The sequence below is a fragment of the Paralichthys olivaceus genome, chromosome 24 (genome assembly GCF_024713975.1).
Source record: "Paralichthys olivaceus isolate ysfri-2021 chromosome 24, ASM2471397v2, whole genome shotgun sequence".
Lineage (NCBI taxonomy): Eukaryota > Metazoa > Chordata > Actinopteri > Pleuronectiformes > Paralichthyidae > Paralichthys > Paralichthys olivaceus.
The window spans coordinates 3,841,601-3,985,779 of record NC_091116.1 but is presented as its reverse complement, the minus strand read 5'-3'; the positions used below and the strand labels follow the sequence as shown (position 1 = coordinate 3,985,779).

The 144,179-nt window shown below is 40.6% G+C and overlaps 1 protein-coding gene and 1 pseudogene across 2 annotated transcripts; both read left to right on the top strand.

The window, feature by feature from the left end:
- The first annotated feature begins 27,247 nt into the window (after positions 1-27,247).
- Positions 27,248-110,583, top strand: nlgn4xa (neuroligin 4 X-linked a). Of its 2 annotated transcripts, XM_069521357.1 has the most exons (7): positions 27,248-27,618; positions 42,385-43,109; positions 55,061-55,117; positions 63,711-63,863; positions 98,690-98,875; positions 101,874-102,663; positions 108,158-110,583. In XM_069521357.1, exons 2-7 carry the CDS (start codon positions 42,659-42,661, stop codon positions 109,050-109,052), a joined length of 2,532 nt encoding a protein of 843 aa, XP_069377458.1. In that variant the 5' UTR covers positions 27,248-27,618; positions 42,385-42,658; the 3' UTR covers positions 109,053-110,583. The 2 variants fall into 2 exon arrangements, with proteins under 2 accessions (XP_069377458.1, XP_019959393.2); XM_020103834.2 differs by lacking the exon at positions 55,061-55,117.
- An 8,916-nt stretch (positions 110,584-119,499) lies between these two features.
- LOC138407130 (uncharacterized) lies at positions 119,500-127,406 on the top strand (annotated as a pseudogene).
- Positions 127,407-144,179: the final 16,773 nt, after the last annotated feature.

Genomic DNA, 144,179 nt, shown 5'->3' with positions numbered 1-144,179 from the left:
GCTTTATAATAAGACAAAATATATGAAAATGTGGAGTAGCAACACTTTTCCACTCTGCTCTTTATCATTTGGAATGTCTTTTGTCACTGTCAGTATCTTGAAGATTGATGACTCATGTTTTCCAGTGATCTGGGCCATTGACAGGTTTTGAATTTAAGCATAAGTTGCCCTGATACGGCCCAGTAAGAAACGATCCGGCTTTGTAGCACAGACAATCCTGAGTTAAACGCAAAGTTACCTCGATAACCGCAAATACCGATCAAAGTACATTTTACTGCCAATCACCCATTAATGCACACATTCATACAGGGCATCTATGTGCATCACAATTAGGAAAATAAAAGCCATTTGTATCTCTTTGATTTCATTAAGGCAACATATGGGCAAATGCTATTTTTGAAATTTGTAATTAACAAGGATTTCATCCTGTATTTACTCTTTGCTCCACCAATTAAAATTAAATCGAGTTATTACTGGACTGAATTTGAAACAGCACCACTGCAGAGTACGAGATGAAAACAAAACCCTAGAAACATAAAGATGATAAAGATTCCTGACTGCAGTAACATGCAAAAGTGTGTTTAATATATATCTGACGCTGTGGAGGCCCTCAATGATGGAAATTGCTTTTTTACCCTTTTGTCTTTTATAGATTTTCTGATTTAATGATGTTATCTTCAATTGCATTTAAGTAAGGAAATGATTTTTGCCATTTTGCTCAGGGCCCATCAGAACCTTTTTTATTACCCCTGGATGTCCCTGGACCTCATTTTGAACACCTCTCTGCCGTATCCATCACTCTCTCCATGTGTCCGGCCTTGCTTCTCCCCTGCTTGCCCTTTCTGCTTTCGTAAGAGGCTTTCTGTGTCAGTGAATTTTCTGCACCCATGCTTCCCGTCCACACACTAACCCCAGGGGCGCAGCCTTATTTTATGCATGTCCTCTTCCCGTCGCAAGGCCCTTAAATGGTCTCTCTGTGGGGAGAAGTGGGCCAGCGCTGCTGCATGTCACTCACATGGGAAGTGCAGGGCAACTGAAAGCCACTGATGGTCTGCCCTGAGCCCTGTTTACTGTCTGATTAACCTCCTCCCCATCCTCATACCCATGCGTCCGCTCCCTTAATATACTCTCACACAGTGCACTCTCTGACTCCAGGAAACTGGCTGTAAAACTCTGATTGCCTGGGTCTTGCACTCGGTCATGCACTCGGCCACCGCTTCATTTTTACGACAGAAAATACGACGAATGAATGCATGGGTGGGGTAAAACAGTTATGATAGGGGCCTGCAATCCTTGGAAATTTAAAATACGCTTTGGCTTGACATTCACACTGATGTTTTCTTATTGTACAACATCAATTTTTGAACATCGTCATGATCATAACTGAATATTTCAATCAGACTGAGCTCATCACACATTAACTGCAGTCTGTTTTCCACTGGTCAGAAACGCTAACATCCTATAATGTGGCTTTTGTAGAAAAATATGTGAGTCTGAAGGAGACCTGAGAAGGGTATTGCGGGTATTGCTCTAACCTGAACATGGGCGGCGAAATAAAAAGCAAGACAGGTTCAGGAACTCTTCGTAGTGCTCTCTCCACCACCCCACAATGTTGCTACGGGGTCAGCAGCTACCCTCTCCCCGCCCTGGATCTCCACATGACTTCCAGAACTCATTCAAAGCGAACAGAAAGTCCTCCCCCGTGGTCCGCGCTTGTTGGCCTCTCCAGAATGATTCTCTACTCACTGGTGTCCAACAGGTAAAGTACGTATTGCAGCCCATTCAATATTTTTTAAGTATGGATGAAACTTTAACTTTAAAGGTACTCAAAAAAAAAACCATAGAGCACGTCTTCACGTGCACAATGACATGCGTATGGCACTGACAGACTTTAAGCCCCGGCTTGACAAACTTTGTAGGAGCCACCAAGCCAGACACACACACTTGAGAGAGGTTTGATTTCTTTTGCTCTGTTCTTCTTCTTCTGTGTTATTCAGTGTTGAAAACATGTTCGGTAATAATATTCGTATGCTAAACAAATGTAATAATTATTGAATAGTGAATAAAAGCAGGAAAAAACATCCTAAAAGTTGATGTTTCTTTACATATTTTGTAGTCTTGTGTGTGGGTTTGCAAAGGGGGTCCCCAAACCCACTTTATATTTTTAATAAGCATAACAACATCAATAATAATAATATAATGTTTACGTCAATAACTTAAGTTAAAAAGAAAATACAAATTGCAGCCAGATGAAATAAATAAAAATCGATAACAAAATGAAAGTAACCCCGTAAATAACCTTACCATCACTCTACTCACAGACATGCACACACCAAAATGAGGCTGCCTCTGTAAACATTAACTATATTACAAAGTTGTTTCGGGATTTCAGTTTGTGTATCCATAAAAATGATGGAGTCAGATTTTGTGAGAAAGAACAGAAACACTGTTTGGTGGCAGGACAAATAGGCGAGGCTCTGCCAAACCGCCAGAAAACAGAGTTGGTCAGGAAGCTGAACAGAACCTGCCGTGGGGCTGAAATACCCTGCTGAAGAATGGGACCTGCAACACCTGCTGAACCTGAGAAAACCAAAAAAAAATGAAATAAATAATCCGATGTAACAATAAACAAGGGATCAATTATTATTCGAGGCAATTTGATTGCAGTAGCTCGCCACAAGTGGAGTCATATAGCAGTTAATCACATACTCCTAAAACTGATTTACAGCTACTTTATTTAGAGTTACACTCCATGAGTCAGCAAACGTGTTTTGTAAACTGATTATGGTATATAGCTATGTATATTGTATCAAATTAAAGCTCTATATAAATCACAATCAGCTTTATTGGCCTAGTATGCAATACACAAACAAGGAATTTGACTCCAGGTCTTTACATTACTCTAAATATACGTGAAAAAGACCTAAGTATTCAGAAAATTAGGTGTAAATATCATTATATATATAAAAGCAACACCATAAATAAAATAAAAAGTCTATAAACAAGTCAAGTGTTATAACAATATAATTGGAAATGCTGTTTGAGTAACGCCGTCTTATTATTGTCAATAACGTTCACATCATTGACGGTAGATTTTGTCTGCAACCAGAACAGGCTCAAAAGCTTTCATATTATTAAAAAACCAGCAGTACAGATTCAGTCAAAGTCAGATTTATTGTCAATTTCTGCAATACATACACAGATTTAAGTAAAAAAAAACAGCAAACACTGAATAAAAAAGGAGTCTTAATATAAGAAAGGAGCAAAAACAGTCAACTTTAAGTATAAAATATGAAATCTAAAAAACATGAGATAGTGGAATGCAGTGAATGAGGTACTGGCGGTTGCAGAATGCTGTGCAAAACAGCAGTATGTATGTCTAAATGTAATGTATTAATGTCCGCTGTGATGGATTACACAAGCAGAGTCAGTCCCAGGACTCTGCTAGATGATTGTCATAATCAGAACAATCAATCAGCAGACATGGTCAGCCTATTCACCATGAGTCCTATATTCTAAAACATTTAAAATGAAACATCTGAATCCACTGGTTTAATCATTTAACACCAGTGTTAGTAAAGATAATAACCTGACAGCAGGAATAGGCAGTAAAAGAACTGTATCAACCTGTCATAGAGTCTGTAAATCATTTTTGATGGACTGTTACCGAGAACGGATCCAAAGCAATTCATTACTTTTATTGTTCCTCTTTGCCCATAAACCCGATTCAGACAGAGAAACATAATTTAAATGTTATTTTAATGGACGGATCCATGTGTTTGACTTTGTCGTCACCTTGAAGGAGAAACGTCTCTGATAAGCTGTAACGTTTCGACCCTCTTGGATCCGAGCAGCGGCATAATCAAGAAGCTGACCCCCTCCCGTGGTTGGACATCCCCGATTTAGAATCTAACAAACAATCGTTCTTACACAAGCGCAATCTCACTCCGCGCATGGCTGACACTGATTGGCAGGTGGGGGCCATTTTGCAATTAATCAGGGACTAAACAGAACTGTGATTACATAATAGTACTGTTAAATCTGCATCATACTAATCACCAGCTTCCATTGTTTCAAAGGGGAAAGTAGGATTCCTGTTTCCTAGACAATATAAAATGGGAAACCAGGAAAAGACATGAAGATGGTGGACTATATCATGAAATACTTGCATAGGGCATGATTACATTACAGTATATTTAATGATAACCTTTTAAACAAACACATGAACTGGTATGAATTACAGAAACAGTCGGCAACTGGCGGCCATTGGCCAGTATCTGTCATATGTCAGACATGTCGGACTGACACACATTCACAGATGTCACGGTTGCTGATCTCCATCATGGCAAACCCTTTTTATGGAAGTTGTCTTCAAAGTAAATGCACAACGTCACTTTTGTTGCTGCAATTGCTTTATAATGAGCTGTTTACGGAGCTTTTATTTTGAAAAGTGGTGAACTTAGGTGCGAAGATTGCGCCGATTGCTTACGACGTATGAAAAACACCACTTTAGTAAATGATTCAAATGTATATATAAACCACACGTGAACAGGAATAAAACATAACAAAATAAAACAAAAAACTATAAAATCTTGATTGCAGATTGACCAGGTAGGATGGATGCAAAGTTCACTCTGCACCATAGACTGTTTATGAAAAGCTCTGCACACGTTTGTATTTTAAGTTGCAGTACGTGGAGCCTGCTGGGCCACAGTACTATTAAATTGAAATGAGGATGTTTACAATAAAAGGGAGAACTGACAGCTTATTATCATGTATAGGTGAATATACTGTTTTGCAGTCACTGACTGGTCGCTTCCTGATATTCAGGATAATAAAAAATGGAACTGTTTGCGAGTTAATGCAGTAATGTAATGCTGGCAGTCTCTGGATGCTTCCTGAAAGTCTTCGACAGACAAATTAGCTGTAGATTGCTCTTTGCAAATAGAAATAAAAGAGCAGAAACCACAATGTCTCTCTGTGGAAGTTTGGGGCAGACTGTAATGTCTCTTTGTTTGTATGCATTAACATCACCGCTCTCTATCATGCTGTGAGTGTGCTCTGCATCCGAAGGAGGACCACCTCGCGTTTCCACTGATACCCCGGACTGAAAGTTCTCCTGCGGGTGAATATGCACGTCTACTGTCCCTAGCAGGGACATGTTACTGTGAAGCAGTGAGGTGGTTTTACTTGGAAATATCTGTGAAGCCTCCTCGAACACCCTGCAGGGATGACACATGCTCGCCCCACAGTGTTCGGCATGCTTTAGTTACGCTGCCGAACAGACTTTCACCAGCACTCAGTGTTTCCCATTAGCTAGACTGTGGAGGCCCACCACATTCTAATTTGTCCAGTTACAGTTTCATACAGGAGCACATTTTTTTAACATAAGAGGGAGTTTTTCTCATTGTGGAAACTGTTGGGTTTCTCTTTAGTCATGACCTTATGTTATAATTTGGCACTAATTGCGATACAAATGAAGTTTTTATTATACTTATTATTTTACCGTCCACGCAGACAGTGAGAACTCAGAGTTTTAGCTGCAGATGCGTCTCTCTCATGCAGTTCTTCACTCTTAAGTCCGTGTACCTGTCACTCAGAGTGTTGTGTGTCAGGGTGACATTTGTGACTGTACTCACCCGTTACCAGAATTGACTTAAAGGTAACAGTGTGTAGAATTTAGTGACATCTAGAGGTGAAGTCGCATGGTGCAGCTGAACCTCACCCTCCTCTTTGAAACATGAAAAATAACCTGTGGTAGCTTCAGATGTCATAAAAAGCTGCTTTGTGATACACAAATTGGTGGTTTGTAAGAACAAATTCAATTTTATTTTATTTGTGTAATGCCAAATCATACCATACATTATCTAGAGACAAGAAACAGGCCCCGCAACAAGAAAGCACTTTGGCGGTGGAGATAAGCTCTGTTAGAGTGGTTATAATGAAAATAATAACAGCGATATTTATAGATGTTATTTATGATTGCATTAAATACATTTTATATTTGTGCGGAAAACATTGTTGGAGTGATTTTAGCTTTGGCATTTTCGAAGGATGCCGTTTCAACAATAAACAAATAATCAGGAATGAGTTAGGCTTCATGGACAGAAATCGTTTTACTTTGCTTTCCTCCCCCTTCTTTCTTCTTTCTGCAGGTTTTGGATCTTGATCCTAATCAAATGACAACAATATTCCAATGTCGTAAACCGAATCACTCTCTGCCTTGTTCTCTTACGGTAACGTGGCATCAGTGAAAAAGATGCACAGCTGTGTGCTTAGTAGAACGTAGTTAGTATCCCAATTAGCCACAAGACAAATTATAATGGCCTTGCTCAAACATAACTGTCCCCCCTGTAGCAGAGGAAATTGTTTTTTTAGTTGATGAGTGAAAAATTACATTTGATCGTCTATCTGCAGTAAAATCATCAATCAGTGCTGCCAACAGTGTGTGAAAGGTCATTAGACTCAGCATCAGATCAAATAATGAAAAGAACCCATCCAGTCTCTCTATGCTTTACATGGTGGCAATCCACAACACTAAACACAGGTTTGTGTTATTCTAACCAATCTGTGCAAAGTATCCATTACCACAATTTCACATGAGGACTCTAGTCATTACTGAATGAGTACTTAAAGGTACAGTGTGTAGAATTGTGTGATATCTAGTGTTGAAGTTGCATGTTGCAGCTGAACACCCCTCACCTCACCCTCTCCTTCCAAACATGAAAAAGAACCTGTGGTAGCTTCAGTTGTCATAAAAACTCAAAAGGTGTTTAGTTTGTCCAGTCTGGACTAATGTAAAAAACATGGCGGCCTCCGTAGAGAGGGTCCCCTCGATGTAAATATAAAGTATTTAAATATAAAGGGTCTTTTCTGGGGTAAAGAAAACTACAATTCATACAATTTAGATGAAACTAACTACTGACCTTTAAATAGAATAGCCAAACTTCAATGGGGATACATTGTTTATGTCACATTTTAGTCATGGCTCCACATTCATACATGAATGTACATAAATTCCATTCCATCAATTTATCAAATTTTCCAAATGCTGATAAAAACAAAGTCTGATCCTACTCCATATTCCAGCTCCCAAAGCAGGGTTGGGAAAGAGAAATACAAAATGATGACATGTATAAGAGCCCTCTGCCAGGAGGAGTGCTTGCAGGTAGAAGGATTAGAGTCTCCTTGGATGAAACCCTTTTAAGTTGAGCCTTTGCTGCTTTATCTCTCCAATATTCTCAATAGGTTTATGACCACTCAAAGACCCTCCTGCTAAACTTAGGCCGACTAACAACCCTCCATGCAGCAGACCAGGCAGCTTCGGGAGTTTAAAGTCCTTCATAAATGTAAAAATATTTTTTTTATAATTTATGTAGGCCAAAACGACGCTGCTAAAAAATACATGGCAGAGGGAAAACATCTCTGTGGGCCTGAGTGAATACTAAACAGTCCGTCTCCGTGTTTCTTTAGAACAGAAAGTGACGGGGTCAGTGCAGACTGCTTTGAACCATTACATGGCCGAGCTTTAACGGTCAGGTAAATCCCGCTGAGGCTCAGATCAAAGTGTCAAATGACAGGCTGTGCAGCAGCGTAGACCAGCAGCCAAATGTTCCACTTGTTTTCCGAGCACACATCATTTGGATCTGCATGGGATATTTTGTGTACTGTAAACACATGGGATAAGCTCTCTTGCCTCTAATTTCTTTTGGGCCATTATCTAGAGATCACAGCTTAATTATCTCATTACGCAAACACAACAGATGGCGCTCAAATTGACTTTATTTTTTCTCCAGTACTCCATCATCCAGCGTAATGTTGTCTGCAGACATCAGGTATGGTTTTTCTCATGATCAAAACATCAATGTGCAAATATCAGGATATATTAATTAATGTGCTGTCCAGGTTTTTAAAGTTTGCATCTCTTATTTTCAGAATCTGTATGGATGAGTGTGTCTAAAACTCCTCTCAGTGGCCCTGAGAGTGCAGTGCCTGTCTAAAAATGGCAGTTTGGAACGGACTGTCACGATCTCTTAAACCCCGGACCAAAACGCACGACCAGGGACACAGGAACGTGGACGAAACAAAAGTTCAGTGATGCAAAATAGGTTCACACACAGTCGAAAACTCAAATAAACACGATGTACGAGGACATCAAAACACTATATCACACTAAACTGAACCTACTCTCTAAACTTATTTAACTTCTTACTATGACCAGTGATGCTGGAACTCTGGCACAAGGCGATCTGGCACAGGACAAAGGGAGACAAGGACTATTTATACATGAGGGAAGGGAACACAGGTGGAAGCAATCCGGTGCAGGGAGGACAATCACACAGGCGGGAAGACAGACAAAGGGATGTCACGTGACCTGATAGGGGAGGGGAAACGTCGACGAGACACGACACGGACTGCTTGTTTGGCTTGTGCTAATGCTCTGGTGCCTTCTTCAGAATTATTCCTTGACATGAGTGAGCCCTCCCCTTAAATTCTACAATAGCCCCCCCCAAAACAACACACTGACTTCCAAAGAGTCCTTGTTCCCTGTTTATTAATTTGTGACATATCGCATTTCCATATCGCAACAAACCTGGGACTGAGCTTCCTTGGGCAGTTTAAGACTGAAGTCAGTGAGATGAATTTTCTGCAGACAGATGTTTGTGGAATTAGTAAAGGTAGATTTACATCGTTCACTCTGTAGATTAATGGGTTTAGCTGCTAACACAATATAGGCTATATGAAAACAAACAATAAGATAACGGACCATGACCTTAGTCTAAACAAAATATAAAGAATGAACTCTGTTTGAGCACCAATTCGAAAATACAAAAAGCTAAATCGCAAATCACACTAATTCCGTATTCACAATGGCTTGCTGTTTAATTTATTCTACCAAAAGCCTGTAAAGCACAATCATTTCATTTCAGCTGGTTGACTTAATTAAAAAATATATACTGTAAATTAGGAAAAACAGGGTGAAGTCACCACGATGTGTTAAGGCAGAGAAAAGGGTTGCTTGGCTCTCCTGCAGCCACACACCTTTTTATGGGCTGATCATTTAGGTGTAGTGTTCCATAAAGTCGTGGCTGCTGCAGCAAGTGAAGTTTCACCCACACTAAAGGCAGAAAAGAGAATGATTCAACAGGACGAAAGGCAGGGAGAAAGAGAGCGATGGGACACAGAGCGTCCTCTCCATCTCTGTGTGCTCTGCGACATGCTGAGCGTGTGCGAGAGAGAAAACACGTTTGTGTTGTTCCTTCTGCAGTATCCAACGTTAAACTGCAACCAAAGCAGCCTTTTGTACATGTTTTGCAGTTAAGTCACGCTAAAGAGGAAAGGAGTGAGTTTTGGTTATTTAGAAATACTCCTTAAGTCTTATTGACTCTGAGCTGGCAGGCTTCCTTGACTGACCACTGAGCCACCATCTAAATAATCTGACGCAAGATTAATGCCAACGCTAATGTTAGCCTACAGGCAAAGGGTGGTTTGTTTTTCAGCCCACACTGATTAGGATCACTGCGATAAAGGTGGATGACCCGTCCTCCCACTGTAAACTATGTTGAAATGGAAAATAAAGTGTACAAAAAAGAAGCTTACAAATGAACCAATAACAGATCCTGCTTAGCGGAGGTTTTTTTCTTATATTGTTGTTAATCTGAAGTATATGACCTCGACTGCAGCATCAGGATGTTTGCTTTTGTTGGAATCATTAGCCAATTACTGTTCTATGCAGATGATAACTGCCAGATTTTCTCTCGGAATGATGATTGCGGCCAAAAAAATTCCGAATAATTGCATCCCATTAACATGACTCATATAGAAGATTAGGTGGCCCCATTGATAGAAAACAGCAGGGATCTGAGACACACGTAACATATCAGGTTCTTAGTCTGATTGATTTTTGTTTTTCAGAGGTTGTAAATAAAACTCAGCCAGGCAGAGAGAGAGAGAGAGAGAGACTTCAGCTTCAGCTCAACTGAACAGCTTACGGGAAAAAAAATGGGTATTAAAACTTTCTCGGCATGTTCAACTCTAGCTCTGTAGCTAGGCAACAGTAATAAGGGCGGGACAAGTTGGTGACACGGATCATGGAAATCCTCTGTAGACTAGTTATCTTCTCCGACTGATTTTTATTATTATTGTGCTCTATAATATATGGTTGTCCCTCTTCTCAGTCTGAGATCTCTGCCATGTATCAATGAAACTTGCCGATAGGGGTTGAGTTGGATTTCTAATTTAAACGTCTTTTTCAAAGACTCCATCATTTTGGTTTCTTAAAAGGCTTTCTGAAAAAAAACAATGCAATTCGACACTAATTACAGAAAAAGACTGCTGCAGAGAAGTAAATATTTATACATTTTTCATTCAATTTCATTAATGTTGAACTGACTTAAAGACTTGCTGGGTTACAGAAGCATTTCAAATGAAATCATTGAAAGTGCACTCATTAAATTCGGTCCCCATTCTCCCTTGCAACAAAATAATATAGTTCTTTCTAGGAACTTTCTCAAAAAAAAACATTAGGAAATTATTAAGAAATTACAGAGCCGTGAAATAAGCCAATACCTTCACAACTAATGCAAAAGGAAGAATAGTAAGTACACAGCTACTCAGCAGGTAACTGTTGTCTGGTGTGTATCCGTGTCATTTTGTATTTGTGTGTGTTGTGGCTCCATAGCCGAGGTCAACAGTGCAGAGCTGGAAACTGCATCATCCTCTTCAGGCAGACCCCTTCCTGCTTTTTAAAAAAACTGCCTGAAATGCTCTCTGAAGAGTTCCACAGGGGTGGAAAACAGCATTTGCATTGAGAGGCAGTGAAAAAAAACTGTAAAATCAGAAGGCGTTTCCATCACTCATGCTAATGAGACGGCACTCAGAGCGCAAACCTCCATAAGAGCTGAACTATTTGTGAACTGGAGTTCCAGCCAGCAGCATTTCTCTCTCTTAGATTTCACTTAATTGGCCTTCTTGACCCTAAAAACACACCCTGAGGATCTGACCTCACGGAGAGCTTCACAGTTAAGACTAAATAAAATTAGGTATTTTTGGTGGAGATGCAGATGTGTATTACAACAGTGATCCAAAGCTATTTCGTCTTTGGTCCGAGGTCTGTCTCCCTTATTCTGAGAGATGACAAAAATAAATAAAATGCCAATTATATGTTTTCACCTCATCAATTCTCAAGACTGTGACAAATCACATTAGTTGTTTCAGTGCCCGTTCAGGAGGAGGACACCAGGATTGGTTGAGATTTCCTGTATTGTATTTCCTCAAAAGAAAAGGAAGTATATATATATATATATATATATATTTATATATATATATATGTGTACTCAACCAAATGCCAGGACGGTATTAGGCTGTGCATCTTCCGTCAATAGAAACACAAGAGTTCTTTCACTCTGAAACAGGGAGGAAGTGTTGCAAATATTTCTTTATGACATGTTTGAAGGATAGACATTAATTTCTATTTCCATGTCTATTTTGCTGTCAAACTTATAGGCGAGACCCCGACTCATGTAGAAGAGCACCTGAAATATGCAGCACATTGCAGTGATTATTGTCACTTTGTTGTTTTTCTGGCATTTGCATTTGTTTCCTTAATGTGTATTAATTTGTCTTAATGGTGTCTTATAAGCCCATTTGGGTTGGGCGTGTTTAATTCATGACACATTAATAAAATAAAACCAACTGCTTAAACCAATCTCATGATATTGGGGCATGGGTACGCTCTCGTCAGGTCACCAGTCCATCACAAGCTGACGCATACACACACAAAAATCTACGCTCCCACACACCTTCAGGCAGGTTAGAGCCATTAATTAAACTAATATGTCTTTGGACTTTAGGAGGAAGCCAGAATTCCCAGAGAAAACCAATGCAGGCACCGGGAGATCACGCAAACTCCACACAGGAATGCCCCTGCTGACCTTGCTGTGAGGCAACAGTGCTAAACGCTGTTCCACCATGCCACAGAGAAAGGCTCTTTCCAAGGGTATAGAGTATTTTAGCACTGCCAGCTGTAGAACGCATGTCCTCATGGGTGTCGTCGGCGCAGTGCACATTCGAGTCTCCAACACACACTTTGTCTTTCCCGTTTAAGTGAACTGGGAAGTTAAGAGACAGCTCGGAGCAACAAAGGAATATTCGAACCTTTTTCACGGCAAACACAGGCGAGTTCCGGCCAATCAGCAGCCACACAGGATTACTTTAGTGCCAAACAAATAATCCATCTTAATCTAACATGGCAGCTGTGTGTCTGCAGCCTCCCACCCTGCCACTTAGTGTCCAACAGATAGTGCTGTAATGCAGCTATAATGAACATTTGACATACTGTATTTTGTTTCCTCACGCTGCTGACTCACACAGCTCGGAGACATGCGTGATTACACAAACTAATGCCCACAGATTATGATTTTATGTGATTAAACAAGATTCCTAAAACCAGGCAGTGAGAGCGGCGGCAACCACACCACCTGCCAGTAACTAATGGGCTCTCTGTGACTGCAGCCATCACTGCGAGACGGGGCATGTTTTCATAGGTCAAGGTCGTGGACTCATTTTAGTACCAGTTTTACATTCTGGGGTTTGTTCTCTCTGGTGAACGATCATCGGGTCTCTGTGGAGTCCCTGCTCCCCAGTTTAGGAGGTTGTGAAATACCCAGGGAGTCCCAGGGCTGGAATTTGAAAGTCGGATTGAATCCGGGTTTGGTCGGGGGTCATGTTGTGCAGAGTTATCATGTTCTACCCGTGTGTGCATGAGTTTCTCCTAGTACTCTGGCTTCCTCCCACAGTCTAAAGACATACAGATTGGGGTTAGTTTAATTGGCGTGAATGGTTGTATGTTGTTTAAACAATACGCTGTCAAGCGTAAGTGGTATAGATAATGGATGAATGGATGTTTGGTTGCTTTTAGAGACTTCACTTAATTCCTGTTGATCTTTTCAGTGAGTCACATAATGGAAATGTTAATATTTATAACTAAAAATACCTATGCACTGCTTTTAAAATGTTGGGAGGGTTAAAGTACATTAATAAATGTGTAACACATTATAATTTAAATGTAAGCTGTATTAAAAAATGTAGGCCTACATTAAATATATTTATTATCCTAACCTTTGTGTATTCATTTATTTCGAAACGTGTATTCACGTAATGAGAATTATGACAACTCAATCCACTGAGACATGGAATTGTATATCATCAAGTATAGTTGCAGGCATGTGGACAAATGATTGATTATTTATATATTTCTGAAATTGAAAGTGCTCTTCGTATATGCACTGTATGAATGTGTGTATGAATGTGTGTATGAATAAGTGAATGGCAAAACTGTGCTCTAAAGTAGTCTTCAAGACTATATTTACCAAGTGTCATTCTACTAAAGGATTCCTATTACCCTAGTCAACCTGAGTTGAACCATGAATGTGTTATCCAAGCTTCCAGCTGATGTATATGGTTAAAACAGTCAAAACAAATAAATGAAAGACGCCATTTGATTAAACCTTAATGAAATGGTTTCACATGCAAAACACGCATGTTTTGTTGGCCCATCTATAACCCAATCCGATCACTTGACTTCATTCTATGCTGCCGTCCTCAACGATAGATCGCATGCAACAAAATGTAGCTTCATTAAGTGACGTTAAGTTCATCTGATTCTTCTCAATGTTGACCTCATCCAAGTCAGTCTATTCTTGCAGATCAACCTGTTTAGCTGAATTGTTCCAGCGGTAATGCCAAGCGCAACTTTACTTTCACCAGTGTAAGCACATAACCTGCAAACTAGGCACGCTGCCCTGTCTTTATTGTACATCCATTTCACCTGAAAAGCACTGGCACCCTGATACACTGCATCTGGGACTAGGAAGGACATCGCCATTATCCCCAGGTGTATCTTTGTCAGGGGACAGAACCCAAAAAACACAGCATATGAAGTGGAGAGCTTTAAGCAAACATGGAAGGCACAACAGTGGCTACTAGTTTAGTATATAGACAATAAGGAACATCTCCTGAATTTCAAAAAATGTGCAAAATCTATTGTGAAAAATAATTGGTAGTTTGCATGTTCCATAGATATTCTTCCAAGTCATATTCATTTCAGAATGTTCCCTTGATGATGATGGTAATTTAAATTTGGATCATATAAAAACCACATGAGTTCAGAGCAGAATCTGCAAAGTTTGATTCAGGTTGAGCTAAATGTGTCGGGTGGTTTGCGTTGGATTTCCGCAAAGATCGGATGGATCACGACGCAATTCAGCGAAAAGACAGTTGCACTTCACGTTAGGGGTATGTGTATTTATTATAGACACACATTACAACAGAGGTGTGGTGTATCAGCACAATTTAAGACTTTGTCTCTTTTCTGTAAAAAGGAAGTAGAATTGGACAATACCCTGAGGGCAACTATAGTATATGACAAGCACTATGTATTGGATTTTTCTAGTTGGGTGGGATTGCGAGTAAATTGGATGGATCTGTGCTCCTGGACTGAGATATTTATCATAGTGGTAGTGACGGTATTCTTTCAAAATTGCTTCATGCAGTCATTACACTTGCTCACTCCCTCCATCAGATGCTTAGATTAGAGCCAACTGGGTGTTACTGGACTTGTCGAGAGATTGTTCCGGGGATTTGATGCGATGGCACAGAAAAGAAAGCAAAACAAAGAAATGAATGACAACTGGGTTTATATGAGGAGACAGGAAAGCCAGTGATAAAGGGATTGCTACAGGACAGCTTGTGAGAGGGTGAATCGTGAGTAATAATGTTGCAGTTGAACCGCATTCGCGCCCGTTCTATTCGAATACAATTATTCCCCTCATGGTCATTAAACATTTTGATTAAAATACACAACAAACACCAGCTGCAGCACTGAAATACGTGCTTCACCTTAGACTTTATGATATCCTTACATATTGTGATCCATGACACCCCATCTGTCTGTCTGCCCGTTCGCTATGGCAGCTGCCATTTACGATTTGGATCAAAGGCCCAGTTGGTCAGCGGATTGCCTGGAAATTTCTGCGGTCTAAGGTCGGGGACAAACTGTGGGCAACATCAATCCCAATTCATGAGAATCGCGGGTGACACGGTACAGCTGCAAGGTGCACTTCACTGTTTGAGATGCAGGGATCACTAACAGGTCAAGGAGAGGGAAGTGGGGAAGTATCAACGCAAATCAGAGATAGAGGAAAGAGTTTTGAGGGAAAACAAGAATTAAGGTAAGATAAAGAATATAAAGACGAGGTGAAAACAATTAAAAGGTGACTGGTTATCTTCACTTACAGGCAGCCATTATTTCAACATTTACTTGTGGAAGGAGTGAAGCAAGCATTTGAAAGAAAGAAAAAGGGACTAATACAAAGCCAAATCCCCTACTATTATGAAAAGTAAGAAATGAAACACACACCAGAGTAGAAAAACTGCTCTGAATTATCAGAGTCCTTTGGAAACACGCTGTAACTTCTAGCTCCAAGGGAAAATGGCAATCTGTTACAATCGTATCCAACTACGTGTAGAGCATTTTAGGGGGAAAGTAGCTTAATATGGAGAAATATAGCTTTATTTACAATTATCCGTGGTGAGCACTCTCAGTATTTGTCTAGTGATACAATCTAAGTCAGCACAATATATTATAACCCAATCAAGAGTTCACAAATTAACCGGAACTTAAGTAGGGCAAGCAACAAATATACGCAAAGTGACCTGGAGTAACTTACTGACAAGAAACTTTTTATATAAAACATTCATGTGTTGCAGTGCTGACACAGGAGGACACGGCATCTATAACAGCGCAACTCTCCAGTTTGAAGCTGCACATCTTCCAGTCCTACAATAAGAAAAAAAAAAAAACTTGATTTGAGTCAACAGAAACGCTAAAGTGTTGTCGCTCAAACAGGATGTGCTGAAAATGTTTTCGTTTGTGATACATTGAACAGATAGACATTGAAACCGAGGTGTAATGCGCCATTGTGCTGCGAATCACGCACGGTACACAGAGATACTAGAGTGACTCTGCAGAAGAGCAGCGCAGCTAATCTGATAACATCGCCTAGCAGAATGAAAAGCGAGACACTCACGCGTCCAGCGTGGCCTGGACGTAAAACTGATTTCCTTTGAATCTCGCCTTCGAAGAACACATCCCTCCACTGTTCTGTAAAAGGGTCCATGTAAATTGAAGGAAGGATCTGAGGTTAAACACCCAGTCGAACGGGGTAGCCGCTCCTTCTCTGCTGGAGAGGCTTGAGTAATTTAACTTGCACGCCAGAGCCATTAACGATCACTCGCTCGGTTCCCATCTCCTGCCTTCACCAACAGGCTTTTAATTGTTCTGCTCAGAGTGGGAAAATGGTCTCACAAGAAATTCACACGTGTGGGAAAGGAATACAGTAATACTGGAATATAGGAATACTGTTTGGTGTTGGGGGCCGTTCCAAAAAACCTACTTGAAATAATCTTTCCTGGAAATAACAATTCCTAGTTAAACTTCATGGGTTACACTAAGGATGTGTGTGCCATTAGAACAAACCACACTCCTCACAATTCGCAATTCAAATAGATTAATTTGCATTCCAACACAGCACGAATTTAATCAATACAACAATAGAGTTGTGTCATACCCAACCCTCTGCTGCTCTCATTCAGTGTTTTCAGCATTTTAATCATTATAAATCATGATTAATTATAGAAAGTAATTTAATATATTGTTTAAACAATCAATATTGAGTTTTTTTTTTTGCCCAGTGTAAACCTACCTTCGCTTACTCAATACTTCCTGCCCACTTTTCACATCAAGCCTTCCCGTGACACAAACAGCGTGCTAATATTTAGCTAGTTCAATTGACGACACAAGGAACTATTTGTTCATGCAGGCATTAATATTTAAGGTTACACCAGAATGCAAAGCAGTCTTATTATTCCACTATACTGTATTTACTGATAAAAAAAAAAGTCTGTAGCTTGCAAATTGGTTTGCGAACATTTTACCCATCTGTATATATTGTCTGGCAGTCTCCTAGTTGTGGGAGATCATTTAATCCATACACTTCTAGCTCAGTTTCATAACACTGGTTCTCGGTGTCTCACATGTCTGCATCTATGTCTGGAATTACATAACCTTGGGCAGCAGTGGCTCAGCAGGCAGAGCTTGTGGTATTCATTAATTGCTGCGTTGGCCGTTCAGTCCTCAGCTCTTGCTGTCCTCATTAAGAAGTCTGTTTGAGCAAGTCACCGAACCGCATGTTCTCCAGATGGGCAGTTGCATGATCGTTTACTGCCACCATGTATGTTAGTGTTTATCATAATTGGTTGAGAGACATTGTGAATACAAGACGTGATTTGAGTCTCTTAGCCATGGATTTAGTACAAACATGCATTTGGTGACAAGCCAGCTAACTTCTTGCGTCATCACTTCAATGTAGAGCTGCAGCGTCCCCCTGTGCTGTCGCTTACTCTCTTTCTTTCTGACCAGCTCTCACACAAACACACTGACTATCTGCTGCACTGGGACTAATTCTGCCAACCCACTAAAAACATCCAACATGTTTTTACCGACACATACAGACAGGATTCTGGACGCCCGTGCTGTTCTTTCTTAGGGTATGAACTGCAAATCTGGTTTTGGTGTGTAATGCATATTGTAAAACATGACGCAAATGTTGCATAGTGAATTATCAGGCAGTGTTCCAGTGTTGTGGCAATTCTCCCTTTAGAAAGTTTGTGTATCATCAAAATTATTTTGAGTTAGGTGGAAAATAAAACTTACATTATGTTTATCCGATATGACTGTGTCTTAGCATGATTATTTTAATGTCCCCTATTGCTTCACAGTTACACTCGTCTATAGTCATAGGCACATCGTCCACAGACACGTCCACAGACACATTTGTCAGCTGCTAGTTTGCTGAAGATTCCCACTGGCATCACAATGGGTATATTTGACACCACCCGCCTAATAATACATGGCTTTATTTCACTTTGCTTTATTGGTCATTTTACTACAGTAAAGGATTCGTCCTCCACCTGCAGAGCGGGTATTCAAGGACACGAAAAGCATGTGGAAATTGTAGGAGCAGGAGGTGCAAACAGGATTTAAAAATGATTTTAGATCAATGTCCAGATGTGTCCAAGTGAGTGGTACCCTTGACAAATTGGGCATGCTTGGTTAAACATTTAAATATGGAGTATATCAGAGTGGCAGCAAACATGCATGTTAAATTAAGATTGTATCAAAGTGAGGAACAACAAAAGCTAAAAGTATACAACTCCCTGAATCAAGCCAGGGTAGGGTTTTCAGGATATGTTAATAAAAACACGAAATAATGGACCTTATAGCCCAATATAATGCAGCCTCCAGTCCCTTAGGCTGATTGTATATGAAACTGGGTGGGGATTTTCTATTTAATTCAACACAGACACCTGTAAGCATAAAGAAATCAAGTGGTAGGGTGATAACAGTTGTGGGAACTGTTGGGTTTAAGGTCTTGACCTTATTATGTTACGATTTAGCTCTTAAATTGGACTGAACAGCATATCTTTTATTCTAATCGATTCTTCATTTCACCATAGACTTTTGTGTGAAGCCCTTTATAACCTTGTTCAGTCATTATTATTATAAATGCCCTGACTTAAAATGTTTTTAATTTGTTAGTGGTGATTACGTGAATGACCTCTATAGGTGATACATGATCACTTCATGACTGAAGTCAGCGCGCAATGTTTTTGGTGAGCATCACAAGTTGATCCAGCAGCAGTTTGAAATGTATTCCTCCACCAGTAACTCGCAGGCTAAGTTCAAGGTAACATCTTAAGGATGCCGACAGGGGAAAAAAAGAGTTTACACCGATGGTCTGTGGGCAGCTGTGGCTTAGGGGATAGAGCGGTTGTCCAGATGGTTGGCAGTTCGATCCCATTCTTCCTCATTATGCATGTCAAAGTGTCCTTGGGCAGGATATTGACGCCCAAAATTGCCCTTTCTTAGAGAACACATTATGAATTTGGGTGTGAATGGCCAAAAACGGTACTGTAAAGAGCTTGACCATTATTTATTTTATACATTTCTGTTTTATATAGAAAATAGAGTTTATATTTTGCACATCAATCGAAAAAGATTGCGATATTCCAGACTTTCTCTTCACTTTGGTTTTAAAACAGAGCTTCTGATATTCTAAGGGAGTGTTTGTCGTACTAATTAAATACATCGTAAGTATTCATTTTCAATTAACAAAGATTCTTAGATTCCTGTCTCAATTCTCAACAATATTAATGCTGTTACTCTTATTCTGTCAACATGATAAGAGGTAATAACTAAACTCTGTGATGTGTTGAAATATACACATGCTGTTCAATATTTACTACGATTATAAATAAAGAATTTAGTGCAATAGTGCAGTGCCCATTCTGTTTGCTTGACCTGTAGTAATGCTCTGGAGCCTACTTGATATTACTGCCAATTTTTATTGTCGAATAATTTTGTATTAACAGTCTATGGTGCAGAGTGAAGTAAAACCGTTTTTCATTCCACCTGCTTTTTCTGCAATTTAGATTTTATAGTAAATGGACCTGAATTCATGTTTTCACACAATTGCCAAAATGGAAGTGATTCTGATTGGCACTGCATGTCCCTGGACCATTAAACAAATACAGATGCTGAGTGTGAAGCCTATAAGATTCCACATATGAACAGAGAAATAGACAGATGCTTGTGCAATTAGTTGGTGGAAAAACACAAAAACAGATTGTGATGACACCTGCTGAAGTTCCATTTAGCTGCTGAAGAATGCAATGAATGAGTGAGTCTAATTAATAGAAGTTAAATGACTGTAATTACACAAAGCTTCAACAATGCAGTGTAGTTTTTCTGGTTATTTTCACCGAAAATATTAATATGGACAAAAAGACATGTATGTGATGTTGACACAATCCATAAACCTGGCACATTCCAAAGTGGACTAACCTTTACTTTAGCGTATGGTTCGCTTGGCCTGCTCTGGGGCAGGGTTAGCCTCAAGTTTGTGGGGTTATCCCCTAAAAGTTGAATCACACAAGGTTAAAAGATGACAGTATGAAGTGGAAGCTGCTTGCTGTTACTGTCCTGCCTCGAGGCATCACTCTACAATACAAACATTAGTTAAAATAGACATTTAACCCAAGGCTAGTGGAAGTGCAGTGTGAATCATGTAGCCGTGGGCTTCGGTTAACCCTGGGTTAACGCTGTGTATGTGAAAAGGGGCTGTGTTATCCTTGTGGTTCGTCTATGTAGAATGGCGAAGGACACGTTTTCTGCCATGTCATGAATTGATCTGCCGTCTTCTCTTAGTGCAGAGTTAAATCAGACTGAAGGTTGACAAGTGAAGTCACAAGGCTCCTTTATCCAGCTAGTTTGAGAGAGGGCATGGAACTGACTGCTCACTAGGAAACATGTTTTTGAAATGGCAGGGGGGATCTGTAGTTCAAAATTCAGTATGGAGACGTATTATGAGGAAATTTGAAATGTATTGCAGTAGCAGTCAACAAGTTGACGTATTTAGATTTTAAAAACTGGTTGTTGGTCAATTCGACAAATGGTTCGGGTTAAGATTGGGTTTTGTTTAAATGTCTAAAACTCTTGTCATGCTTAATAGAACTGAGAAGACGGGACATACCGTGTGGTGTCCAGTTTTAAAAACCCTGGATGTTTGTTATATCTGCACCTTCTGCATTTGCCCTGACTACAAACAGACACTTAAAGGTACAGTGTGTAGAATTTAGTGACATCTAGTGTTGAAGTTTCAAGGTGCAGCTGAACACCCCTCACCTCACCCTCTCCTGCATGAAAAAGAACCAGTTGTAGCCTTCAGTTGATAAAAACTCAAAAGGTGTTTAGTTTGTCCAGTCTGGACTAATGTAAAAAACATGGCGGCCTCCGTAGAGAGGGTCCCCTTCAATGTAAATATAAAGTATTTAAATATAAAGGGTCTTTTCTGGGGTAAAGAAAAACTACAATTCATACAATTTAGATGAAACAAACTAGTGAAAACATCATGAGAAATATTCTACATTAAATTTCTGCCAATAGATCCCTTTCACCTAACTCTTACACAGTGGACCTTTAATACAGGTCCATGTAAATGTAAACACACAAAAGCTAGACACACAACGAGCCAATCCACAGCCCAAACCACTACACCACCTACTTCACTGGCACTGCACATTCAAATTGAACCAATATCACATAGATTCTTTTACACCATGCTTCTTCCTGTGTGGGATATTACTTTAAAAGGAAGGATGGAGCACTTGCTTGGGAACATGGAGCAAAAACAAAGAGCAGCGCCCCCTATATGCTACTGAGCAACACTGGGGAGCAGAGGAGTGACTGGTGCTCAGCATTTTGGTTCTTCTGAAGGAAGAGAGTAAATATTAGTGATTGCTGATCCTTTAAAGATTACAGTTTTAAAGAAAAGATGGGAAAGGGAAGCTAACCGCTATGTCTCTCCTGCGTCAACACAGAGACTACTCCACGTCAAAAATCCAATGAATGCAGACAAACTGCACTTGATGCTAAGTATTTGCTGAAGAGACCATGTCCTCATCTTCACATGTCAACACCAGAGAGCTGGCTGCTCCTGTAGAATCCCATTGTCATGCCTCAGCGGCCTCTTTACCGCCTTTATGTATCTGTTTGCTACCCCGAGGCGACAGGAATCGTCTGTGCTTAAACACAGAGGAAGAGAGGAGTCCTCGTCGTCTCAGATCCCCCCCCCCTCCCGCCCGCCCGCCCCTCTCCCCTGTCTCTGTCTCTCTGCTTGCGGTTACTGCCACTGTTTGTCTAAATCATCAGAAGCGAGCTTGTCGTCTGTGAAGTATGAAACGCCACAGTTCTTCTCTTGTTTCTTTACGTCTCCAGGTCTGACAGTGTCTTTACTTGGCCACACACCCTATCGATTCACACACACAGTCTATCCACTGCTGGATTTACACCGGCCTTCAAGTCTATTTTGTCTCTACACTGCTGCACACACACAGCCATTTGACAGTATAATGATTGTATTAGTATTTTCCTGTGAAAACAGCATCTTCATAGTGTCCTCTGTGGCTCTGGCAGATGCTTCGTCAATACACATAAGCCTGTTGATGTCATAGTGATGTCATGTGGGTTGACTCAGTTTGAGCTTGGCAACATGTCCTTTTTAACACAAAGCCTATGTTCCAAGCAAAAAGACGTGGGTGTTTACCAGGGGGAGAGTCTAGTACAAATATTCAGCTGTGTTGCATAATGGGAAATGTAGAGTCAAGCCATTTTGGGAGCTTAAAGGTACAGTGTGCAGAATTTTGTGATATCTAGTGTGACCCCTCACCTCACCCTCTCCTTTCAAACATGAAAAAGAAACTGTGGTAGCTTCAGTTGTCATAAAAACTCAAAGGTGTTTAGTTTGTCCAGTCTGGACTAATGTAAAAAACATGGCAGCCTCCATAGAGAGGGTCCCCTCTATGTAAATATAAAGTATTTACATATAAAGGGTCTTTTCTGGGGTAAAGAAAACTACAATTCATACAATTTAGATGAAATGAACTAGTGAAAACATCATGAGGATTATTTTACATTAAATGTCTGCCAATAGTTCCCTTTCACCTATATCTTACCCACTGGACCTTTAAACTCACACTATTGACGAATACTCAGAACTTTATGGAACTTTAACACAACTTGGTGAAGTAGAAACACAATCAGTTATTTAAATATGAATGTGGGCTACATCCACATTACTACATTTTGTTTGAATGCTATTGATACCCCTGGTGTCCACACCAATCCAAAACTCTGTGGCAGTCGGGACAGAAACTGCATCACATGACCCTCTTCCAGAGGAAGGTTTCATTAGCATCGTCTACCACCGTAGCAACAACATACATTATATCAAGGCCCTTCAACTACTACATAAAGTAGAGACCTTAAAAAGTTATGAAAAACCCAACAGTTTCAATTGTGGAGAGAACAAAATGGTCGGTTAACGGGAAGGAAGCCATACCTGGTTATAATTCTGTTAGTATGTTTTGGAACAGAAAAGGTCTGGTATGTCCTTGTGGTTTATGCAAGGTCTTGGTACTAATACTGTAAAATGATCAGAGCTTTGGTTCAGCACAAATCTTTGGCTTGGCTACGTGCAAAGAACCTGTAACAGGGTCAATATAGGCAGTCCATTTCAACCAGAACCAGTCCAAATCAGAGGTTAGTGTACATTATTTACAGTGAAAGTAGGTTGAAGTGACAACCTGAATTTCTCCTGCTTTACTTTATTTGAATCACGAAGAGGAGACCCTGTGACTGCTTTTAAACAAATATATATATATATATAAATAAATACATATATAATCCTCCCATCATGTGGCTCTGTAATAAAAAGCAAAATTAAAAATCTTCTGAAGCCAAACGCTAGATAAGAACCATATGGTTTGGCTGTCAGCATTTCTAAACATCAAGGATTGAAGCATTAAATGAACATTTCAGTTTAAATGAAAATACCCCATACCCAAATAGATATGATAGATAAGTAATAACAGATACACATCATCACAAACCTTCCTCAGTTGAAATTCATGACTATCTAATTAAAAATGTATTTCTGGAGCGTAAATCTATCATTGTATAAAAGGCTCTTGTTACATTTTGATGACTTATTGTGTTTGGATCTGTAAATGTTGTCCTGGAGAAATTTAAAATATACCTCTGATAACATGTTTACACGAAGAACTCTACGAATACAAAGAGACAAAGCGAAGTACAATAAAAACATAAATGTGACAGTTCCATCATGCGTGCTTAAAAGAGAGGGAGAAAGGTCACACGTGTCACAGGTGGATTTGTAATCCTGCCAAACATTTGACTTGGCGTCACCCAGGCGGCAGCCGAAGCCCCCTCCTCAGTCTCATGAAAGTCACACATTCAATCTGGGCCGAGCCGCCGACTGAAGCCGATACTTCAGAGGCGTGGAGGATACCCCCGACCGCTGAGGGTTATGATGTGGGGAGAGGGAATAAATGATGGCGGCATCAAAGACAGGCCTGCCGTCTGTGCAGCTCTCCGCCTGCCTCCTCCAGGCTCTCACTCCACTGTTCAGTCATGCTATAAGCTTGTTTTCACTGACATCACGATCACTACAATCCATGATTTTACTCATGCTGATGTGAGATGAACCCGACATTGATATGACACGATTACTAAGGCAACGTTTACATGCTCAATATCTATTTCCATTCCATTTCTTTAAAATGTATCTTTGTAGGCTGTTTATATCATCTGTGTATAAAATAACAATTATACTAGAAATTGGGTTTGGGAAGATAAAGAAGACTTAAAGGATGTGTATAAAATGTTTCATTAATAATGTCCTGTGTCCAAGTGCATCATTGAGCATCCTAATGTCCTGGAACACCAAATTAATTTCGGCGGCTTTAAATGAAAAGCCCAGGAGAATAATAGTCAGTGATACACCCATATGTTAGAGAGGTGTTAAGTGGAGCATGTCTTAGTTATAGCAACACGAAAGCCTTAAATGAGGAGGACAGAGTGGATGGTTAGCACACAAAGAATTTAACTCTGATAGACTAAGTCATCTTAGCTCAACTTACCACAACTTGATCATGATGACTTATTTATTTTTAAAATACATATCTGTATTAATCGACCGGTACTAATTCCTACTCTGTGGCAGTCAGCGTGGGCGGACCAGTGTGCCTTGAGTTGAATTTCTTTTGCAGATACACTACACTAAACTGTTTCAAACACACAGCTGGATCATTTTGAGTATTTAATCATTTTTATTTCACTAAAAAAGCAATTTGTCTAGTCATTCATTTTTGCAATCCTTGATATCAAGCTGAACTACAGAGATGTTGAGAAGTTGTGAACTTTGGTCTGAAATATGCAAAAATAACAACAGTTAAGTAAAATATATATATCATTAATTGTTTTTGCACCCCACACATGTCACTTAGAGTGGTATGTCTTTCTCAAGCTCGGGTCCTCTATCAGATGCCTGGGAGGTTAGGGGTTCTGCGCAGTATCTTAGATGTTCCTAGGACAGAGCATTCAGATGTTGGACCTGGGATCTGCTGGAGCCACTCTCCCAGTTTTGGGGGGTTACAGCCCCTAATGCTCCTACTATCACAGGGGTTCACATTGCATTTCTGTTCTAGCTGTTCTTGCAGCTCTTGGTACTTCTCATTCTTCTTTTACCTGACGTTACTATCCGCTAGGATTGCCACATCTATCACTAATGCCATTTTGCGTTCACTGCTATGTCCAGTTGGTTTGTAAGTCTGGAATCTGAAGTCCCACAGGATCCTAGCCCTGTTGTTCTCAACCACCTTCAGTGGTATGTCCTATCAGGACCCTATCGTGGACCTCGAATCCATAATCAGCACGGATGTTCCTGTACACTATCCCAGCCACTTGGTTATGCCTCTCTGTGTATGCCGTCCCAGCCTGAATCTTACACCATGCTACTACGTGCTGGACTGTCTCAGGGGCATCTTTGCACAGCCTGCACCTTGGGTCTTGTCTGTTGTGCACGACCCTAGCCTCTATGGATCGTGTGCTTAGGGCCTGTTTTTGTGCTGCTATAATTAGCGCCTATGTGCTGTCTGTCAGACCAGCCTTTTCCAACCACTGGTAGGATCTCTTGATATCCACTTCCTCTATTTGTCAGCAGTACATGCCGTGCAGGGGCTTGTCCTTCCATGGTGGTTCCTCTTCCTCCTCATCATCAGGTATTCACTAGGCAGCTCATCACTTGGGGTCGTCTTCTTAAAGTAGTCCTGGATTTGCATTGCCTCATCCAGGATAGTGGCTTTGACGCTCTCTAGTCCTCTGCCTCCCTCCCTGTTAGACTTGGGGTGAAACCCTGCATGAATAGTGAGGAGCTTCCATGTCTCAATATCAGTGACCTCTATCACCTCCTTTGGCCAGGTCAATGGTAAACCAGCTGAGTATCTAATGACTGGCAGGGCATATGTATTGATGGCTCTGACCTTATTTTTTCCATTCAGCTCACTTTTCAGGATTTGCCTTACTCTGTGTTGGCTTTTGACTGTGGCTGATTTCCTTTCTGCCTTCTCATGGTTTGCATTTGCCGGTGGGATCCCAAAAGTATTTGTAGCTGTCCTCAACATCTGTTATGTTGCCTTCTGGTAGGTTAATCCCTTCACTTCTGATCACCTTGCCTCTCTATGATATCATCTCACCGCATTTGTCTAGTCCGAATGACATTCAGTCATTGCAGTAGATTCTGTTGGGGTGGATCAGTGAGTCGACGTCATCCTCTACATTGATGACATCAAGCTGTATTTATACATAAGAAAGCAAATTGAGTTCAATTTTATGAAAAAGCATTCGCTGTAAGATCTTCATTGCAGATAAACCATGTAGGATGAACGCGCAATTCTAACTTCAATCTGAACACATAGACGAATGTCCAGCATATTAACAATAACAATGAGCGACAGTGTATTCTAGAATTTTTGGAGGACAAACGGCATTATTGTGAGGTAGACTCAGCAGCATCACAGCAAGCGAAGCAAACAGCCCGTTCCAAACAGGAAGGTTCAGAACGGGCACTGCAGTAGTGTGTATGCAAATATAATACAGCAAGTTAAAACAAACAAAAAAATGTTAATTCTCTGAAATAACAATACATCGGGAACACGTCTGTGTTCGAAAGCATAAACCCAGTTTCTAAATTGCCAATTTAATAATTTCCTGAATGTGTAAGCTCTCCTGATAAGATAACAAAAATGAATGAGGAGAAAGAGTCGATTCGGCATTTGTGAGCGTTTTTATTAATGAAGTGCCGCTTTCATCAAAACTAATTAAAAACCAATTCCATCAAAATGAGTGATGTGGAATTGAGTTTCCACAGCTTGCCCCCGAGGCCATTTATTGTGTTCATCTTGCCCTGAGCAGACAGCAAGTGCCACGGACAAAAAATATAACAAGAAAAGGGAAAATAGTCCTTAACATCATTGTGAAGTTCTGTGTGGCCCTTGGGAGACCCTGGGACCCCCGGTTTTTTTGAAAAGCAGCCGGTGCCATGTTCCAAGCTCCATGCCAGAGCTGCCACAACACAGCGGCTGCTTAAGGGTGATGGAGAGAATGCGGCAATCCATTGGCTGCAGGCTTAGTAAATTTCAGTCGGTGTAGTCCAATGGCAAGCTAGAGAGAGAGAGAGTGTGTGTGAGAGAGAGAGAGAGAGAGAAAGAGAGACCTGGTTTCTCTATCACTAATCTTGTCCTCGCAATACACTCCCTGTATGAGAGCAATTAGATGCAGCACCGTTTCCAGTGCCTCTGCAGTGACTCATTGAAATATCTTCCGTGTTGATAAAGCTGCATCTCTATTCTGCCCCGGCACACGCACACATACACGCACGCACGCACACTCACGCGCGTAAAGGACGTATAGTTGGGCTGCCTCCAGTGCATCGGGACTGCGCGTCTTACTTTGGATTTGCAGAGCACCAGGCTGGACGTGGACTTTATTCTATTTTTCTTTCCCCCCCCCCTGTGTGGTGCGTATTTCTCCTGAAGTCGGGACTTGCATAAAAGAGTCGGACGGAGGAGATACAGGCTGAGGTAAGTGCGCTGATTCCGAGCCCTCCAGCTTTTTTCCTCCAGCGAGGGGAAAGCAGACTAAAAAACAAGCGGCCGAATTTGTGTGCGTCTCCAGGCGCTGACCCCCCCTCCTCCTCCGCGTCCTCATCTGACGGCTTCTCCGGACGCGCTGGATGAATCCCCCCGTGGCGCACGATCCACGGGGGGATTCATCCACAGACGGTCATTTTCAACCTCACCTTCATAGTCATGTTTACAATCAGAACTTCTTCGGACAATCCGAATCAATAAGGAGTTATCGGATCTGAAAGATAACCCCGCTGCGGCTTTGGATCATTCTTGCGCACTTGGGAAGGGATGGAAAAAATGGGACTGCGGAGATGAAGCTGATAACAGGCGGCCACGTCTCACATCACGCGTGTCATCATGTATGTAAAACAGCGTTTCTGTCCGGATTCTCACGAAGCAACAGCTCCGTTAACTTTCAAGCAACAGGGCGACAAAGAGAGGCGCCTGTGATCCTCCAGCAAGAAGCGCCTTTTCCCTTCAAGAGAGCGAAGCGTTTAAAACCCATTTCACACCTGCCCCCCCCCGATACACCCCCCCTCCACACACACACACACACACACGCACACAAAACTCTTGTGTGTCTGAGTTGCGGCGGAGATGAGGCATCATCCTGCAGCTCCCAGCGCGCATCCCTATCCAGGCAGCCACAAGATGGTGGTGTGGATATCTCGGTGTGGATTTTGAGGGGAAAGGGGTGGGGGGGGGGTCGCGTAGGGTTTGTGCTTTGCATGATTTTTTTTTTTTGCAGCTAGACACCTCTGCTGTGATTTGAAGCTTGTGTTCACACTGGGTGGCAGTTGGGCAAGTATCTGCTCCACGCAGGCTGCTGGTTTAACATGAGGTGACCTTGCGTGTGCTGTCACTCTCACGCGGGCTCCTGGACAAAACCACAATGTCCAGGTTTTGAACTTGGTGCAAAGGGGCCACAGGGACACAGACCATAAAATCTTATCAAGGAAAAAAAAACAAAAAACAAGATCTCTCGGAATTGGTGCGTGGGTGCTTGGAATAGGTGTTGGTGGGACCTCTTATGCATTTTAATCCAGCTCGAGTCTGCATTGATATTGTACGAGGGGTAATAACTGATGATCAAATTAATCTCCAAGGAAATGGATTCCGAGAATGCTCTTAATATCTTCCTCCACTGCAGCTAAGCTTTGACTCATTCTGGTGTAGAGCAAATGCTTCCATCCTTCGCCATCTTTAGGAGAAAGAAATACTGTCCAGGCAGGTGTAAATTCATTTTGAATTAGTTTTTGTGTTCAGTGACTGAGAGAGCTGGACATGTCCAACGTCCACGCCATTTGTTCGTAGAGAGTGCAGTCCTCTGTCCAATCAAACAGTCAGTTCCCCTTTCTGGCTTGTGATTGTTCTGCAAGACTCCTGTTCTCTTTCGACAAGCTGCACACTTCATCCAGGATGAAAGTCATGTCGTTCAAAATTAAAGTCAAACATTTGCAACATGCACACGACACCGCATAATCCACTCTTCCTGCATGTTCTCAATATTATTACAGATTGCTACAAACAATGTCGTGGGACAAATGCAGAAAATTGGTTTTCTTCTTTCTTTTTTTTTTTTCATTTCATGGATATTACTGCTATCGGAACAAACTGTTGCAGTTTTAATACATCGCAAGTAGTTTTGTCCATTACTGTGTGTGATTTCCAAGGCAGGCCTCCCATCGTACAATACAGCAGATCGACGCGCTCATCTGACAGTGACGACATGTGGGTGTCAAGCAGGCAGCTGTTTTCTGATCAGTCTCAATCATATACACATAAATTCATGACTGATACAGATGCGAGTTGTCCTGTTGTATGCCAGTCCCTTTCTCTCTCACACACACACACACACACACACACACACATATATTCCAGTAGGCCTGTTTGCTGCAGTAACAGACGAAGAATGGCAGTAAAAAAGAATCACACGGATCTGTTCCCTATATGTTTAATCTTTAATCATGCTGTATTTGGATCACAGAGGAGTGAGTGTTCAGCGCAGTCTCAGTTGTACTTTTGTTCTTTAAACAAATGTGTTATTATTCTGTACTAAATGTACTGCATATGCATGGGTTTGGTAGCTTGAGCTAGTTTGAGGCTGTGTTTGATTTGCTTGCAAATAGAAAACATACTGCATTTATACGCATATATATATAACACAGCCCTCAAATTCCCAGGCCTCTGGTAGAGGTTGAGAAAGACATACAACCCAATGTCCTATGTGTGGGGTGTGATGGGAATTTATATATATATATATATCGGTTCTCTATTATTCATTCATCACAGTCACATCAGGGGCAATTTGAGGTTCAGTGTCACGCTCAACAACACGTTAGCATGTGGACCGGAGGAGCCGGCGATCGAACCAACGACCTTCTAATGATGGATGATGCCTTCTACCACCTGAGCAACAGGTGCCTCATTTGTCTGTCAGTGATATGCACTGACTCGTAAGGAGCTGGGGCGGAATACACGAGAGGTACATGTGGGTAGGGTGAAATAGCTAAACAGTCTGAAATAGCTTCCTAGGAAAACTGCAGAAGTATCAAAGAAGCTCATTTAATTTCAATTGTGAAATAGTTATTGACACTAAGAGACTCTCAGGGTTTACTGAACTGCTGCAGGAATTAGCAGTAATATCCATTTGCTTACAAGGTAGCAGGCTTGCAAAAGCTGAGTTTACTGTGGTACATGAAGTAATCCAGTGAGTACTAGTACTGTACAGTAGTGTTGAGGGCAGGAAGTCAGTATGAAAGCCAGTGACATCAAACTAGTAGACTCAATGTGAGCTGTTTTGAAGAACTAAACAGTCTCTCTAGGGTCATCTCAGGTCATCTTTATTCAGTGTCCCATTACCTTCACTGCTTAAAGCAAGCTGAACTCCATCAAACAGTACTTGAATGAGTTTATGGCACTATCAACGGTTGAAGGTGAGGTGCTTTGTATTCCACCTCAGGCCTGTGGGCTGACACAACACCTGACCAGATAACCAGCATGGGGAAACACACCTCCAGACTCCCTTTTAATAATTATGTTACAAACATGTTGCAATCAGGACAAAAATAAACGGGGCCAGTGTCTTGTTCGGCTTTGTCGCGGCTCTTTGATCAATGTCTGATTGAGCTTCGCCCAATTGACGAGGAGAAAGTAAAACCTGCAGTCTGGGGTCAAGATCGTGAGGAGGTACACCAACTTGGCAAAGCTGGAACAGCTAGACTGGGACCAATTCACTGACACTGCGGCATCATGCATTGGTTTTGTGAGAATGTTTGTGTGCCCGGAGACATTCGTCGATAAGAGACGTGCAGTCAGGAAGGCACGCGGCTCAGACGACGTGTTGCTGCATCTAAAAGTTCTGCTCTGCTCTAGCCAGCTGGGCATCATCTTCACTCTGGAGCTGGGCAAAGCCCCAGTGTCCAAGAAACCCTTCATCACAGGACTCAGAGTCTTCAGACCTGTTGCCCTTGTCTGTGGTCATGAAGTCCTTTGAGAGACTTTGAGAAACGTAGCTGGGGGGTTCAGCACCATCATATTAGAAATCCTCTAGTCCAAACTCAGCTGTGTGTTCACATTATGAACATTTTCTTTGTTTATCTAAATATTCTTTCTGAATTTTTGTGGCAGCATAATCTAGACTGTTCATTTGGTTTTGCATGTTGTCATTAGTCTACGATCTTTAGCCTACTATCTGTTAATCAGCATGATAATGGGAGTCATGTCTTTTCCAACGTCCGCAGCACATTTCTCGAGGCTATATTGGGATATTCTTAAAAATTGCAAAAGATTCAAGTGTAAGTGAACAATCCATTCATCCGTTATCTATGCGGCTTGTCTTTTGAGGGTCCTGGGGGGAGTTGGAGCCAATCCTAACAGACACTGGCAAAGAGGAGGGGTAAACCCCAGATAAGACACCAGCATATCACAGGGCCAACACACACAGTGACAAACAACCATTCACATTCACGTTCAATTTAGAGTCTCGGATTAACCAAACTCTTATCTGCATGTCTTTAGAATTAGAAGGAGGAAGCCAGAGTACCAGGAGCTGGTAACCGTATTGCTGTGCTACCCGCGTAGTAATCAAATAATCAATATACTGTCACCAATTTTCCCTACTTTTTAGTTTTTCTTTATGCTCCGTGCTCTGATTTCTTTTCTTATGCATTTTGGCCAGAAGTTCTGCGAGATAAACCACAATAAAAGGTTTTGCTTGTTCAGTTTCTGCTGCCGTATGTAGTTTGGGGACATCATATGTGCAAGCGCTGAGACTAACGTCACAAATGCCTGGTTCTTAAGCTCACAATGAAATATAATCCTGGCGGTGCCCCTGCTCCCCTGCAACTTTCTGAAAGGAAGAAACAGATAAGGCAGGAGAAAATCACATCCAGCTCCAAACAGTCCGCCCTGGCATCCCCCATGTGTGCTGTTGCCACACTTTTCTCCCTCAAAACTAACAACTGTACCTCAGGACACGCGTCTGTCCTTGAATTTGCAGATGACCAAACGGTCATCTCCCACGCCTGAGATGGCGATGAGCCTGTATGCAGATGTCCCTTTGGGGCCTTTGTGGAGCTCAGCACACTCAAAACTTGTGGAGATGACAATGGACTTCAAGAGGAACGCTACCCGCATGCCGGCTCAGGAAGTTCAACCCGCCTCGGGAGATGCTGATCCAGTACTACACTGCAATCATTGACTCTGTTCTCTGAACATCCATCACTGTCTGGTTTGGATTTGACGGTAAACAAGACAAGTACAGACTACAAGGGACAGTCAGGATACAGATATTTATACATGCACATACAAAACAACTCTGCTGTATGTATGTCAGTAAATTATACTATATTACAAACACACAAAACCCATAGGATGTGTCACTAATGGATGAATGGATTGATGGATTATTTGGTTTTTATTTGTATTAGACCTTAACTTGCTGGACATGTCGATGAAAAACTCTACTTACTTTAAACATTGGTTCATTGTTTATCTCTGGAACTCTATAGATGTTTAGTTGCATCTGCTCATTCCCGTCAGCAGAGACCATAGTAGCCAGCCCTCATTTGTCCCCTCAGAAGATAAGTTGGACAGGGTGACGCAGTGAACATCTGAAATGTCCAACTAGTGTATGAGTAAAATATAAAAAATGTAATATTACCTGTCTGGAGGATTCTTTAGGTTTGGGATAGCATTTGGTTATTACCTTTCCTCATGACCCTCAATAGTACTAATGGTAATAGTAGTAATATTAAATAGTAATAGTATTAGTACAGCTTAAGATTTCCTAAAAGCTTGGTCCTTCAGCTCCATCACAGACAATGCTATTGTGCTGTGTTCAGTTAAAAAAAGAATCATACATACTTGCCTTGGTGGGTCAATGGCCATTACATAAATATATTCCTTTGATTGTATGTAAATTACCAGTACATTTGCCGTAAATCACGTAAGTGGGTCAAATACATGCGTCACTTTTGATTGTCAGGACAAAAATAACCTCTCGAGTAGAAAACGATCAGCATTAATGTGTCAGTGAGGAAACGGAGGGGCATCTCAGTCTCATTCAAATGTTAGAAACATAGAAACGGCTTGCAAAACTGATTTGTCATTGCTGAGAACAAGGATAAGGGATGAAAGAGTAAGCATGCAGGCTGGTTTTTATTTGTGGGACACATCATTGCCCAGGACATTTCACAAAAGAGATGCATTGCACCACTTGGAAGGTGGCCTAGCAATTAAAACAGGGGAATCCAGAACTGGCCACCTGGGACTCCTTTGTGTGGAGTTTGCATGATTTGCCTGTGTCTGGTTGTTTCCTCTGAATGTTTCTTCGTGTCTTCTACACTGTTTGATCTGGGACAGGCTGCAGACCTATGGCAGCTTTGTGAAGGACACGCAGGTACAGATAACAGGTTCACACAAAATGTCATCAAAGTCATTTCAAGGCAAAAGTTCCTTTAACCAAATGATCATACTCGAAGGGAGGGTGTTCAGATGGTGACAGCCCCTCAAGTACTTTCAGCTCAGAAGCAGAGAACATTCTTTCTGTTGCATTCTGTTGTTTTTCAGACTCATGCTTTATGCATGTGACTCAGGCTGTGCCCAGTTAGTGTGAGCACACTCTATGCTCTGCAAACATGGAAAGATAGAAGGCCACCTTCATCATGCCACCAATGATTCTTCATAATGTTTTATATCATGAAAAGAATACACGCATACGCACAAACAGAGGCGTATATGTTTAATATATACATTATTTATATGTCGCTAATTATGAACTGCGATGGCTCAAAGTGTATGTGGCGTTTTATCGTTTAGAGGACAGGGTGCCTCTGACAGGATCATTTTATAATGATTGAAATGCAAATGACAGTGAGCGCCTTCATTGGTATTCATGGGACTTATCTCCTACAATAATTAAGGGTGGGAACAATGTTCGCAATCTCCTGCGTGCGTCTGCCAAGGAGAGCCACGGAGCACGCTCCATATTCAGCCCAAGCGGTCTGAAGGCTAGTTTATCATAAAACGCCACATTAGAATAAATACTGTACACCGTGTCAGTTTATCACAGAAACATTTACAAGCACAAAACCTCAGTGAACAATTCCACCCGCACAAAGCATCACTGCATTCACCTCCTTTACCGTTGGACTTGGCTGCCAGATGGCTGCATTCATCATATCATGTGCATTTTATCATTATATAAACCCACTTGTGGACAAACAGGCAACGATGAAGAGCCTGTGGTTGTTTTAAAAGCCTGTGCTTGCTGCAGGCACTATACCTCTTGTTGTTTGGATATCTTAAGTATATGTAATTATATTTGAGTCATTGAAAATGTAATTATTTTTCATATAGTCAGCTGGCTAAAACAAATTCTTCCATGCATATTATGATATAGTCTAAGCTGCTTAATGAATCAACTGATACGTTTCTTTCTTTTGGTGTTAACATGAGTGCAAAGCATTTAGGAGTTTTGGAGTGTCCTTATTGATATGCAAATGTTTGGAATGTAATGAGCAGAAGATGAAGAAGCCTTAGGGTAAATAGGATATTATTATTATTTTCTGTTTTTGGGCTTGTGTGTTCATGTAGGCAATGGTAATGTCAATTTACTGTAGTTTCATGAGTGAAAGTCAAGGGAAGCCTGAGTATTGTTATTTTAGTAACTTGGGTTTAAAGGTGTGTAGAATTCTGTGATATCCAGTGTGGAAGGTGCATGTTGCAGCTGAACACCCCTCACCTCACCCTCTCCTTCCAAACATGAAAAAGAAACTGTGGTAGCTTGTTTTTACCAAGCTAACAGAATAAAATACTTCACTTGTCTGGGTCTATCTTGTGGCACATTGATTAATTCATACTTATTAGTGGGACTGATCCAGGGACTGGATGGGATATGGGACTGGTCCGCATATTAGATTTGTTGAAAATAAGAAGAATATATGATATTACTAGACTTATTTACGCATAGTGAATTATTGATATATATATAGAGTTCTGTTCATCATGTATTTAAAAAGATATTTCATGGGCGATTGCAAGTAAATATCTTTTCTATAGTATCAACAGTAATGTTCATGACAGCAAAGTCAGCATTTACCTAATAATCTGTCACTGAAGACAAATTTGAAATGTTAATGAGACAGTCAGTCAGTATCAGTCCTTCCTCCTGTCCACTGTCATTCATTTCAACCAGAGCATGGCAGTTGTGTAAAATATGTTGACAGACGGCAGAAAAAAGGAGAACAAGGGCTGACGGCTGTGCTGGCTGTGTACGATAGATATATGATAGAGAAAGTACGCACTAGACCAGCTTCATATCAAGATCTGGCCTTTAACACTTATCAGACAGAGGTAATTAGAACTAAAGGGCCTCATTAAAGGTATTTTCTGTAGTTGAGTTAACAAGGCTCTCATTACTTTTGGTGCATTTAAAGTAATAAAGCAACCGACTAGACTTTATTAGTAGTTTGTTCGTTTTGTGTATGGAAAACACCGGATTCAGAAAATCTCTCGCAAAAATGGTATTCGTAATAGGAGGCTGGATCAAAATGGGCAAGTGCCCCAGACCATATAATACTGCACTACTAAGTACATCCTAAAATGTAAAATAATAATGTTACTGCATCAATCTGTGCTTCACCAAGTAACCACTAAGTTGCCCTATGAACCATTCTTATGTCGATAACCCAAAAGTAGGCTACTTTCTCTTCACTCTAATAATAAACTATTATGCAAAAATACACACCACAGGTTGGTTCTTTGTTTTCCCAACATACAGTAAAAATCTCATAGCAGAAAATGGGATTTGTCTTCGTACCACTCACAAAAAATAAGATCTCTTGTTTGTGCAAAATGAAAAATAAAATGTGGTTGACTTTGGGGAGTTGTGACCAAAATCATTGTCGAGTTGAGCACTCTCAACTCTCTCGCTAACGCATTGTCACCTAAGGACCGATCCAAATGACTTTTAAATGTCAACAGAGGCTGTGTCTTCCTGGGAAAAAAACATCAGCAGCGATATTGACTGTAACGTCACAGTCAGTTTAATCAATACATGAACAACTCTGTCTCAGAGGTACTGACACTTTGTGGCGCCGCTCCATTAACAGTGTATCAGACCGAGACTTGGTGGACTCTCACCATGTTTGCTTGAGTTCAAACAAGCCTGCCGTCTTTATTCACATTAACACATGACAGTATTTACTGGGGTATATCTGGGCTCCGTCACATAGTCTATCGAGACACGCACAGCCAGCACATGATCGTGTTACAGATTCTCATTTGAAACATCATTTTATTCGTCGAATTATTTCGGAAAGAAACGTTTTATTATCAGAAAATGTAGGAATTACCTGGAGATTTGAAGATATGATGTATTTTTAGGAATCCCCCTACATTTAAAAGTACTTTTAGCATAATGGAGCTTATTCTGATGTCACATACCTTTTAGTCACGGGTTGCATTACATAATGGAGGGTAAAATGCAGAAAATGGCACTCCTTTATAGATAGGATTTATGCACATTAACACAACCACATTTTAAAGAGGTGTGGAGAACATGCACTGTCAGCTGCATGTTCTCCTTGTGTCGGCGTGGGTTTTTCCGCCCACTTCCTTCCAGGGACCAAACACATGCGGGTTAGGTTGATTGGTGACTAAATTGCCCATAGGTGTGAATGTGACTGTGAATGTTTGACTCTCAGTTGGGGTTTGTTCCAGTTTCCCCTGACAGCTCTGAAAGGGCAGCGCTAATTAAATAGATGGTTTTAATGTTGTGGCTGATTGGTGTAAATTTCCCAATAAGCCCTTTGCATAACTGTAGCTGTAAATCCCAGCAAGCTCAAATAAAAAGACAATTTTAGATACAAGGTAATTCGATAGAGCTGTGTGGCATATTAGCTGTTTGTCAATTCTGGAGCTGCATCCTAGAGGCTGCATTTGAAGACTGATTGCATCACAGTGAAGCAATTACACTGAATGAGTCCCAAACAAATGCTCCAACAGGTGGATCCTACCAGACCCACCAATCTAGGAGTCATTGCGCTTTGGTGACAAATGTTTTCGGTGTACTGGCGCTAGCAAGCACAGGAACGTCCAATGCTCAACCTACAGTCCACATTAACTAAAACCATTCTTGTTGTGTCCAACTGCAGCTAGCTAGGCGACAGAAATAAGGGCGGGACAAGCTGGTGACACAGGGTTGGCCTTTGAAACCTAAATTGGGAAACAGCTAGTGTTAGACCTATCCCCTTAAAGGTCCAGTGTGTAAGATTTAGGTGAAAGAGTAGAATAATCCTGTTTTCACTAGTTCGTTTCATCTAAATTGTATGAATTGTAGTTTTCTTTACCCCAGAAAAGACCCTTCATATTTAAATACTTTATATTTACATCGAGGGGACCCTCTCTACTGTTGCAAACCATCTGTGAGTACATGAAGAAATATACCGTATTTGCAGAGTTCAAAAAAAGACTAAACCAAATACCACAACTATGCTGGCAATGACCAACACTGTAGCTGATCACTGAGGTGTCCAGCCACATGTCATCTTGATGTCACCCATGTGTTCTGGGCCATAATCACACTTTGCTCTTTGCTGTTTTTGGTCAAATGTTATAAATCTTCTCACGAATGTATCTTAAATTCATTATTAACCATTTCGGCTTGCAGTGTATTCTGGGTATTCTTCCTTGAAGCAGGCTCCTCTACTGCTCACACGTCTGCAGACAACAGTTTCAGGGATCGTTTCTGTATAGAATACACACGTGGGTGCAGCAGTAGCAGGAATTTAAATAAACTATTTTCTTCTCAAATATCTTTTTTATTTATTTACTGCTGTCTTGAAAAATGCCTTCTCTTCTCGCTGGCAGCTCCACAACATTGTTAGCAATAATTCTGAGCCATTTTTGCCAGTTGTCAGCAGGTGTTATTGATCGTTACCATGGAAACATAAAACATTAAAATCTCAATAATTCATTGTTCTTGTTACTTTTTCCCAAATCAATTGTTTCCTTTTGCAAATGTTGGTTTAACGGGATGAAATAGTGCTAAGTTCATAATTGGGTCTTCTTTCAGAGCGGGAAAAATACACAGTTGGTATTAGGTACAGCAGGACAGTGTATGTTGAAGAAGCCAAACTACAGTGTACATTTTCATTGTGATGAAGTGTAATCCAGTGCAACAGTGTGTGCAACTGATGTGTTTATAATAGTTGGACAACAATAGAGTTCCATGGCACGGATAAATATTAAGATTCCTTTATTTATCCTACAAATCATGCAACACACAGCACACAACTACATGCAACATGGGGGGAAATTAAGTCTCTGCCTTTAACCAATCCTGTGTGAGCAGTGACCACACGGAGCAGTGGGAAGCTACTGAAAGCGCCTGGGGAGCAGATGTAAGGTGGGAGTAAGGTGCCTTGCTCAGGGGCAACTAGACAGTGGGATAGGGAGAGTCCATCTGTCCTCCTGGACTCCAGCAGATCCAGGTCTGGTCCATCTTATGGTCCAGGTACATTTTTGGGCCATCCTGAACCAGTGACCTTCCGTCCGATCAGTGGTCCACTTAGTCCAATAAGCCACCACCTCCCCCATGGCATAAAAGACTTTGATACACACACAATCCTTGGATGAAGAAGACAGTCATTGTTGCTCTGTGTTTGCACAAGTGCCCCGTTGGGTACAGCAGTGTCTTCTCAATAAATAAACAAAAGTTGAGATTACAGTCATTTTCCCACCAAAAATGTAGTGTGGTCTAAAGGTCCACATTTTTTGAAACCATTAATGCTTGCGTCCGTGTTTGATAACTTAGTTTCAGTGGAACAGCTTGAGTAGAACTGTTTCTCAGGTGTTTCTCTGGTGTTTGTATGTGTTCATGTTCATCGGAACAATTTGCCCTTTACCGACATGTTTATTGCCACTTAGATGTTGAAATGCTTTACATAGAAATCCGGTGTGTTTTTAAAAGTGCTCTCTAACTCATTCCCTAACCTGACCCATACTAAAACATTCTTAAAGTCTCATGGGAGGTTGGAAAAAAATTCAATTCAATTTGGGTTTTGCATTATTGCCCAGTTTAAGCATTCTAGCTGATGACAGAGATGTTCATGCACATTGTTCATTGGAAAACATGCAACTGAGGCATCATTCAGAGGCCTCCTTAAGTCCTTTCTTCTGATTGGCAGAAGAACTGGAAGCCTGTAGAGTGGAGGTGTGCCTCATAAGTATTCAGTCACAAAGTCCACAAACTGCAATTGTTAAAATCAAACAATATTCAGACAATAAAACATGGACACACAAGTAGAACATTAGACAGTAGAAGTATAGACAATGGCCAATTAAATTACTTTTAAGCTGCATTTTTAAGACATCTGACATTAGATCTTATATCTACAGGAAGAGCATTCCATAGTGTCGGGGCCATTACTTCAAATGCATTACCTGTCATCTCACACTGATTACCATATTGTAAGAACGCCTTTATCTTGTTATTTGTTATTTTTCTTGCAGCACAATTGCTTCTCGCCATAAAGTGGATTTCCTATTATTATATTTGGCCATTTCTCGCGGAGGCAGTGAAGCAAAATGTGCCGACTTTTGGGGGGAATCGACCTGTGACTCTGCTTCAACCGTGCCAGAGCCTAAAGACAGCCGACCAAAACTGATCGCTCCTCACGCGACAGCTGAAAAGTCGTGCGACTCAGAAACCACTTCAAAGTTGGACTCGAATCGAACAGTGTATTTGAATTGGCTCAGTGACATGCTGGTATTATGAGGTAGAATCAGGTCAGAGATGGACACAGCTGCCGATGAATCCTGAAATTCAACAGAAGCCGATGTAAAGAATAAAGAATGGATGTAATGTGGGTCACTCTCTCTGGATTCGGTCAGCAGCCTCACAGCTGCATTCTGGACCATTTGTAAACAGACTGGAGGTGACTTCTGAGGGAGACGAGGATGGAATTACAGTTGTCAAGTCTCGCTAATGTGTTGCTCGGATTACGTATCTGATCAAAAATGGAACCAAGATTTGTGAGAGTAGATTTTCCATCTGGTCAAATACACACAATACAATGAGAAACCTTAGAAATGTGGTCTGGAGCTATAAAAACCCAAGTCCTGTTAAACATCCAGACTTTAAAACTTCTCAAATCCATCTGTACAAAACTGAATCTGACCCAAAACATGAAAGTTGACAGTGCAGCCGTCCGCAGCAATAGAGATTACCGCTGTACCTGCTTGTTGTGTGACATAACAGTGGATTTAATCTTTCAGACACAATCCATATACTAGTTGTGTTGTAGCGTATATATGACCCTGTTAATAGCTGTACATGTGGGAAACGAGACTAAATGGCAACAAACAGAAAATACAAACGCTTATATTTCTGTTAAAATAAAATAAAAATTGTCGCCAAATGATTGTACAGTAAATATTGGGGCCTATAGTGTCTGATTCATGAGATTTGAATTAAAGGGAAACTTTTATCTTATAATTTGACTATGTTTAACACTGCACTTATAATACATATAGGACAGAAAATAAGGAAAAGCAAAACATGTCCCCTTCAATGTTATATTATTATGTAATGCAGCAAAGTGATGGATAATTCACCTGCACCTCAGTGATCAGTCCTGCCCCACACCATACTAAGACACAATACAGCTTTTCCAGGGTGATATTAAACTCAGCCAGCTCTGGCACGTTGCCACACCGATGCATGACACTGAATGTTCAGCAGGCATTTTCTTATCTCGGGTGTGTTCCCAGGCACACAGTCACAGGCCCACCAGACAAATCCTTGCTGCTAGTCGGGAACAGCTTGAATCCTCACGGTTTGGTTTCACTAATCCTTGTTTGAAAACTGTTTAGTTTAAATGTCTTGCCGGCAAAGATTGGCATGTAGTTTGACTCTTTAAGCAGAATTCAAGTAATTTATTCATGCAGCTTTTTCATTTATATTTGATATCAGAAAGAAGTCAGCGCAGGTCATCGTGAGATTTAATTATTGATTTGGCCCGAATTTAAGTGGCACATAGTATTTATTTATTTATTCATGTGAGTAAGGGGACAGTTAATCGACATTTTTCAACTGGAGCACTCAGGTGTGAGATTTCTTTTTACACAAAAACCACTTAAAATAGGAAAAAAAAAAATTATATGTAATATCTTAAGGCTTGGGGGCAGTGGAATGAGGTGAGAGCTCCATCAGGAAAATTAATAATGGGGCTGCATGCCATCTGGTTTTGAACCACCCCAAAGCCCACAAAGCAGATTTCTAATTGAAAGGGTTTTCCAAAACTGCCTCATAGAGGAGCCTGGGAGTTATCTGTCATCAAATTAGATCCACCAATCTCATGACTTCAGGCCTCCACTAGCTTTGCAATTTGTTTTCTAACAGGTTCATTTTGAATTCACCATTGCTTGGATTGCCAGCACAACATTTTCAAAAATCCTCTAAGGTTTCCGAGCGATGCAAGCAACAGTAGATTTGCTTATCATGCCATTAGCTTTGAAGATATCTGAGATGTCTGAGATATCTAGATGTCACTAAATTCTACACACTGTACCTTTAAGGCTTCTCTGATATAACATTGTGGATGGATGGGACAGTTGTTGTGCTGTCTCTCAACAAAAATAAAAAAATAAAGCAGCTCAATTTATTTTCACAAATTGATTTTAATATATCCTACATTGAAATAGCCAAGTTTACTAAACACAAGAGGGCTGCAATAGAGCAGAGTCACGGTGCCAGGAAGTTTAAGTTTTCCCCCCGACAGTTTGTTGGTTGGAAGTATGGGACATTGGGCAAGAAAGAAGCCATTCAATTTTGGTGTAGCTCTGGTGAAAGGGGCAGAAATATTATATCTCTGGTGATGGTGTGTGGCTTAAATTCTGAAGAACTACCATATCAACACTTTTTACATTTGAAATAATTGATTGATTTCAAAAATTGTGGTAGTGTTAGATGAAAAGTAAGGCCATCACTTGTATTAATAAATGTACTTGAGGCACCACGGCTTTGCAAATGAAAAATATTGGCAATCAATTGTATATTTGTCCAAATATTCCAGTCTGAATCAAAGTGATCGACCAACACAACCAAGGATTGATGAACAAACACTGTTTACCTACTATATAGATAATTGGATTACAACTACTCATGATGGTATATTCAATAAACTGTTTGCTTTCTTTTTGTTCTCTCAGGATTTCCCATCAAGCTGGAGCCCAGGTAACCCAAGACCACCCCAGGCTCTCTCCAGTTTCTGGAAAAGGGAGTCATACAGCGGCAGTAGATCTCCATGCAGACTCTCAGGATGGGGATCTTTAAGAAAGCTGCGTTGTTTGGCTGGGGCTCCCTCTCTCAGTTCAAAGTCTGAAGAGGAGCAGCATCTCGGTGGAGTGGCAGGGGGCTGCGCCCAGGACCCGAGGTTGACCTTAACCACGACCCTGCCAGGCTCAAGCTCAGCACAACAGGAGCATGTCAGTGCCCAGAGGACATTCATGGATGCATTGCTCCACAGCCAACGCCAACCTTCTGCTGTGGTTAGGGCTGATGTCCGTTTGTGTGGCCACTGTTCGGGCCCAGCTGCACCCTGTGGTCACCACCAATTATGGGAAATTGCGCGGAGTGAAGGTTACATTACCCAATGAAATCCTGGGACCAGTGGAGCAGTACTTGGGGATCCCATATGCATTGGCGCCAACAGGGGAGCGGAGGTTTCAGCCGCCAGAGTCACCCATGTCCTGGCCGGGCATCAGGAATGCTACTCAGTTTGCTCCAGTTTGTCCTCAGTTCTTAGAGGACCGCTTTTTACTCAATGACATGCTCCCTGTGTGGTTCACAGCCAACTTGGATACACTGGTAACCTACGTGCAAGAGCAGAGCGAGGACTGCCTTTACCTGAACATCTACGTCCCCACGGAGGACGGTAAGTCAGCCGACTCTGTCTTCCCTCTGTCGTGTCCCTCCTATGTTTTGTTCTGCACTCGCTTGTGCAGGGTTAGGGTATTCCTCACTAGGGTATACCCACTAGTGAGGAATCATGGTGTGTTCCTAACCCCATTGTTTTAATTGATACTAACTAATAACTACACATCTACGACAGACATAGAAGAGTTTCTCCTCTTAAACTGTTTTTACTCATTCATCATTTTTCATACTTCTGCTGTTTTCCTTCGAATCTTTTTTAATTTTTTTCTATATATGTTTCTAATGAAAAGGTTGCCAGGAACAGGATGGACCTTGTAATGGACCTATAAGCATAATTGCGTTGCACAGCACAAATAAGTATGGAATAACCTATTCATTTTCCTTCTGTGTCTCTAGAGAAGTCTTCTTCCACCCTGCCTACTCAGCTGTCAGTCAAACATGCACATAGTCAAACATGCACATAGACACAAAGGGAAGGAGAACTGATAATATTTCAGCCAAGGAGCTTTTGTCGTTCCTTTTATGAACAAAAAAAAATATACATTTCAAAACCACTTTGACATGATTGAGCTCCTGAATTTTGTCCGAATCTTTTGGTCAAAGGAACTTTATTATAAAATACATTTTCTCCAATGTGTCATGATTTCCTTGTAATTACATGGGAGCTCCTCAAAGATGAGTTGGATTTGCCAGCGAACAATGGTTCAGCCGAATGAGAGGAAACGCAGGGCCTCTTGTCAAAGTGCCGAGAGCTCCACCGCTCCGACAATGCTTTGTATTAACATTTGAGTGCTGTTATCTACAAGCGATGTAAAATTAGATAAAAACTAGCATGCCATGTGAGGTTCGGTAAGGCTCATCTATAATGCTCTTCACTCTCTCCGATGAGCCAACACTCGTTCGTGTGGCACTCGTAACAGACGAGCGCTGTACCCATCCAGGTTCTACAGCGGTCTCAGTGTGTGTCCTTCTAAAAGCACTGTGTGTTGAACATAACCTGGAGTGTTTGAGGGTCAGGGGGAGCAGGCTGTTTTAGGAAGCAGCGGGACAGCGTGCACGGCCTTTGGAAGGATAGTGAGGCACATTAACGTGTGTGTCTGGCTGAGATCTTTGACAGCTCCGTGCTAAATTTAGTTTGAGCTCTTGAGTGCATGGTAGATTAAAAAGTGCAGGAGAGGGATAATCTCACAATCCTGCATCGGTGCACAGTCAGGGGCTTTTCCTCAAATGATTCAGTATCTCGAAACAACAAAAAATTATTGTTCTCCACCGGCAACAATAAATCCGTGCTTAAGAATCCTACACAATTTGTTTTTGTGCGTGTTTTTTTGTGCATTTTCCTCTGACAATAGCCAATAGTAGTGTAAGCTAGTGTTAGTAATTTTTCCATGGGCCTGGGTTATTCCCTTTTTGCTGTCCATGCCAAGCTGTGCTGACACACATTTCCATTACAGTCTCACAGCAGACAGTGGCCACGCATGCTGTGTTAGCGTGCTGCTCTGGTCCTGCAGGGACAACCGCGGCCAGCACGACATGATCCCCCCTTGTCTTGTGCAACTGTGTGGCTGGAGACAGTTGTTTATCCCTCCATACATTCGCAGCCAAGATGAACGAATGATTTCCTGTATGTACTGTCACGTTTAAGCTCTATTTTACTGTTGACTTCTCCTTTTCAGCTGTTTTGGAGCTGTTGATGATTTTTTTTATTTAAATGGGTCTTAGGAAAAGTTGGCAGATCTTTATTATCTGTGTTATTAATCAATTATTATGGTATGTGATTTTAACGGGAGAGGTCACACCCTGTTAAGCCTCATGAGACAAATAAATAAAGTCATCGTGATGACAGTTTTATTGATCTACACACCTCAAACACGCTGTGTGAGGATTCATTTCACGATGTTCACGGTGACAAGCGTTTGCTTAACAAAGTCTAAAACTAACGAGATGCAAGAACCGCTGCAGTCACCTACTTAGCAAGGGGCGGACGCTCTCTCACTCCCACAGCCGGCGTGTATGAATAATCAACTGCATCAAAAAAAAAAACGCACGCTCCTGCACAACAATTCATATGAATAAATAAACAGACCTGAAATATTAATGACTAATTACTAAACTCAAGTATTTGGCTCTAACACGTGCCATCAATGTAAACAAGCATACCTTGCAGTGTACATTTGTCTCAGCGTGAATACCAACACTGCCACAAAATAAAAAATAATAATCTGTAAATCAGGAGATATATAGTGTTGTGTGAGCTGGAAAGGGTCGGGTGACCATAAATTGTAATCTGCTTTAACCTTGAAATAAGTCGTATTAGTGAAGTGTGACAAATATTCACTGGGTATTCACATTCACACTCAGGTGTAGTCCGCTGATGAAGCAGGCAGTGATTATTATTATTTCCCCTCTTCCTGAATGCAAACGCAACATGCAAAGGTTAAAGGAATTTTTAAACATGTCACCTTATTTAGCCACTGTACTGTTTGTCAATGTCAAAGTTGTGTTTTTTCTTGAAGAACACTCCTTTCTTCCACTTGCCTTTTATTAACAAACCAGTTGAGGATGGTACATTTAGCGTTTACCTTTTGGAAAATTGATAATTTGTTCAAAATATGCTGAAACTGAAGATTATACGATATATGATATGAGCTTCAGTTTCTTTTGTTGATCTTTGACTTCTACTGTTTCTGTTTACTACAGCTATGTTAGCCTATACATCAACTCTAGTTGCTCCAAATTGTAAATGCACCTTAATGACTTTTGTTTTATACATTGTATAGGTTTGCAACAAATTAGCTTCTCAATAATATGGAAACACTGACACACAATTTGTGTCAGTGCTTTAATAAGCTGATTTTGGGTCCACTTCTAATGAATGTGTGTGTGTTGTTGGTGTGACATGAAACAAATACCTCTATCTATCCATCCAGTGGGGTTTGAAAGGTATTGAAATACGATACACTACATAGCTTATTGACATTGTGCTGTCTGGACCTATTTTTAATGGATTTGTTTGAAGCGGTAAGGTGAACCTGCAGGAAAACCACATCACAGAGGCTTGAGTGCACATTAAAAAAAAAAAAAAGTGGAGTTACTACCTAAAAACAAAAACACGTGAGGCTTGCTCAAGGTTCCTGATTTGATAAATGGACCAAAGAGTATCCTGTCGGTGCAGATAATGTACTGAATTCCATTTTGCAATCACAATATTTCCTTTTATGACTATTTTATCTGTTCCTACTGATCCTTTTGTTTTGCAAAAATAAAATGTCCCCACAGCCTGAGCTCGGTGGGAGTGACATGTCCGTCCCAGTTAGCGCTCCCCTCACTGCTCATCATCTTTATATCCTCCACGTTGGCCTTTTCAAAAAGCTGGTTGAATGTCAAAATACCCTGCCAGCCGAGGATCAGGGACAGATTTATAGTTTTACTGTACCTCAAGTGGGTTGACAGATTAAGCAATTCCTATTCTTTGTCATCTGATTTGAAGTTGAAAGAGGAAATCCACTGTGGCCTGCTCCGAGCACACTGACATGACTGTATTGTCATAGTCTTTGAGTTTTCCTGCTCAATTCACTGGCTGTGCAGCTGAAATGCCCAAGAGTTCATATCATTGGTTTGTATAGAGAAAGTGTGATGGTTAAAAAAAAAAAAAGAGAGGCTAGTTTGTAGTTTTTAATAATTAGCCTCTGCATTGAAACTGGTGTAATTTTGACTGAATTAATTAAAAACTAATTATATATAATTCCAAACAAATGTCTATCTGTCTTACGCATATCTCGTGAAACGTTCATCTTATCGAGTTATCGCCATTTTGACATGCCTAGTTTTAATAGTAATAAATTGAATATGTGCAGTGGTTGGCAACTGGGTCAAACTGCGGCTCAAAGTTGCTTTCAGATCATTTTGAATATTAGATTCTTATTATATCACCATATCGGACGGACGCAGACATGCACAGGTGCTGATTTCTGCCACGACAACATTCATAGACTCACTTCCTATTAAGCAAGTTGTCTTCAAAGTCCATACGTTGTCCTTGATGCTGCAAGACTTCATTATAGAGCTTTTATTTTGAAAAGTTCTGAACTTAACACCAGTTATGTAAACAATACAGTATTAAAGTGTTTGAGATTGCAGATAAACCAGGTAGGATGAATGTAAAGTTTTCTAACTTCACCTGTTTGAGGAGGACTAACTAATGACTATGAATAATTCAAATTTACCGACGGGTTTAGATAAGATTCTGCATTTTTAAGGTTCAAATCACATTGATTGGTTGGAGTCTTTCAATGTACAACACAGTACCATGATAAGCCACAAAACTGAAAACACTCGCATGTTTTAAAGGCTGGTTTTATCAGCGTCTGCAGTAGCTGCAGTTTGACTGGGGAGGTGGCATGCTGCTGCTGAGTGAATTAATCAGAGTGAAGATGTTTCCTCAGTGGGCTTTCTTAGAGAGGGAGACAATAGCACGGCGGCCTCGTCTTCATTTTTTAATTGTAGACACCTCCTGAATTAGTTCTGTTTTACTGCTCTACACTTGGCTCATATGTTAGACCCAGCGTCGCGTTAAAGCCGCCTGTTTCTTTCATATTCCCTTCCACGGGCACTACCAGCAGCTTAATGTTTCAGCTTCAACTGATTTATTCCGAGCTTGCAAACCAAAAGACATTTTCAGCTTTTTGTGCCGTGTTGAAGAAAGCTGTTCCTTAAATTAAAATAGTCTTTGCTCCACTTTACAAGGCAAAGATGAAACGGGGTAAACCGAGGAACACAGAGAGAGGAAATAGCTCCAAGACCGCATTTTCCGAGCCACTGCTGTTCAGTTTATTCACCTGCATCTCCATGCCAAACACATCAAGTGGTTATGCAATTCTGTTGGTGTATAGTCAGCAGTTCCACTTTATTGGTTAAACCTTACAGTCCAAATGTGTGCTTGACTCCCAGTCTCCCTGATGTGTAATAAGAAATAAAGTCAATTAACATCCACTTTCTATTTTTTCACTTTTAGAAAATTAATTCTGTTGGGTTAATGTAGTGGGATAACTACAAAAATTTATTTTAGGAGAATGTTCACTTTAAATGTTCTGATACATTTAACCAACACTGAAAAGTTAAGCTGACGCCATATGTTACTCAGTAAACATACATATATCAGCATGCATTTTGTTTACAGTTACAGTTTCTTCTGCATTAAAGGTACAGTGTGTATAATTTAGCGACATCTAGTGGTGAGATGCAGCTGAATCCCCCTCGCCTCATCCTCCCCTTCCTCCCCTGTGTTAGCCTTCAGTTGTCATAAAAACTCAAAATGTTTGAGTTTGTAGAGTTTGAACAACTGTAAAAAACATAGCAGCCATGTGGGGGTGGCTGTGGCTGAGGGGTAGAGCGGTCGTCCTCCAATCAGAAGGTCAGCAGCTCAATCCCCAGCTTTCCCATCTACATGCCAAAAAACAAGAACAAAAAAGTGCTTCTAATAGATGCACTGTATGAATGTGTGTTTGTGAATGGATGAAAACTGAAGTGTAAAGCACCTTGAGTGGTCATCAAGACTAGAAAAGCAGTATATAAATACAAACCATTTACCATAGCCCTTTACATACCCCTTGATGTAAATATAAAGTATTTAAATATAAAAGCCCCATTCTGTGGTAAAGATAACAGCAATTCATACAATTTAGATAAAACATCACTCGGATTATTTTGTTTTCAGCCAATAGATCCCTCTCACCTTTAAATCTTACACACTGGACTTTTAAGTTTTAAGTATTTAATTTTAATTGTTCTCACCTGGATCATGTAACTAAAGTTGTGTTTAATTAAATGCCTCTTACTGACCAGGGGCCAAGTACTTTGGCACAGGAGCATTGGTTGGTTTAACAGGCACTGAGGGCCAAGCAGCAGTTGGTACTCCGAATCCAACAACCTCGGATAGCAAGTAATTCATCTATCATTTTCAAAATGAAGGATAAAGAACTCATTTACTAAGAACTCCCGAAAATGACAGAAGCTAATTTTGAGAAAAAGGTATTTGGCATACACTTTTTATTTTGGTCCATGTCCAATCTGCAAACATGGAGTTATGATCTATACAAGATGTTTTGATCACACTTTTGAGAGCTGTATGTCATCCATCTGTATGTGAAGTCTCCAGCTGCATCTGAAGTCATCGCTTGTATACTTTAAAGAATGTGGTCTACCCGGCCCTCGAAGAATGCCTCGGTTGTGGGCCGTGTAGACAACGACGGCTGAACCCTTCAGAGTTTTAAAGCCCCTCTGTGCAATTGAGTCGAAGCGTCAAGCATCAGATGTCTCGTTGCTCGCAGGCGCAAACAACAAATCATCACGTAAGCACAAGGAATCCTGGGATATGTTGGGCAGTGAAGGAGCCTCGGAAGAAAGCAGCCCCAAAATTGATACACTGATTTAGTAAGGCATTAGTGGCATACAACCAACAAGACTATTAGTTATACCCTCTACTACTGAAAGACATGCTCCGATAAACACACTTCAGCTTCACCTTTCTGTTTTCTGTACATTAGCCCTGTGTCCAATGAAAACATTTATCAAATAAGAGCAATTCATGGAGGACATAAGTCAAATAAAATATGAAAGATGAGGATATTGCACCACACCATGCACTTAAGTAATCCGATTATTGTTGTGCAGAGTTCCATAATTTCCTAAATGGCAGTTCTGATATCTGGCACAAAACTAATGTTTCTGCCAGGAAGCAGTGCAGCTCCTCAAGTATAAGACCAAAAAACAGACAAATAGAAAACTCAAGGGAAATCCACTTCTCTCTAAATCCAGTTTCCTGCACTTACATAGAAACATTTTGTTTTATACTGCATTAAAGCGTTTGCTCGTAGCAATTTAACAAACTGACATTTTCCTTTTTACGAGCTCATGCATAACCATAATATCCTCCCCAAAATACACTACAGTTGCACATTTATCAGTATATATTTTATTTATGTTTGTTAAAGGTACAGCGTGTAGAATTTTGTGACACCTCTCACCTCACCCTCTCCTTCCAAACATAAAAAAAGAAACTGTGGTAGCCTTTAATTGTCATAAAACTCAAATGGTGTTTAGTTTGTCCAGTCTGGACTAATGTAAAAAACATGGCGGCCTCCATAGAGACGACCCCCTTGATGTTAATATAAAGTATTTAAATATAAAGGGTCTTTTCTGGGGTAAAGAAAACTACAATTCATAGAATTTACATGAAATGAACTAGTGAAAACATCATGAGGATTATTCTACATTATAGTTGCCAATGGTTCCCTTTCACTTAAATCCTTTAAGTAACGTCTGGTTTTTGTTCGTTATGTGATTTTATATATATGAATTACATACATACAGAAACTTTAGTTAAAATAAATCTTGGTTCAGCAACATGGTAGGGAGAAATCACATAGGACGCTGTTAGGGATAGATGTTTCATCTCTGATGTGAGCAGTCAGTCTGGGAGAATGGAAGTGCAACAACCAGAACAGAAGTCCAGGAACTTGGTTCACAGCTCTGAGTTTACGTTCTCACGAGATAAAGATACGTGACATCAATACACAAACACACAAACACATAGAAAGGTCCCCACCCCACAGACAAAATGGCTGAATGCCTCAAACAACAGAGAAATCAAGGCAAACAATACAAGCAAATAAAAAAGCAAAAGAAAGCATGTGATCGTGTGTGGAGCTTATCAGTCAAAGGTCATGAAAAATATGTTTCGAAATAAATGTCAATGCATTTCACGATGTATGTCTATTTCCTATATAGACCAAATTTCCTTCAAGCCTTCGACTTTGTAATTTTCGGATTCAAGATTTAAGTATTAACATGATGGTCTGGGGCCTGTCAGAGAAAAGAAATGCACGCCTGCACCTTTTCTCACTCCACCTCCAGTATCTGCATAACCAACCCTCTTCACTAATACCAGAGATTTCATCTTCTGGCCTCCTTTCAGCGCTAAGTGGCCTCGTAGAGCTCAAACGAAAAGAGCTGTCATTCTCTGTTTCTTTATAACGAGTCAGTCATACCTCGGGAAATGACTTCAGGCTGGGTTGCAACATAGCAGAGAGCTGCATGCGTCTGTGTCCTAAACCCCTCTTCTCCCATTCCGCTCGACGCTCCGTCAAACGCCAGAGATGAAACCACAGTTAGGATGTTACATTCCGAGTCTGTGATCTTGTGACATGTAGAGCTGTCTTCGAGGGAGCCCCGGAGAAATGCATGATGTTGCGTGACACCAACTGATACAGATCAGCATGGATACTGTTGGGACTATTCTTCCACCTCAGCTCTTCTTTAAGAATGCATGTGTTATTGTGATCGAACCCGTGTTCTCTGGCATACAGTTATTTTTATTAGCTTGTCTTTAAGTCAAAGATTAGCATCATTCCTTCTTTTAATTATTTTTTGCTCATATACTTGCTTTATTGACTTCCCCATTGTATAAAACCTAGCACTTGTCAAAACATGTATTTTAAAATCTCCAATGTTAATTGCTTTCACATGAGATTATTATTAGACAGATATGTTATTATTCTATAACTTATAGAGGTCCACTCTTTGCACCTATATACACTACAGCACAAACTCAGAAAGTAAAATATCTCAATACAATATTTTGTCTCAAGCCCACTCATCAAGTGTATTCAAATAACATCTAATTCTAGTTATACCTTGAATTTAAATCCTGTATTCTGGGTGTAAACTGGCCAAATACTAAAATGGCTGTGAAATATTGATTACACAGGGCTGTGGGTGTGATTATTCATCTACAGTATATTTATTCTGGATTCTTTTTGCTTGCATTTATGTTAAACATGTATGTGTGTGTGTGACCAGGCTGAGCAGATGCGGGTCGTTCATGCTTGGCCGGGCTACACTGACACGGCACTAGCCCGTGTTTGTGCAGCTTGCTCTCTCAGCGAGCAGCTATATTGTGCAAACACTCCACCATCCCGACCACGCTGCCACATAATGTGCCTGTTGAGAGCCATTCTCCACTATTTGCCGATCAGCGACAGATCCAGCATGCGTCACGGCGGCGAGGGTGCAATGAGGATGTACAGATGATTGTTCAGTGTTAGAGCTCAAGGATCATTAGGCGGCATGGATAATGGACCCCATTTTTCCTTCATCTGCACCATATTGGATTTTTGGGTTTATTTTTGGGGTGTTTTAACAAACCAATGAATAAATATCTAAAGAAAAGTTAAATTTTTAGAAAATATCCTTTCTGATTGTACATTTTTACATTATTATCAAGTTCATTCCTGTGTGTTAAGTAGAAAGCTGAAGTCATGACACAGTTAGCCCAGCTAGAGAGACAGAATAAGTGCTAGCAACACCTTTAATACTCAAGATCTTATTTTTTTAAACTGTTCAAAATAATAAATGTTAGAGACTCTTAAGATGCGGCTGCCCACTGGGATTCCTCCCCGTCCTCATGATTGCCAGTTCAACTATTATTCACAATGATCGCTCAAAATCAGCAGGGAGAGGCGCGATGACACAATCTTTAACTGCTTGCAAGTCTGCTGACTGTCACTTCACCTCCCTGTCTGGCACTGTCGATTAATAAGTAAATAAATGTTAGTGTCTAAACAGAGATAGAGTGAGAGAGACCCACACGCACACACTAGGCGATTGTCCTTTCAGCGTCGTCGTGGCAGAGAAAGCGACGGCCACTTATCCAGAAACACATAGAAGCTTTACATTATGAATTCATGAGGTTATTATAAGTGTCAGCTCTTTGTGAGATTAGAAAAGAGCAGGGTTGTGTGTTGACCGGCGGAGAGAAGAGAACATCTGTCGGCACTAGACAAGATATTTAACGAGACAAACTGTGAAAATAATATGTATAGTCGGTGAATAAAATGGGAGCTTCATGAAAATCTTGATCCATTAAACCCACACCTGAGGCGGAGAACCTTCAGCAATTAAAAAACATTTATATGCAAAAGACATAATAGTTATGTCGACTACTTACACACAAAATATAAATTGTGTCTTTAAAGCGCAGGAAGAAATAAATAATCAGCTGGAGGAAAAGATTCACTGGGTGAACTAGTCACAGATGAGGAAAAAACGAGACGAAAACACATTAAGTTTTGAAAAATAGGAATTGATTGACACATATATATATATATATATATATATATAAAATATTGCTGGGTTCCAGCTTGAAACCCGCCCCTGGACCCAGCTGTCCCCTGCTATTGGTCACTGTAGGCCTCAGCACCCACAATACAACCAGGCCAATAAAACCCCAGCTCCCTTCTCTTCTCCTTCAGTCGAAGTATGTCTCTCTTCTCTCCTCTCCAAGCTCTCCGCCCAGACCATCACCTCTGGTCTGAGTGCTTTCCTCGGCTGCAGCTGCCGAGGCATGCCAATTTTTTTCCAAAAAGGCCGAGCCCGCCAAAGGACTAAGAATTCACCGCTGACGACCACGATACAGTTTTGCCAGCTGATTTTTACAACAGGACAATAAAGGAGCTTTCTCCAGCCTCCATCCCGGACCTGGCCCAATCACATGGAATTGCAGGCTAAGCTCGCTAAGTGACCTTTACCCTCCAGAACTGGCAACGCGACTGGGCTCACCACGCCAAGCTATGCACGGGAGTGTTTAAATTTGATTAGTGTGATGTTTTATACATTTGAGTTGTGTTGTTTCGGTATTTTTTGGCAGTGAGGTTATTGAAAGCTGATGTTAGTCATATGATTTACACAGACTCCGACTCTTTGCCTGCAGCTTCACACATGCACCGGCCCATGCTGGCCCACACACACACACACACACACACACACACCATTACACATCATTTGTATCACATGTTTATTAATGTTGCATTTATTATTTAGTGTGAATTTTACCAAGCGCTCCACTGCCAAGAATTTCAAAACCTCTGTTAGCATGATTTTTGCTTATAAGTTGATTATTAATCAGACTCTAAATTAATAGTTTGCATTGTCACAAGACTGAATATATATAAATATATATATATATGTATGGAGACATTACTGTAGCACTGCTGGCTTTTTAAAGAACAGTAGAAATCAGACTAGAGGTAAAAGCTTTATTTAATGCACCTACTCCACATGAAAAGATTATAGGAGGGGGAAGTGGTTATCTAAAAGCACAAAATGGATTCTTTAAGTAATTAGCCGTTGGAGACTGAAGGAGCAGTACTGCTTTTTAAAGCTGCATCTCAAATGTCAAGTTGGCCGCTGTTACTGTTTATCTGGCAAGCCAGAATGGTCGTTGGTTTAGGTTTAGGGAGGTTTTACGAAGGTTGTGGTTTGTATTTAAATCAATATTCAATAAAATCATGCATGTTTGCATGATAAACACCCAATTAGGATAGTAAAACAATTATCTTTGCAGATGCATCCCCACACAAATGGCTTTCCATCTGTATGTGGAATACAGTGTCCCGCAAACTGTTCATCTCAGTGACTTCACACTTGGCATTTTTATTGTGAATTGTTCAAAAATAAAGGGACTCAAATAAAAAAAGGCACAGCATATAATAGATTTTAAAAGTATAACATGCACGTCATTGTTACGATTAATGTCTTCAAATTTAAGAACCATTCAAATGCAAACTCAAGAGTGATTCCACGACTCCTGAGTCCACCCTCTTCATGTCTGACTGACGGGCCTGCTTTGCTGCAGCACACTGACAGTACGCCTAATGAGAGTCTGCATCCCACTAGTATGGCAAATTTGTTTTAGGAGATAGAACTGTCACAAATTGCTGTTTCGGCCCCGCCATGCCTCTTCTGTACTCTTCATCACGCCGCGCTGGTCAGCTCACTAGTGAATCTGTTCCCTCACAGCACCCTGATGTTTTTTTCCTTTTTGGCTCAGAACTTTTTTTTTTTTTTTAAAAACAATGTGTCCCCTTATTCTACTTTTCTCCTCAACACCAGGGGCCAACTCAAACAGTCAAGGCGCAGATTTCCACAGTAACGATGGCCATAATAAAGGTATTTTTCTATCTTTTCCCCCTTTTTGACCAACAAAATAAAAGCCTGGCACTTATGCATGACAGCAAACGTCCAGACCTCTTTTTTAATCGACTTCATTTGACCCCCTCTTAATCGCCCTCTGTTTTTTCCTTCACTCGCCTCTGAGTGCACTCCTCTCGCCTCGTAATTTTTGCCACAGCCTCTTTCCTCTTTGGAGTCATGTATAGCAGAGCCTTGTCTGAGGCAACGAGGACACCTCTAAACAGGAAGGAGGTCCCAGTAATCCTTTTCTAACCAACTGCAAAAAATGTGAATTCAGCTCTGCATGTTAGTTTCCCTCCTCTGATGAGCTAAAATTTGAAAATAATCATATCCCTCTCCTTCCTTTCTACATTTCCTTTTTTTTTATCCTCCATCGCTTTGTGAAGCATGAGCACTAACCTACAATGTTTTGACGGTGGAAATCTGTTCATCAGCAGCCCACTATAGCAGCAGCCACTTTTTATTCTTACCTTACAATTAACATCTCACTCCTCTGCATGACAAGAAGCAAATAGTGCAGTGTTTACTTCACCTCTGTGTTCTCCGGGGACTGACACATAAATGGAAGTGGAAAAAGCCACAGGAAACATTTTAGTTATAGGACGCCATTTGTCTTTTGGGGGCCACGAAGCAGTGACATTTCTCAAACACATTATTACGGGCGGTTGTTCCGCTTTTATCGATGTTGCTCCAGAGAGTGATGTTTGACATGGTACTCACTGTGCATTCTTCTGCATGAGTTAGCCTTAGCCGTGCAGCTCTGTGCGTGAATGTAAAAGGCAACCAGTCTTTCAAACAAAGGGTTTGAATAAAATGATCTGTAAATGTAATGGAGGGATTCTGCTTCGTGTTTGGCTTCATGATTATTTCGAAATTTTGGCAAATATGGACCTCTTGTGCTTTTTGTATTCAGGGTATCCATCTGTCCATCCATTCATCCAGTTCTTGCAAACACAATATCTTCAGATTTGGTACAAACATTCAGTTGGACTCACGGATAAAGCGATTAGATGTTAATAGTCAGAGGCAAAAGTCCGACTGACCTCGTATGACTCCTGGAAACAAGATATGTCGACTGCACTGTTTGGTGATTTCATACAACCGCAGGATGCAAGTTCTAGTTCTCTTTTGTTGTTTTCGAACCATTCAAGAAATGTCAAGGGACTATACAGACATAAAAACATCACTTTGCGGAAAAATGCATGATGTATCTGTGAGCGTTTATGAAACAGTTAGACGATACACATGCACTGTTCTCCTTCCTGCTTCCCACTACACCATTGGGTAATTTAAGTCAAGATGTATGGAGGCCCAAAGAGCTCAGAAATAGATAATCAAATAAGCCATTATTAAAACTCCTGTATCAATAAATGCATGCGAATTAAGTAATATTAAAAAACGGTTTATTGAATTAAAAGTTGAATTAATTAATGTTTAATTATTTCATATTGCAACATTGTTCAATCTTTAATTTGAAATAATCATTATGTCGGAACACACTTCCTCTCTAATGTCAGCTAGGATTGGATCCAGCTTACAGGATAATGGGTATAGTTGATGGATGGATGGATGGAGATGACTTCACAGTTGTGTATAATTTTAAAGAATTCTTTTCCCCCCTTCAATCCCCCCTTTACATACTCACCAACACGTGGACTATAGTGTTCAGATTAGTCGACAACCTGCTCTAGCTCATCAGCCACATCTGCCCCTATAAGGGATTTATTATTAAAGGATTTCATTAACCTTGAACTTGATGTGAAATGACGTTTTCGCTTCTATGCTCTACTTTCACAAACAGATAATGGCGGAACATTTCACATTATATGGACTCGTTTTATCCATCATGGCTTCAATGATTTGTTTTATCATCTAAATCACCCAGAGGTGCATGCAAACTCCTGAGTGGAAAAAAACCCCGTCAGCATTCGCTAGAAGAGTGGAATGAGGAAAAAAGAGATGTGTCAGGGAAGTTGGAGGATGGAGATGAAGTAAAATCCATGAGTCATGCCGTGCGTGGGCGGCTTTGGCTCAGGAGGGAGAACAGGTCGTCTTCTAAACAGAAGGATGGCGGTTCTATCCCCGTCCAACCATTCCCGCATTCTGAAGAGTCTTCAGGCGAGAAGTGCTGCACACAAAAGCAGTGTATGAATGTCTTAGTCATTAAAATATACTTGAGAGCCATATATCTTGGATTTAGACGTCAACTCCAAAGTCATTGAAAAGTCTCAGGTTTCCTAATATAACTCAATAACATCTTGCATTAGCGTCTTTGCACCATGATGCAACTGTTCTCACAGGCTGAATAGTGCTATCTGGGACAAGTGTTTGTATTGCAAGACACTGAAGTCCATAATATTATTGTTGGTTTGTAGTGGGATTCTTGAGACGTCTGTAATACAGATGAAGATGGAATCAAAAGAACAATTTAGATAAAAGCCAACACTTGCACACCTGGACAAAACATCTGTATATGCCGAAAGATCTGGATACAATTATCCTCAGGCACAACTCTGGCCTGCCTGCTTTTTCAGGAGGGCACGCAGGATCGATGCGCTCTGACTGTTTGAACATCTGCAGTGGCAATGAATTACTCCTGTGGCTCCCCTGTGGTTCCACCTATACCTCAACGTCTGCTGCAGAGAGAGCTCGCAGCACTGCAGACTGCCTCTCTCAGACCTAACGAGCTGTACCACGGCCACGTTAATCCTTTTGGAAGTTCGCTCTTTACCGTTGCATGGGATCCCGTCAGAGGTTCTCGCCTCGAGAGTATTTGAGAATTCTCAGTAATGATTACGCACTTATGTCCCGAGTACAAGTGTCGCTTTTGACATTTTTAATTTTAAAATTAGATTAAAGTAATTCTAGTGAGGTGCATACATACTGTATACTATTATGAGGAGGGTAACCTGAGTATGAGAAGCATGTGTGTTAAACAAAATGAAAAGTAGTCCTCGACCTTTAAAGGATTGAATGAATGAATAAGCGTGCTAACAAAGTATTCAATATACAGTGTGTGAAGAGTTACAATTGGTTTATTCAAAATGTTTAAAGTTTAAATTAGGTAGACGTCCAGTGGGGACATATTCAAATCAACGTTTGCAGGTTAAACAGTGGAAATCACTGCACCACCAACATATTTTTTTTAAAAGGGGCGTACTTTGCTACTTTGGTCATAAAATGCATTTAAACATTTTTAGAGTCGTGTCCGATTACCCTGAGAAGCAGCTGCTGTTATAACAGTGGCAATGTCTGTGTGGTTAACATGTGCACCTCCCTACATATGAATATTACTGTCTCGACAACAGTGAAATACTGCACCACTGACTTCAGACCAGTTTCTCGTGGGTCAGAACACTTTCACTGCCTCAATAATTTAGCGGCACCAACAACGCGCCTGTTCACACCTCGTTTCAAGACCAGCACACAGATGGCGACTTGCAGTTGCATTTGGAAAATGGGTGCACTGTAGTCGTTGTGGGTGTAAGATATGGTTCATTACTTATATGGCTATATTCACACATTGTTTTCTATACTTTGAGAGTGCATGACAGTCATTATAATATTTTCAGTAGCTGTTTATTTGTCCCTGACAAGTTTTTGTTTGGCTCTGAGCCACTTAATGACTTTCTGTGACTCTGGAGAGAGGAGGCCTGCTATATTTTGGCATGTCAGTGGAAATGTATTGAACAGGAAGTAGACCGCGGTCTGTGGAGAGACGACAGTGATGGCAGTGATAGCGGCTGAGTGGCGGTGGGGGCACAACACGGGGGGACTCGCTTTATATCACCTCCATTAACTGCCATTTGTATTTGTCCTGTTAACGGTAGACAACACTGGAAGCAATGGAAAATTCAAATAGACGCCCCCGAACAATCCCCCTCCCTCCCTTCATACACCATCTCCCCACCCCACCCCACCAACCTCACCCATATAAAGATGAGTAATGTGTGCAACGCTGCGCAGCCAGCGGAGGAATATATTATCCCCCCGGCTCGGGTGGCAGTGATGAATGTCTGGGACGAACCCGCTGCACAGTCACCCAGGCAGCTCCGCGGGGCCCCGGAGAGTGCAGAGAGTGAGAGACACACTGATAGTAAGAGAAAGAGGGAAGAGCACTCGAAGCAGTTTGATTTCTTTAGTTCTAAGTGTACTCCTCGCTGACAGGATGGGGACACGCTGCCCGAAGACCACCCTCTCCTCTCCGAGCCATAAAACATGGCTCTAAATCTTCAGGGGATCTCTCTGCTATTTCAAAGTGCCCTGAGTGGGCCCCCTCCTCCTTCTGCATCCCCCCCTGACTTCTGACCAATGGAGATGGGTAGTAACAGTCAATCTGCTTGTTTGTTTGATGGAGAGCCAGCTGAATAGTTGTGTCTGAGCCCCCGAACGCCTGCAGCGCCCATTAGATGTGTATCAGTTAGAGACTATGACAACTTAACGGCAGCGATCTTGTTTTATGTGCATCTGCCTCTTCAAGGTTGTTTTGTCTTCCCACACTGTTCCGCTGGCCTTCTTCTAATGTGGAGCAAAAAACAAACAGGAGCTTACCGACACCGCAGCTTCCGTGCTGCTCTGTAATTAACCGATTTGCATTTAACTGCGGTGAGTCTTTGCAGGGCTGGTCCAGTGCTTGGACCCCAGCTTATCCTCAGACCCAGTGCTTAGAAACCCCTCATGCTTGGCCTTGGTCGCAGGTGGGGAGTTGCAAAATGACACAGGCACCTCAGCGAAGACGAGTTCCCCCTCTTTTCTTGATAACCTGCCACAGAGACTTGCTTTTGACTTACTCCTGAGTATACAGTTGAATTCATTTCATAACAAACACAATGTTAGTATCAAATAATAGGCCAGTGTGAACGACTTAAGAATACAAGTAAAAAACCACCTATACTTTAAAAGCCCTCATGCTAAATTCAATGTAATCTACAATTCCACAGTGCTGGTAGAGTCACGTCACCTGTGAGTCTAATTTTAACAGTCACTGTCTTTCATTCTCTTTTTACTCTTGCTTCCGTTTTATGTATAGAAACAGAATCAGCTTTATTGGCCATGCATGCGTACACATTTTTTCCGTCGCTCTCGACGTACAGAAATAGACAAGTGAACAAAAAACAAAGCGGAACAAGGTTAAGCAAACATTTAACTACTATGCACAAGTGTGAATATAAATATAGATGCAAAAGTATGTGTATATGAACAGAAAACACAACAACAATGAAATGGAGGATGAGTGCAATGATGCAGATGCTAGAGCTAAAGCGACGTCCTTTTTGTATATCACATGACATACATCTTGTGATTAGAAGGTGCACGCGGTATGAATATCCTATAGTTTGTTTTGTCTGCATGGACACAAAGGGCCCTAACTGTACTTTCTGCAGTTTCCATGGAAGCAGACACTGAGAGAAACAGTGCGCCCATAGTGTCCACAGCTGTCTGGTTCTACAAGGGAAGGATTAACTGACTAACTTTATTGTGACACTTCAGGCAGTGATGTTTAACATGAGGTTATATGAAATAAATAATACATATTATGAAATGGACAACTGAATAACATGACTCAAAAGACTTCAGCCTCCAGACTGCTTGTGCTACTTGAGTATTTCAACTTGGTAGGGCCTGGTCACATGTACACGACTGATTTAGGGGCAAACCTTTGCCTCCCGTTCACTTCCAATCTGTGCGAGCAAGGAGGCGAATCAAATATTTGCTTTCTATAGTGAGACAAACTGCTGCATTGCAATTGGCTTTGGAGTTCAACTCTGGTGAGCTTAGACCCACGATATTTGCTTTGCATTTGTGATGTGTGACCTGGCCCTGAAGCAAATGACGTGGAGTCAGCGTCTTCCCATGTATTCGCGTCTTTGCGGTGACTTTGTGTGTAATCTCGTCACACAAAAAGTTTGCTTCACGTTTGATGCGAACACAACAGGGTTGACATCAGGATTTTAATTTGAAAAATGTACATCCTCTGTCCTTCCTGGGAGAGGGATCCCTCGCATGTGGCTCTCTCTGTTTTTTGGGTAGTTTTTCCTTACTCTTGTTGAGGGTTAAAGGTACAGAGTGTAGAATTCAGTGATATCTAGTGTTGAAGTTGCATGTTGCAGCTGAACACCCCTCACCTCACCCTCTCCTTCCAAACATGAAAAAGAACCTGTGGTAGCTTCAGTTGTCATAAAAACTCAAAAGGTGTTTATTTTGTCCAGTCTGGACTAATGTAAAAAACATGTGAATATAAAGTATTTAAATATAAAGGGTCTTTTCTGGGGTAAAGAAAACTACAATTCATACATTTTAGATGAAACAAACTAGTGAAAACATCATGAGGATTATTCTACATTAAATTTCTCCCAATAGTTCCCTTTTGCTGGTGGACTCAAATGCATGAATCGATGCAGGTAGTGAATATAGCAAAGGTTTATTTCTAGTCAAAAAGGTGCACAAACAAAAGGCGCTCTCTTGGAGGATCAAAAGTAACAAAACACTTGCAAAATGGCGAAACAAACAAAAGATCATAAACTTGATAAAGCACACAAACTTGGCAGCAGTACTCTCATGGACAGAACAAGAGGAACTGGCACAGGACAAAGGGAGACGAGGGCTTTTTATACATGAGGAAGGGGGAGACAGGTGAAACCAATCAGGGGCGGGGAAGACGATCACCAAGGCGGGAAAATCACACAAAGGGAGGAAGTCAGGGAGGGAAAAGGTGAGTACAAAATAAAACAGGAAGTGCACGACGAGACTAGACATGAGTGAAGTTTAACTTAACAGAGTGCTCAAAACACACATGACTACACATGAACTAAACTTTTAACATGAACGTGAATAAACTCAACACAATTGACGAGACATAACACAATCTTACACACTGGACCTTTAAGAACAGAGGATGTCGCACCTTGAGACATTTTGTGAATTTGGGCTGTAAAACAAAATTTGATTGACTGATTGATTTAAAATTGCAAGGTAACCAACGATAACCTGATGGTTCAACTCTGCAATTTTTCATCCTGCCTGGAAATACAGAAATTGAGCCCTTTTGGCTTTTAATATCAAACATCTGTGGTTGGAATGAGAAACAGCGAAATGGATGCTATTGATGCTATTGGAAACAATAACCAGATTAGAGAGATGCAGCATCAGAGTGATGTGACATGACTGCTCTAATGGTGTTAATGGTGTTCAGTTTGCACTAACAGGAGCAGCTCAGAAAACAGACAGCCCTCTAAATTAGCAATTAACATTCTGCCTCTAGTATAAGCAGTTTCAAATTGTGGCCTTCTTTTCTGTGGTTGGGGTAAATAAAGGCCACTATTTGATCATTCACAGTACGCACGATATATTCAATGCTTTGACTCTCTCACGCTAGCAGCGCACAAGTTGGCCAGCTTCCCTCTCAGTTTGATATTTTCCTCAGCAGATGCTCTCATCCTAAATGACATTTGAGAGACACCCAAGCAGGCTGGTCGGCAGGGCCGGGGATAATGGGTTCGTTCAGCTGTTGGTTCCAGGCATCCAGAGCTTACTGTAGTGCAGGAGATCTGAGGCACACTGGGCCGTGCGAGGACAACAGCGATACTTTTTTTCTTTCTTGCATTTCTTTCTTTTTTTTAGGGGGGGGTTCACAAACGCTACTTACGCTAGCTTATCTGCAGATGAGGAAGATACTGCAGGCTGATATTAACCCTGCTTGTTGGGAGGATTTTTCATCTTTTCCTTCCATCTTCTTTCATGCTAAGGACCGAGTCTTAATTTATAATTACCACCTACACATGTACTCATCACCCAGCTTAATCACAACTGGAGAGCCTCATAAACAAGGTATTCATCTGGCGTAATTGAAGAGAGGATGGAGGAAGGAGAGGAGACAGATGTAGCTGTTAGAGGATCAAAGCCATTTCTCAGCAGGATCTGGTGGAGAATTTCAGACCACAGCTCCAACACCAACAACCCATCTCATGGGTGGGGGGGGGCAAAGTCAGAAACTTTCTGTTCAGCATTCGGGAGTTTATCCTTAATAACTAAACAGGTTAATGGTTAGGTATAATCAAGGGGTAGGGTCTTTTTTCCTACTGCAACAATACCTTAACATCATAACACTGTTATTTGGACCCACCACCCTTACAGTACTGTTTTAACTGAAATCTAATTTGTTTTTAATGCAACATTTGATTGGATGAAATGCTGAATGCATTGTGAGTAGTTGGGCTAAATATTTCAGGATCTAAAACTAGATTTTAACAATAGGTAAGGCCGTATGCTTGAACACACATGCAGTTAATTGAATTGAACTCATTAAGTCCACAGGGCCTTTGGGGTCCTTGATAATCTGGGATAGTCGCTTTGCATTTAGTTTGCTTTGGTTTGTCCTTTTCCCTTTCTACCTCCTCTGCATGACCTTATGAGGTTCATACCCTCAACTTACCTCATAAAGTAACGGAAATTGAAATACTAACCTCTGGTATATAATAATAAAAAAAAAAGGTTCTGTTCCCTGTAACACTGAATATAGTGTAAGTAAATAAGGCAGCCTCTCTTTTTGGGTTTGTTTTCTTCTTTGCAGACATCCACGATGAGAACGGGTTGAAGCCAGTCATGGTTTACATCCACGGAGGCTCCTACATGGAGGGAACCGGCAACATGATTGACGGCAGCATCCTGGCCAGCTACGGGAATGTCATCGTCATCACAATCAACTACCGGCTTGGAGTTCTGGGTGAGTCCTCCAATCGGGGGGCTTTAATTACTTTGGGGAAGGCTAATTGAATCAGAACATGAGTTATTGATTTAGTGATTGATTTAATGGCTAATTGGATCCCAGTGTTTCACCAGCTGGCTGCTCTTGGAAAGCTACGACATTTACATTGTTGCTTGGGCGTGCATGCAGGGAGGGAGGGGAGCGGTCGAAATCCTCTTTGACTTTTGTTAAATACATTTTTTTTATCTGATTCCTTTTATGGTCTGTCAAGATAGTTTTTCGGATGTCGTTCTTTTTAATATCAAAGCAAATCACGCAGGCCCGATCCCTTCACACTCTCATACACACTTCTGCAAAGATACGTGCTGCATGGTTCTCATCCTTGATTGCGTGTGCGGTTTGTGGTTGTTTCATCACTTCCAGCTATCAAGTGTTCTGTTTTGTCAGTGCCAATCAGCTGCAAACCACAGCGTAGGAGGTACTTTGCATTTTTCTTCATTTATAACAAATAGTTGTATTTTAGTGCAGCCTTGGATGGCCCACACAGCACAAGATAAGTACATGCAAATTAAAATAAAATACTCACTACATCACTGCTCTTTTCAATTACTTGAATCGTTCTGCAGCAAACATCAATAAGCGCAAAAATTCTCTGCTTGGAAGAGTGATCTAAGCTAGTATCTGCACCCCAGTGATGTGCATCTTACTTTGTTCCTGTCTATAAGATGAAAGTAGTTTCTGGCTCACACACGGATACTTTATCTCGCCTCTGACATAAAGGTTCGGGCTCTGAATGTCTGGTGCCCGAGAAGATGTTGGAGTGTGAGAGGGGGCCGATAACATCAAGTTTTTGAAGGGAATAATTTGGAAATGTCTTTACTTAAATCCCTCTAGATGGGGGGCATACCTGGAGCCCTTTTCCCCTTCTTCTTCAACTCATTGTAAAGGTGGCTGAACAACGTGTTTTTCAAAAAATAGATTTTGCTTAATAAATCTAATAACTGTGAACCTAATCTCTTCATAAACTCTCCCCTCTGAGTCCTAATTAGCGACTGAAGTGATGTTCAACCTACAGGAATAGATCTACAAAGCCTGCCTCAGAGCTGACCTTTTTTGCATCAATATTACTCTCTTATATCACTTGAATATACTTCTTGCACAGACAGTTAGAATTCTCAGCTGTTGAGTTCTGCTTTAAGAAACTATCGAATGTGGAAAGCTATATTTCAAGCCATTCTTTTAAATTTATAAGCAACCATCTTGATGGCTGTGGTTCAGGAGGTAGAGCGGGTTGTCCACTAACCATGTGTTGAGTGTCCTGTGCTGCTCTGTAGATTTTACATACATCTCTTCTGCTTTGTATGTTCTTACACTATCCAGTTATATGCAAATAATATTTATATATATATATACAGATTTAACCTTGATTCATACACATTTTGGCATCGCCCTCTTTATTGTTCGCAGCCATGAATTTAATGTGGTTTCTCTGCCGCTGCATGTGGTTCACTGTCTGTCGAAGTCAAGCCACAGTGCACCCCACCACCGCCGCTGCTGCTCTGTTCTGCTTACCATTTGTTATAAGGCCGAGCTGTCTGCACCAGTCCCTATATTTAGTTGCCTGAGAGCCGGGGGGGGGGGGGGGGGAGAAGGTGTTCTGGAAACGTGTGCACTGCGGAGATGGAGAAAAAAGAAAGAGATGAGGAGAGAGAGGAAGCGTAGATGGGAATACAGATAGAAACAACAGAGGAAGGTGAGAAGAACACACAGAAAATCATTGTGACTGTAGAAATTGAGATTTTGTAAGGTTGCATATTTTGATATATAAACACATCTGGATATAATGATACTCACATTAGAGGCACAAACTGTAAGACTGTAAGCTAAAAGAGCTTGTAAATACTAAATGCTAATTGCTAATTATATAATATATATATATTATATAATTATATAATAGTATATATGATAATAATAATAGTAATAGTAATAATAATGTTATGATAAAAAATGAATGGCATTAATGACTCTCAACTCACATATATACAAATAAATGCAATTATCAGAAATCTAACTAGCCTCTTAACTTACAGATTTTCCTTTTCTGTTGCATTATCCCTTTAAATGTATGGTTTTATTGGAAATAGTTGGTTCAATGCTGCAAAAAATTACAACATAATATCTTTTTTGTACAAACATATAAAATTAGCCACATTCCGAAAATTTAATTTCTCGGGTTTATCCAAATAATGGTTTATTTATTCACTTTTGAAACAGAACCCAGAAGTTCAGGTTTCAGTTTCATTCTCTGTTGTGCTGCGAATGCTGCATATTGGTTAATAAATGTGAGCAGATGCCCCAACTGTAAGTTTTTGCCCCGGGGCACAATAATACGTCAATCACTCCATGCCTGCAATGTTTAAAAAACAATAAGCTGGGTAAACTGCGCTGAGTCTGTCCATATGTTGTTGTGGACACAGATTTTCATTTCAATGACTGCACAGCCAGCTAAGTTCTGCTCGCTCGCTCACAAATACATTCCATATCCTGTACTGCAGCCGCTTGACAATAAAAGCATCCCACTGGCTCTCCGGTGGAAACCTTTTAATATAAAACAGTAGCCGCAGGACATTTTGCAAGTAATAACAGTAGAGTTAAAATAATCATTGGAAACATTGACTTTACAAGCAAAACAAAGATTCAGATTCAGTTATTCAGAACCATTCAGACACAATGTAATGTAATGGACTAATATTGAAATAAGTCAAATAAGACCTTAAAAAAATACATTTTAAACAATTATATACAAGACAATAAAAAAATTGCAATTGCTTTACAAGGCATGACATTACAAGTAAGTCATAAAAGACATTACAATAATAGCAATTATACATTAAGAAGATATGAAACTATAACGCAATGAGAATATTCTAAGTGGTTTACATTATTAAAATACACAGCAAAATAACAACCCCAAAAATGAACACAAGAAAATAAAAAGATAAGCGGTCGATAGCATTTTCTACAGTCTGGTGCGTTTTGCAGAGGAAGGGATTGACCCCAGATATTTGAAGATATTAAAAAGCCAAAGAAATTGGTTCCACTACTAATTCAGAGTATTGAACATTGACTATAAAACACAGTTTTCTAAGTCCACTCTTCATCATGTACTTTTTATAAAAAGTACGCGAAACCCTCCAAACAGTTTAAAACAGGCCCTGCACTATTTTTTTTTCCTGCAGAGTTGACAGCTATGTAGTTGGCGATCTTCCTGACAAGTGCAAACTATTCCCTGAGTGAGGTTATACATAGGCCAGCAACAGGTTTCCATTTGTCAAAACAGAGAAGCCTTGGCCATCATGGCGGAATGTAACTATTTACCTCAAGTGATGACACGCTTTCCTCTTCTTTGCTGATTTTTATTGCCAGGGTTAATATTAAGGGTAACTAAGCATTAGAGACCAAGAATGCTCGATGCAGCATGTGTCTATAAGATTATAGTATTGTACATCAAACTAGAATCAGGAAGTGATGCAATAAAACGGCTTTATTGTTCACTGTATTGTTCCAGCGTGAGCGATCCGGTTTTCCTTGTGGCATTATTGTTTGTGGGCTTATTACCACATTAACTGATAGAAGTGAGGAACAAAACAAAACAAAAAAGAGTCACAATAAACACATTTTGCGCCGAGGTTGGTGTTTGCAAAAGCTGAAATAAAAGTGAGAAGGCACACAGCTGAACGTCTGCTACATGTCGGTAAGCAGCAGTCCCCTCACCTCGCTAATTGCCTCGGCTTTGTGGTTCAAAAGGATTCAAACAGATACCTCCAGCTGCTGTTCGGAAAGGTGCGAATGTGCGAGTCTGCCCGGTGCAGGGAGCTGTGGGAACAGTGTGACGCCGAGCTGAAGCAGACATCTTGTGTGAAGGGACGGTGAGCTCCGCGGGGGGATAAAGGAGGGGGTGTGAGCGGAGGGAGAGAAGTCATCAGACAGTCATCACCCTTCACCGCTCACACAGCCTGTTGGGCACGAGAAACTGCATCGGTTTTAATCCTCATCCATACTAAGACACCTAAAAACCAGAATCAGTATTGCTTTCTCTGGGCAAATTTGTGCTGGTGTTAAAAGGAAGCATTTAATTATTTGTTGTGTGTGTGTGTGTGTGTGTTATTATTATTGTTGGGTTGGGCAGTGGGGATTGTCTCTAATAACCTGTCATATAGTTTATGAAATGCTTTAGCTATATATACCTTTACTACCTTACATACCTTTTGTTTTCTCTTAAAACATCTAGACGTCTAGACAAACATCTAGGTCTGACTGTGCCTCATCAGTTCAGGCTGCGCCCTGGAATGACATTGCAGTCGTTTTTCCTTTACGCTCGCCTTGCTGCAACCTACTGGTGCCTCTTCTACGACAACAGAATGTGCTCCTGTCTCTCTACAAGTAGAAAACAGAGAATATTGGCAGAGAAACTGCACGATTTATCACCAAAGACATCTTCTTGACAGGGTGGAGGGCAGTGCACAAAGCTCAGGGCACAAGCAGACATTAGTATAAGGCACAACACATTCAGGGACAGTCATTAAGATATCAGGATTGTACATCAACGAGGCCATGATCTAGGTTCTCTCTGCAGGGCCCACAGGTTGCAGCATGCACAAGAGCTGCAGCGGACCATTAGTGAGTGCAGACTTCGGTTCCAGCGATGAGGTACTGGAGATGCCAGGATGAGGTCTCTTGGATAAGACGGAGTGCCATCTGGCCTCAGGAAGCTGTCACATGAGCCAGAGTGACGGTGAGCTTCATTACAGCGCACTGGGATCTGTCAGAGGCACATGACACTCTCCATTTTCTCTCCTAACCCCCTACTGCCCATTGTGGCGAGACGTGAGATGACTAGTGATGGCTGCCTGATGGAGATGTGTTACTGCTTTGCTTTTCTATTCGCCACAAACCAGTGGGTGACAGAGAGAGAGAGGGAGAGAAAGCGCTTAAGCTTTACAGAGAGAGGCACGTGGGACGGATCCCTCTCTCAGGGTGGACACAAATGGAATAGATGACACATCTACAAAATAACAATATTCAAAAAATATTGTAATAATGCTATTACAATTGTACTGTAATAGTATAGTAGAGACTCAGCACTGATAGGTGATGACAACAAATGGATAGAACAACAAAACCATAGCACTCCTCGCTAAAGCAGCTTTAGAGGAACAGTATGAAACTGTGATGTGAGGGTGTTTGCCCTCAGAAGATTAGCATTGCTATTATCTCCATTTAGAACAGACATCCAGGAATAGCTTAATACAAAGCCTAAAAGCATGGGGAACTGTCTTTAAGTGAAATGTCTATCCTCGCTTATACTCTATTTGCCCTCTAGTTTCTCTTTTTCTGTCTGATTCCCATTGTTTCATTCTCTTTCACTGTGATTTAGTGTCATTTGACATAGTGGAGTCTGGTACTCAGCCTCCCAGAAGCCTTCTCTTCCTGCTCCTTCATGACTACTCTGTGCATGCAAGGACAGCCGTGGCTAGCAGGAGGTCATTGCCGTTCACCCCACCCCCTCCACCCCACCCAGTAATCAACAACACTTGGGGAGTAAGATGGAAATGTGTCATCGCTGTAGCCATCTCGCAAACATTCGGCCGAGGCACCACGGCCGTAAGTCAGAGGGTGAGGCGATGCCTTCTGACGTGGCACAGAAAGGCAGAGGGCTGCAGCTGCGAGAGAGAAAAGACATCTTGCAAAACATGCTTCTCGTCTTGGCCGGCACACATGACGTTGCCAAGGGAAGGGGAGGAGGGCAGGGGAGAGCTCAGTCATCTGTCGCTTTGGCAGAACAGTCATTAACATGACAAATGGTGCCCGGTGTGTGCTTTTGACAATGCGCGCCACTGCCATGTTCCAGACTGAGTGTCCGCTCGCTGTCAATGCATCACCCCTTCTCCTCCGCCTTCGTGCGACGGTGTTTTTCACACCGATTCAGGCGATCATCCCAAAGAAACTTCAACACAAGCAGCGGTTTCATTCACAGTGACATGCATGTGTGTTAAATTCAGGCCCTCAGTCGTTTCAGCTTAGCTTAACAAGGGAAATCAACTAACCTGGCTCTGTGCAAAGTTCAAAAATTCACCTGCTATCACCTGTAAAACTCACTGATCACTGTGTTCTATGTTGGAAAAGCTGAGTCCCAATAATAATACTTATATTTAAACCTTATATTCAAAAAACACAAACTGAGAAGGGTCAACATTTATATATTTTTGAGCAATAATTTGAACTGTTGTAGCAGCTTGTTTTGAAGCAGAGATTTTTTGAAACACTTAAAGGTACAGTTGAACACCCCTCGCCTCACCCTCTCCTTCCAAACATGAAAAAGAACCTGTGGTAGCTTTAATTGTCACAAAAACTCAAAAGGTGTTTAGTTTGTCCAGTCTGGACTAATGTAAAAAACATGGCGGCCTCCGTAGAGAGGGTCCCCTTGATGTAAATATAAAGTATTTAAATATAAAGGGTCTTTTCTGGTGTAAAGAAAACTACAATTCATACAATTTAGATGGAGCAAACTAGTGAAGACATCATGAGGATTATTCCACATTAAATTTCTGCCAATAATAATTTCACCTAAATCTTACACACTGGACCTTTAACAAAGTTTTAACAAAAAAAACCAGACAGTGCCGTAATGAATTACCTACGTTTTTTGCCGTGTCGTCCAATGTTTTCCTTTTTTTCTATAATAATCAAAAATGTGTTCTGATAATATTTGTGCTCAAATGAAACACAGAAACAGACTTCAGCAGGACGTTTTTCTCTACGTACAAATGTCTCTTGCGTCAAAGTTTTGGCCATTATTGTGTTTGCCAGAGGAGAAAAAATGGCATTTGTTCGGAACATTTTGTCTTCCGAATTTACTATTGTCAGTTGCTAACATCTGTTTGGCAGTTCAATTCTGCATTTTATACAACTTCTTACCTGCATAGAGGATGAGCTGTTATTCAAGCGATTCAGATCTTGAGTTATCCCTTTACAGCAGCGACTCTGTGAAGCCGGTACCTCTCATTTGGTTGCAGGAGAGCTAAACCTTGGAACTATCTCTTCCTTCCCTTTGTTTACTTTTATAACTCGGAAAGTTTCGTCTTATATAACCCTAGCCTCTGTTTTCTAAGCAAACCTGGCTCTTAAAGGTCAGCGTTGTCACAGCTCTTGTGCTCAGCCTTCATTATGATTCTAAACGAAAAACCAAACTATATTGATATTCATGTTGAAGCTGTGTATTCTCTCCGAACTCTGCTGTCTGAAACAACTGGGGGTGGGGTGGTAGGGGGTGGGGGGGGGGGGGTGTTGTACTGAGGAAATGCTGCAGTTTGAAGCATTAGCTTTCGGAGCTGCTACAGACCGCGCTACATAATGAAGCAGATGCACTGGAGGGATTTGATCGGCTTTGGGAAAAATAGGCCCAGATGGGTTGTCCCTGAGAGGAGGAGGACGTCCCTGTCAACCCCGCACATGGACGTAGCCGTCTGTGGCTAACAACAGCTGATAAAATAAGCACGTAAAGTCCGATGTTGTTCACAAGTTTGTTTTTTAAGTTGCTGAGTGAATCTCAATGATACGAGGCTGTGTTGTTTTTTAATCGTCCTGGCCGGCCCTCCAACGACAGATGATGGGGGGCAGCAGCAACAACAACCCCTCGACACCCCCCCGCTCCTCCTACTTGCATGTTTTCCTCAGAGAATGTGTTAGATGAGTGTGATGTACTTCCCTTTGAATAAATGTTGTCAGCCAAGGATAGTGAGGATAATTGCACCCTGCAAATTAATTTTCAGCAATTACCGCTGTGGAGATGGCGGGGCTCATTTTGCCCGGATTTAAAAGCAGCACGGCACGTCTGGAGGATAATGAAAGGGAGCGGCGAATAGCTCATCCAAACGGTTGCTTTGACAGAGCCAAACACAAAGAAATATTCCCAAAACATCTACATCAGAGGTGGCTGAGCGCAGGAGAATTGCGGCGAAGATACTTTGCATTAGCGTTTAATCTTTGACAACCATGTGTCAGAGAGTTGACTTGTTATTCCAGAGCCGGTGTCTTTATTGGCTTAGCAGTTATGAGTCACTCCTCGCGACCCCGGCCCTGTTTCCGTTGAGTCATTGTGTGTTTGTGTGTAAAACACTGATAACATCCATCGTGCACTGTCCCTTCATGCTTGCTGATTATGTGGGGATTCTATAGTTTGACCTATTTGATGTAGTAGTCACTTAAGCTGGGCAGACACTGTGTGTTATCAAATTCCACCTCACACTGTGATAGTAAATCATCTGAGATTAACGTGCTCACAATGTATGGAAGGTCCTATCTTATTTCCTCACGCTAACGCACTGCCTCGATCATATGTGCCATTCTGTGTGCAATAAATCAAAAAGAGGCGTTGGTATATGGCTTGGAAGACATTTTAGTTTGGCTGCAGAAAGAAAGAAAACTACATTTGCGCCTACTGTATTGTGCATTGGTCTACCTACACTCTGATTTCTGTCCTATTCTTCTTTCCTGCAGTGCAATTGCATTTACGTTGGATTTTTCGCCATTTGGTGCAGACGCAGTGAGGAAAATGGGTGTTGGGCGTACAGACGAGTTCACACGTATATATTTCCAGTCCAACTGTGAGAACTCAGTAGTCTCCTACATTGATTTGACCACATAACGTTTCACACTCTCACACTTATTTTCACCTGCTGCACCCACACGAAGATAGTGTTAAACATTAGCACCATTAATGATGAGAAAGAGAATACCACTACTACAGATTCGGGTCAGACCAGCGACTAACTTTGTTTTTAAAGGTCCAGTGTGTTAGATTTAGGTGAAAGGGAACTATTGGCATCTCTACGGAGTCCGCCATGTTTTTTGCATTTGTCCAAATTGGACAAATAAACACCTTTTGAGTTTTTATGACAACTGAAGCTACCACAGGTTATTTTTCATGTTTGGAAGGAGACGCTGACCAAATGTTAATACTGTTTTTGATGATGATGCGATACTGCTGAGGCATAAAAGAATTGTGGTTCTCAAAAGCATGGAGCAGGTGTTGTCAGCTATTATTTGAATTACCTGTTCTAATTACTCTTGTATCACGTTTTGCTTAAGCCTCAAATAATGTGGTTAACCCCCTACAACACTCAGTCTGCAGTCACGCAAATGCAATGCTGCTTAATTTCATCAAACTAGTTGAAGAGTGTCCTTTGAGTTCATCGCTTGGTTAACCTTTATCTCGATAAATTATTTTCGCCATTATCCTGACATCACCGCGGATGTGTCACATTAGCATTTTTATTTTGAAAGCGCGCTCTTCTGCACAGTTAAATATGTCACCGTGCCCAAGCCCTGGGATCCGAGTGACAACTGAGGTGAAAGCCATCATTTGAAGCAGTAAACAACAGTGAAGAGAGATGACAGCTTTGTTTCAAATGACTCACTCGCGTTTCTGTCTGCTGTGGCTGAAGAGCAGGATGTCTGCACAAAGGCTCAACTCCTGCACGCAGTACATCAGAGACAGCACTGCCTCACATTTGCAGGAAGGTAAAAGCTGCTGTCAGAGGATATTACTGAAGTTCTTTTATCTTCACGCTGTCATATGCTGCTTTAGGATAGAAGAGATATGGAGATAGAGGGGAAGAGGAGGAGGATGGACATTCCTTCTCCTAGTTACCGCTCAGGGATTATATGATCAGTGAGCTTACTGTGCATGTCCTTATACAGTGACATAGTGGACTGTTGTGTCATCATTTTTCTTGTTCGTCTTGGTGGGTTTCTTCCCGTGGCTCAGATATCTTACACTGGTACAGAGTTTAATAGCTGCATGTTTCAGATCTAAATCATAAACAGTAAATGTCAGGGTTTGGTGTCAGAATGAAAGAGATGGTTATTTCAAAAAAACTGTTCTGCAGCTAAGTGCAGCTGTCACACTAAAATCTGACTTCCTCCCAAATGGCGGGCGTCGTGGTTAAAGGTTCTGCAAAGATGAAAGATGCAAAAAAAATCTTCTCTCTTGAAAAAACATTTTGATCAGACCCATGTCGCACTTTGCCACAGATCTCTCCTTCTGACCACCAATCTGGAGGCTCTACAGAACCTCTTATGGGCCTCTAATGGCCCTACCCATGATGCCCAGGGGCAGTTTATGCCCTGCATAGCAAGCTTCCTACTTTTTCCCTCTGCTGCTGGCACCGATCTTGTCAAGGTGGACTACATCAGGCCCTAGGTTTGTGTAATGGTGTGAGAGAGTTGGAGCTGCCTGTCCAGGCCCACAAGCTGTCAGTCAATCGCTGTATGTTGTCTCCCTCTCCTGCAAAATTCAGGCAGCAGCTCAGGATGCAAATAAACTCCTGCAGGGCTTACATGCTCATGTTTAGGTTCCATGTATGTTTTTTTTTTAAATTCTCATTAGTGAAACATGTCAGGGTGAAGGGAGAGGAAGTTATCCCACGTTGCAAATTCAGAGAGCACAGGATAATATTCTATAAAGTGGGAACAGAAATAATGTGAGCAGCTCTATACAGATACAATCTAGATTTTAAGTCAGTCCCATCTGTTATCTACGACCAAAGCTACATTCAACAGCTTTGGTAATGTGCTGGTCAAATTCCAATCAGATTGAACCGGTTGTCAAAGAAGCGAAGAAACAAATGGTCGACACTGAATTAATTATTCATTGCAATGTCCCGTCTGTCTGCACTGTACAGGCCTGGGCAATATGAAAAAAAAAACAAAAAAAGGATCCCAATAATTTATATCACGATATAAATCAAATCACTATTTCTGTCATTTCTGCTTCAGATGGTAAAAGAGATTAGTGGTATTACCCATCTGTCTGGGAACATGCTCTCTACACAATTTGCAATGCACGCTACTCTGCTTCTTGTCAGACTTTAAACAGCAAAAACATCTCCACACCACCGAATTCCTTGAACCCTTCTTCTAAACTATGTCTGCGTCTTCTTCGGTAACACTGTCAAGTTTCCCCTAATCGACTGTGTCTTATGTTTCGATAGAGGGAAATGGAAATCGTGTGTTTGCAACCTCAGGTCCATGTTGAAGCGGTTTCCATAGTTCACAGTGATGTGGGAGTCGCATCTATATTCGAGAATCCTGATCTTTATGATTTATTGTATCCACATGTAGGCCATTACAGGAACATAGTGTATGTTTAATATAGCAGGGGAATAAAGTAAGCAGTACAGTAAAAGGTCATGCAGCACTTCCATGGCAGACTTTATTAATATTATTACTCGTGCTGTGCCCGTTCTAAACTTCCCTGTATGCTTGGCTTGTGTGAATGCTCTGGAGCTACTTCAGAATTATTCCTTTTCATTAGTGAGACAGTTCTGTGATATACTGTCACTTTTATTGCTTGTGTGCTGGATGTTGCCTGCAGAGAGCTTTTTATATAGTCTTGGTTTTTATGTTCATCCTACATGAAGATTTTACACCTTAATGAACCTCAATTTGCTTTATTCATCGTTCAGCTGTATGGTTGTCGCACAACTTTATTCTCCTCGGTGCCGTCTTATTTTTTTTTCCTCGCAGCAGCTGGACTTGACACGTATTTACAGCATCAACACTGATTTTTACCACTGCCATAAATCGGACTGATGTCACGCTGTGTCAGTCTAAACACAAATAACATTTTCCTCTGCATAAGCAAATGTAAAAACTAAAATATATGGAGGTTGAAAGAAATAGTTCAATAATGTACAAAACAAATTAATATAAGTGCATCTTCTGCTTGGCAGCCGAACTCATTGCTGTTTTAACAAAAGTTCAATTTAAATATTCCTGGGCTGCAACATGGGTTGTATATAAGTTTGGTGACACTTTAGTTTAGGGAACACAATGTTAGCCACTAATACATGAGTAATAAGTGTATGTGTTAATGATCAATAAGATCTGCATTAAGCATCACTGCATATGTATTAGGTATTTATTCAACAATTTCTCATTCTTACTGAATAAATAATTTATTCTTGACAAACCCTTAATAAGCAGCTATTTAGTCTTGAGGTTAAGTTGCTGATAAAGAGTATGGATCAAAGTAGACTCCTAATACATTGTCGCAATATGTTGCTACTCAGTCTCAATTGGTAGTATATTAAGACAGTGTATAAGGAGTCTATAGCCTCTTTATTTTGACCCATGCTAAATACTAATAACTTACGATCATGGCCAACTAGTGGCCTTCTAAGGATTTACCAAGAATAAACCAGTTGTTAAGCAAAAATAAGAATGTGTTCAATTAAGACCTAATACATGAAAGCAGATGCTTAATACAAACCTTACTAAGCACTAATAGATATACTTATTAGTTATGTATTAATGACTAATATTGTGTTCCCTAAACTAAAGTGTTACCATAAGTTGAATGATTGACTCAACTGGTGTTTTTTTCCATGCATTGCATGCGGGCTTTGTTTTCACATCAACAGCAGACAAGACCCCCTCGTATTCACCTGGGATTCGGGCCATCCAGACTTTATTGGAAACGCTGTGGTCAATGTAACCAGGAGTAACACGTTCGGTGACCCAGGGGCACACCCACAGCTACTTCACGAGCCAAAAGACAATATCACTTTCCAGATCCAACCATCTGGAAGCCCACATAAACAACTAGATTCTTGCCAGAACTGAATTGAGGTTGAAGAGGTAAACTTTTTGTTCCTGTGAGACTACAGGAAAAGCAGCGCCGCCTTGGCTCAAGCCTGCGCAGATTCAATCTTATGTAATGATGGAATACTCCAGTGCCAAGTGTAGAGCGGCAGACCACCAGAATGCATCAGGCCTCCATCAAAGAGGAGTGGGCTCATTTGCATGATGTCTGTGGGGCAGAGTGTTCCCCAGATGCAGGGCTGATTAAAGAGTGATGTCGCTCCACACAACTCATGGGCAAAGAAAGAGAAGAGTGAGATGGCTGACCACCAAGTGGGCCAGCTCTGCTTTGATGTTCTGAAGACACTAGCATAGCCATGGTGGCTGCTGCCTCTCTCCCTAATTAACCTGTCTGAATCCTAATGAAAGTGCATGATTATAAACTCATCACATAACGCAGGAGAGCAGACTAGAGGGCAGAATCACTTAATGTCTTCTGGGAAACCGGCAAAGAACTCCTCTTACAATAAATACTAAAGACCGGGAACATGATCAGTTAATAGAATAATTAAGTGATTGTAAATATACAGCGGTTTGCAAATGGTTTGCATTTCAAATGATTGGACTTGGTGTTAAGTTACACCTGAATACCAATGATGTAGCATAAGAAAAATATTTCCAATGTTACAATAGTAGATTTACTCAGAATGCATGTGCGTGTGGATGATTTAATTCAGTTTTTGTACTGCGCCAAAGCTCAAGGAGGAAGAGAACTCCCTTTTAACTGGAAGAAAAAGAAAAGAAAGAAAAAACTCAAAGATGGATGTAAATAATGCAGGTTCAGTATCTTCCCCGTGAGCACACGTTGGCCCGTGCTTTGGTAAACTCTACTGGACACCTTTAAGTTTTTTTACGACCACATTTATTCTGCATTTGTTTCTGCCACAATTATCAATTACTTATCAGACCGATATCTTAAATATCCATATCATATTTAAAAGTAAGACGACTCAAATGGCTTTTGCGATGTCACACAAATGACTGCTAAAAAAATGAATCATCGACTGAAAACCTTTTTCTTCTGCAGCTGAGTCAGACTCTGCACTCTGATGTGCAGTTTTCCTGATTTCAACAATTATCACAGCTGAATGCAGTGAAGTGCAACAGTAGGACAGGTGATCGCCTCTGGGCGGCAAGGAACAACAGGCCATCTGAAGCAGTAGGTCTCAGCTGCATGGAAGAGATTTGAACTGTGAACTGAGTTGAGTTGAAGAAGCATTGTGTGTGGGCAAATTGGTATTAGTACACTTGGTATTAGTACATGCTCTTCTCAGATTGGATCTCATTGTACAATTGAAATAGGCATAGTTGGTGGTCTTATCCACAAAGACAGTGCGAGGGTGCAATTCAGGATACTCGAGAATCCCAAGCGATGTCCCCTTATTATCAATTGTATTTTACCTGACGCTTTTGGATGAGGAGAGCCGTGATGTTGCGGGAGATAATCGCACTCATGTAGTGGAAATGCTGAGAAGCTAACCTCATTTTAAAGGTTTTGTCATTCTTCAACTGGTTTCTGATTTACTTTCATCCAATCTTATACCATGCTGAGATCGAAACCCGAGTTATTCCATGATCCAAGTGTTTATTAAGATAATTATCTAATTCCAGGGTGGAGATGGGGTCTTTGTCAGTCACTTGACTACTGGCTATCAACCTGAGGGATTCAACATGTCCCCAAATTGTTCAAATAACAAATATCCTTGCAGTTTCCCATTATTCCTTTGTGTTTGAGCAAATTAGGAGGAATTTGGGAGCAAACGTTTAAAAATAGCCTTTCCCGTAATGACTGGATTCATCCCATATGACTGTGATTCACTGCCTGAGATGAGTGATGCCCTGTTCTCTCTGAGCACCCAGAGGACCGTGGTGTCACACCGCTACACTTCACTGCATTCATGTGTGATAATTACAAAAGCAGCCATAGAACTCAGTGAAAATGCATTTCAGCCACCCATGCTAAAATAGCTGTAAAGGTACAGGGTGAGTACTACAGACAAGCTCCGGTACTATAGCCAACATAAATGCATTAAAGGGAACCTATTATTCCCATTTCCACTTTTATATGTTTATTCTTAGACTCCATTACAGAAGCTTTGCATTAGTTTTAAAACGTTATTTTTTATTCCAAACTGCCCGTTATGCAACCTGCCAGTTGAGCATCTGACTGAAACGGGCTACATTAGCTTAGGCCTCATTAAGAGGCCTCCTTAAAAGTACACTTTTTTTCCACTTGGCCTAACATCCAGTGTGTAGTTTCTAAATGCAAACTGTAAAATGAAGTAACCAGTGACTACTTCTAATGAGGATTTAGTCTTTTAATCAGCATGTATACATTTTCAAGACCCTGTTAATAGTTGTACACGTGAGGGCTTCGTTAAAGTGGCCACTGGGTGGAAAATGTGTCAATAATACTTCTCTACTAGACTGTTTTGAGATAGTGAACCTAGTATTTAGAGCAGTCAGTACGTATGCATGGGATAGCTTGACACGATCAAGCCATTGAACGGACCACTGTCACTTGTCTGAGTCTATATGCCATTCAGAGAATCGAATAAATGTTTTTGTCCTTTTATAACCGATGTAGATCAGACTAAGGTGTTAACATGCATTTAATAAGTCCGAACTCTGTCTTATACAATCAGAAATTCAGTTCTTTGACTCCATGTAACTCCCCTGAGTGTGATGCCTTGTCTAACAAGGACCCTATACTTCATTATTTGAGTTAGACTTATATAAACATATATAAGAGGACGATGTCTCGCCTGTAACATGCTTCCCAAAGCAATACACAGTGTAGAACTAATGTCTGCGCACTGTAGCAAGTATTTCAACATATTTGACCTATTCTAGTAACAAATACTGGGATTTTCAGGTAGGTAGATGCAGTTTATGTCCCTGTCAGCGGCCCTGTAAGAGCCGCTGCCTGGAACAGCCGTGCACTCTATGAAAAAAAGGATTAGCGACAGCTTTGACATGTTTGTATACTTGCTGATTATTGATTACTTATGTAATTCCCCTGCCTTTGTGACCCACATCTGTTGAGGGCACTACGGTTGAGGTGCACAAATACAGCCTGAAAACATTGCAAGTCTTTTGGCTCTATCATTTGAGGTCTAATCACTGATATTGATTGTTTATTACATCCAATCTCTTCCCTCACCCTGCACATAAATCTGTCAGACTCTGCCCTTCGAAACTGCTGTTTGCTTTGGATGTTCCACAACTGGTCAGGTGCTGTTGAAACAGCTCTGTGGTTCGACATAACCAATAAATGCAAGCTCATGCTTGGGTGAACAAAATGTCTGCTGGCTCTCTTACCCCCTTGTTTTGCAGGAGAGGTCAGTTTTCTCATCTCCCTTGATTGATTTTCTGAAGTCAGATTGAACATCAGGATAACTGAAGCATTTTATGGTGGAGCTTGACAGTAGAGTCTGGCTGGAAAAAAACACTGGCGGTGCTGAAGTTTTATCTGAGAATTCAGCTAACATGGCGATTTCCTTTTCCTCCTGAGCTCTGTTGATCTTCCTCTGCCCACCAGACAATCTTTATTTTCTTTTTCCGCGAAAAGCATTCCATCCTCCCGTGTCTCTCTCAATCTCTTTCTCCCTGGCTGTTTCGGAGACCTGTTTGTTCTCCTTTTTATGGTCAGTCCCATCAGTTGGCCAGTCTGTCTGCTTGACCAAGAATGGTCAGACTGGAATATGGAGACATTCCTCTATGGAAGGAACTTGCTGCCAAGAAAATTACATAAATACCCATGGCATGATAGCATTTGGAAACATGCATATGGAAATGATTTAGAGGATATTTCTCTCTACTGTCTCAATCCTACCTTGCAACAGGAGTTTTAGGAGAAACATGTTTCACAAATAGTTTCTGAGGTGAAGAATATATTTTGGGGTTGATTTTTGAAGTGGTCACTTTTGATTTAATGAACTGAAAAAAGCCAACATGCAAGACTTAGTGACTTGACCTTTGGCCGATATCACACCTTTTCTTTGTCCTCTCGCAGATCACCTCAAGTTCTGACATATTATAGTTTGTTGCTAAAAGAATGCATGAGGTGTTAAAGCAATTGTGGCCATTGACCATGCCAGGCTCTCCCACACACAGCCAGAGACAAGGCTGTGGCTTCGCAGCATCTTTCTTAATATCTTTCCCCACACATGAAATACCTCGTGTCTCAGTCCTGAGTGTGTCTCTCCGCATGATTCACTCTTCAGTGTCTGTGTCTCGGTGAGGCACCCCCGCTGCTGCCTTTTGAACCCAGGGAGAGTTGATTGGCCAACTAGTCTCAGCTTTGCCCATCCCCTCCCCCTGGTTCAGCTGGAGGTGCTCACTGAGCCACCTCCACATCAACATTAAGATCTACCCACATCATTTGGATATTAAAGCTAAAGGCCATTTTCTTGAAATGCTTCATTGGGGATTTTGAGGTCTGCTTTGGCTCGTCGCCCTAGGAGAGAAACCCTTTTTCCACCTTCACTTACCTGACTGATTGCATGACGTCTGCATGACTGGCTTCCACACAACTCCAAATTAAAATATTTTCACCCCTAGGCTTGACAACTGACGATGTGTCCTTTTTATAAAATTATCCTTTTTTCTAGAACTGAGGCAAAATAGATCATTCAGGAGATGTTCATCTGCACACAGCCCTTGTTTCCAATACAACTATCCAGATTTGCATATAGTGCAGCACAGTTGTGCCATATTACCGCACAGCAAGAAGGCTCTGGGGCCTCTGTGTGTGGAGCTCTGCCTTTATCTGTGCATGTTCTTTTTACATGCAATCAATTGATGCCTCAATCCCTCAAAGGTTTTAATGCAAGAATAAATACTGTTAGTCTGTATAGGTCAACCCCCTTATCAAGGATTTACCTTACGTCACCTCTGGGACAGGAAGGCCCTGTCCCAAGTCCTCTCCCTTAGCCATACCCCTAGATATGAAGTGCCCTTCGTTGCGAGTGTCCCCCTTTTCTGATTCCAAGGGCCCAGCGCAGACTTTCATAGGGCTCAAAATTCCTAGCAGCACCCCTGGGGACAAACTACCCCTTCACGGCCATAAAGGGCTAGGGCCAAGTGGTAGGGTTGAGGGGTGAATTGGGACAGGGCTCCTTGTAGACCCTATGTGTCAACGTTGAATGGTGCAGCTGTGTCAGCTAAACCTTCCTGCAGCTCTTCTGCAGTCACATGAGGGATCCCATGTTCTGCCTTTCTGCAAATATGCAGTTTTATCTGAAAGTTGTCTTGGTCTTCCAGGTCTTCGCCCTTTAATTTCTTCATTTTAATCTGCATACTGAGAATCTTCACAGTGGAAGTGCTTCAGTCATACCTCTTAGCGTAGCCAATGCTTGTTGATTGTTACCACAAGGTTTGCAGAGTCAAATACTTATCAGCTGACGATTCTTCACCTACCTCAGAAATCGTAATTAATCAATTACCTAACCTAAATAACAAATTAATAGGGTTAGACGAGTATTTTACAAGCGACAATTTCCATTGTTTCCCCCCTTTTTTAAATTAAGTTGATGAAATATAAAGCAACAGTTCATTAACATTTAACAAAATGCATTATTAATGTCTGGTGTTTGCCGCAAGCCTTATATTTGCATTGTCACTTCAAAAATAGTGTCAAATTAATTTCAGAACACTCATTTAAACTTTGTTTCATTTCCTCATTTGTATGATGGTTGTTTTAAGGTGCATGAACACCATCTGAAAATCGCAATATAAAAACAGACCATTTACTATTTGATTGCTCAACAGATCTTTGAAATAGTCAACATGGAAAATTATGGAATAATAACACTAGTAAATCATTAACAAACTATAAATAACTATGGGAGTTTGGGCGCCTGGCTAAAAAGAACAAAACATGGGAAGATCTGGGCCATCGCACTCAGAAACCCCCCCCTCCCAATTATCTAAGTGCAAGACGAAGAAGCACAAAGCAAAACTGAAAACAGGACAACCAGACCCATAACTCAAAAGGACCAAAAAAAAAAAGTGAGGAACAATAAAAACTGTGCCACGATGACAGAGGCTGCTACAACTCAAACTGTGGAAAGGGAGCGCTCCTCCTCACTTGAATCACCCTCAAGGTAATCGGGACAGCAAATTTAATTTGATTTAATTTAAAAAAAACAGGTATGATTAACACTACGTTTTCTAACTTCACTCTAAATCATAGATTGTTATAATAATCTTCATTTCTCCAGTTTCTCCTTCTTTAATTTGTCAACCTGTCAACACACATTAAAACACACACGCTTGCTTATATCGATAAAACACTCTAACACACTAATATTGTAGACATAGCACGTTTTCCACTTCAGTCCCCGTAATGTATGTGTCTACATAGGAAGACATTGAGATACATCACATTTATGGGACAATATTATGACCTTAGAGATACAATGTCATAATTATAAACCCACATTCATAATTAGAACATTCAGAGCCATAATTATGAGATATAGTATAATAACTATCAGATGCTTTCCACGGTTGTTACTTATTACTGTATAATTATGAAATTTGAAACCGGCCCATAGTAATTTATATTTAAACTAGTCACACTTTTCCTTTTCTTCTTATTTTATGGAAGGAAACGACTTCTATAGCAATTAAGCAGACTCGTAATAATTCTGCTATTTCTATAAATTAACTCGTCAGGTGGATCGGACTTTCCAAAAACATCATCTCCATCGGTGAATCTGAAAAAGTTTTCTGTAGACTGCAAATCCTGGAATGAGAAAAAAGATTTGATGCTTTTTCCACGGGCCCCTGCTGACCCAGTTTGAATAAACAACTTTAATGTTAATTCATCATATCAATAATGTCCCTCCCAGAAACATTGATGAAAAAAAAAAAATTCTGCAACAGTTTGTCGTGACATCCACATTGCAGGGTCGTGTGTATTTTCTTTTCTACTGTAGCGCAGTTTTAAGACGAGGTCTGATCTCTTTTTCCTCTTCTCTTTTATAGATGATCAAATTACCACATTTACTAAATCTGCGCGGTATTGTGCACATCTCTCATGCAAATTGGGCAGCAAGACTTTGAAACACAACAGAAAACACTTCAATTAAAGCTGAATTCATCACCACTAAGGCAACATCCGTGTCGTGATTTAAAACTTGTAAACATTGCCACTAAGTGTTGAGCTGGAATCGCCTCTTGCTGCAGTGTGACGAGGAGCAGACGTGTGCATTGTCATCTGGCCGGTTCACGTGCGTCTGGCATCTCTGTGGAGGTTGACCTGTTAGACCCCGATGGATTTGATAGCCCGGCTTTTGGAGGACAGATGGTATGTGGCGAGGTGACGGTAGCGGGTTGCAGTGTGCGCGCGTGTGTGTGTGAGGGCAGCTGATGAACAAGGGGATTTAATGCCTTGTGACCCAGATCCAGCCTGAGCACTGATGTGTGTCCAGTGCTGGAGTGGGGTCTCACTGTGCATAGCTCTACAGAACACAATGTATACACACTGTACTATCTGCTTTTAGTGCACGCAGCTGCAAACACTCCTGGGTTTTAACAAGAAAGTCTGTAAGACGGCAAAGAATAGCACCGACTATAGGGACGAGCTGACAATGTGTGTCGGTGCTGCGCCCCCTCCGTCACTGTCACGCAGCCGCCCCCCACCTGGAAAAGCTGTCACTCCAACGGTGGTGTCCATCTCCTCTCGTCTACCCCCTCTAGTCCACCATTACCTTCTTCCCTCCTGTCCGCCCCCCCCAAGCGCTCCTTTGCCACAGTCAGTGGATTTGCCGCACACAGGCTTGATACCTGTGACAGCTCTGTCACACATCATACACCCCCGCCATATGTACACCGGCGGAGGAGTACAAGGAGGGGCAGAGCACAGCTGGGGTCAGAGCTGAAAGCTTGTTAAGCCTCACTGCGATGTCCACTGTCCCTGCCTCGAATTCCCAGCAATTCTCTTCCTCTCGGTCTGCCGTTTCGCCAAACGACAAGTGTAAAGTGGTGAGTTGACAGCGGATCTACACCTCACTTCTCAAGGGTACTGTTGTGGAAGAAATATTCTCATCCTTTATTCAAGATAAAGAATCAATAACACAGAGAGAATACTGTACGACAAGTAAAAAAACAAAAACCCTGCAGTCAAATCTTTACACAAAACGGTAAAATGGTCAATATGAAGGATAGAGCTGGAGTTGCAGTGTAGGGTAAAGATTTTTTAAGGCACAGGAAAAGATTAGCGGAAATCTAATGAGGAAGGACCGAGACAGGAAGAATGAAAGAAAGAAGGGAGGTAGACAGTAATTGACGAACTAATGAGGACAAAATAAATAAGAAATCATTGAATGTGAGAAAAAGTACAAAGCAAGAAAAGAAAGAGGGGGAAAGAACAGGAAGAAGAAGCTTTCGAGCACATCATCATCCTTTCAGAAAAATACAGAGTGAGAAGGAAACAAACTAAAAGGAGGATTAAAAATAAATAATAGAAACAACTCTTGATCGGAAGTGAGTTTGTGTCTGGACCATGTCTGGTCTAGTGTCATTTAGTGTCTAGTTGAGAAGTGTAGTGCAACATCTGCGAACAACTAATAGAAAACCTGCTTAAAAAGTCACTGACATAACGTTTTTACAGTCCACGCAGACAGTAAGACCACATCGTTCAATCGTTGCGCTTAAATGTGGACTTCGTGCACATGCATTCTGTACTACCACGGATTAAAATAAGTGTATACCATATTGACACCATCGAATCTCATTTGCGTTTAGCTGAATCTCAGTTTCAACGATGTATCTGTCGTCTTCTCTCCTACTCTCTGTGTACAGCATTGTAATACACAATCAAATTACAAATGCGGCATGGTCCATTAAGATGAAACGTAAACCTGCAGACAGTTACTCGACCGTGCTGTGATTTCTACTGTATTGATATTTATTTGTAGAATCATCAGTCAGAGAGAAAAGCTCATTCAGGTCCGTGGAGGGAAAGCTCACAAGGCAGCGCCACGCCTCCGTCAAAATTGATTGGGAAATAATAAACTAAAATTAATTAAAAAGCTGTTTTGTGCGCTTTGCAAGAAGAATATCAAAGTAAAGTGAATGGAAGGATAGAAGCAGGGAGTGGAGGATATGAGAGAGGACAGATGGAGAAAAGGGGCAATTGTGACTGTGAAGACGAGGAAGCGAAAGAAAACAGCGGTTAGAATGGAGGGAATAAAGAAAGACTGGGGAGGAATTTTAAAAGGAATGAAGACGAAAGAAAGGCAGACATCAAATTTCCAAATGTTCAGTGACTGCAGCAAAGAGAAGTCGAAAATCCCAAACTCTACTTGAACTGGTTACTCCCCAACTCTGATGTTGTGTCTGCAGTTATGAATTCGATTAGAATTCTCATGTACGCTGCTCAGACATTTGCATTCTCATCAAAGAGACTGCTTTACACATAAAAATGCCCACGTACATTGCTGCAGTAATAATCGAATCATTGGAAATCGCCTCGTCGTCCTTCCACTCGTATCCTGAAGGTTGGCTTTTATCCGCCGGTATGACTGAGCGACTCCTTCACCCCTTCTTTTTTTTTTAAAAAAAAGCCTGTTTCCCGGGGGCCATCATGCAAAGAAACATCTACATGTTTCATTCCAGAAATTTATTCCTCTCCGTGTGCCCTCATTCCGTCCTCTGCCGAATGCAGATCTGCCATGGCTGGCTAGGTTTTGGGAGCAATTTGAAAAAGTAAGAGGGGCCTGACATCCCCACTCAACTCATACGCATGATGAGGGGGTGAGAGTGTGTGTGTTTGTGGGGGGGAGCGGGGTGATAGAGGAAGCAAAGGCAGAGAAAAGACAGACTACTCTGCGGGGAACACATCCTAGAGGCCTGTTTTTTTTCTGTACCAGACACACTTGTGGGTGACCATTCTGATTCGCCCCGTGCTTGCTGTTCAGCAGTAGTTTCGCCAGAGAGTCAACATCAAGCCACCAGAACTGTCAGTCTCCTGCACACGCTCGTGATGATTTTAATGATGCAGCCGCCGCAGCTCTGCCCTGGGCCTGCCGTCACATGCGCGGATGTTGAGCGGAGGGAGACGAAAAAAAAGGAAGTATCTTTGACTCAGACTGACACACGATCGCGGCGTGACATCTCCGGTGACATTTTACGAAGCGGCAAACAGTCGCGGAGTCACGCGCCTCGGGATCTCACCATCACCGCGCCGGGAATGTGACAAAACAAGTTTGCGGTGTGGTTTTCAAGGTAATTTGCACACGGCGGGGTTGGTTCGCTCTGATACCAAACCATCTATCAAACTGAATGTGTCACGGTGTCCCACACAAGCAGTCCTGTCTTTAGCACCAGAATTATCGAATCCATTCGAAGAGGCTGTCATTTGAAGATCCATTAAGAATCGTACAGAGTGCGCGGCAGCTCGGTCAGACACCGTCTACGCTGATTAGCAGAGCGATGATAAAAGGAATACACTGAAGTCCCTGTGGAAAGGAAATCTTGTTTGATGCACATGAGGAAGCTCATACTTGATGACATCTTTAATTTGTTGTTGGAGAGATGGATTCTGTTTTAGAGGAATATCTTTCTTCCATAAAAAGTAAAATAGGGCGAAACAAATGATCCATCATTCCGAAACTCCAGTATACAAATATATGTATAAAGCATATCAAGTCACAATAATAATTTCAGTACATATATATAAAATAATGAGCTTGTTTTTGTTCTATGTTAAACTATTTCTGTTAATAAGAATATTCTGCTGTTTGTTTAATTGGAAAATACAGATGTCGCAATGAGGGCACGATATTTCAAAATAAGAGAAAATGTCTCTTTGTCCTAATTAGGAGATATGATGTCATAGTTATGAAATAGGTCTTCTTGTAATTATGAGAGTGCGATCTTAATAATTTTCATAGATCAATAATCAGATTGTGCTTATGGGATTCGTTCTTTTTCACTTTTTATATCTTGACATTTTATAAAATATCTAAAAATATTACATTTTGAGATTTTAGAGTCTGATGATCCTTCAGCAAGGAGGCGAGTCAGCAGTAAGAGAATGCGAATAGTAAAAACAGTGCCGGCTGTTAGGCCTGGTTATATTGTTTGAGGAGAAGTAAAAGCCCAAAGTGCTTTCATCACATATGGCTAATGAGACATTTCAATTTGAGGAAAGTCACTTGCTTTATTTAGTTACCGTACAATACCTTGCGTGCTGCACTGCATTTTTTCCCCCCTTTTTAAAAAAAATGCCTGCAGTGTGCACGGCTGCTTGTGCCCGTGAATTGTTTGTGCAGTTCTGCAAGCTGTGCAAATGTCTCCCAACGGATGTCAAATAGATTCTAATTAGCTCTGCAGAATTTAATGAACATACGCCCGGTGGATCACTGGGGTAGCGCCCCGGCTGAATGGATGTGTAACCAATCACACTTTTCCACAGTTGAGAGGAGCTCACTGCAGCAGAATATCTCTCTGGCACATCCCCGCTCCCCTTTTTTTTCCCCCCCTTGTATGTGGATGACTTTCACTCTACATATGCAGACCATGAAGTATTTTGCAGAGGGCAATAAGGAGGCCAAGTGGGCAGAAAGCGTGTTTATCACATTACAGTATTTACCAGTGATAATTTGTCGTTTTTGTTCTGTTTCATATTCTTGTCCTTGATTTTCACATCGATTTCCCTCTGTCAAATCCATTTTCAGCTCGCGCAGTCAAATGCCACTCTGAAGTGGACACGGGAACCATTCCGACACCTGCAGTTACCATCGCGTCCCTGGTGATTCGATTCTAATTACAAAGAAATGCGTCAAATCCACTATACGTGCTCCGGAATCACCATGAAGATCTCAGAGATTTGGACATATTCAAAACAAAAGGGCGCACAGTCACGCCCCATGGAGTCAGGTTGTATTTAGAGCTGCTATTAACATGCGGCTGTGGTACACACGGAGAAAACTGATTTCTCCCGAGTTGTCAAGTTTCAATTTTAATGGAACAATCTGACATTTTGGGAAATACGCCCATTGTCAGAGTAGATCAATTCGAATTCATCGCTGTAGTAGACGTACAGGGATCTAGATCCAGGATGTGTTTAGTCTGGCCTTGCATAAATCTGACATAAAACATACATTTTTTAGTTTTATAGAATACTATGCAATATGCTAAAGAACTGTACATTTTTAAGGTGTTTGTACTTGAGAACTTCTGGCCCTTACTTCAACCAGTGAGTACATATATACATAATGTGGTTAAAGATGCAATCAAAACATTTGAACACGTAGAGATCACAAGGACTAATAACCTGTTCTAAAAATAACACAACTCACCAGTGAGCTGCGTCTAAAATCTGATATGCGTTTCTAATTAAATGTAATTATTTATTTTTTACGCTGTCAAATGTTTATTCTCATATTGAACTTGACTATTGTCTATGATTTGTTAAAAGGGTTTGTCAGTGGCTCGGGAAAATGTTGTCGAAGTGATCGTCTGAAAATTTAAACAGTTGCTGAGATTAATCGAAATAAAGTGTTGAATATTGATATTATCTGTTTCCCACCTTGGTAAGTCATTGTTGATAATTATTGGGAGAAATCATTAACGTGATCAGTGTCTTCACATAGACGAGTATCATTTATCATTAGTAATAATATATAACTAAAGGCAAACGTGTTATTTATTATTATTATTGAGCAAATGTGTTATTTCAGAAGAGTGTATCAGACTGGTAGCCCTCAGTATGACTCAGTACCAATGAAGTAGCTCTCAGTTTCAAAAAGGTTGGTGACCCCTGCTCTAAACAACCAATACTCTCTCACTCCAAATCATTTCAGGCGGTGAATATTTATATAAATGTATAGAATATGGGAATAACTTGACATCTGTTAAAGAACTCAAGAAATTACTGCATCTGGTCACGTAGCCTTTCAATAAACACACATTCACTCCAGCCTCCTCCAGGCAATAAGTTACCTCTGAGGAGGATTAGTTACTTATTAAATTCCTGGATACTTAGTATACTCTTCTGTTTTTTTACTTGAATACAGGATTTGTACTCAGTCGCTTCTAATCTGGAGGCGATGTAGCCATTAGTACCAAACACAGAGCTCAAGGGTGTGATACTGTCACATACCCTATGCACAGATATAGAATACGCGCTGTACTTCGACATGTGTTTGTGCCCAGAGCTGGCTTTTGCTGAGATCAGAAAAAGGAACTCACTGCTCATTCCCTTTGATGCTTTGAAACCGACAGCTCTCATCGTCAAAGTAAACAACCAGGAGAAGAAAAAAATACCGAAATTGAGGGAAAACTCCGACAACAGATGCATACTGTTTACCTGCTTTGAAAACGTCCCCGAATAATTAAACCGGGCAACATCTGTGTTCTGCTGACATTGTATGAACTATTAAGAAGGGGGGGGTGGCCAAGCTGCTTTGATGTGACTCGTTTAATCTCGTCATTTGTTAGCTGCCTGTTTATTGTGCTCTTAAGACGTGATCTGAGATAACAGACATCGAGGGCACCCTCTCTATGGAGTCCGCCATGTTTTTAAATTAGTCCAGACTGGACAAACTAAACACCTTTTGAGTTTTTTATGACAACTGAAGCTACCACAGGTTCTTTTTGGAAGGAGAGGGTGAGAACATGCAACTTCAACACTAGATATCACTAAATTCTACACACTGTACCTTTAAAATTAACTCCATTCTACAGTTACAGTTACACACAGTGGTTTTCCATGATTATTATCCCTTTAGAAACTAAAACACCATGTTGGCTTAAAATTAAGAAAAGATTCATGCTGACGTGAGAGAACCTTCTAGGTTCTGTTCCCCAAGACGATCCATCTACAGACCTCAAGCTACAGTATGTTGCATGACTTAGCGTTAGCTTGGATGCGATTTGTATATGTTCGCAGAGGGTATATAACGTAAATCGTTTTTGATAGTTGTTAAATCAGTTTTCAGCAGCCTCGAGCAAGCATCATTTGTAGTTTCCAGTTTTGCAAAGACAGCAGGGCGGAGGAAAGGTTGAGCAGATGACATTAGAAGGAGACAGTGAGGGGATAGAATGGAGTGGCTGTGTTTAGACAGACAATAACCTTTATCGATTGTATCATTTATTTCAATAAACTGCCTTAATGAACTCTGGAAAACAAATTCACTTTTCCCAGAGTGTGGTATGAAGATCACCGATCAAATACTTGCATTCCAGCACCATTCCACCTATATGATACGATAGCAGAGCTTGTACCGGCAACCATGGAACTGGGAGGCATGTATTGTTTTCCTCTCCTAACACAACTTTTAAGAGGTCTCAGGCATTGCATTGCTATTGATCGCATATATCCGGCTTTTGGCCGACAGCGACTATGCAGAGATCATGTTGTGTTTCCACCTCCCACTCTGCCTTCCGCTTACTTTCCTTCACCGCCACTAGGAGTAAGTAACAGCACACAGAAATGAAATAAATAAATACAACACTCCAATTTAAAGGTCCAGTGTGTAAGATTTAGGTGAAAGGGAACAGAAATTGAATGTAGAATAATCCTCATGATGTTTTCACTAGTTCATTTCATCTAAATTGTATGAATTGTAGTTTTCTTTACCCCAGAAAAGACCCTTTATATTGAAATACTTTATATTTACATCGAGGGGACCCTCTCTACGGAGGCCGCCATGTTTTTAAATTAGTCCAGACTGAACACCTTTTGAGTTTTTTATGACAACTGAAGCTACCACAGGTTCTTTTTCATGTTGGGTGAGGGGGGTTCATGCAAATTCACCACTGTCACTAAATTCTACACACTGTACCTTTACGTGGTAATAACGTGTGTAGTAAAGCCACAGCGAGACCAAACTGCAGTGTTGAAAATGATGGATGACATAAGTCAAGGCAGCACTCTGTCTTTGGGAGCTCTTTTTAATGAATCTAATCTAATATATATAGACACGGTTATTATCATTTGAAATACCTTCACATGTGTCTGGTCTGCGGTGAGGGGAGGTAGCTTAGCCAACCACATCCAATCTTCAACCCACGTTTGTCTTTTTCCGTCATTATCATAACGTCATTCTGAGTGTGACTCGTCGCTCTGCTGTCACCCAAAGTCTGTCACCTGACGTGACCCTCAAGTGCGCCCGGCATTGGGCTGACGCGCTCTGACAGCTGTGGTGTGTTTTTTTTTTCACCACCGCACTGTCAGTCACGAGAGGTTGTGTTTAACACCAGGCGTGCCCCCCCCACCCCCCCGTGTGTGGGCTTAATGCCTCATCCTAATTACAGAACTCAGCCACGAGAAAACACTCGGCTATGGTCGTCTACTCTTCACCTTCCCTTGTCTTTGGTGACTGTGCTCGGAGCCTGTCTGACCGGTCTGATGGGCAACTTGTGACAGACGGGGGGGGGGCAAGCTACGGCTGAGCTCAGCTGACCTTGCTGAGTTTATCCAAAACCATTCTCTTCCCATCACTCCCTTTGATAATTAACATTTCATCTGGTAGCTGCGGGAGGAATAATCTGGACAGAGAGCACAATTAACTGCTATTACTGTCACATTGTCACTGTGCGTTGCCTCTCTCCATAGGGTGATAAAGGACCTCTACTTTTTTCCTCGCCGCTCCTTTTAAAGTTATAAATTAATTGAAACGGGCGATTTGCTGCTTTTCCTTTTTTTTTCCCAGAGTGAGAATTGAGAAAACTGAGGCTGCTCCATTTACTAGCTACATGGATGTTTGTGTCAGGGTTCGAGTGGGGGGGTGACGTGAGAAGGGGAGGACCAAAACGCAGAAACTAAATATGGTTGAACAAAAAGTGTGTTTTATTTAACAGGGGGGTAAACGTAACACAAGAAATCTTCAGGGAACAAAAAGTCGCACTCAAAAACAGGAGTGGAAACACAGGAAGGACAGGAAACAAACTTACGGGGAAACGTGACGAGAGCTGACAAGACACATGAACAGAACCAGAATCTAGATGACGAACAGGACCTGACCAGAAACGAAGATGACGAACCAACAACCACAAGGGGGGAACACAAAGACTTATATACACACTGGAACTAATGAGTAACTGGGGACAGGTGGCACAAGACAAACAGGTGAACCTGATGAGGGCAGGAAGTCAAAAGGTGAAAACACAAAGGGAGCAAGGACTACAAAATAAAACAGGAAGCACTGAACAAACTTATCAACGAGAACAAAATACAATAACCAAGACAGGGATGAACACGGGAGAGGCACAGGGTGAAACACAGCGAGGGACAAGGAGGGGAACACAGGAGAGGGACACAGAGAACAACACAGGAGAATCACAGGGTGGAGCACAGAGGAAGGCAGAAGGGAACATGAGAGGAACACAGAAAATACACAACCGTGACAGTTTGAGCTTTTTTTAGTTTGTTTTTAATCGTTCAAGAAAACGATTAAAAACAAACTGGAAATAGTAACACTTGGGTCATGAGAGCGACTTGGTTTTCAACCCGTCCCTCCTTCAGGATTGGGGCAGACATACATTATTGTCCAGTATCACTTTACACGTGAACAAGGAAAATATGAAGTTATTAGGCCACATTGGACTTCTACTGCCACTTTTAAAACTGGAACATTTTCTTTTTGTAATTCACCAAGATGTCTAACAGCCATTGAACCTAAAAAACCCAATTACTCCACATTTTAGGTCACTCAAATTCTACTTAAATTCCTAGATAGTACGCTGACTACTCTTCTTGTTGAAGTGTAAACCATAAAGCACAAAGTCTGGGAGAAACCATGGTTTCAGTTTATTACTAATTAAATAAAAATCGCCACAAAATGTATCTGTATTGAACCAAGATCTATATATGAGGGAAATATAATATAATAACAATACTAACAAGCATATAATATAATAATAATATAGGTTTTATATCAATAATGAGTCTTAATATTACAATTATTAATAATATAATATTAACAATCATCATCATTTTGATAACCTTGGAGAAAAAAACTGAAGAAAATACATTTAAAAAACAAACGCAAGTGTATTAATACTTATAATTGTCTTGTCATCACTAATGTAATTAACAATAACAGTACATAATAACCGGTCCAAATATTGTCATTACCATCGGCAATAATGAAAACAATAATTATCATTGGTAATAATGCTTTTTGTTTCAAACACATATTCCATAGCACTCATTTTGGTGACATGCCACATCAATGATAAACATTTACATATTATAAGAACATACAGCAAATTTTGTTTTACTATTTTGTGCGATGACAATAAAGCATTTGCGCTGTGTGTTTTCCTCAAAACCCCTTTTGTGTTGCAGCTTTTCCAGAAGACAGCGTTGTGGCTTTAACATATCTTGACTTCCAATAGTTGATATGACAAACAGAGTTCAAGAACCCCTGCCTTGTTGCACCCGGTAGCATTTTTTTTTAAACAGGCCGTGTGTCAAATATCCCCAAATCAAGCGAACATCACAAAATAAAACCACCAAGAGTAAAAAAAAAATCAATCGGCAGACACTCCTGCCGCAGTTCAGTCCAAACCTTGCGGATGTGTCCACTGTGTGCTTTTCATGACTGACCTACATTAAGCCCCCAGCCCCTGTCAGGGCAGCATTAATACAAATAGGGGAGGGAAGGGATTATTGCTCCCCCCCCCCCCCCACGCCCGGAGCAGAGGGAGTAATGCTGATGATGGAGCGCTTCTTCTGGGCTCAGAGAGAGATCACAGTGTCACTAACAGCGCAGGAAAAACCTTATCTGGAAACAACAATAAGATTCACTTCAGATATCGGCCTGACATATTAAAGCTGTTACATCTTGTTTTTCGGTAAATGTTACAGGCTAAAACAACCGAGTGATTGATTTAGATTTAAATACGCTGAACAAATCTGCATTGGGCACACATGATTTATTGATATCGAACTCCTGACGTATAGGTCAGGAGGCAGGAAGAGGGAGTGACATGTATAGGTTACATGTATTAAAGAGAGTGACATATTTATGGTATGTATATAAAACGGAGTGACGTGTATATGATATGTATTTAAAAGGCAGTGACATGTATGTGCTACTTATATCATTGTGACCTTCCTATATCATTAAGGCAACAGCTCTGTCTCCGGTTTATAGGACACAGTACTGATTCAACTTAACTGTGTGTCAAACAGGTTTGCTCTATAAACAGGTACAAATACATCATAGTGAGTGTACCAGGGTGTGTTTGATGTTTCCTGTAAGTAATATAAAGTACAGTGGCTCAGGAAGTAGCTAGGTGACTAGACAACATACACAGCATGACCTGATGTAAATATAAAGTATTTAAATATAAAGTTTATCTATTAAAATATACAATTTAGATGAAACACACCAGTGGAAACATCACTAGGATTATTTTATATACAGTTAATTAAATGCAAAATCTATATTTAAACCTCAGCAAAACAGAGCTGTCTTTTGGTTCGGAGTTAAAGTCTTAAATATGTTCAATTTCATGCCATGTGACCTTGAAAGAACTTCTGAAATCTGTCAGCTTTACGTTTTCCTGTGGGTCGAGGCTCTTTAGGCACAAGTAGTTCAGAATAATACAGATGTATTGAGAGACTATAGGTTCTTTCAAGTGATAGTATTGTATTACACTTAACAAGCATCTGTGGCTATAAGTGAGATTGTGAAACAATTTATTTGATTTTCAGTTCAATCCAATTCCCTGTTTGTATAAAACATTTTTACTTCTATGGTCACTTTATATTTTTAATATAGTTTATAGTTGTATAAAACATTTTTATTTCTATAGTTACTTTCTAGTTTTTATGATAGTTTTTGTAACTTCTGTAACACAGTTCTATATTTATTTTCTATGCACATTTTCTGCACATTTTTTAACTTTAATATTTTAACTCCGGCACATTTTTAATCCCTCTGCATATATTTAAATCCTATGCAAATGTTTAATTTCTCTGTAAAAGTTTAATTTTGCTACAAATGTTAAATTTAATTTAATTCCCTTAATTTCTCTGTACACATTTAAATATACATTCATCTCAGATCAATTTCTACAAATGGTTACTGTGTTATAAGTTAACTCTAATGTATAAGTCAATTCTAATGTATGTTAATGCTACTTCGGGATAAATAAAGTATCTATCTATCTATTTGTACAGCACCAAATCATAACAGACATTATCTCAAGGTACTGCAGGTAAGAGAGAGAGAGAACAAGAGAGCACAAACGAAGGAGGAGAAAGGATAGACTGTTTGTGTAATTCATCCTGCAGATTATTTTTAATATGTACTATTAAAAAAAGGTTGGGCCTGTCAGTTAAAATCAAATCATGAACATGAACATGTCAGTAGAATGAATAGTCGCCTGAGTACCAGTATGAGCCTCCTGCGTCACAGCCACTTCTCTCTCTCGCTCTATTCCATTTCTTAGAACATGAATAAGGACATTCAGCAATTTGTATGGCTTCACATTTATCAAGGATCTGTCATGTCTTACATCTTCTTTCTTAATAGAATGGCAGTGTAATTTCAGAGGCTATTTGCTTTTTCATTAAGGATATTTGTCAGGAGGATGTGATTGTTTCATGACTGACAAATTTGAGCAAAGACAGACCATGCCAAGCACGGATTTCTACTTTATGCGAAAGAGATGATTTGAAACTAGGTGTTGAGAGGCAAAGTAAAAACGGAGATATGATTGTTTAAATCGGATGTAAACATTTTTAATTTACACGTGAGATAGCATGGCACAGGCATCTATTTAAATGTCGTTGTAATGAAAATAGGCTGAGACAAGTTATGAGCTGAACCTGCATGTTTTTGCCATTGCGGTAACAGCGTCGAATGGATAATTCAATTTAAACTTCCATTAAAGGTACAGTTTGTAGAATTTAGTGATATCTAGTGTTGAAGTTGCATGTTGCAGCTGAACACCCCTCACCTCACCCTCTCCTACTAAACATGAAAAAGAACCTGTGGTAGCTTTAATTGTCATAAAAACTCAAAAGGTGTTTAGTCTGTCCAGTTTGGACTAATGTAAAAAACATGGCGGCCTCCGTAGAGAGGGTCCGCTCAATGTAAATATAAAGTATTTAAATATAAAGGGACTTTTCTGGGGTAAAGAAAACTACAATTCATACAATTTAGAAGAAAACTAGTGAAAATTGGCAATATATTGATTTGTAGTATTCAGCGTTTGTAGCATAGCAACTGAAGTATGATTGACCTCTGATATGTACAAAGTCCGGGTCGCATCCGACAGTGTTCTGATGTTAGCTTCACACACTGACACCTCAAGGTAACATTAGCTAACAGCCTGGCATGATGTTTTGAGAGTTAGCAGAACGGACTGACAGGACGTCCAGGAATTTCATGAGTGGCTGGAGGACGGGAAAAGGTGGAGAGGGGAGATGAGAGGGCCAGGGCCTGTTGGTCATTCTACAGGGTGTATGAGGCTGCCAGAGGCCTTGTAATCCTCCCCCAGCCCTGCCCTCCATCCCCTCTCTATCATCTCCTCCACCTCACCATGACAAACCGGATCTGCTCTTTATCAAACAACCTCAGGCTACCTCTCCCCTTTTTCCTCCTTTCTTACCCAGCGGTCCTCATCCCATTTGTCATTTACACCGCCTCGGTCTTGGTCAGCTCGCAGGGACAGACCGTTGCTGCCAGGCTTGGCCGCCGAGCTCTCAGGCCTGGCAAGGAGTCGCCACCAGTTCCCCCTGTGGCATCATTTAGAAAGCCACTTAATGGGTTTAGGCACATTTGCTAATTTGTCAACAAGTTTTGGATGTGGAACTCACTTCCAAGCTGGTTGGTCTGGCACTCGACTGGAAGGGATCGCCATTGGCCGACAATTTCTGGAGCCATGGGTGAAATCAAATTAAAAGGGTGCGTGTTGGTGCTTGAGGCTGCAGGGCTTCATGCTGAATGGGTAACAAACAAGCTGATGTGCTGACTAATTATCAATATTGTCCTGAGTCTTAATGGGGACAGATTCAGGGGATGTTTGAGTGTAGCAAAGAAATACATAGTCGTCTATGGTGCCTCAGTCACATTTCCCACCTTTGGATTCTTGTTGAGTACATAATTAACATCCTCACCTTGCCATTGTACTTTTGCATGTAAAAGTAATTTCTCACATATTTATTTAACATGTTGTTTTGGTATTTTGTAGCTCATTAACTTGGTGTTTGGGTAGAAACAGAAAATAGGAGGAATTTAAAATCTCGGATTCCTTTTTTTCTCTACTCTACTTTTTAAATGTAGTAGTAGCTACTGTTGTGATTTTAGAAGCTTAGATACGATGGACACGGGAGATGTCAATATAAATATGTAGATTTATTTACCATTCAATAAAATATCTTATATGACATTGTCTCTATAAGTATGTCAGTCTGTGAAACAGGAGAGGGAACATTTTGGTTTTTGTTCTTGACTTTAATTTACAATGATTTATTTGAATCTGCCTGATGTCGAAATTACACACTAATGAGGAGACAGAGTTTCTGCAGGTACAGCACCAGGAATATCAGCTCAGAATTGGGACGTTAAGAAAACAAAATGTTTAATTTCAAATAGATTAATCCATCCATCCAATTTATGCAGCTTTGTTGGCCCAGGTCACATTCATATAATTAGTTACTGCAAGAATCGTAATAATTAAGATTCTCGTAATGTACTGCTGACAAGAGTTTGTTAATCTGGTGTCTGGACACTGTTATCAAACTAAATACTGAAGTGAAGTTACTGGCTAAATAACAGGCTGTCCTCTAACTCAAAAAGCTCGGAAAAATTTTAAATAGCTAAGCACAGCTGTAATGTTATAATAGATCCATTATACACTTGGAATCTATTAAAACATTATTTTTATATTCTTGTAAAATGGTGAGGACCAGCTAGATAAATTTAGATGAGTGCCATCTTCTCTTAATTTTACCAATCTATCTCTTGAACGGTAATGAATGTGGATTAGAGACAGTTTAGGCCTCAGGAGAGGTAAGATAATAGCTGGAGGATAATAGGGAAATGGTCTCTCGGCTTTACCCAGTGGGTTGATCTCTCAAGTTCACTTCAAATCAGTGCCAAAACCCTTTCTGAGCTAAAGATGATCATTTATTTCTTCTGTTTGTTTTTTTAAAAATCCAGGTTTTCTAAGCACAGGCGACCAGGCAGCCAAGGGCAACTACGGCCTCCTGGATCAAATTCAGGCTCTCAGGTGGATCAAGGAAAACATCCAGGCCTTCAAGGGAGACCCAAAGAGAGTGACCATCTTTGGATCTGGCGCTGGAGCATCCTGCGTCAGCCTGCTCACCCTCTCACATTACTCAGAAGGTACGAACACTCGCTCGCAGGCATGCACGAGACATATGCTCACACGCAAGAGACCCTTTCATTCTTTTTTCAGAGTTTGCTGTATCTACGTCTGTGCTTTGATACGGTGCGGGTGTTGCATCAGGAACATGTTTCAAAGTGAGCTCTGGGATGTTAGTGTTGTTTGATTCAAGGGAGGTGTGATGAGGAACATTTAAACTCTAGTGACACTGAATATTTTTCATCTCAAAATCCAGTTTAGAGTGGCGGCAAAGTGAAGTCTAGTGTGATTCACATATTCAGCCATGTGATGTTTGTGCATAAACATACATGGAGACAGAATCAATTGCTTTCCTCCCAGGCTCGATTCATTTTTTTTAATTTGGAAAGTGACAGATCATACATTATCGCAAGACAGTTAATAATAATAATAATAATACAAATAATATTAATGATAATAATATGTTCCACTCTCAGAAAGGCATTTCTTCTGACACACAGCAAATATTCCCTCTAATTTCCCCTTTAATATAAAATCAGAGCTGTACATGACAGCTATTTCATGTGGTGCAAGACACGTTCCTTTAGTTATCTGTAAATTCTGACTGAGAAACCACTTATGTTATTACTAGTATGAACTGTGAGGTAAATGTCATCATAGAAATATTTATATTTTTCAAAACATGGGAAGTCCGAAGCCTTAGTTTGGGAAAAGCTGCACTGATTATCATGGGGTAAAGTTAAAATCGTAGCATCTCAAGTTATTTTTATTAGGTTGAAATAAAACACACAGGCAGAAGCACGGAAAGATACCTCCAGCTTTATCAGTTCACTAGTCAGTAAATCAAATACCGTGCTCTGTTACTTTCCATCAGGTTACTCATGACATTATTTTCTATCACCACATGCGAAGTGTCCAACCAAAGTATGCGTTCATTCAAGTGTGTATTCAAGCCTCCGTCTCTAAACATCTGCATTGAAGGAGAAGGAAGGAATGGGAACAGACTCTGCATTATCATAGTGCATTTGTATTTATATGTATTATTAATGGAGATTATAAATAGAGGAGCCAAGGCTATTGTAGAATTGTCAGGCTCTCATGGAAACTCCTGGCTCCCACTAATGAACAGTTTTGTGCCGCCTCAAATTTATACAACAGGTGAAGAAAATCACCTGACCCATCTGTCAGAAAAAAGAGGATTGAATATCAAAAATGCTGCTGCAGTTCCCGGTCCATTATTCTCTCCATGTGGGACGAATACAGTCTTAGAGGAGGAATACACCTTCCCACAAAAATCAACCTGATTATCTTGCTGCTAGAAGTTCTTTGGGTTTACCTTCGAGGCAAATTAACGGTTCCATCTTCCTTTAGTTTGTACTAGAGGGAATAGGAATAGCTTACCATACATTTAAATAATGTTCTGATGGGCAGCCATAATGACTGAGTGTCAACAGCGCTGTGCATTGCCAAGCATCAATGGTACTGTATAATACGTCACTATGAAGGTTAATGCTCCCATTGGCATTTGCTCCTGTGACCTGGAGCTCTGTTGTACCATCAACCTGCACATTAGCAAGCAACATACTAAGGTCATAACAAGTTCTCAGTCACTCAGTGTTGTGGAAAATCTGCTGATCAATGCTCAAGTCATCAGTGAAGAAAGCATTCAAAAGCCCTATGCTGAAATACTTATTGAAGCTTGACCAAGGAGAAAATCAGAATTCATCCACACAACATCTGCGCATGATGCTGTCTCATATTCTGAAGTCTGCTTTCCTGCAGTCACACCCCAACAGATCATTTCATCAGTGGGTGTGCTCGTTCCTAAACAATCAAATGTATTTTCTAGTTATGGAGACAGTAGTGCCTCATATCTGTGAGATACGACCTTCGCCAAGCGCTCGCACTTCCTGAACACAACGGCTTGTTGCACTATGCCCCAGAGAGGACAGGAGACCGTGTCTATGAAAATTCCATAACACTCAGTATGTATAGTTTTGTAGTTCAAATCTGACTGAGGTTTAACTAATACTCGACTAGACTAGTGAAACTTTGTATGCAGCTTACAAAGCCTTGTGGGAAATGTCTTCATTATGCTCAAAACAGACTTTTCAAGTCGGCCTGACTGAGTCACAACGTCTTTGCATGAGTATAAATAGAATAATAAAAATACACATAACTCCAGTGTATCTTGTGTACTGTAGCCTACTTGCTTATTGGCAGTCCATGAAGCTGTGCTACCTATTCAGGGATGTGGAAGCTGCCTGAGGTCTTGTTGCTAAATAAATAGAAAATGTCTTTCATGTTCTGCTCAGCTCATTAAGGACACACATATGTAACGTCTCTATTCTGAGTCATCCATTCATTTGCTGAAAAATACATTTATGCTGCTATGAAAGGAGAGACAGCAACAGAATTGTGTGTTGGAGCGTTGAAGAATGATGGTATATGAACGTCTCCAGAACATTTCCACTTAGGCTGAGCATTATAAATTGTGATTTTTACTTTATTTTGCACATTGAAATACCTCAACTCAACTATTTTCACACTGAGAGATCTAGAGAGTCAAAGTTATGCTGAAATTATTTTTTTTTTTTAAACAATAACCAAAAGGGATACATTTATATAATTTGGTTTCATGGTTGTGCCTTTTGCATTTTCATGAACTGATTGCCGACTTGTCTTCATACATCCAGCCTAAATCATTTCATGTTAAACTATGTTTGTGCAAAACAGTGCTTAAGTGTTCTGTCGCAAGGAGACACACGTGTCAACAAAGCAGCTGCGGTACATGAAATAGTTTTAAGACCTAAAAGTGGCATTTTGTTATTGTGTTTGTCAAAATCACCTTTATTAACACGAAAAGGTTTGCGTAGGGTCTTTCTGTTACCTCCAGAAGAAAGGATGCCTATTGCCACGCTTTTAACCAATGCAATTGTTTACCTCACATGAAGCATAGAGTCCTTGCTGCCAGCATTGTGTGTATGAGCCTTCCACTAATACCCTCTCCGCTCTCAGATCTGTTCCAGAAAGCCATCATCCAGAGTGGCACGGCACTGTCCAGCTGGGCAGTCAACTACCAGCCTGCCAAGTACACACGAGCCCTGGCTGAGAAGGTGGGCTGCAACATGTTGGACACCATAGACCTGGTGGAGTGTTTGCAGAACAAGAACTACAAGGAGCTGATTGAGCAGTACATCACGCCTGCAAAGTACCACATCGCCTTCGGCCCTGTGATTGACGGAGATGTGATCCCAGACGACCCCCAAATCCTAATGGAGCAAGGGGAGTTCCTTAACTATGACATAATGCTGGGGGTCAATCAAGGGGAGGGGTTTAAGTTTGTAGATGGCATTGTGGACAGTGAGGACGGGGTGTCTGCCAACGATTTTGACTTTGCTGTGTCTGACTTTGTGGACCATCTCTATGGATACCCAGAGGGCAAGGACACTCTGCGTGAGACGATCAAATTCATGTACACGGACTGGGCCGACAAAGAGAACCCGGAAACTCGACGTAAGACCCTGGTGGCCCTGTTCACTGACCACCAGTGGGTGGCACCAGCAGTGGCCACAGCTGACCTCCATGCCCAGTATGGATCCCCCACCTATTTCTACGCTTTCTACCACCACTGTCAAAGCGACATGAAGCCCAGCTGGGCCGACTCCGCCCACGGTGATGAAGTACCGTATGTGTTTGGAATTCCGATGATTGGCCCCACAGATCTCTTCAATTGCAACTTCTCCAAGAATGATGTGATGCTGAGCGCTGTTGTCATGACCTACTGGACTAACTTTGCGAAAACAGGGTGAGTTCTCATTTCCTTTGTCCTTTCCCTTTCTTGCATTTGTATTCAGGATGCACCATCACGTCACCTCTCTCACCAACACATACAGCTGAAATCTTCACAACTTCACATCGGCCATCAGGAATAACAATTCACAATCTTTTTTGAAACCATTCAAATATAATTACATCAGAACTTGTCTCCTGATGATCATATTTCTGTCACAAAAGCATTTGCTAAGTATGCATGAGAGGTTCTGTGGCTCAATGTATTCATCCATAAAACCATGGAAATAACAATACTCCTTTTCAATTCAACTGATACCGATCACAGAAGACCAGAAATAAACACCCCAATAAATAAAACAAAAAAACAATTATAATTGTTTTTCAAGGGAAAAGAAACCATTTAAACCAAAACGAAATTAAAATAAAATCCTCCTTGCACCTTCCAAGTTTGTGGCTGTGTTGACATGTATCCTGATGGATAGAGAGAGAGAGAGCTTACTGTTAAGTATGTGTGACAGGCGATCTACATGTACAGCTTGAACATGAAATCCAAGGAGCCAGTGTATTATACACCATCATTTATGTAGAGTGACTTTTCAAGTCCTCAGAGGGGAGTACTTGATTCTCCCAAGACAGATAAGAGGTAGGGTATCAACATGTATTTTGTTATGATTAGCGTTTTAATGATTAGCACAGTCAAAGAAATCAAGTGGAGGTTAATAAAACACATCAAATCCAGGAGTTGCGCGCTCTGTAAATTTGGATCATGGGTGTTTTTTAGCCCATTCATAATGAAAATGTACTTAACGGTGCGTACTTAAAATCTTGATCAGCTTCATCGGTTGAAGGCTGCTCTCTGTTTCACCTTCATCCAGCAGGCGCTTGATCAATAGGTGATTGGCTGACTTATAGACATTTTGGGAGGACTCTTTCTTTTTGTCGCTGCTTTTGTTCAGTTTGTTTCCGATAAAGCAGCAACTGACGGCAAATGAATCACTGGAAGTGTTGCCATTTTTTAACTCTCCCCAACTTCTTTGCAAAGTCTCTGGGAGTGAATCAAGACATATTGAGGTCTTGAAACTTTTCCTGATGGGGTGGAAAGGAAATGGAGAGTTTGGATGAGTGTGGTTGTGATTTTGAATGAAAGTATGGGTTTGTGTCACAGAAAGGCACAGAAACAAGGTTCTGATTTACTGATATTAAACAGATTTGTTTAATTGATATAATTAGCAATTTATAATCACATTTGGATATAAATGTATCATAGGGATTTTGGAAGGATAGTGCTGAAAACAACCATTCAGAAAAACCTTGAATCAGTGATTAAGAGTAATTATCATTTTTCTTTTATTTATTTCTACCTTTAATTGTCAGGGAAAAGTACCTTATTAATATATTTTTGTACAATTTCCATAGCTTCAACTATTTTTTTACTGGCCGGGGAGTAATAACTGAGAAAACACAGCATCTATCAAATGTAATCTTTCTTTTAAGAGGAATATAAGCTACATTTGACAACAGAATACTGGTTTTAATACAGTATTCTTGCAATATCAATATATCTCGGGTAAAAATACATTATAAGACAGGACATAGTTTCATCAGAGTTGCAAATGCAGTCATGCTCAGTTTTAAAATCAAGGTTTGAAAACTTGCCTGCAGTAAATACGTTACTGAGTAAACAGCTTTATACTTTCCAATTCGACTAGAAGGATGGTAGCGTGTCAGTGGAAACCACCACATACACTAATAGCTCTCTGCATCCACAGCAAAACTATATGCCAAAACACAATATTATTTTCTGGTCAAAGCTACTAGAGAAAATTAGCATCTTATTATAAATGTGTATTAACTGTCTGCCATGATTTCATGCATGTGTTATACTGACTGCATACTCTTGGCTATTTCCGTCAATAGCATCATGGATATTTGCGCTAATTTGCATTATCATCTAATTATTTTTAGGGTCTGAATATTGCTTGTTGTAGCCATAACAGTACGACAGACTGCCTTGTAAATTGTTGACCATAAAAACACAGTGAGCGACTTATAATATATTATAAGTGAATGCATTAATTAACATAGGAACTTAATTAATTCAGAAATATATAGAATACTGGATGGAATTCTTTTACTGCAATAATATGGAGTAGTAGAAAGTATATGGATATTTTGTTCATTAAAAGGATAATATAAAAGGTGAATATAATGTAAATAAATAGCCGACGCATTTGAATATACATTATACACATACACAATATACATTTATAACTTGTCTGGTGTCAAGATAACACAAAATACACAAAAGCTTCTGTTCCACCACTCTGGTGAGATGTATTGGAACTGTGAAATGTCTTTTTTCATGTACCTGTCAGAGTGAGGAGTACAGATTTAGAACCTATAGCAGGAGTTACAGCTATTATCAACAGATTGGAGGCATGATGGGAACATATGCATGCTAAGCATGTAGTATTCAGTTCATTGAGCATGTAAGGCCTCGAGCATAGGTTGGTTTTATTTCTTTCCCTTTTTTCTTAGCAAATCAGCCGCAAAGGAGCGGCATGTTGTTCCAGCATATGCTGGAACTGAGATGACAGGAGTTCAGTGAAACCCCTCCACATTTCAGTTGTGTGTATAATTCCATATGTGGCCACCAGTTGGAGGACTGACAATGCCTTATGGCTGAGTCCAACTGGTAAGATGCACCAGGCAGGAGAGACTATGCTATGTTTCTCTTCTGGCCTGGGAATACCTGGGCACGAGAGACTGGAAAACTGAGGAGAAAGCTCTCAAATTTGAAAAGAATATAAATAAATGTTGTCTGCCTGACATTTATGGAGTCAGTTCAGTAGCTCTGACTGAATCACCTCCTGCATGGAAACACTGAGCTCAGAAGGGTATGACTCTGGAGGTAAAGGAAGACTTGAGGCTTGATAAATAAAGAATTGCTATATGAACAGTAACAGCTCAAGTAGCACGTTCCAGCATAGCTAAAGGCAGAGTGAGCAGAGCACTGACAGTATGCCATAATGACCAAAAAGGGTGCATTGCGTGTGCCTTAAGAAGATGTAGTCATCTCAGCGTAATGACATAGTCTCACTTTAACATTTCAATGTAAGCTGTGACTTAAGCTGTTTTCAGACATGACCTACGGGTAAAATCCAAAGAATTGGCTACGGAGTTTAACCAGAGTTTGCCCTTCACACATGCACAACACAGTGCAGGGTTCTCTGCACAGCCTTGTTCACGACAGATCCTAAGATCAGCCCGTTTTTCTTCCATTTTTGTGTCCGTTGCGAGTTATAATTATCCCCTGCTGTGTTCTCACAAGAACTCCTCCTGGATTTCTACAGGCACTATACTAGGTGGAAGGTTTGCGTTCACACATGCACCTCCTTTAGAGAAGACACAGAGGACCCGCTGAGTCCAGTGCATGTCTGAAAGCAGCTTGAGGCAATTTGCGTGTGTTGATCTTGAAATACATTTTCAAAAGCTTTTTATTTCTTTTTACTTGTTGAAAGTTAATTCTAACCCCCTAAACTGTTAAAGCTACTTATGGACACAATACAATCATGTGCTTCAATGCTTCATTCCTCCAGCAAGTAGTTGAGGAAGGGGTAAAGGCATTTTGTTCCCGAACAGAGCATTTCCATCATATGGTAGCTAAATTTCAGAAGTGGTGGAAGAGCAAACAACAGGGACTTCTCTCATTCCTGAGTTTGTTCCTCTGTGTTGCCCTTAAACATTCCTGATAGCATTTAGTCAAATAATGCTATAAACATGGGCTTGTGATTGGGTCTTCATGGGCTGGTTATAAAAGCCAGCTGACACATACTACTTTTTAAATCTAGAAGAACAGAGTAATATTAAACCAAAGAATATGTAATGAAGATTTAACACTTGTGTCTCTTATTGCTATAAGGGAAAAAAGTAGTGAGCCTTTGACACTTTGGAAAGATCAAGCAAGTTTCAAGAAATTTAAAACAGCAAATTAGAAATTGTGAAATAACGACCTGTTTTGCAGATGGAGTTTGTGTGTAAATCAACCCATTGTGTGTACTTAGTTCCTCTCTACTCCTAATCAGAACCCAAAAACTCAAAGTAGGAATGTACATTTTACTTATTAGGCTACTACCTCTCTGTGTGTCTGTCTGCCAGTTAATTATGCAAGTGGACAGAATGCCACAAGACTTTGTGGAAGGATGTGCAATCAGGAAAGAACACATGAAGCTTTGGTCCAGTTCAGGACGAGGGGTTGGACCCAGGTTTTTGTTTTTCACTTTCTTTAAAGGTCCAGTGTGTAAGATTTAGGCGAAAGGGAACTAATGGCAGAAATTGAATGTAGAATAATCCTCTTGATGTTTTCAATAGTTCGTTTCATCTAAATTGTATGAATTGTAGTTTTCTTTATTGTAGAAAAGGTTTATATTATATTTAAATACTTTATATTTACATCGAGGGGGTCCTCTCTACGGAGGCCGCCATGTTTTTTACATTAGTCCAGACTGGAAAAACTAAACACCTTTTGAGTGGCTACAGTGTCTTTTTCATGTTTGGAAGGAGAGGTTGAGGTGTTCAGCTGCAACATGCAAATTACAAAATTCTACACACTGTACCTTTAACACAACAGATCTCAATATCCAGGGCTGTGCAATATGAAAATCTCATTTACTCATAAAATAGGATATTGCATTTTTGACAACTACATATGTCTCAACGATCTAATTCACTACTCAGTGCTTTTTTCAAACGTGTACATGGGGCCATGTCTTTAGTGATGTAACCTGTTAGCAGCTGCTACCATCCTCCATCTTGCGATTGTTTGCCATATGGTGTGACATCTTGAGTCAGTCTTTTGAGCTCTCGTCAGTACTTCTCTCTCTCATCTGTAGACGCTATTTGTACATTTTTTTTAATTTTTTTTTTTGCATGTTGCCTGATTTTTTTGTTTTCAGTCTGTTGTGGACTTCTGTTGTTGTCTTGCCTTTTTCTGCCCCTCACCCAATCAAAGTTAATGGAATCACTTTCACAAAGGCACTAGAAAGGCAGCTGTTTTCCCAAATACAAAAAAGGTTTAAAGAAAAAGGCGGAAAAAAAAACACGCAGAATAACAAAGAAAACAGACAGAATACCTGGATATGTCATTGTTTTGTAACATACTCTGAAGATTGTGTTCGCTTCCGCATTCAAATTTGAGTCACCTCAAAAATCCATGAGATTTAATGAGAGGGACCAGAAAAAATTAAGAAGGCTTTGACTTAATTGAGTAATGACTCATCTGTAAATGTTAGAATTACTGCTAAGTGAATCTAATTGACAGTTATATGGCTGACTTGTATCAGCGGGCTGCTTTAACATCTTCTGAAGGATATTCTAATTATAAGATAAAAGCCTGTTTTAATATGCCATGTATTAATTATCTGTCTTTCTGTCAAAAACTGTATATGACAGGTACATAAATATTTAGTACTTTGATTTCACATCTATATTCTGTTTTCCTCTTTCAGGGATCCAAACCAACCTGTTCCCCAGGATACAAAATTCATCCATACAAAGCCCAACCGGTTCGAGGAAGTAGCCTGGACCAAGTACAACCCCAAAGACCAGCTCTACCTCCACATCGGCCTCAAACCTCGAGTCCGAGACCACTATCGGGCTACCAAGGTTGCATTCTGGTTGGAACTAGTTCCCCATCTTCACAACATAAATGAATTTTTTCAGTATGTATCCACCACCACCAAGATACCCCCACAGGACACCACCCCCTACCCTTACACCAAACGGTTCCCTAACAAAATTAACTGGCCATCCACCACCCGCCACCCTGGGGTGCCGCCTGCTAACACAAAACAAACCACCGACCAGCGCAAGAGTGGTGACCTGACCGACGAGTCCACTGTGGTAATAGAGACCAAGAGGGACTACTCCACAGAGCTCAGTGTCACCATCGCAGTCGGAGCCTCTCTCCTCTTTCTTAACATCCTTGCCTTTGCTGCACTGTACTACAAGAAAGACAAACGGCGGCACGAGTCCAACCGCCGGGTTCCCACTCCGCAGCGCAACTCTGCCCCAACCAACACCCCATCCACTGCCAACGATGTGGCCCACCTGCAGAGTGAGGAGCTGATGTCACTGCAGATGAAGCAGCAGCAGCTGGAGCATGAGCACCACCACGAGTGCGAGTCACTGCAGGCCCATGACGCGCTACGCCTCACTTGCCCGCCGGACTACACCCTCACCCTGCGCAGGTCACCCGACGACATACCCCTGATGACACCAAGCACCATCACCATGATCCCCAACTCACTGGCTGGCATGCAGCCTCTGCACAACTTCAACACTTTTGGAGGCAGCCAGAACAGTACCAACTTACCCCACGGCCACTCCACCACACGGGTATAGCTCTGCTGGGACAGGAATAGCGGTGGATTCCCTCTGGGTTCTCTCTGGACCAGCATCTTACCACACAAGGCAAACAAGTGACTGACTGTGTGAAGCACAGACTTCAAAGTCTCAGCAGATGCTATTTTGCTACCATGCCTTCTTGAAAAGTATAAATAGTATAAATTGATTATGAACTCATGAAATTATTCAATGTGAATGTTACTATAGTAATAACTCTATTTGGAGCTAAGTTTCATGGAAGGATATTGAGGAGTTTTACCAAAACAAAAGGCAACCAGGGGATGACTGTTAATATTCTTATAACACAAGAGGAACAGATTCCGTGTGACAAAGAAGAGACTTTTTTGTGCCATATAAACACAAGAAGAAGACAGTGGCAAAAGTTGTTGAAAAGCAACAATTGAACATCCGGAACATCATGAAAATATGATCCGTCATGCATCAGACACCTGACTTAGGCACACAATTCTACACCCCAGCCTGAAATGTATTTATGAAAACTTTGTTAAAAAAAGAAAAAAAAAAAAAAGGTATATAGTTGTGTGTGGAAATTTATGGATTTAAAAAAAAAGACAAATTATATTCAAAGAGCTTCTGTTGTTTTCATTTTGGCTGTTTCCTTTCCTTTCTTTTTCCCCCCAGCTTGCTGTTTCTGTTGAGGAGCTTGTAAATATATTAGAACATCCTTCATTCTTTTTTCCGATAACAACCTGTGTTTTCTTAATTTTCACACAACGACCAAAATGCGAACACAATCCCATCCTTGAAGAGATGCACACGGGGGGGCGTCTGCAGGTCACCACACACAGTGCTGTCTTGTGCGTTGCTTTGTGTCCACTCTCTAGACATTGCATGTCCAGGAAGAGCTTTACTCTATATTCTCAGACACGTCTCCTGTCTGAAAGTGAGGACTGACTGGATCTCATCACCTGCTCTCATTCTGTTATGCTTGCCGTAGTTTTCTTTGTGGGCTTTTTCTGTCTTGCAATCTCGGCACTGCCTGAGCTTACAATGTGACCAGCAATGTATTATTTAGAAATAAAAAAGGCAGTGATTTTTTTTGTATCACTATTAGTTGGATATGTTTGTAAAGAAGTATATGTTAGATATTTCAAATTGTCATATGCTAGCAATATGTAAAGTATTGTGCCAGGCTTGTGATATTTTGGGCAAAAGCAAGTGAATGTGTAAATAGTAATAATATTAATTATTATAAAATTATAACAAAGTAACCATTAACTCTCTTTCTGTTTTGCATCCTAATATAAAAAAATGGAAGTACATCCAGAAGGTTTTAAGCTACATTTGTAAATTCTATAAAAGATATATTCTTGACATCTGATCCCTAAACCAGTCAAGATAACAAGGGTTTTAATGTAGAGTTTTAAAATCCTCGGTTTGTCTTATATTTGTTTGCAGTTTTGCCTTAAGTGATAATAGAGATATTTCTGGCTGGACACCTGTATGAACTTTTTCTGCAACATTTTTAATAAAATATCACAGTATTTTCTAAAAACAGAATATACATAGAATGCTTAATTGGATTTGGTTGCGTGATTGCACAGTATGTGGTGTGTTTGAATGACGCTCGTGCATGCCAGTTAAAAACGACTAGAAATTAACCAGATGATAATCTCACCTCTATGAAATTTAACTTTTCCTCAGACATTATACCTTCCAGTTGTGCAGTGGGCATCCCCTTCTTTGTTTGGATTTAGCAAACCGGTAAGTTATAAACTAGGAGGTGCACCATTTTAAATTAAAGTCAAAATCAAACAAAATCTTCAAGAGCTTAATGTTAGAAAGGACAAAATGGAGTTGTACACCACCTTCTATAAGCTGAAAAGAACCCTGCACAAATAGGATTACTTGAATTCCTTATGTTGGATTTTCTATCAGGTTATAAACACAAAAACATGCTTTCAAATCATAATAAACATGACTTTTATCGTCACAGATCCAAATTTTAGCCATGACGTTGAGCTGCTCTGGGTTCTGTGTGCTTTACTTAAACATTCCTAACACACAATCATCTCACACTACTGTTAAGGACACACTTGTTAAAGCAAAGTGAGTGTTTGTTGACCAGGCCTTAATTTTTCGGTGCTGGTCGTTATTATTTATGACAATGCTATTATTCCAAAATTGACATTTATGAAATAATTTAAAGAAGTAGTATTTATATTTGTTGTTGAGTTAAATGCTTATTTTACGACCATTCAGTTTGATTTATTGAATTGTAGGAATATATTAAAGTGTATGTAAGGAATTCAGTATCTTGGGCATCTCCACAGCACTTATTCGAGTATAAAAAGTATTAATACCGAATGCTCCAATTTAGTTTTTCCTTTGACTATGGTGAAGCCCTTAAGATAAAAATAAACTACTCATTCATAGATGTTTTGCAATGAAAGACAGCAGCTAAGATGGCATAATTATGGCCTATTTTTGAAATAGCTATATTGAGAACTGATTGCTAGGTCCAGCTTATCCTCCTTTTCGCGTCCAATAAAGCAGCAAACGAACACAGAAAATGATAGGAGAATACAAATACAACAAGATGGCAGTCATCTGTGAAGTTGCATTGTTGTGTTTGCTTGCTTTAAGAAGCAATTTGTAAAATGAATTTCCAATTTGCAGTTTGGTTGGAGAAAACTGAAAGGAGACACTTCTCTCCATCCACGAGTATCTCAAAACCAATCACTGCTCGAAATAATTTTTACAGGAAAGCACTTCTAACATGCGACCTGTAATTACTTTCACTAAAATAATCAGACTTATAGAGTTCACGTATGACGTTCTTAAGGTCTCTCTCCCCTCTCCTGACCCCACCACCCCATCTCTCTCTCTATTCTACTCCCTCATTGCCACCCATCTCTCCTCTCTTCCCCATTTTTCTCCACTCACCCCAACCGGACGAGTCCGGTTCAGCCACAGGTTTCTCCCAGTGACCCATGAGTATTGCGTTAAATCTAGTTTAAAAATAAATAAATAGTGGAGTGTAGAACATTAAGGTTCAATATCATTTGCTGATGAGTACGACATGAATATTCTTGTGGTGATGGAATTTACCACATAAGCCATTATTGCACAGGCAGTCCATTACCCTTCACTTCTTTGTGTGGACCATTATGTATTTTGAGAAATTATAGTATTCTGCATAACTACAACTACACTGCGCAGGTTGACTGTTTGTATGACAGCCTTCCTACGACGCAACAAAAAGCCAATTTTTTAAAGAACGGAGGCTGAACCATCCAGCTGCATGGTGCCCATTGAGTTTGACTCAATCATTTCCAGCAATCTAGCACTTGAAACATTTGAAACATCAAATTGCACCTGCAACAAGTTTAGACTCCGCCAGCTAAGCTGAATTCTCTGGCTGTTTCAGCCTTTTGTGAATCGTTGTTGTGCTCCGTAAGGGAAAACAAGACGCGCTTTTGAGCTGAATAGCAAATAGTGCTGCCACAAGGCCTCCCCCTGACACTTGCATCTAATCGCTAAGCATGCTGTATTCAGTGAAACTGTATTTAAATCACCACCACCATCACCCTACCTCCCTTCTCACTATTCAATCTATCGATCCCTTTGCAACAAGCGAAGCAAATTAGCTTTTGACTTAAAACCAAAGCGACAGGGGGAAAATTGAAACCTTTAATCGTAATCTCCAGCTACTGAGGCGCAGTGATGACTCCATACGATCCTCCGTGACATTTGGAGAGCTCCCTCATAAGTAAAGGCTGATTTTAAAATAAATCCCATGAGAATGTGGAAAACGTCCTTTTCATTTGCAAGATAGATTGATGACGCGACCAACTGATGCGACGAATTTCCATTTTCGTGTGTGCAAACAAAGCAGCCTTTTAATTGGCATCTTGTTTATGCTTTGGGTGATGTTGGACGGTGGGGAGTGTTAAATGTGAATACCGGGGACTCAACTGGAAGTTAATTAAGCTAGTAACAGTGTTCCATCGCTCAAACACGATCCTTGAACTGTCATTTAAGTGCGCCCCTCTCCAGGCAGCCATTACTAAGGCATATCGATTTCCATGGTGGTACGGTACACCGCACGGGGATGGGCACTGCGTTTGTTTTTGTGGCTATGCGAAAGAGGGATGAGCGAGCGGTCTTCAAGCATCTGATCCTTGGTTTCCTGGCTGGTGAAAATGTCGGCTGGGATTATCTTGTTTCTTTTTTGCGAGCAGATCTGACAGGGACGGCGAGATAGAGTCCTTGCTGCTGAGAGGTGAGCGGATGAAGTTTTGGTAGCACCAGCTTTTCAATCAGGTATCGCTTGCTATCAGCAGAAAACGAGTACGGAAGAGGGGGAGAGGGTAGAGAGGATATTTATAGGCCGCAGAAGGATGTTTGGTTGAGATGTGGTCACGAAACTCAAACAAAGTGCAAAGACAAATGTTTTGTTGGTTGTATGGTGTTCTACAATCATTCCACATTGTTTTTCTTGGAAGGTCAGTTTCTCTCTTTGTCACACCAGGTTTACAAACTACCTCTCTTTTGAGAACACATGTAAACATCTATTTCCCCTGAAACTTGGACAAGCAACAAGTTATAGTTATAGTATATATATAGTTTATTACAAACCTAGTAGATTGTCGAGAATGACAGTTCTTCTCTCGAAGCAAACATTACATTTCCACCAACCAGCATTCTCATACACAAATGAAATATATGCAAATATTTTATGGAGACAATTTTTATTTCTACAGCACATTTAAAACAACTTGGTGGACCAAAGTGCTTTGCAAGAAGAAGATACACGCAATGCATCAGAGTAAAAATAGAAGAAGAAAGAAAGAAGAAGAATAAAAATTAAAGAATATATGAGGTATACAATAAAATAAAATAAGCTGGGATAAAAACGTACTTAACTCGAGGTTAAAGCCAAGGAGAACTTTTTTTTTTTAATAATAATTTGAAGTGTGCTTTGTCCTACTGCAGGATATGACCTTTGTTACAGGTAAATGACATGCAAGCTGATCCATTCTAATTTAAATCATAAAAAATATGTGGTTTGTGATTTGCTGCACTAAACTCTGTCTTAGCTCCGGTTTATTGTACGGGCTTCATTTGTGTGTAATGAAATGGCCAGCAGGACCCAGGCTATCCCGGATGGACTAATGCTGTAAGCTGGGGGCATCTGGGGGAAGCAGCTGGCCTGCTCTAATGTTCTCATTTCTCTTCACTTCCCTATTGTTTCATCACACAACATCAAACTGATGCCGTTCAATTAAAATGTTTACAGTTGACAATGTGGACTGGGAGAGCAAAGACGACAGGGATGAATGAGAAAGTCTGCTTTTGGGTTGGAGGATGGATGCAGCGCAATTACGCAGCTGAATGTGACTTTGTGACTGCCGAGCAGATGCACTGCCATCTTGTGTGCTAAGCTGTCGTACGGTGGATCACATCCAGCTTCACTAATTTTTTTTTCTCATGGCAGACATGAGAATCAGTTCAGACTTCAACTGTTTGTCATCGTTCAGCGCTTTTGGTCCGGCCAAAACAACTGCCGCCCCGTCCATGTTAATATGGGTGTAAAATATGGAAAGGTTTTCCCATGTGGTTGAGTAAGCAGGTGAATATAAAGTTAAAAAAGAGGAAAACAAATAAAAGAATATGGCAGCGAACAAAGACCTCCAGAATAATGCTAGATTGGGGGGGGGCATGGCATGGAAAAGTTTGGGAACCCCTGCTGTAGAGCACTTAGAGTGGTCATCAAGGTTAGCAAGCACCATATATAAATAAAGACCATAGAGCATTTGTGTCTGCATTTGGCTTCTTTAACATTACCTCATGTTCATGTAGCTTGAAATCAATCAATCACAGAACATTTATTTGCCTTAAAGGGCTTAACGGCACTCTACAACCAATATAATATCGTGAAACACAACAAACACACAGCTTCGACCACTTCGTCCTCCATGTTGTGTTTTGTCTTTGAAACAGTTGTTGTCAAGTGTGTATTGATCAATTGTCAGGTTACATCAATTTGGCTTTCCACGTGACAGTGGGAATCCAAACAGAGAAGAGCCACACAGAGAATATTGGTGTCCTTGTCTCTTCTTACTCTAACTGACTTTATTCAGAATTAGACATTATCTTGATCACATTGTTAATATGACTTGCTGGGGATGTGAGGTTTGGAAATTAGGATATACCAGACTAAGTAGTTTTGTCTAAACCAAATGACACCCCTCAAGCTAGGCCTTTATTAAACTGCAATACAGCAATCTCATCTAAAATCTACAAAATTAAAAATAGAGATTTTATTCATATATATTTTCTTTGCGCCATCCTGGTTTCTCCGATCTAATACTTAAATATTGATCAAAAGTGGATCTGGCAGCCGCTGTAGCCTTGGAAATTTGGCTCAACTTATTTTTCCTTGGTGCAAATCCTGAAGGTCCTAGTTCGAAGCTATTTAGATCATACGCTTAAATTATTGATATGATATTAATGAGCATTTCGTTCAGAGGGTGCGACTCCTGACATGTTCGCCAGAACTAAATGAATCAGCAGTGCATGCTCACGGTGCAAAGCCTGGCTGTCATGACGCAAATCAGCAAACTGAGGCACAACACAGAAAAATAAAGAGAATTAAAATTAGTTCCTCCATTCTCTGGACTCTAAGTACCGATCCATTAACACAAGCCCAGCTGAGAACACAGACTTTAAGTCATTACATTATCATTAAAAGTTTGTTTGGCAAATTTGTAAACCACATACCTCAGAGAAGTATTCTTTGAACGAAAGAGAACTTACTTTTAATATTCTAGTTAATCACAACCTTTTCACAGTGTAATTAATATCTAAAAGCATCCACAAATTTGAACGCACTGCCATTTTTTTCTGAGTCATTTCAAAATTACCCCTTAGACACTTCATTTTCTTGCTTTTAGTACCAGAGCAGTTTCATCAAATAGGAAAAAAAAAAAAAATCATCTGTTATTCATGTTCCGTAATAACCTATATCCCAATCCCTGCTAAATTTAGTGCAGTATTCTAGGTTTATGATGATGTAAGTTAGTGTAGGAAAGAAGAAGAAAGAGTGCAGCCCCCCCCCCCCCCCCCCCCCTCTGATGGAAAGCATAACATGTAGGACACGGAGGTCAGTGCCGGATGATATTTTGCCCTGCTGCTCGGTTGCCAGATGAAATAGCACAGATGATTTATGGTGGCTGGCTGGTTGGCAGCAGTGCAGGGAGCACTGTTTTCACTGGCCCCGGCGGACACAGCCAAAATTAGGTTACTCACAAATGCAAAAGGTCTGTCTCAGACTAACAAATTTAATCACGGCCTTCCTCCCCTGCAGGTTGTTTTAATAGTGCTGGATTACAGCGGTCTCTCATCTCTCCCTGCCTCTTAACAGCAGACATAGATGCCGTCCTGTCAAAAGAGTTGCAGCACAAACTCACAGGATCCCCAAAGGAAGGTGGGAGCTGTTTGTTAGCCAAACATATATCGAGTTTAGGCACAACTTGTTTTTAAATTAAATGTAGGAAAAGGGTAATCTCACGGGCAAAGTTCAGACTCTATATTGGCAACACTATTTTATCTGTAAATGTCAGTAGCAGAAAATGATTTCATTTATAGCGTTTAAGTTTCAACTATCCATGGGTTGAAATAAATGGGTTTATATATATATCGATAGATAGATAGATAGGTGTGTGTGTGCCCAAGGACACTTCAATATGTAGACTGGAGAAGCCAGGGATCAATCCTGATTCTGATCAGTAGATGACCTGCTATATTTCCTGAGCCACGGCCACAGGCATCGATAGTCGATAAGTCATTAAAGGCTCAGGGTGTAGAATTTAGTGACATCTAGTGGCGAAGTTGCATGTTGCAGCTGAACACCCCTCACCTCGCCCTCTCCTTCCACACATGAAAAAGAACCTGTGGTAGCTTCAGTTGTCATAAAAACTCAAAAGGTGTTTAGTTTGCCCAGTCTGGACTAATGTAAAAAACATGGCGGCCTCCGTAGAGAGGACCTGCACCTGATGTAAATATAAAGAATTTAAATATAAAGGCCCATAATAGGGTAAAAAAACAACAACACTGGGCCTTTAACTAGTGCTTTATACATTTTTATAATAATACAATTCATCAAGTGTTCTAAATATTTGATACGTTTTTAATAAAAAAAAATTGGACCTCTGTTTATGGTAAATGGTCAAATGTGGCACTCATAATTTAAAGGGACAAAAAGACAAATGAAGTGTAGGAGGAGGCATGGCATGCTAAATGTTTTTTTTTTAATATATATATAAATTGGATTTTAGGATGCAGAGAGTACTCATCATCTGATAAAGAACTGCAATTTAGTGACACTTAGACATAAGATGATTTCTTGTGACTCGCATTTGATTGCACTGCGTGCATTCTACCACAGGGTACAATGTTGTGAACAGAATACAAATCCTGCAGTAAACTCACGTGCTGTGACTGCACCCTAAACAAGGTGAGGTAAAGTGTTTTTAGGTAAACCTGTTATTTTGTGCTCAGCCAGATTTTGCAATATAGCAAGAGAGTATTTTTATACTGGGAACACAGTCGCTATTTGTTATTTCATAGAACACAAGTATATAAGCCGTGCGTCAGCTCTGCCGCTCTGCGCCTCTGCTTCTCTTCACGTCTGCACTGTGGCATCATGGGAACATTAATATTTGCTTAATTCACATCTCTGTGTCATGAGACCATGCTCTTTTCACTGCGGATTAGCATTAGCAGTAGAAAATGAAAGGAAATAAAGCAACTTGTTTGCATAAGGACGACCAAACAGTGGGTTCAAAAGGGCCTTATTTAGATTAATGATGGGGACGGATTATATATGAATTGGATTTATATATAATGAAATGTTTTACATAAATAATGGAGGAGTTGTAGCACATGCTACGCGCTGTTTTGAATAGAATATTTAACTGTTCACACACACAGCCAGGACTGTGTAGCACTTTATCAACACATGGTTTTCATGAAACTAAATCAAATGTTATTTGTGTGGCTCAGACCACAGTTTTCCTCATAGAACTTAAATATAAATATGATATGAATTATGAGAACTGAACAATTCTATTTGTCTCTGTTTGAAGCTTTTACTTATAACTTCACTTTTATTACCTGGAAAAAACAATTGGAATAAACAAACAAAAGCAAGTTTAGTTGTTAGCATTCAGGTCTGGAAGGTTTTTGAGTGCCTAAATCCACATTGATCATACACTCAGAATTCAACTCACATTTAGAGTAAGGAAAACTAATTAAAGGGGGAACACATGTAGAAATCCTGAGAGAGAGCCTCATCCTCTCCCATGTATGTAGTTGCTGCATTTAATTTGCTTTGCACTTTAAATCATATGTGTTGTAATGTGTTGTCAGCTGAAATCGACTGAAGGGGGTGCACCAAATTGGCTTTTCGCAAATTCTTGAGCTAAATACTAGGAAGTGACCAATGCATGGTGACTAACAATGGCAAAATAAATGTCCATCGCAAAGTTTTGAACAAAACAAAATACCAAGAGCAGGTGTAGCTTGGTTACATTCGACTCTGGCATTGATTGACACATCAGGACTGGCTACAGTAGAGATGTTAAAACACATTGTTGTAATTTAAAGGGAAATTTCAGCTACCTACATTCATTAAAACCTGGCAAACATTATATAAGTTTGTTTGACTCCTATATATTTAAGGGCCCAGTCATAGCCACATTGTAAATATGGGATAGGTGCTGGTGAAGGCATTTGACACATGTGATAGATATTAATAAATAAACCCTCTTATGATGGTTAACACTTAATTGGCACTGTAGTCTTTTTGCTGGGGTGAAACCAAACTACGGGAAATGGAAGACAAAATCATTTTTCGCCTGCTTGTTTGCGAGCCGATATAAAGTGGATTACATCATCATGCAGGTGCTGATGCCACAGGAAACCTCTGGATCTAATCATTGCTACATAAAGAGCAGAGGAGTGCGTTGCTCATCTGTCAAGCAGAAAGAAGATGCTCGGCGGTGACAACTGGAAAAGATTGCATTGATTTCCAGCTCGCCACCTCCACAGCACAGTTAATGTATACAGAGCAGTGTGTATTATGCAGCAGGGGTGGAAAAGCAGCAGCAAGGGCACATTTGGCCTCTCACATCCACATCTACTATTCAACAGTATTCAGGAATAGTGTGAAAATTGGACAGTAAGTAAAAATGGATATATCTAGTGATAAAGGGTCATTATTCACTTTAATACATTTAAGTAAAGGTTGCTGCACTGAAGCATAACCAGGGATTGATATTTACGATAAGCGTCTCAAATAGAAACCTGCAATAGCGCGAGCTGACCGTGAAACGTCCCCGACTAGATGCGGTATAATCGTATCGCTGCTCCTGAAAACAACAATGCATTTCCTACTCACTGCAGAACAGAACACGCGATGTCGGGCCTCATCCGAGGTTTGGTTTTCTCCTGAAGTCGCAATCAATCACGCTCGTGCGCCACACTCCGGTTCAGAAGGTGGCGGTAATGCACGTCAAAGTTGTTTGCCAGCTGTTATAAAAACAACTGAGGAAGAAGACAATATTGCCCGTTTCTGTACCTGTCATTATGTCTGTGATCTCCCACATTTTAAAAATTGATAGTGTGCGGCAGCCCCATGTCTTAATGATCATATCATGATCAACTGTTTTTTTTAAACAAGCTCCTCAGAATATGAAGTTTCAAGGTTGCCCAGATGAATCCTAACTCCGTGAATCCTCACATAAAAACTCTCCCTTTGACCATCTAACAACTAATACAGTTGATTTATTCCCTTTTTTTACTCATCTTGTATATAGAGTGTTGTAGGATTCATTTGAAGTGGCTTGTGCGTCTAAAGACTAAATCCATATTCCCTCTCTTTTAACTCCATTTTTCATCTCCACCCCCTCCTGAGGGAAATATCTCAGGCTCTTCAGCTAAATTGACCACTCTGTTCACCAGCTGCTCTCCAACTGCGTCTATCTGCGGTTTGTTGCTGCGCACGGAGTCGAGAGATTTTTACCGCAGTAAATCAGGATAACCAACGAATTTGTTTGCCAAAGAAAAACTAAACCAATGAGCTAAGCAAGCTAAACAAGGCTAAAAAGATCAAACATCACTTGGGACTGTTTAAATTGGCTCATATAGCCTGTTCGATGACATTTCACGCATTATGCAGCCCTAAGTGAACCAATTATAACAAATAAACACCTTGTATGGAAATACTCATTTCCAACTGTTTTGCAGTAAATCCACATTTTGGAGGCTGAGGTGCTGAACTGAACTTTGTCCACCAAAGATACATGTACGCAACTTTGTTATTTTTCTACGTTTGCAAGAACTGTGACTTTGATCTGACTGTAAACTGTATATAAAGCCAAAGTCTCCTGGTGGTTGGGCGGCATTATACGGCATTAACCCTATCTCCTCTGAGGTGACATGGGCCACAACAGAAATGTGTATGAGTTGGACTTTTAGAGAGAGCTTTCCACAAATCACTCCTGTGCACACACTCATCTATGTAAGATGGCAGCGTTCCTAGACACGTAGTCCATCTTTATATAGTCTGTTGATTTGACACCAGAACATGATGCAGTCTCCTTTGGCTCCATCTACAGCTTGTTATGCCCCATGGAAGAATGCAAGACTCAAGTTTATCACCAATCAGAGCCAGGAGGAGTGTCAATCCCTGCTCATGCACAATAAAAGGACAAGGATAATCAATTATACCTGTTCAAATTTGCAGTGTCCAAGTTGTTTTTTGTGGCCTCCACTACAATTTCTGTTTTCTGTTTACATTACGATATGAATTTGCTTCCTATCCAAGACAAAACTAGCAGATAAGATGAATTAACGATGCATTACAAGCTGTTATCACGCAGGACAATGCTAAAAGCCCATAATGCATGGGCATGGGTCACAAGTCTCGCAAAGACATGAAGTTTTGATGTAGAAAAGTGCTATGGTGCTCCTCATCTAGGGTTAGGAGGCAACAATGTGGAAACTGATTCAAATGCTTGCCTACATTTTCTAATCCTCATTAGATACACTCTTTCTGTCAGTTTTCTCACAGCTCTGAAGAATGCTACAGAGAAATCTGTATTACACAAGAAACCATGCTGGTTGTACCTTTTCTGTTTGAGACTGATCCCATAAGTTGACTTGATTTGTGCCTCTGCTACACTACCTCTAGTTACAGTCAAGTAAATACTTTGTAAATCCAATTTCAAAGTCTAGCAGCAACCATAATCCCCCAGATACAACCAGTGAATAGCAAAGGGATATTTAAAGTGAGAACCCTTTTAGAATTTAATTAATTTGATTTGAATTCTGCTCAGATTTACGAGGTAGAGGTAAAGTGTTGTTAGGCAAACCTGTTATTTTTTGCTCAGCCAGATGTTGTTATTGCATCTGCATCAAGTGTTTATTACAGCAAGTGAGTATTCACACACTGGGAGCACAGTCGCTATTGGTTATTTCATAGAAAACATGAATATAAGCCGTGCATCAGCTCTGCCCATCAGCGGCTCTGCTCCTATTTATGTCTGCACTGTGGCATCATGGGAACATTAATGTTTGCATTTATTATGCCCATTCACTATTGCCAATTCAGAGTGGCTTCTGTATGACCTGATACTCTGTCTCAGCCTGTCATATGACCATGCAACCACATTTAAAGATTAATACATAATAATTATATAGGACATAGATGGAAATGATTGTGCTTCAACCAGGGTTTCAATTCACAACCTTAGACTCTAAAGGTAGTAGGTAAAGGTTCATTTTAGTTATTCATTTCCGTGAACATTGGAAATGTATTTAGGGAGGATTTTACAGTGAAACATTTTGAAGCACTGAGTTTGGATTGTTTGTAGAGGACAGTCTAAGGATCTAGTGTAGCAGGTTTGGTGTCAACTGATCCAGTATTTGCTATGAAGTTTTAAACTTTAGATGGCTGTTGTAGCGCCATCATCAGGACAATTGGCCCGCAAAGGACTATTGGCACAGGATGAGACCGATGCTAAGTGTGGTTTATTTTCATGCATGGGAAGATGGATTTCCTCTGAGTTATAATTATAATAATAATGATAACATTGAGAAAAACAAGAATGAGAGCTCATTGTAGAAACTGTTGGGTTTCTGTGTAATACTGTCAGATTTGACCTTATGTTAAAGGTTCAATGTGTTGAATTGACTGACATCTAGAGGTGAAGTTGCATGTTGCAGCTGAACACCCCTCACCTCACCCTCCCCTTCCCAACATGAAAAAGAAACTGTGGTGAACTTCAGTTGTCATGAAAACTCAAAAGGTTTTAGTTTGTTCAGTCTGGACTAATGTAAAAAACATGTGTAACCCAGATCTCCTGGGACAAAACTAAAATACAGGGTCTCTGTAAATTGTTTAAACTGTTCCTATGACTTCTCAATTTACCCTTTAATTCACTGGTTAAATAAAATCTTTACCTTTCACAGGTCTCTGAATAAAAACAAAACAATTCCTATGGATTGTAAATTAACTCACAAACATCACATGTGGGCCCACTTCAGAAATGATCAACTTGAAACTTAGTTGCAGGCCTGTAGTGATGCTCGGGTGCGGTGAGGCCTGAAAACTGAGTGGCCACTTCACTCAATCAAGAGCATACAATAAAAGCACGTGCATTGTCATATCAGTTCGATACTCACAGGTCCAAAACGAGGAGCAATGGGGGCGACGACAGTCACAGAAAGGGGTGATGGCAGTCACACTCCGAACACAGGCAGCACACACAGTGGCGAAAATCCAGGGAAGAATAAAACAGCAGGGTCCATCCACCAGCAACCATCTCAGTTTCTCTCTCTCTTCACAGACGTCCGTCTCCTTTAATTACATGAACTGTATTGAGCCATAATATCATCACGCTAAATCGTACTGACTTAACGTTAGCCCGTTTTAGCATTGAAAACAACAGTGCTAAAGCTAAGTTATACAGTATATATACTACTCTTTTACTGTATATATATATGTATATATGTATATACTTTATTTTATTTTATTTTATTCTATTTTATTTTATTCAATTTCTTATATATTGTTGTTTTTTATATTGTTGTTTTATGTACATAAGTAGTGCACCAATGACACCAAGGCAATTTCCTGTATGTGCAAACATACCTGGCAAATAAAAGAATTCTGATTCTGATTCTAATCACATTACACCTCGGTCTTTCTCACTACAACATTAAGTTACAGCTCACAATTTAAGGCATACACATTATATTTACCTTTGGCAGGTTACATAGAAGAGTAATATACAGGACCACGAGGAGTCGACCTCGAATACACCTCTTAATTGTTTCCCACAGCAGGGACTCTATCTCTCTCTCACACCTGTTTAAAGCATGCTGAACCACACCCTGCACTTCATGTCCCGCCCCATACAAGACGGATGACTTGGATTGGCTGTGACTTTGCTACTACCCAATGAGAAATACAGATACTGAATGACTGACACACAACTGAGAAAAAGTTAGATTTTCACATTAAAAGCACTCAAATCAATAAGTCTCTTGTCTTCTCAATCACAGAGCCTTTTAACCACACATCTATTTATTGATTTACTTTTTAACAGTAAATAGCTAAACTTATTAACTGGACATATTATATTTATTACATTTTATCTCGTATTTAACCTTATTTTAACTCCTATTTTTAATAATATGAACTTATCTAATTATCAGGAACTTTCTATTTTAATACAACATTTGTTCTGCTATTTTTAGATTCATTTTATGCACTGTATCCTAATGATTTTTATACAGGGCTACACATGGCGGCCTCCACAGAGAGGACCCCCCCCCCCATGTAAATATAAAGTTTTTAAATATAAAGGGCCCATTCTATTGTAAAGAAAACAACAATTCATACAATTTAGATGAAACACACCATTGAAAACATCACTAGGATTATTTTATATTCAATTTCTGCCAAAAACACTGAACCTTGCTATACAAATAGAATTGAATCGTGTTGAGTGGAACACAGGGAGGAACACAGAGAGAAACACAGGGAGGAACACAGTTGAGACTGTTTGCCTGCTCCCGTTTATTTTTTTCATGAGAAGCATGCGGACAAGTGACACGGGAACTGCAGAGGGCCAAGTTCAATGAACCATATGTGTGGAAGAGATGGGAATTTATTGTAAATAAATTATTGTTGAGCATACTGAACAGATCCGCCAATCTGTCTAACAAAATACCGTATATATACACAGATTTACAGTTTAGTTAATATGCCTGCTGGTGGTTGAGTCTGTGTAGCAGATGGTCTGCACTGGAATCACTAAAAAAACAACAAAACACTATTAAATTATGTCCGACTCCTTTCAGCAGATCATGAACATGACTATTTGAACACAAATTCAACCACACAATTTAAATGAGCAGATAAGCTAATTGAAATTCAAGATTTCTACAGACCAAAGCTGATCCAAATAGGCGACCTATAACACCAAGTATTCTATTTTAAATAAACCTATTCAAAGCCACATATTATGCTCTGTTCCCATAATAATAGCTCACATTAACTGTTGTAAAAGTAGTATGTTCAATTTACTTGGCATTTATTGATCGTCTCTTCTTCATCTCAAATCTCAGGCCCAGATTTTGACAAAAGAGTATCCTGCATGCATTGGCTAATGTGCAAAGACACAGGAACGCTGCTCAGAGAATGTCAAAAGCAAAGCAATTTACAGCTCAACTCGTGCTAATTGCTATGCAGCAGGGCAACGTGTGTCCCAATCAACACCTGGCAACGCCTGGAGTATTGGAGTGACACAGCCAACTCACAGCCACTATAGAAATTCTCACATGTCGGTGGTAGGATATGTATATTGGACTGTGCCTTTAATGTGATAATATGAAGTTTGGCTGGTTACCTCAGAAAATGACAAGCCTGCTTGTTTTAATCATTGTAAACAATATAGGAAATTTGACTGTGAAACTGACAGCTGAATAAAATTTCTGATATGTCAGCCAACATTACAATAGCGAATAGAGACATTGTCGGAACAAAAATGGAGAAAAATGAAGAAAAACACTCTGATATTATTATGGAACTACTTGCAGGCGAATTGAATTAATATGTTTTGTAATCAGATAAAGAAATCCTTGTGATTTTACCCCAGAATCTGTTTAAATAAGTGAGTCAAAACACATATGATGAATTTGGGCAGGCAAAGAGGAAATGGTGGTTTGCAGAACAGAGCCAAAGAAGTGCTGAGCTGGGATCGTGGCTGGCAGACTGACCGGTAGGCAAGACAATGAGCTGGGGACCAGACTGATGAAACAGGGGGCTGAGGGGAGCTGGGGACCAGGGAAGATGAGCATTCCAGTTCCCATTTGATTTACCCAGTGATATCCTCTTATCCGTCAATTTATGTATCAGTTCCCTTAGCCCAAAGTACCACACAATGTGGGGTGTGTAGAGTTTCTAGCAAACCCCAAAGCAGACTAAAACATTACTGCAGGTACAGTTTGTGGAATTTTATTTGAGAGGCAGGCAAGCAAATAGACAAAATTTCAAACTACAATGAAAAATATTTGAACACAGAAGCTCTTTCTCTGGTGTTGGGGCCACTCGGCGCGTGCCTGTCCGAAATTCCAGTAAGGGGTCTCTGTGTCAAAACCATGATGTATGTTAAAGCTGCTTATGAAACAGTCTTGTTGCTGCCGCTTTATGACCTACAACAGCAAATGAGACAATCAGGGAGAAAATTGGCTCTTTCTATGAACATTCTCAATGCCTGTCGCTGGGACGGATTACCTTCTAAGTCAAAGCAACGATTTATGCCTCTATGCCAGGCTGGAAAAAGCCGTATATTTAGGCAGAGGGAGAGGACACAGTGGCGGGGGGAGCAAGCCGTGCCACGTGCTAGGCTAAAGGCTAAACCATACAGACCAGCGCTCCAGAGTCTGTTCCTCGCCAACTCCACGTCTCTTACAAACAAGATGAAGGAGACAATAGATTTCCACATTGCTATGCATTTTGCAAACAGCTATGTGTAATGGCGTGGTTTGATATTCCAGCCGACTTTAAGCCCCTATACATTGAGTGGCTTTCTATTAAGTGTGTTTAACTTAATGCAGCGCTGTGCAGCACTGACTTTAATGTTTGTTTTAACACAATGCATGCTGGTTAGATTTTTTTGTCAGACTTCTTTCAGAGCTGCAAAACGTCACCAGGTCATGTGACCATATAACATCACGGGAGCTGGCTGCAGTCAGACCGTGCAGTTGCTCTCCTCCAGCTGTCGCACCTTGGGGCCACCTCTGTGATGTCACTCTTTATGCACTTCCTTCTGAATCCTACTACTTATTTAGACAGCTTCTCTCCGATCCCCCTTGATCAGCTGACCTCAATTATCTCATCGTCTAAACCCACACACTTGTGTCTTAGATCTCATTCCGACAAAGTAACTTAAAGAAATTCTGCCACTAATAAATAGTGCTTTACTGGATATGTACCACAATCTTTTAAGCAAGCTATAATTAAACCCTTCTCAAAACCTACCCACTCTGGACACCGAGGTTTTAGCCAACCTCCCTTTAGTTTCTGGAATCCGGAATCCTTGGGAAAGTTGTAGCCTATCAGCTGTGTGACATAAAAACCTGGATGACCAGCAATTTTCTCCTGTTAAACTCAGATAAACCAGAGGTTCTAATACCCTGCTCTTAACACCTGAGAAGAGTCATTATATTATGATACTGCTATTCTAGATGGCATTTCCCTTGCTTCCAGTGAAACAGTCATGGACATGGGAGTCATCTTTGATCCTGATTTGTCCTTTGTTTCTCACTCTAAACAAATGGAAGATGCAGAAAAACTAGTCCAGACTTGATTATTGCAATTCCTCATTATCAGGCACCAGCAGTAAGACGTTAAAGACCCTGAACCTTATCCAAAATGCTGCAGCATGTGTCCTGACCAAGAACCAGGAAAAGAGACCACATATCTCCTGTATTACCTCACTACACTGGCTTCCATTTAAATCAAAAATCGAATTTAAAGTTCTCCTCCTCACTTACAAGGCCTTTAATAATATGGAACCATCATACCTTAAAGAGCTCATATAACCATATCACCCCACTAGAGGACTGCGCTCCCAGAATTCAGGCTTACTTGTTGTCCCTATACTCTCTTATAGTAGAGCAGGAGCAAGAGCTTTCAGCTATCAAGCCCCTCTCCTGTTGAATTATCTCCCAGTTTCAGTTCGGGAGGGAGACTCTCTCTCTACGTTTAAGAGGAGGCTTAAAACCTTCCTTCATGATAAAGCTGATAGTTAGAGCTGGTCCAGGCTTGTCTTCAACCTGCTCTTAGTTATGCTTCTATAGGTCTGGAATGTCGGGGGGGACATGACACATGGAGCTTCTCTTTCCTCATCTCCCTCATTATCACATTAATGTCTCATCAATGCATGTTACTGACTTGACTTCTTCTTTTTTTTTTTTTATTGTTTGCAGATCCAGTACCACACTAGTGTTGCTAGTTTCTGTGCTATTGATCAGAGTGCATTAGTCACATCGGGAAAATGTTAGAATAAGGCATTGCATTTGAGCTGTTCTTACTGTTGTTTTCTTGGAGTTGTTTATTCAACATGAGATGGTTGTGACTTACTAGGAGTAATAGCCTGCATGAGGGAACTTAACAATCTCTGGGTTGGCTGCTATGGTGCGTCGATACTCTTTGGATCTACCTCCTGAGCCGAAACGAGAGAAAATGGTGCTGATGGAGTGGTGCACATGTCAGGGCAAGCTAAGACAATGCAAACCCATTCAAACATAAGTAATGAGGGGCAATATTCATTCCCTATCAAAATAAAATAGTCTTTTGACAGCAAAGGAGTCTACTGAGATTTATCGAGTCACACTCCTGAGGCAAACCCTCCAACCCAGTCAAAACAGGCTACAGAACCAAAGGTGGAAACTTTCTGTCAACAACTGGTGGCCCATAACCTGGTTCAGCCAAATATATCCCTCTGGTTCAAGAACAACCCCCCTCTACCAAATCAGGGTATCAGGGTGTGGTCATGTTAATAGCTAAAATGGATTGCCCACATCAGTTATTACATAATCATATCTTTGAACTTGATTATCCCATCAGTAGGGTTCTGGGCCAAAAGAAACAGAAATGTAGATGGTATTTTTTAAAGCACGCTTCTTATCTTAATAACCACTCAAAGCGCACACACATTCATACCCTATGGGCAGCACTTTTCTGTGAGAACAACAAGGCCGACGGGAAATTTGGAAATCGCTGTGATCTGAGCATGAAAGCAGCTCGAGAGAAGGATATAAGAGGACATTTAGGCTAAAAACATGTTATAAATGACCTTGTTTCAAGCAGTCACCATTTAATTCAACTGTATTAGAGTTGGCTGCAACACTGTTTACCCCTGAAACTCCAAAAGTGTTTTGTGGGCTCAAACACTTCACCCAACCCTCCATCTGCAAAGTGGTGAGTAGATGATGAGTGAATTCTCAATTTTGTCCCTTTAAAGAGGTTGGCAGGTCTTTCTCCTTGTCCTCCATAAACCTTTATTTTTGATGAAGTTCACACAGAGTTGCTGTATAATGCTTTATAATGTATTTGTCTTTTCCCAGTCCAAGACCCTATGGCTATGCGGAAGATGTCAACTTTTATGGCTGTGCCCAAAAAGCCATAATTGCTATGAAAATTGTTACCTGGTGCATCTTTCAGAATAAGGTTTTTACAAACACTTTCACAGTCACATGGGTCTTGGACTATCTTACGTTTGATGATTGGAATGTGCTGTAATAAATGACAGGTATTTTATCTATAATTTGAATCCCTTCCAAGGAACCCTTAGTGGTTATTATAGTCCCAGCGTGGAAAAGAACTGTCAATTGTGTGAATCAAGGGTGGGGGATGTCTCGACTCCGGGCCGAGGCAGTTCATAAATACAAAAACAAAACCCTCAAACAAACAAAACCCTCACAAACGGACATTGAAGCAGAGAAACAGTCGAACTCGGAAACTTGAACGAGGTGGTAAATGCTGAATAGTGGCAACATAAGTGTGAATACAGGGTGTTCATTGTTATTTGTCTATATAATATAGGTCTTATAGTTAAATACATAATTTGAGAGAAAGAACAAGCAACTGAGGAAAATAGCTGAGAGAGTGAGTGGGCGTTAGCAGCCTCTGGATAATGACTGACTTCTGTTTTGTCTCAAGCTGGGATATGAGAAAAAAGAGCCTGAGAAAACATATATATAAAAAAAATCTCTCAGGAGCTGTAACTCTATAATATTTTTATTTCAGCCCCTGTATAATATATTTTGTCCCTGACTCATTCTCTCTCCATAGTATCAGTGGCAGAGGCTCACAGGTTGTGTAATACACAAAGCCATCCACGATGACAAACCAACAAAGAAAAGAAACTGAAACAATTAAAACTGTTTGCCAATAAACTATAGATGTGTTTAACTTTCAAATGCTTGAGAAGATCAATTATTTAATTTTTTTTTTTAAAAATGGGAATTGAGAATAGGGAGAAATACATTTGGTACCACTCCCACTTAACCAACTCGACAGTGCTGACCTTTGACGGAGAGCTGGGAAGCCCGTAACTAAGGAAGCTGTCAAATCTTCTTAGCTGGGTTGCACTGTCCACTCAAGGATAATAATGCTAATTTAATACATTATGTGGGTGTCATGGATTTATGGATCATGCTATGTTTAAACACGCCCCCTCTATTCTAGAAATTTCGACAAACCAGCACAAATAGTGTATGTGGAGGTAACCAGCATGATCCTCTTGCAGCTTTTTGGGGTAAAACTCAGTGAAAATGAAAAGAAAGTAGCCTCACAGCAAAAATGTCCCTGGTTTAGCCGGGGTCTTTCTACCTGGTGTCACGGTTGTGGTTTTGTTTGGTCACGTTTTGGTGTATTTTGTCATGGTTGTGTATTTTCTGTGTTCCTCTCATGTTCCCTTCTGCCTTCCTCTGTGCTCCACCCTGTGATTCTCCTGTGTTGTTCTCTGTGTCCCTCTCCTGTGTTTCCCTCATTGTCCCTCGCTATGTTTCACACTACGAACCAACCACTGTCAGGGTTTGGAGGTGCGTGGGGAGGGAACGAACATGGCAGGAAAAAAGGGACGGGAAGGACCAAAACGCAGAAACTAAATATGGTTTAACAAAAAAAGTGTATTTTATTTAAAAGGGGTAAACGTAACAAAAGAAATATTCAAGAAACAAAAGTTGCACTCAAAAACAGGAGTGGAACACAGGAAGGACAGGAAACTAACTTACCGTGAAACGTGACGAGAGCTGACAGGACACACGAACAGGACCTGACCAGAAACGAAGATGACGAACCAACAACCACAAGGGGGGAACACAAAGACTTATATACACACTGGAACTAATGAGTAACTGGGGACAGGTGGCACAAGACAAACAGGTGAACCTGATGAGAGCAGGAAGTCAAAAGGTGAAAACACACAGGGAGCAAGGACTACAAAATAAAACAGGAAACACTGAACAAACTTATCAACGAGAACACAAATACAATAACCAAGACAGGGATGAACACGGGAGAGGCACAGGGTGGAACATAGCGGGGGACAAGGAGGGGAACACAGGAGAGGGACACAGAGAACAACACAGGAGAATCACAGGGTGGAGCACAGAGGAAGGCAGAAGGGAACATGAGAGGAACACAGAAAATACACAACCGTGACAAAATACACCAAAACGTGACCAAACAAAACCACAACCGTGACACATGTCTTTGTGGGTTGTCTTTGGATACTCAGACGACCTCCTGAAGTCTGTGGATTAGGTTAATTGGAGACTCTACCTTAGATGTGAATGTGAGTGTCAATGGTTATTGTTGCTGTATGTTGCATCTACAGCACACAAGGGTCTATCCTGCCTCTTGTCCAACATCAGATGGGATTGGCTCCAGTCCAGTGCAACCCTCAAAGGATAAGCGGTGTGAATAATGCATGGAAGGATATAATATTTGTCCCACAACAATAAAATATCTCTAACACTGCTTTTATTATATATTTTACTTCAAGCCTCTTCTGCCACACTTAAAGGTTTAGGTGAAAGGAAACTATTGGCAGAAATTGAATGTAGAATAATCCTCATGATGTTTTCACTGGTTCGTTTCATCTAAATTGTATGAATTGTAGTTTTCTTTACCCCAGAAAAGACCCTTTATATTTAAATACTTCATATTAACATCAAGGGGGTCCTCTCTATGGAGGCTGCCATGTTTTTCACATTAGTCCAGACTGGACAAACTAAACACCTTTTGAGTTTTTGTGACAATTAAAGCTACCACAGGTTCTTTTTCATGTTTGGAAGGAGAGGGTGAGGTGAGGGGTGTTCAGCTGCAACATGCAACTTCAACACTAGCTATCACAAAATTCTACACACTGTACCTTTAAACCTGCTTTACAAAGGAGGCCTGGTTTTCAGCTAAGACAGGAATCTCCCAGTAGACAAGTGTCTCCTGAATAATTCTATAAACTTCTTCGTTAGAAACAAAGAACAGAGAGCTTCTGTCACATATGCTGGCATGTTACTGCCGAGGTATCTTTGTCCCAGCTGCAGTTGTTCACCTGCTCATGTGTGTCCCTCTGTCACCAAGCTTACCAAGTTTCAATCTGACTAACAAATAGGTTGTACAGGCACAAGCACGGCTACTTTCAAACAACAATCCTTGAGAGGACTATTCATAACATGTGTCTCGTGAGAGGAACTCCTAGGGGCATATTTCACAGAGAGGACAGAACACAAGATGAACGTGACTTGAACCTCTATTTGCTGGTCGAAATGTGTCTTCCAAGATTTGTTTCCATTGTTATCACAGACCAAAGGCAAGGATATAGAGAAGAACAACATCTGGGTCTTGAAAGGACAATGCTAATTTCCCCTGACTTATCCAAAGCCCCTGTGGCTGAAAGGGGATCACTGAGGACTCTAGAATGACACTGTTGTGTGGCAGCGGAATATTTAGCTTCAAAATAGAATGAAGGATCAAAACAGACCAGGCCCAACTATTTTGCGTCATATAACAAAGTGATGTATTTTAAATCTGTTGTATGTGTCGATGTCGCCTGAATCACACTGCTGGTGATAATAGCACAGACTTTAAGGCTCATCTGAAAATGTCTAGAAAACATGGCCGAGGCACGATGTTGTTTCCACGGTCCAGTTTAAATCAATCGAAAATAAAAACCATAATTGCCAGAACAAACATTCCTTTTGAAACAGAAACCATTGGCCTCATTCTTCCTCATCATATTGTACGCTCGTGATGACATTGTTATATTGCATTGTGTGGTAGGAGCGGGTGGCGGCACCAGGGGATTTTGCAAGAGATTGTTGTTTGCATGATCCAGTTCAACTTGACCTAAAATAAAAACCATTAGAAATAGAGCATCCATACTTCTTTGCAGCTGAAAGCCAATGCCTCCATCTCCTCAAGTGAACGTTTGATTAGATGAAGAGGGGAATATTTTGATAACGCAGAGAAGAGTAAGTTAAAGGTCCAGTGTGTAAGATTTAGGTGAAAGGGATCTATTAATTTAATGTAGAATAATCCTCATGATGTTTTCACGAGTTCATTTCATGTAAATTGTATGAATTGTAGTTTTCTTTACCCAAGAAAAGACCCTTTATATTTAAATACTTTATATTTACATCGAGGGGACCCTCTCTACGGAGGCTGCCATGTTTTTTACATTAGTCCAGACTGGACTAACTAAACACCTTTTGAGTTTTTATGACAACTGAAGCTACCACAGGTTCTTTTTCATGTATGGAAGGAGAGGGTGAGGTGAGGGGTGTTCAGCTGCAACATGCAACTTCAACACTAGATATCACAAAATTCTACACACTGTACCTTTAAACCTGCTTTAACACAATTTCACTATGTTTTTTTAGATATAAAGCATTCAGATGGACAGAATGACGCCATGATAAGCAAAAATACCAATAGCCGCTTTCTAGTTCAAAGGGTTAAAGAATGAAAAAGGCAAAGCTTTCTCGTTCTTCACATTTACAATAACCGTGTGCGGTAGGCGTGTATGTAAGACTGTCCGTTTTGGAAGATTATGAAAACTGCAGCATGAGCCTGACTCTTGATGGCTAATTAAAGAGTCCAGGTACCTGTCCTCCTCCCCGACCAGCTGACTGTGAGTCCACCCCTTTGATCCAGTGATCCTCAGTCAGCCACATGGTGAGGCGGGGATGATGTAGAGGGAGCAAGTCTTCTGCAAGAAAGAAAATCACGTTGGTGGTTTAGGTGATTTTAGGTCACATCTGCCATTTCATTGTGATCGTAGATGGGGGATGAGGTCCGTGATTGGCCCACAGCAGATCTGGCATTGTCCTGTAACCGGTCTTTCTCTCTTGGATCATTAAAAGTAGAGAAGCGTGCATTCGATATTCCCTGAGTTGTTTCTAATAATATGCATCATAGAGCCACAAGATGCAGGAGATCTGAATATGAGACTGAACCTGTGAGACTGAATTATTGCGGAACACTAAATAATTGAGAGAACTCAGATATGAAACGAGTTTAGTCGAGTTTACTATTTGAAGTTACTGGCCTCAAAGTATCCACAAGCGTTTCTGTCTGGAGGAGCTGTACTGGAGTCATTTAAAATCACAGACACAGCTTTGCCGTGGTTTTACATGACAATTAATCTTTTTTTTTATTATTGTCGATTAATGGGTGAATATGAATGCAGATGCTTTGAGCTGCCAGGTTTCCTGATGGATTAGATGTCATAATGTAACAGGTGACAGTATGAAAACACAATCACACAGGATGTTCATATTCTACTCAGTTCACTGTTTAATGTAGTCTCATCTTATCTATTTTAATAATAAATAAAGGCAGCCCTACTCTGGTATCATTAAAGTTCCCCATATAGGAAACTCACATTCCCAAATATCCTTCCAGCCTGTCAGGCTGTGTGAGTCAGCTGAGGCCGGTCTTGTCTTTCCTCTTATTGACTGGCTGATCAATCAATTAAAGCCAGTCTTTTAAATCGTCAAACAAATTTAAAAATAAAAAATACATTGCGAATCAGGCGAAGTAAATGGTAAGCAACAGATCTGAGCTCCCACGATTTAATTAATTAATTATGCAGTCTCATATCAGACAAATTGGTCTTTCTTTCTTTTCTTGTGGGTTTTAAGTTTATTCATGTATTCAATGACTATAATGCTTGGTGTTAGAATCCAGGGGGTGTGTTAAAGATTTTATTTTTTTATTATTCCATCATTGCAAGATTGGGTTTGTCAACATTACCTCATTCATTCGAATTATTTATGGATCTTGATGACAAAAGAAATGTTTTAGGCACTGATATTCATGTGTGAGCAATTTAATGCAGATCCAAATAGTGAGTTTAAAGGTACAGTGTGTAGAATGTAGTGACATCTAGTGTTGAAGTTGCAGCTGAACACCCCTCACCTCACCCTCTCCTTCCAAACATGAAAAAGAACCTGTGGTAGCTTCAGTTGTCATAAAAACTCAAAAGGTGTTTAGTTTGTCAGTCTGGACAAATGTAAAAAACATGGCGGCCTCCGTAGAGAGGACCCCTTGACAGAGGTATTCATTCTACTGCATGCCATTCTAGTTATCATTGGTTTGTTCAGCAGATAGATTTAATATTCAGGAAGAATATAGAAATGTATCTTTTTCTTGTCTATGTATTATAAAGCTGTTAGAGCTGAGTTCGAAACACAGTGTAGGTCCCACATTGACGATGGAATGAGTGCGAGACTGACACGCGTGGTTTAAAAAAAGACTCGGAGCACAAAAGGCATGTAGTGGGTGGGTGTAGAGTCACATAACAGACACATTCATTATAAGAGACAAGCAACTGGAAACATGCATTTATTTATTTTTCTGTGACCTCTTGGACATTAGAGCATAAATGTACAGTACACATAGGAAGCATTTAAGTGCTGCATGAGCTGCTGACATGTGATTTCTTAATTAGGGTCCTGATACTGAAGGATAATCACCCAAACAATCCAACCGACGAGTTTCCCGTCCGTCATTATCGCTAACCTCACATTTGCAGCTTTGAGAAACAAGTACGGGATTTTTTTAGTATCAGCATATTTAGAGTAAAAGTTATTTTTCCTTGAATGTATTGATTCAATTGACACTGACTCAAATGTGGTTGAGTCTTAACAGCTCATTTCAAGACAAGGGTGGGTGAAACGTGATGTTTTATTTGCTCATTGTGCGTGAAAGGCTCTATTCATGCTGACATTATTTACACAGGGAGGCAATAAAACAGCAGATCCCCCTCAGCTGCTTGGCTTTACAAGGTGAGATCCACCGCTCCAGCTGCAGGAGCTTTATTAGAAAACATTTCTCACAGCTAGCAATGACCTTGATGGTCCGTTTACAGGGCAGACCCGCTCAGCGCCTCGCTCCAAAATACCCACAGGGGTGACATAAAGAGGCAGAGAAACACGAAAGGGACCCCGACACATGGAAAACCGAATCAATACAATCGGCATCTTCTGTAGGACATCAACTTAGCAATTGGTTAGAGGTGGAGGGTTAAGAGAAATGGGCGAAAAGGAAATGTGGACTGGTTTCTAAGATATTCAACAAGGCTCTCTCTAGAGCATTGTAATTCTTTGTACACGCAGTAGATACATATTTATGTTAACGCTGTCTGTCTAAGGCTAACAATGGAGGAATAGATCCCTTGAGCCAACAGCAAGCAAATCTGGTTTTTGCCAGGTGGGTGGAAATTGAGCACAGATCCAAGAGCTCCATTCTAAACATGTTCTCAGCTGACATGTAGACGTACATATAAAAGGCTCATTCTAGTTACAGGTGATTATACACATATAAAAACACAACGAGTTATTATAATATGTTATATTACTACCATTGCAGTCAAATATAAATAGTGGGGCTGTATATTTGCGAGGACATCACAACATGGGTCACACTACCACCATATTTTTACTATACATTTTGCAAGATGTATTGCAATATGTTACTGTAAGTGCAAAAATAATAGCTGAAAATACCACCCAGTTGTGTTCCACCTTAATAGTCTAGCACTTGCGTCAGATAATCTTGATAACTTGTGCAAAACTTACTAAATTCAAATTTTCCATAACTATTTTCAGGGCAAATATTTGCTTTTACAGAAGAAAACACACAGTGAACTGAAATGTACTTGCCATGGACATCATACAAAAAAAAAAGTGCATATTGTACTTGGAATATTTCACTGCTGGGAGGCATTCTAGTACAGTCTGAGTAGGAGTAAGAAGAAGTTTGTACTTAACATTGTCTTGTCAAATCAATATTGCAATTGTTTTAAAATGCATGGCGGAGTTCCCTCCGGCATTGAGAGTAAAAACTGAACTGATTAAATTATTATTCAACTAAAATTAAAAAGATCCTTTTGATCAGATGACTAGTTTGAGAGCCAAAGATTTCTTTACATTTTTTTTCCAGGTGTGATGGATTGGCTCAACTTTTTATTAACCAGTTGTTTACGTGAATATTTTACTTTATCTGGTTTTCCGTGAATTATTTTGCTTTCACGTGTGAACTTGAGGGGTAATTCTGACATTTTTACCCAGCAGTCTCTCATAATGAAACCGGAAGATAACTGCATTAAGTAGAGGGAGGATTTGGAAAGCCAGAAGCCAGACAGCTGACCTTTACAAACCCATTAAGTTCATAAAGTGATCAGTGATTGCAACAGTGGCCTCTTGTTATGAAGTCACCGATCCTCACTTCTCCCCCAGAAAAAAGACAATACTAAAGAAGCGATAATAATGAACCTAAACGAGAACTTGATTTACCCTCTGCCCAGAAATATAGATAACAACAGACTCCAGTTTAAACAGTCTGATTTATAAATCAAAAAATACGTAAATTAACTATAATAAGTGATCATTCATAAACATGCTGGGCTCTGCTGACAATCAATCAGTGGAGCTGATAGCTAGTTAGCCAGATAGTTACAAACTGCTGATTGTTTATTGATTTCACAAGACAACATTTAGCCTCGCGAGCCGTAAATGCAATAATGATGTTTTCTTTCTGGACTAGGATGTCTCTATGTCTCTACCTCAATGAACTGGAATGTTGCTTCTCCTCCATCAGATGGACATTCATTTGGACTTCTTTTTGCATTAACCGATCAAGGACATAGTGTGTCTGTCTCTCTGGCAGTTTCATTTGATACGAAAGCTGTCGCTTCATTAATGTTTTTCACACTAATTAAAGAGATACATCGGTCTAATTCTAAGTCACTGCATCCATCTCATCCATGTGTGTCACCATCTTTTGAAAAAAAAGAAAAAAAAAGACAGAAATCAGTTTCATCTTTGCATCTTCACTGAACAGATGGGGCCAGGTTAGGTCTACTTTTGGTTCACGCGCAACAAGACAACATTTTGGAGCATTGTGGGGAAACATGATAAAATGTGAAGGTGGAGAGGCAGTGGAGTAATGAACCTGCTCAAAGTTCACCTCGACAATTAAAAAGGCGATGGGGAGGACTTCAAAGGTCAGATATCAAGCCCGTTCACGCGCGCATATTATCACTGCCTGCAACAAATCACGACACTGATGTAAATCCTTCAGCTCACGTCTCGCTTGCTCCTTTTCACTGTGCTCCCTGTTTGTCCAAAACTCAAATTGCAGTGTTTCAGAGAACTCTTAGTGTTTTTGGACCATTTGAACCATAACTACAACCTCGGTTGTCGTCCAACCTGAAGGTCCGCCGTTCGATGCCTGGTGTGCTGACGTGTCCTCGGGCAAGACACTGAACGTGAACTGTCCTGCACTTTGAGTGATCATCAAGAATAGAAAAGCACTGTGTAAATATAGACCATTTACCAATGCGTCATCCTGTCATCAATTCAAGATTTTCGCCCCTCGATTGTATATTCACTCGACACAATTAATAATATAAACGTAAAATATATAATGCAAAAAAATCACACCTCGCAATTGTGTGGACATTATTCTGTTGAACTCAGCCATTCAATTTGTAATGAAGGCCAAACATTTCCCTATAGTCATCATTATAAAAGACAAACTGTTGACAGGAAGACAAGGGGGTATTTGTTCATTAGTGAATGGGCACAATCTCAAGGTTCCACACAATATGTAGTATAATTTTCAGACGTTATACAAGAGGTATGTGTTGAGTGCTATCCAGAAAATACTTTTACTAACACATGTAAATTCAAACTTTAAATTTCAATCTAGACTTCCTTTGAGAGGAAAGCAAAAAAAAGTATACTGTGTATACTTTAACTTACATTCATTTACAAATGTAAATCTATATACACCCGGTTTTTATTTCTACATATATTTATTTTTTATTTCATTTTAGTCTAACCTGACTTTTATATTGTTATGTTTATACCTGCTTTTTGCTCTTTCGTCACTTTCTCATTTGAATTTTCCTACGGGGGATTAATAAAGTATTTCTGATTCTGAAGTTAGACAGATGGATACACAGACGGAGAATCATCAGCTTAAGCTCGACTTTTTAAAAAAAAAAAAATTGTAAATATTCACAGATTTGAACTGAGGCAAAACTTAGATTTAAACTATATAATGCAATGTTGGAAGATCAATGTTTCAAAGATGCCAAACATTGCAAATAACCATTTTACACCAACACCAACCAGAGCAATCCACATAAAATGCAATGCAACTTTACCCTGATGCAGGCTCTAATGTTAACAAATGAGCTGTCAGCAATCACAGAGACATTGGGCCTGAAACGCAGCAGGCAAACACACGAGTCATAATCAATCAACCCATAAATCAATCATCGATCAGGTCGCCTGCAACGTATGATGGTCAGAGCTGGCTGCTGGGATTTTTTTTTTTTTGAAGGAGGGAGAGGCGGCACAGCCGGGAGTGGGCTGTGCATTCACCCAACAGAAATACTAAGCCTTCAGTCAGAGTCATTATGCAGTCATGCCATACTGACAGGAGGAGCTGTGTGAAGCACAGTGACTACAATAACTCCACCTGTCATCCTCCCTCAAATATCTGTGTGTCTAATAGCCTCTACCACATATGCAGAGTGTGAATATTAAATATGCAGTGAGATAATTACAGGGTCTGGGGCTGCCGCACAGGAAGATTTGTTATTTAGGTGGTTTCACATACCCGATGCCTTTGAAAGTTTCGTCTCTCCGTTGGGCTGGATGCTAATCATCACAGGCGTGATGTCGCCATCTATGCATCAACCACAATTATCATCCCGTGGCATGTGTTGTTTGATCATTTACTTCTGATACACCATGTGAGGAAAGGGAAAAAGCTGCTCGGAGTGACAGGGAGCAGCCTTTTAAAGAGGGAACTGTGTGAAAACAGCAACAGACTAATTGATCCGTTGAAAACAAATCCCCCCCAATTCTCATTTTTCTTCACTGAGCCAGGTGACAGGACTCTATGGTTTGGATGAGAAGCCTTTTCATTAGGAGGCATGCGTCAAAATCCCAGGCACCAACAGGTGGCTAACACAATTTCCGACTGCAAACAATAATTGAGAGGAGTGAGTGTTTGTGTGTGCGTGTTAGTCGGCATGTGCAGTTGTTGGTATGCAAATTCTCACTTTTGTTCAGTGCCCTGACACACAACACTGCACAGCTCCAGTCGGAAAAGTGGCAGATGATATGTGATTTTTTTTTTTTTTTTGCAAATACACTGCTCAGTCATTTGAGTAGTCCAGCTCTGTGCAGACAGATGTTTGGTTACAAGGATTAGAAGTCCAGTGTGTAAGATTTAGGTGTAAATGATCAACTGGCAGAGATTGAATATAAAATAATCCTTGTGTGCTTCACCTAAATTGTACAATTTGTTGTTTTCTTTACCCAATAAATTATATTTAAATATAACATTTTGGTGCCCATGTTATCTGCTTAGAACAGTCACTACCATTGTATTAGCCATGCTGCCCATTGATGTAAAGCGCTCTGAGTGGTCATCAAAACTAGAAAAGAGCTATATAAATACAGACCACTTACCATTATCTGAGGATTTTAAACTGAAGTTTTCTTCCTTTCCTTTACAGCAATTTTTTCTTTCAATGTAAATTTGTCAAGATGTCAGACTGTCAATTGAGAACTCATTCACATTTAGAATTATTATTATTAGCCAAATAAAAGTGGTAACCAGCACGACTTTGACTTAAAAGAAGCTAGAGCCATCACCTGAAGTTCTATATGTTAACTTGTATCATACAAAACAGCCTTTCTGAGGTTTCTGGCATGACTACTGTATTTCCTTTTGTTTTAAAGTAATGATTTATAGAATGAAACCGTCCATTTTCCTCTTCTGCAAATATTTCACTGTAGAAATCTTGAAAAAAAAAAAAATGAAAGGATTCTGTCAACAGAAATGCTGGAGTGCTTTTATTTTGAAACAAGTACAGGAAGTTTTTGCAAACAGCTGTTGTTAATCTTAAGTCTTTCAAAAATTAAACTGAAAATTGCACAATGGCAGCCATTACATGTAGTAAGAAAAAAGAATGCACTTACAACCTGTTGAATTTACTCTCAAATATGATATTACTACATTATCACCTCCTTAAGATCAGTAAGTATTGTTGTAGGAAAAAGGGGCTGGAGGTGAGGACAGAAGAATGTGTGGCCCTTGCAACAATCGGGGATGACAGTGTTGGCTAAATTGACCAGTTAACCACCCATCTGCCGTGACTGACAACTTAAAGTGGACAGAACCAAGTCAGCATATCTGGTAATTGGCAATTGTCAAAGAGGAGTGTGTGTGTGTGATGGAAGGATGAATTAAAGAGCGGAGCGGAGTGGAGGTGAGGGTGAGCCCGCCCTCCTCATCCTCCTCATCTATGTCTTGTCACTTTCTGGCACTGCTCATTTTATCTTATTCTTCATCTCCCTTGACCTTTCTGGTGGATGGCCTCCCTCAGCACCAAATCGCTTTATTCTCCAAGACCTCTGCCAACTGTGGCTCAAACTCACCACTGACATACCCCCACCACCCAAACCATCCCACTGCATCCCCAGAAATGTCAGATGCGGTAACTCTCAGACCCGGGCAATAATGAGTCGTCCAACCCATTATTCAGAATGACTCTTGGTGGCACGCAATCCTGTCCTTGATGTGACATCACCATCACTGTGACAGCCAGTTGATGTGCTGTTCAGCTCGCTCGTGTGCTGGTAACTGGGCGTGACTAATCAGACAAACATGATTCTGCTGTCAAAAAAACCTTTGCATTAATGTGCTTGATTGTCATCGTATCCTATTGTTGAGTAATATGAAGATAAGTGGAGATGTGCCACTTTAGCCTTTCAGTTGGACTGACAGCTATAATACTGTATATTATGGAACATTACACAAGACAATAAATCAAGTGCTTGGTCATTGTGCTAAGTTTTGGAGTCCTTTATATAATTTTCTGAAATTGCTATATCATCAAATAAATGTAATTGTTTGTATCTCCCTAATCAGGAGATCTATATCACAATCTTCTGGCAATGGCTTGAGCTAAAGGTCCCATGACCACATTTGAATTCTTTAGAATCTGGATTTTTCTTTTAGATTCGCACGAAATTGCACGCACACTTAAATATCAGTCCCTTAAACACGTTGGGTTTAAAAAAGGTGAAAGCAAAATGTACAAGATTCTTCCCATATTGCATCCTTCCAGCATGTTTAGTGGTAACGCATACTCCAAAATCAAAGCTAGTGCGATCCTATTACAAGATGATCAATAATCTGTATTGGTGACCAATCGTGTATAGCCTATTCATGATGAAGCAGGAGTTGTCGGACACATGCCTGTCTTAAATAACTACATAGCTTTGTTGCATGAATTGATCTAGCTGTTCTTCCTTTTGGAGGGACTCAGTAAGGATAATAATTTGTTTTCGGGGCGTCACATGATCCCACAATACCGACTGTGGCCACTAAGCCAAAACTGCATGCCAGCCAAGCAATTTTTTGGGACAGCTGGGGGCAAACATGTTCCCGGATGATGGGTATGTTGGAGGTTAGCCTCTGAGTTACAGCAGTTTATCAACGGGCCATGGAAGTTGCCAGCTTCTGGCACTGCCAGGGGAACAGGTTTTGAATAATTAAATCTGAAAGACAATGATGTCTTGAATTTCTGAACTTCATCAAGTCTAGTTTAATATCACCCTGCCATAGATCTTGTCAGACTATCCGGGCAGGGCTGAAATGACATGCTTTATTGAGAGGACCCTTGTGTCTACTTTAATTACCACTTTTGGGTCTCTATACTTGGATGCCAGACCCCCCCCCCCCCCCTCCAGGCCTGTTGAAGTACAATCTGTCTATGTCGTCTGGTCCTTTGACAATTCATTTTAAGGAAATGATTCTTGAACGGTGTACAGTAATCACTCATTCAGTCCTTTGTTGTGTCAATTTAAATGTAAGGGACTATAAATGGATTTCTTGATGAGCATGATGAAGTACAAACATTTGAAGGAAAATATGAGGAGAGAAAAATCTATTCAAGTGTATCACGAGTAAAATAAGGGTTTTACCTCAAAACTCATTGAGGCGATGGGATGGATGGAAAACACCATGTAATGACAGTCTGTGTCATAGTTTACATTGCATTCTGAACAACTGTTCAAATATAGTAAATGTGTAAAAGAGATACAACTCATGCAGAGGATGATAAAATGTTCCCTCTGCACCGGCGCTGCTAAAATTGGGGTGTGTAGATCAGAAAATGCAAGTGATTAACCGTAAACAAGAGTCAACAAGAGAGAGGGAAGAAATAGAGGTGGAGAGAGTAAGAACGTGGGTAAGAATTAAATTAGATTTTATTTGTATGGCGCCAAATTATTGTGTGCATTCTCTCAAGGCAAGGTAAAGACCTTAGAAATGATAGACAAACCCGACAGTACCCACAATGAGGGTGTGAGAGAGGAGAGGTTGGTGGAAACGAGGGGAGAGAAAGGGGAAGGGTGAATAAGAGGGGGGAGAGAGACACTAAAAGAATAATAAAAGAAATAGAGACACAATAATTAAAAATCCGATATTTCTCTGGGGAAGAACAGTAAGAAGATTGAGAATCAATGCCAGAATCAACTTTGAGGTTGTATCCAAAATCCTCCACTCACTCCTTATTCTTTACTTCACTATATAGCACTATATAATGAGCTCATCGGGAAAATAAAAGAAACCATCGCTCCTCGCGTATTTCCACTGTGCGGTATACTTAGTGAGAGTTGGTTGTGGCCTACTTTTAAAGGTGCATCGTGGGAAACGATGAGTGCACTATTTAGGATTATAAAATCCTTCACCAAACATTCGGACACCACTACAAAAATGCCGACCTCACTGTATCGTGCTATGTTGTAGTAGCAATAAAATTAACCAGCTTACTTTTGAAAATCCCATTCTCAAAAAACTTTTTTTCCCATGAGTCATTTCTGCAGTTGGGCCCCTCTAACAGCCTTTTCCAAGCTGTTTCCTGCAAGCAGCCCACATGATTTAGAGATTGGAATAATCTGTGTACCCTTATCACGAGACTGAGATAGCTTGGTTTTGCCCCTTCAGAGAGCTGTTCCATGATGTCCGCACTGGCCCTCCTGTAAACTCACATATCCATTAGCCTTTTACATTCATAAAGCGAGGCGTACAGCTCCACATGAGGGCATATATTCGAGGAGAGCTATGCAGCTGAGCACAGGCACCTATAATGGAATAGATCCCTTGTCCACACTCCAGTGACTCTAAGAGGAGCTATAAATAAGCAGTAATATGCATGTGGGGCAAGTCAGGGCGGGAGTCAGTACAGAGATAAGACTTCTCTTTCACACCTCTTGACCTTTAAAGAAACACCTCAAAGTCAAAACTGCTTAGTCGAAATGACTCAAGAATAAGTGCATTGGTTTATTTATAGGTTTTTTATTTTTAACATGTGCATAACTGTACATTTTTGGTTTTAATGCATTTCGTTACATTCTCCGTAATCAATCATAATTCATCCATTTATAGATTGCCACTTGAGTCATACAGTTGCATGATAAGCA

Coding starts and splice junctions, on each gene's coding strand:
- nlgn4xa (XM_069521357.1), top strand. CDS start 42,659: ATGTCAGTGCCCAGAGGACATTCATGGATGCATTGCTCCACAGCCAAC. Junction 63,864..98,689: donor CTACCGGCTTGGAGTTCTGG/GTGAGTCCTCCA, acceptor TTAAAAATCCAG/GTTTTCTAAGCACAGGCGAC. Junction 102,664..108,157: donor ACTAACTTTGCGAAAACAGG/GTGAGTTCTCAT, acceptor TTCCTCTTTCAG/GGATCCAAACCAACCTGTTC.